Below are 144,179 nucleotides of genomic sequence, written 5' to 3'. Positions count from 1 at the left end.
AAACTGCCGTCAGGCACAATCTGCTGGTACTTTTGCTCACCTCACAAAGATTCACCTAGGGTTCCCTGTAACAAGGCCATGCCTGTTGGGACTCCCCTAGTCAAATAATAAATACTACGAGCGCGTATAATTCTAAAGTGTAAATTTTCGTTACATTTGTGGTGTATTTCTACAGTGGTTCAACTTCCATTGTCTGTTTTCTACATGCTAGGTTCACGACATCTTGTTATCTTCCAGTATTTACTGTACTGCTAAAACCTGTAAAGGAGTTCGTAGGATATTCCCCTTGCATAACGACAATGCCGTGTTGTGTGGCATTACACTGTATGCCTCTATGATAGACGTAGACTCTGCTCACACACTCACCAATGCCCTTACCTAAGGGATACAGACGTGCTCTGTCACACATTTCTGTCATTATAGCCCGAGGTTGACAGCCTTTCATGTTTCAGCTGTGGCTTATTACTTGGGGCTGTTGCTGATCATGCATACCATTATTAATTTTGTATTTCTTATTTTGCAAACAAAGATCACTCGGTACTGAATGAAAGCTCATACATCACGTCTATTACATTGTGTCCCTAATTCTCGCCTCCGTGTCCTCTTCAGGCAACTAGCCCACTTACTCACTTCTATTTCCTAAGATCGAGTCTTTCTTCAGATTCTTGGCACCTTTTTTGTTTTTTTGCTGTTGTTCTGAGATATTCTGTGGTATGTGAGCACATTCGCTTTGCCCGCACAAGAGGCTTTTTCATATTTCCTATGATAACGTTGTATATGCTTAAAACTGTAATAACATTCAGAATATCTTAAATAATGGTTAGCACATTAGTACACTTGACTGACTCACGACTGCGTCTGGAGCACAAGAGAAGCCCGTCGAGCCTTTCACTGGGCGAACTTGCAAGGACGCACCACTCCCTGCTCAATATACAGTGTTTCGGGAAATTCACTCCTCATCAGTTGTATTGTCATTTGTTGAGCATGGTCTGGCCTCCAAATTGGTTTTACTCGAAATTGTTCTAGAAGTACACACTAATCTACGGGTTTCTCAATCCTCCGTTTTGATTGAGCATGACACTGTGCTATTCAAACAAATTTGTTTGCCCTTTTTTGCTGCGAAGTTGGAAAGCTTTAGAGGATTTTTGGTACTGGTATGTCTCATAGAAGACAAGAAGACCGTGAATATCTGTGGTCAACAAAGTGGAACAAGATATCATTGTGCGAAAAACAGGCAGGCACAGTGGGTTGGTCAGAGACCATGATTGAGATACGAGAGGTACCTGGTTCAAGTCCTGCCTGGGAGCGGTTTTTCCAGCCGTGCTGCTACCCACAGTCAATTGGGAACTTGTGGCCAGGCACAAGGGGTACATGGATGCAGCTAATGGGGTCGTTTTCGGCACTTGTGCCAGTGGTTGTGAGGCTTACCCACTCACCCCCACCGTTAGGCGCTGCATCTGCCGCTAGGGTTTATCGGGTGTTAGCGGCCGTCGTGAGTTCCCTTCGGGAACGGACACGATAATTTACTTCTTTTTTTTCTTTTTAACAAAGTGAAACAAGATATCATTGTGCGAAAACGCTTTCCAACAGTCTGGGATCACACTGAACTGAATGTATCAGGGGCTAGAACGTTTCCGCCTCCCGACTGACACAGACATACACAATACACATGCGTACACAAACACACACGCTCTCACTAACATGCAAACACCCATAGAAAAATAGAAAATACATGCGTACACCTGTACACATGCACACCCCCCCCCCCACACACACACACACACATACAAAAAGATCTAGTTTTTTTATTGTTCATGAATGGAATCCGAGCTGATCAGGATGGGATATATCTTGAAGAAATATTATTTAGAAGTCCACAGTCAACTAGAAACTTGTGGCCAAGCACAATGGGTACATAGATGCGACTAATGGGGTTTCTCAGCACTTGCGCCTGTGGTTGTGTAACTTATCTCCTCACCCCCACCGTTAGGCGCTGCATCTTCCACTAGAGTTTACTAGGTACTAGCGGCCTTCGTGAGTTCCCTTCAGGAATGGACGCGATCATTTGCTCTCTTTTTTACCTGGAACAGGTAGAAGTGAGGTTTGATAATAAGATAATAGCCATCCGCTGCCTCATGTATTTGAACTGTTTTTTCTCTTCCATTGTATGTAGGCATGTGCACTTTCTTAAAATAAAATAAACAAAATAAATAAACTGTAAATAGATATTGGAGGACCACATGATGTTGCCCGTCTGTATCATCCTGCACGATCACCTCTGTTTCTTACCTATTTTTTTCATCAGCTGAACTAGACCCAGTACGTGTACTACCAAGGCGATGTACCAGCTGTCTTGGCAGGTGGTAATGTCTGGGTGGATACACTGGTACATGGCCCCTTTCTCAAGAACCGCACCCGCTTCGATCGGTCGGATGCAAAATAATGAGCGAGTCCAGGACTGGGAAAGCAAAACGTTGACCTCAACGCCCGAGGGTCTAGAATGCATCAGGCAGTATAGTTTCGGCGCATCTTTTTCGCCGTGAGGCGAGACCTCAGGTCCGCAGATTCATCCATGCCCCACCATCACTGCTGCGTCTCGGTGCAGCCCCCGCTCAGTAGTTGTCACGTTTGTCTTAGTCTCGTTACCATTGTTTTTCTTTATTACTTTCGAGCCGGGAATGCGAAAATAGAAAAACAAGAAAAAAAACACCACCGTTCATGTGGGTATAGAGGCACCTGATCAGCACAAGTTAGAAAGCGTTATTTAGAAAAGCGATCCTGTCAGCTTTTCTATTATTGTGTTCACATGGCAAGAAAAACGACACCGCTATGCTACGTAAGTTTCTACGTAAGGTGCTCGGTATTTCACTTAGGCTACGTAAGTCTCTACGTAAGGTGCTCGGTATTAGATCTACCAACGGGTGGTAGCCGCGTGCTGTGCACGTGCCCGGCAGACATTGTGTTCATGCAGTCCGTGTTTGGATGTGCATGCGCGAGGAACTAATATTACTTTCTCCTTTGGAACTGCTTCTTGTATGAGCTGTTTCGGATATTTCGTCTCCTGGCCTGGCTTATTTCGTTTCGGCGCTGCTGAGACCTCCTTTCGCGGAATATTACTCAATGACAGGTGAGTTGACCAGTTCCCTTTGATTCATTTGCTTGTGCTGACTCTTTCATTTACGAAAAGTGTGCTGATTTTGGGCGGAATGCAATAAATAATGGAAAAGCTGACAGGATCTCTTTTCCAAATTTAGCTTTTCCGCTGCCGAGGCCTCCTTTTACGGAATACTCGATGACAGGTGATCTCTGAGTTGACCGGTTTCCTTCGATTCATTTGCTTATGCTCACCCTTTCATTTACGGAAACGTGTGCTGATTTTATTCGGATTTAGATCCATTTTTATCTCTTTGCCCTTGCCTACAGTGTGCGAAGAACGCGAGTTCACCTTCTTGACGATAAGGCTTATGTTAAATGTGTTGTCGAAATACTCATATTCATTGTACATTGGTACATTACAAGTAAGGCACTGGTCAGTGGCATACTATCGTTGGCAGGTCCCAATCTGGAGGGAAAGGTTCAAGGACCCATTGACCGAGTTTGCAAAATAAATTCGCATATCAGGGAAAATCTCCATTGTGGAGAGGTTCAGTAAACTTGTTTGCTTCATACGAAACAAGCCAATGGGTGCAGTCTCGTCTCGTGAAGATCTCGTACTTGTATGATTGGATTTGTTTCCTCGAGTCTGGGCTGTTTGATTTATTATTTGTGAGTACCACCGAGATTGCACTGCCCCAAATAAAGTTTCGTGCCGCCAAAGCAAGAATTACGATCTGCAATCTGTTTGTAGTACCTGCAAGAATGTGCTGTACATGTATCGTACTTTCTCTGTTGCTGTTTCAGTTGCCGTCATGTTGCTAAAGAAGCGTTCAGTAGAGAGGTTCTGCAAAACGAAAATTCGAACGAAGTTTCGCGACAGTCTTTGCGAAAGTGTGTACGAATTTTTGCACGAACGTTGCGTTCTGCACATTTTCGTAGTTTGCGAGGGCCAAGTGCACGTGTAATAGGTAGCCGAGTGGTAGGCGCGGTGAAATCAACAATAATTACTTTTATTCTACTTTCAGGTACACACCTGAGATATAATCGTTCGTGAAAGAAGAAGCGGCAAAATAAATAACTTTCTCTCCGGTGCTCACCTAGAGGCTGAATCCTTATTCTTCGAGTTAGCTTTCATTGCTATCCAATCTAATCTAATCTAATTAAAACAGAAAAAACGCAGCTGCTTTTATGCAGCAAATGCCGTATGCTTATATGCGAAGATACACTAAAATTAACCCTTTATTGGCCGATTAAAATATAAACAAGCCCACGCAATCGCCAAACCTGTAACTAAATTGGACGTAACTTTAGTTTGCACTGGACAAATTCCACGATCTTGGGCATCCTGGAAAGGCCTTGACGAGAGGAGCGCAATGAGCCTGCACACGACTCCACGGGATGCACTGGCCCAGCGCTGCAAGCCAGGGAAGGCCCACCAGCGCTGGGCTCACGCTCGAGATCTATCTCTATCCACCATTTCATTCCTGTTGCTCGTATCAAACTCAAAAGTTTCGTAGAGACTCCCGGGAACCTGCTTTTGAAGTTGAATCGATGTAGCCTTGTCAACAGGTGACGCAAGCAGGGAAAATCCCGGCCGTTGACCCACGCATCGCGCTCTGAGCACAAATTTCCCGGGACCAATATTACGAGTGCTATAACGCACGAACCACTCTTTGTATCCCTTTGGAAATTGTTCGAGGCGACAGCTGAGAGTTTTCTCTTCGACCTACATATTTCGATCTCTCCGAAAGACCGAGATTTGACCAAGTTACGATAATTTCAAAATGCCTACCCCATCGAACATCGGTGTTCGATCAATGTATGGGCCAGCCAACGAGAGAGCTTGGAAGCTCAGGGCCCTGCGCTATGCTTTGTTGCCTAGCTCATCGTGCATGTTGTTAGAACTGATGAAAATGCTTTTCCTTTGATAAGCTACATCATTGTATTGCAAAAACGTTTCAATGAGATACTGAAGTAACGTCTTCTGCACAGCTATGGGACCGGCGCTGACTCAGCCGATCACGGGCGTTCTGGAGTCGACGGGATGTCTGTCCTGACATTTCCTGGGACCGGCGCTGACTCTGCCGATCACAGGCGTTCTTCTTCTTTTTATTATTATACTGCCGGCAACTAACATCCATTCTGATTGCATTTATTCGTCTCCCTACTTCGTATTTCTTTCCAGAAAATCTCCCCATACAGCAGGGAGTCGTTTATATAATATGACTCCCTGCTATACATCTACATGACTGTATATACGTTATAATTATTATGCTATCGGCCTACATGCGATTCCCCGGCTGGTCGACAGGCGGCCCAGCCAGCCTGCTAGTGGGATCTCGGCCTCGCACACAAATCCACACAAAATGTTACTGCACTGAATGCATTCCCCCGATACACTTCGCATATACATGTATACTCATTCTCTTGATGGTATCGTACTCTTGATGGTACGGTACAGATACGGGATAGCGCCAGGCATGTCGATGGCACAAACAAACAAATTGTGGCCAGCTGTCTTTGCTGGTACGGTACAGTACGGGACAGATACGGGATAGCGCCAGGCGTGACACAAACAAACAAACACACAAACAAACACCAAATTAAAGCTGTGTGGACCCTGGCTAGCGCCAGACGTTACTGAAGTAACGTCTTCTGCATAGCTACGGGAATAAAGGGTTAATATACATAAGGTTGCTCCGTATTGCTTCCGTATTACTTCCGTATTACTTCCGTATCAGCAGGGATACTACACCCTCCCTTCCTACAGATAATCACGTCCTCGTGATTTTCAAAAGTAGGCAGGTGGGTGAATGTTCTGTCTGGGCCGGAGATTGTACGGAAGTGCAGGAGGAGGCGGAGCGGGGGGTGGGGGTTGCGGTAGTGGTGTATGTGCCGGGGTGGTGTGTATCTCGGGATCGTATGTCGGTGGTGTTGCAGGACGTAAATCTACGTCGGTTACTTGATGATATGGCTTCAGGCGATTTACGTGAACAATTGAAAGCCTCTGGCGATCCGACAATGAACGAATGCGGACTGTGACATCATCGATCACCTTCTGGATGACATATGGTCCTGTCCAGAATCGGTGAAACTTGGGGGACTCATTCTGAGGGACCACTGGTTAATGTTGGAGAACAAGCTGATCCTTCGTGAACTTCGGTGGCGGGCGAGATGTACCATCGTAACCCTTCTTCTGGTGCTGGTGTGATTTAAGGCCGTGCTGGCGGGCACGCTCAAAGGCAGCCTCAGTTGAAGTACGAATAGAAGAGACGAATTCAGGGTAAGATGGTGGTGGTGAGTCACGGGGTAAACCATACATCACATCGAGAGGCAGAACCGGATCATAACCAAACTGGAGGCGGAATGGAGAATAGCCAGTCGATGCATGTACACTAGTGCGGTATGCTAGCGCCGTGGGTTGGAGATGCAAGTCCCAGTCTCGGTGATCAGAGATTGATGTTGCAATCATAGCTTCTAGTGTCCGGTTGAATCTTTCAACCATGCCATCACTTTGTGGGTGGTAGGGTGTGGTTCTGGTCTTGGTGATATCAAGCATAGTGCATAGGCTTTGAAACAAGCGACTCTCAAACTGGGAACCTTGATCAGTGTGCAAGGCAGCGGGTGCACCATAGCGACAGATCCAACCATTGAAGAACAAACCAGCGACAGTAGAGGCGAGCATGTTGGGCATGGGGAAAATCTCAACCCACTTGGAGAAGTAATCCATTATGACTAATACGTACCGATTTCCTCGATCAGTGATAGGAAGGGGACCCATGATGTCCATGGCGACACGCTGGCTTGGATAGGATGATGTTTGCGATTGCAGAGGTGCTTTCGGTTTGGGCTGAGGTGCTTTCCGTTTTTGGCACTCCGGGCAGGTTCTAACACACTGTTCGATGTCATCAGCCATGTGGGGCCAGTAGAACCGTGTACGGGCCTTGTCGATGGTGCGGTTGACGCCAAGATGACCCGATCCAATACCGGCATGCAGCGATCTGACAACAGTAGGACGTTGTGACGCAGGCAGGACCAATTGAAGATACGAGGACAGATCATCAGTCGACTCATACCTTCGGTAGAGAACACCATCTTGGACAATGAGACGATTGAACTGCGTCCAGAGTCGGTGCACATCAGGATGAACAGCAGCTAACTCATCTGATCCCTTAGGTGGTCGTTGCTGTGACCTCACCCACTTCATCACTAGAGAAATCGAGGGATCAACAGCTTGGCTAGTGCGGAGGGAGGTAGACGGCAGCCAGGACGCTGACGGAGCAGGCTCACGAGTGCATTGGCCGAGCTCGCCTGTGGACAGAGAGACACCGCATGAACTCACAGCAGCAGATGCAGCAGGCGGCAGACACATACTCTTGGCAGCAGGGGAAGAACACACATGTCCACACAATCTTGACAAACTATCAGCGTTGACATGCTGAGAGCCAGGGCGATGCCGAGTTTCATAGTCAAACGCTGATAACCGTTCTATCCAGCGTGCAACAATGCCATCCGGATTCTTGAATGAAGATAGCCAAAGGAGGGCTTTGTGATCAGTGCGGAGTAGGAATGTGGCGCCGAGCAAGTAGTGACGGAAATAGTGAGTGAATTCAATAACAGCCAGTAACTCACGCTTTGTCGTTGTGTAATTACGTTGACCAGAGGACAGTGTCTTACTTGCATAGGCGATGGGATGTTCTGCACCATCGGAGCCGATTTGTGAAAGGACCGCACCAATGGCATGATCACTAGCATCTGTATCCAGAATGAAGGACTTATTGGCATCAGGATAGGCAAGGACGGGTGCTGAGCTGAGGTGTTGGCAGAGCTGATCGAAGGCATTCTGTGCCTCGGGTGGCCAGGCGAATGTTGAGTGCTTCCTTGTTAGCGCATGCAGAGGTGTCGCAATCTTAGCAAAGTCATGGATGAATCTCCTGTAGTATGATGCAAAGCCGAGGAACTTGCGCACACCCGTGATGGACGTAGGTTGCTTCCAGGTGGAAACAGCCTTAATTTTGGCGAGATCAGGGCGAGCACCATCAGCAGAGAACACATGACCAAGATATCCAACAGATGAGTTGACTAGAGAGCATTTAGACGGCACATTATGATAATTATAGCAATAAAAACTGCTTTATGGCAGTTTTCTAAAAAAAGTTATTGTGTTCTAGTCCATGGACCCCGTCTAAAAAGTAAGAAATTAACGAAATGTGATAGCTGAAAATTAAAATTTCACACAAAACCTCACAATAATCACACACAGAATGAAAAGCTACATGAAGAAGACCTTTTAACCTCGTGATCCTCTTTCCTATGCATGCATGTTGCCAATAGAAAAAAACGCCAGACCCACCAGGACTCGAACCTGGGACCCTGCTTGTCATGAGCAATGCTCTAACCACTGAGCTATGGGACCAGGCTGAACCTAGAGGGCGCTGACAAGTTTTTCACTCCAAAGGCAGCTCACAACACGTGCCACACATACTGATGGCACTTGGGTCTTTTTCCCTCCCCCAGGGGACCAACCACGTCAGCGCCCTCTAGGTTCAGCCTGGTCCCATAGCTCAGTGGTTAGAGCATTGCTCATGACAAGCAGGGTCCCAGGTTCGAGTCCTGGTGGGTCTGGCGTTTTTTTTTTTCTCTCTTTTCAGGCAGTTCACTTCCCCGACTGATCCTTTGAATATGAAGTTCTCCAAATCCTTTCCAAATTTAATCACTTTCTTTCACCTCTGGTAGTTTCCAGAAACTGACCGTGGTTGGTCCCCTGGGGGAGGGAAAAAGACCCAAGTGCCATTAGTATGTGTGGCACGTGTTGTGAGCTGCCTTTGGAGTGAAAAACTTGTCAGCGCCCTCTAGGTTCAGCCTGGTCCCATAGCTCAGTGGTTTGGCATTGCTCATGACAAGCAGGGTCCCAGGTTCGAGTCCTGGTGGGTCTGGCGTTTTTTTCTCTTTTCAGGCAGTTCACTTCCCCGACTGATCCTTTGAATATGAAGTTCTCCCAATCCTTTCCAAATTTAATCACTTTCTTTCACCTCTGGTAGTTTCCAGAAACTGACCGTGGTTGGTCCCCTGGGGGAGGGAAAAAGACCCAAGTGCCATCAGTATGTGTGGCACGTGTTGTGAGCTGCCTTTGGAGTGAAAAACTTGTCAGCGCCCTCTAGGTTCAGCCTGGTCCCATAGCTCAGTGGTTAGAGCATTGCTCATGACAAGCAGGGTCCCAGGTTCGAGTCCTGGTGGGTCTGGCGTTTTTTTCTCTTTTCAGGCAGTTCACTTCCCCGACTGATCCTTTGAATATGAAGTTCTCCCAATCCTTTCCAAATTATTATTATTATTATTATTTATTGCTTGTCACCTGATATCGTTGAATGGTGTAATGTTTCTTTCAGCTCTCATTTTATCGCGCTAGTTAGGGTCTAAATTATTACTTGCATTGTGCGTATATATTGAGTTAAGAGCTATTGTTGATTTGCCAGTAATCCTCTGATGAGATGGCGACGAAAACGTTTAGGAATAAGCTTCTTTATTTACATGAAAACAAGTTTTGCTTATGGTGTTTGTACTGAGTGCGCAGCTTACTCTATTTATTGCGTTGATCATTATTATTATAGCTATGAATAGGATGAAGGCCGCAGACATCACGCAACTACGTTACTTGTTTGACATGTATTACTGTGTATTTTATAACAAAAATATTATTGAAAACCCAGAATCGATTTTCTCGTTCCTATCATCAGTGGGAAAAAACGGAACTAAGGATACAACCAAAGAAACTGAAGTTAAGTACTGTAAATAGAAAGGTGTTAGAAATAACATCAAGATACAAGTGCAATAAAACCACTAGAGGAAACGCAAAAAAGGTAACAAGATTACATAACCAAAGGCGAGAAGGCACTGAACGAAGTGTCAACCTACGAATACAACTTCAGTGCAACAATGTGCTCTTTCTGCTTACACAAAACAGGCTTATGAATACGTATACAAACTGCCTCTAGGACTTTCAACTGTTGGACATAACGCGCACGACACAGTACTGAAAAATGAGAGTCATCATACACACCAAGACAGTCAGGACGAGATAACAAGTGTAGATACACAGCCGACTTCTTACGATCAACACATTCATCCGCCTCATCTCGCTCCTTCCCACCCGACTCCTCCTCGTCCATCTCATCGTCATCTTCCTCGTTCCGCTCGTCATCCTCACGATCATCATCACCACCATCATCTGCCTCGTCCTCTGTCTCCTCACCAACCGTTTCGTCATCCAATTCCTCTTCCATCCTCTGATCATCCGTCCCATCCCCCTTTGGTTATGTAATCTTGTTACCTTTTTTGTGTTTCCTCTAGTGGTTTTATTGCACTTGTATCTTGATGTTATTTCTAACACCTTTCTATTTACAGTACTTAACTTCAGTTTCTTTGGTTGTATCCTTAGTTCCGTTTTTTCCCACTGATGATAGGAACGAGAAAATCGATTCTGGGTTTTCAATAATATTTTTGTTATCAAATACACAGTAATACATGTCAAACAAGTAACGTAGTTGCGTGATGTCTGCGGCCTTCATCCTATTCATAGCTATATTAAAATTATTATCTCCGCGTAGGTTATTTGTATTACTATTATTATTATTCCCTCAAAACCAGTTAATATTATTATTATTATTATTATTGTAGAAGAGAAAAGGACATATGGATACGAGTTAAGAGTAACTATCCATCACTGTAACATGATACTATATACAGTCAGAAAGTGCAATAACTAGGCACAAAACTGAATGTATAAGTATCATGTTACAGTGATGGATAGTTACTCTTAACTCGTATCCATATGTCCTTTTCTCTTCTACATTTATTTATGGCTCAACATCCGAGTTTCAAATTATTATTATTATTATTATTATTATTATGAAATGACCCAAAGGCAATATGCCTATCGAGGGGTTCATTTGATTGAAAGAACAGTACTTGTAGTATGCACGGTAGTACTGTTCTTTCAATTATGCTGATTGCAGTGCTGGTCTGGTTGGTGTCGGCGTTGGTGCTGTCCTTCAATTCATACTTGCTTAGCCGCGTCCTTGACTTATGCCCTGCAGGGTGAACATCGTGCACGAACAGTCTAGCGTCTTTCTGACATTGCCACTCGAACTTGACAATAGAAGCTGCTTTTCGTATGTGCAGTTACATTGAGCCATGGTGTTTTTGTCTTATGTTTGTGAATCCTTCCCGGAAGCAAATGCTGGTTTTTATGCATTCGTGTAATTACTCAGCGTTATTTGCAATAATAATAATAGTAGTATGTACACCTGTATGTATGTTGCTGGCGCCTGTAACAACGCAAAGAACAAGTCCGTGAGGAAGATAACACCTCCGGCATGGTGAATATAATAGCTGCCTCCTGTGGTATTCTATTGATTCCGCAGTTAACGTGTACCAGTTGTATTCACTTTGCTGGACAGCTTTTTGCCCTCCCGCAGTTATTCTAACGTCGATGTGTCAACGCATCATTCCCGTGATTCTTGTGTGCTCATCTCCCCATCCCAATCCTGTGAATCTGGAAGAACTACTTCGTCCACCATTACTTATCAGTATCAAGATCGACAACCACGTGGAATTACAAAGAGAAATGGAGAGGGAGGGCAGCATGAATCAGTCAACGTGTTGCAACCACAGGAATCTAAGTCGTCCGAAGCGCAGCTTGTGGCGGATGCGTCGCCTTCAGAATCGAATGTGGTCAAAGAAGGTCAAGATGCGATCCAGTCTAATTTTTCTCTGTACGAAACAGTGCTGGATGATGACAAATTAGCACCCGATGTGGCTTGTCACGTTAAGGATGGCCATGCGACAGCAGTTCCCATGTACGAGAGTACAGTTTACATCAGGCTTGAAAGGTCTTGCAATATAACCCAGAACGATGCATACGTGTTGCCAACTGATATGTAACACTGCATCCTTTGTTACTTTTTATTGACTGATGTGCTTGGCTGTACTGGTTAACTACAATAAGATACAAGCTCCTGCGAAGTAGGCAAGATCTCTCAGCGTTGCACTCAAATCCATTCACTTGATTCACTAGAATGATTTTGTTTCTCATTCTACTGCTTGCAATTGTACACCAGGAGAGACAGTTCACGATTGCTTTCAGATTGTAAACATTGTGTGTTTTCATGAGTGCCCACAAAGATGCTGCCTCAAACAAACGACGAATGAACATGTTGGCATGCGTGTGCAGAATAGGACACTACTGCAGTTCTCACGATGTACATACCAACTGGTCCTACTTATATCATATTCTACCTCTTCCTCCAAACGCTTTCAAATGCACCGCTTTCGCCACTGTCACTTGCATTTTTCGGTTTTACGTCAATTTCACGCTCATTATAAACAGCATGAAAATGATCCTTGATTTATATACTAGTGAAGCGACTTGTGCAGGCAAATATTATAATTATTACATTTGCCTGCACAAGTCGCTTCACTAGTATAATTATATATCAAGGATCATTTTCACTGTTAGGAGATCCCACCGATAGGCTATGCCTTTGGGAAATCCTTTTTTTAATAATACATACACAAGTAGATACACACGTATTCGTCAAAGTTGTGTTATAATTTTTATAAGTAGAAAGGAAAAGGACATAATTATGGAAACGAGTTAAGAGTAACTCTCCACCACTGTAACTAGATACTAAATACAGTCAGAAAGTGTAACAACTAGGCACAAAACTGACAGAGTACTGAGACATTCGACGTCCTGACACCTAGCTTCAACACATCTCCGTAGCGCTAACCGACAGCCTTCCAACTTGGAAGGTTCAAGGTTATGGAAAGACCAAATTTTTATATCTTGCTTTAATTTTGCATATATCTCCACCAATGTCGAAATTTATGACTTTCTCAGTTTGAGTTAAATCACAGGGTAAAGGCCAAGCATACTAATCGGAATAGGGAAGAAAGAAAGACAATAACAAGAACACGCATAGTGCTTCCGGAAAGTTCTTCCTCCAACTGAGTTTGAGCAGAGTGATGATATTTTTGCTCGGAGAGAACTTGCTTGTGTGTATACTTTATTTGAATTCGCTAATCCAAACCAGCACAAATGCTCAATGACAAGGCACAGCAATATGTTGAGCTCTCCGAGGATAAACATCATTAGGGTTGCCATAGTGCATAGACGCTCAGTTCCCTGCGCTACAAACACCTCACGATCGACAGACGGCAGCTTGAGCCATCACATGGCAAACAGGCAAAAACCATTGATCAATTATTAAAATAACTATTCATGAGCCACGTGTATGGACCGGAAAAAACAATGAATATAAGGAACTCTACACAGTCCTAGTAGAAGTGGTGAGGCTTTCTGCACCTTAATTCATAGGAAAAAAGGGTTTCAGAGCAGACTCGCTGTCTTCCCATTCACTCTGCAAACTCGAACTCATGAGGTCGAGTATGCAGAGTGTATGGGCAGAGAGCGAATCTGCTCTGAAACTTTTTTTATATACCTTCCGCTCCAGAAAAATCAGATGCACACCTAGTAGAAGTGGTGAGGCTTCTTGCAGCTTTATTCATAGGAAAAAAACTGTTTCAGAGCAGACTCGCTCTCTTCCCATTCACTCGAGTTTGCAAGGTGAATGGGAAGAGAGCGAGTCTGCTCTGATATCTTTTTTGATGTATACCTTCCGCTCCAGAAATATCATATGCACACAAATGTTCATCAGAAATATAAAAGATAAGAGTTAGCACAGTGCATGTAATGCTATGCTCCTCCTCGTGAATCATGGATTGTTAAAGCAACTGGTGGTGCACGTTAATGGTGATATCACGATATGCTGAGGACTGCAAGAACTGTTTCGTCCATTTCGGATTCGTCAACGCAGAACAGAAAAACATGAGGCCGCACCTCACAGCAATGAAAATAAATTTTCCAAAGTCACATTTAAACTAGACCGGGACGTACTTTTCCGGAGTGTTATTACTCGTTGTGAGATCTGCGTAACACAAACAGCAACGCGTTTAACGGCACTACCCCACACCTACACATTTATTTATCAGGAAGTAGAGAGTTTCCGCCTCTCCACTGACATACATGTACATGCACACGTGCATACACACCGACACTCAACCGCTCACTGACATATACAATGTACTTGCAATGTACTTTGAAGTATGTGGGAACATACATTCATTCACAGACCAATGCGCGCGCGCCCACGCATCGCATACAAAACGGCTTGAAAAAGCAGTATGTCGCTGCATTGTGTAATCAAGTATTATGTACACAGGCTATCCGAGCGGATCTGCATTACATTACTTCGAAGTACATGTACATTGCTTTGAAAAGTGAGGGTTTGCCATCCGCTGCCGGATGTATCTGAACTAGAAATCGGAAGACCTGAGGACATGTCGGCCATCGATAAGACTAGTCTGCAGATTCGACTATGTTCATTGCCAGTCAAACCATAGCCCAGTGCAACCACGGATAACAATGTGCACGACTTACTATCAGGTGGTGATGTCTGGCCGGATACAGTGGTACGTGAACCCTTTTTTCCTGAATCACTTACGCATTGATCTGTTCTAAGGAAGGCCATGAGTGACTTGCATAACAAAAATTGCACCTATGGGTCTGGAGTGCACTCTTCATTTCATCTTGGTATGGCGCCACATGATCTGCAGGATTTCAGTAACGTTCTATCACAATATGCACATACATCTGCATATCATATGTTTTTTGGTAGCTGATATTGATTCTGATTCAGGAGGTGTGTTTTTGTTGTGGCGAGGAACTTAACTTGACAACCAGGGCAGGCTCGGCCGTCTACGCTGAGAAGTATCCCGTAGCAGTCATTGTTTGAACAAGATATCCTTCGTGCGTTACAATTGATCTACTAAAGAAATCTGTGTCTCTTTTCTGCGCCAAGTGCATACTCTACCCAGTACGGTGAAGAGGCCATAATCTACTCGAGTTTTCAGCATGGTTCCCGAACATCGAATCAGAATGTTGTCTATTCTGCTTCTCTGGACTATTGCCTTCATAGGTAAGAATACCGTAGGACACTTGAAGATGTCACAGTTCATTGGGGCGGGGGTCTCTAAAGTAGCAACGGGTACTGCTATACATTCGAAGAATAGTCAGTCGAATAATACCTTTATATTACTACAAGTAACTTGTTAGTGAACAGAGGATATAATGCAAATGAGAGTCCTCCGGCTCGGTAGTGTGCTGAATATTCGTTCCGAACGGTTCGAATAGAGCTATCTTACACATGGCACAGAGCACCATGCATAGTTCGGTGTAACTAATAGCTCCATGCCCATAGGCAATCATCAGACAACTAATCCATAGTTGTCTGATGATTGCCTATGGGCATGAAACTATTACTGAAGTAGCTACAGCGAACGACGCGTGGTGCTCTGCGCCGTGTGTGTAGAGGATAATTATAATGTTTATTACTACCACTACTTCAGAATAATGTTAAAATTCCACCGAAACCGGGCGTTATCTAAAGTGCATAGCAAAGGCCGGAAAACTTGACCCTCAAACATCACCATGTAACAGCGTTCTCTAAATTTTACACCGTCGGGCGTGCTCGACAAATGCTGATGTTGATGTTGTTGTTGGTGGTGGTCGTGGTGGTGGTGGTGGTGGTGGTGGTGGCGGTGGAGAGCTTGATGAACATCATCGTGGTGGTCTTCATTGTGTCTGCCATGATTTTAGCGTTGTCTTTGAATTTAAAATCGCTAAGTAGGCTTTTTTGAACATTTGTGTTACCACTGGCCGTAACAACGCAAAGCACAAGTGACGACGATAGCTTCGCCAGCATTTTCGACACATACCTGCCTCATCTGGTATCTTTTTTAATTCAACATACATGACAACTGTAACTCGGAGAGAGTTGTGGTTGCTCGTGACAGTGCTCAATACACCAAGTTGCAGAGCCTAGTACACACACTTTAGAGGAATCAAAAGCGCTTCTGCTATAACTCTGCGTTTCACGGTTTCAACTGATGAGTTAAAGCAGAAGCGCTTTTGATACCTCTCGCGTCAAGTATAATGACAATGGGGTGATTGTTGTTCTCCCCCGATTACTCTATTTCTTTGTTTCTGCTGTGTTGATCCTCTTAGTCACACGTTGTGATTCTGCAAGGACGAATTCCTCCACCGAAATTCAAAAAGGCCAGCAGAACATACCTGAGTTATGTACCATGCGATCAAGGCACGCACCTCGACAACTCAACAATACAGTAGTGTATTCCACAACGGGAGCCGTAAACTCGTCGGTATGGCGAATTGCAGATCAAAATGCAACTGCTTCTGCACAGTTCATGCCGCTTCACTCGTGTGACATGATAATGGACCAAGTGGACCTTTTTCTTCATAAGGGCAGCTCGTGCCATGTGGAATACGCCATTCGGCGAGGTAATGAAGTAGAGAGTCAACAAGAATCCCTAGTGCTATACGGATGGAACCAAAGTTGCATACCTCTGGACACATGCCATCATAGTGCTTCTCTGGAGGGATTTTCCGATCATCTCACCAACCAACAATATGGTCCATCGACCTTGACAGTGAAGGTTAAGACATCCAATGTTCAGTCGAGTTCCTGTTTGATTTTGGCATCGGGGAATGGCCCTCTTTCGTTTCAGCTCACACTTACTTACAAATATGGCAGTCCTTCTCACTCACCTTTATCTCTATCCGTTACTCTGCATTTTCTTACTCCATCTCTATCTATCAATCTATCTATCTATCTAACAAACAATAGGAGGACAGAGAAAGTTCTATCGATCTATCTATCTACTTTCGCCCTGGACAGTGTATGTGTGGGTCTGTGCGTATGTATGTCTGTCTCTCCTCCTCTGATTGGTTGCTTGGCTTATTTTAATTCGCACAATAAAAGGGAACTAAGCCCGATCGTATAAGCAAATGAAACTCGGGGATGACCCAATGGCGCACACCACATATTTTTGGTTTCACCTTGCAATGGCACGTAAGTTTCTTTTCATTGCAATCATGGTGTTTTATCATGGTGTTCGATGCAAGTATGCCACGTGATCCGGGACTTGAAAAACTGACCGTATAAACCGGAAAAAGGTGTCTTTTTCTGCCCTGATTCTTTCGGAGATAATGAAAATGTTGAGTTAAGTTATTTCAATTCTCTTTCTGGTCCTTTGCCACTATGCGTCAGCCATCTCTGAGTCTCACCAGATCATTGTGATGAAGAACTAAAAGCTGGAAACATCAATTCGAATTTGACCTAATTTCTTTGAACCCTGTCTTCCAACTAGGAGGGCTTTACCAGGCTTCACCTTCGTTACGTATATTATGTCGTCACTTTTAGTGCGTGCCAAGACATTGCAACACCGGTATTGGTCCAGATGGTTTAGTGAAACACCTGTGATGTGATAATGACATCATTGTTATCATTGTTGTCAGTCAGAAAAATGTCAACTTTTTGCTGATGGTTGTTCTCTTTCCTCAATGTAGATGTAAAGACTCCGCTCACAATCACAACTTTTCAACCTTCCACCAAGACATCGATATCACGTCCATCGCCAACTGCAGGAGAGAGACATACAACAATAACTAAACTTGATACATCGTTTCCAGGTTTGTTTGGATTGGACAAATTTTACAAGCATGAAGAACGAAATTATAAAGAGGTTATAATCTGGAAGTAGCTTCAAAAAGTAATGTTTAAGGTGACTTGCACCAGGCATTGCCTTGCATTTCTTTGTAGTTTGAATTTGTCGAACCCGATAATGTACTTTGTTTCCAACGAGGCGAGTAGAAGTCTTTCATAATGAGATGGGCAACCAGGCTGCGAATCATAACATCCCGAGTTGTATATCAGCGCTTGGAGTCGAGACCATGCACTGTGCTCACAACTTACGTGATGTAAGCGTGAAGCACGTATCAGGGGAACGGATGAATCATCTTCAGAGGATCCCGTTTCTGACGCACGTGTTATTGGCGAGCAGCAGGCTAAGACAGTTCCCACAGGGCTTGTCCTGGATGAAGTTATCATTGTGTCCAGACTTACTGGTTTCCATTATACCTATGTTTGTGTTAATTGAATTTTTATTTTCTTTAGCTAACCAGAGGGTCAGCAGCAGCATTCGGCAGTTCGAAGGAACCTCTTTTTGCCGTAGCGGTTACTATGAAATGATACTAAGGAGAAGAACACAATTCAGGCTCTTGAAAACAACATGCATGTTCTCCTTAGTATCATTTCATAGTAAGTTAGTAACCGCTACGAATATGAGAATCTTGCTTTTACTACACCATGGAGTGTGGCTGCTTCTATGGCGTAGGAGGAAACCGTTAGTTATCCGCTTGGGATTGTATTGCGTAGGTTAGGATATTGTTCCAGCAATGTACAAAGAGGGCAGTTTTGAGTTCTGCACTCAACAGGCGCCTAACTTAACATCATCATGAACAATACTATAGAAGATATGAAGAGTACATAACCTCCTAAGAGTGTACATCTATGCATATGGGGTCTCCGACGCGTCGACGGCGAAGACTCACATAACGTGTCTCAGGTACGTTTCGTACTACGTAAAAACGAAGGATAGCGTGACCAATCGAATATCTGCCATGATCATGCTGGAGATTTGCATACGCGCAGTGAGTTTCTTTTTGATAGAGAGTGCTTTTAAATATTACTCCGCTGATCGTTAAAAACGGGCTGGAAAGTTACAGCTGTGACGCTACACCAGGTGATGTGAGTTTCATCGTCGCGACGTACCACATAGAAAGGGTATCAGGATTTGCACACTCTTGGGAGCTTATAGTGCTCTTGATGATACCTTTCCACACTAGTCGTGCGACTGGTCCTATTGCAATTCGAAGTCTCAATCAATCAGCTGGCACTGAAAAGGATGATGATATCGGACCAATGGGTGCAATTCACATGATTTAATACAGACATTACGGTGATACAAGCAGTTTAGCTCGGAAAATAGAACATATGAAGGTTGAAACACAGGTATAAGTTGCTTATGCGATTTTACCTGAGCAGGATGAAAGGCTTACAGTGCTCTGCAGGGATCAATTTCGAAACATCCTGGTTCCTCCCATATCCTTTCCATCCTCTTAATGGTCTGAGGATTGCCAGGATATGGCATCAAGTTGTAAGTTACAGCTTACCAAACGCGTGGTGCTCGCGTGATTTAGTTCAGTCTCGAATCCTTTATCCGCTTTAAAATTTCAGCTGTATTCGAAGAAATATGCTGTAAAACCTAGTGATTTCTAAAAGGTTCTGTGAGTTTTATAATGTTCCTGTTGATAAATCAGAGCAAGGATAATTATGAACTGTATATATTTGTTTTTTCTTAATTTATTTGTTTGGACCGCCTTAGAGCAATCTATCAGTCAACCCGGCCCCAACACAACAACGGCAATGCAATCCGAGTCGGACAACACCAAACCATTTTCAATACCCATCTTTAAAACAACTGAGCATCCGGAGACACAACTACCAACTGACTTTGCCACAGAATCCGACCATTCGTCTTCTGTACTATCCCAACGCTCCATCATCATCATTTCAACATCCGTAAGCATCATCATGCTCATATCTATCACAGTGCTTATCATTCGCCTACGTCAGTGTCGATCATCAAAGGCTGGACAAGGAGAAATGCGTTCAGAAAGCTCTCCTGGAAGCACAAGGACAAAGGAAGAGGGAAGGAAACATGAACCAAACAGCTTAGTGCAACCACAGGAATCTATGTCGTGCGAATCACAGCTTGTGGCGGGTGCGTTGCCTTCAGAATCGAATGTGGTCAAACAAAGTCAAGATGTGATCCAGTCTGATTTCGCCATGTACGAAACAATCCTGGATGGTGATAACGCAGCACCCCGTGTGGCTTGCGACGTTAAGGATGGACATGCCACAGCAGTTCCCATGTACGAGAGTACAGCTTACATTAGCCTTGAAAGGTCTTGCGATGTCAGGCAGAACGCTGCATACGGGTTGCCAACTGATAAGTAACACTGCATCCTTTGTTACTTTTGGCTTACCTGATGCTCTTAACTGCACAGGTAAGATCTTTGAGTGTAGCACTCAAACTCAAATCCATTCACGTTTCTCAGTTTTGGCCTGTGGCAGATCTGTATTACATTTTTCGAAGCGTTAAATATTCGTAAATTGTCCCCTGAACTATGTGTTCAGATGGAAAATGTTTTGTCACTTCGGTTGTTTGGTGGCTAACCATCGTAAATGTGACAGGAATGCTGCTCCACATTGATGTTTTCATAATGTTTTAGTCATTCCCGATTTTTTATCCACACGCATAGTGCGAGGTTCTCGATCTACATGTATGCTGTTCCTGTATCTTGACATTATTCCATTATTCCCTGTACTGACCCAAGGCCATGATGAGAAGGGAACGAAAACGTTTGGTTACTAAATTGGCATTACTTGACTGTGTGGATTGCGTCAGTGCTGACGCCTTTTCTTTCGAAAATGGATACGCCTCCAATTTTTTCTTTCCATCCACTTGAATTATTTTATTTCTCATTTTATTTTTCGCCCTGCAATAGTACAGCAAGGGAGATTTTCAGGATTGCTTTCGGACTGTAAGCATTGGGTGTTTTCATAAGTGTCTACAAATCTCGGATTCTGCTTCATACAAACGAGGAATGGACATAATTATCGTGATGCGTGTGAAGAATAGGACGTTACTGCAATTCTCAATGTTGTACATACTAACCGGCCCTACTGTTACCAAATTTACAAAAATTTTCTCCTTTATTCGCGCATAATTATCATGTTCTACATCTTCCTCGAAACGTTTTCAAATTCATCATTTTGGACACTGTCAGTTGCAAATTGTAGGTTTTCCGTCGACTGTATTCTTGAAAGTTGTGTGGTAATAATATCTTGCTTTCATTTTCAACCTGCGGATGGGTCTGTTTCGTCCTTTGTGGACTCATCCGCGCAGCATAAAGAAAATTATGCCGAACCTGACAGCAATTCAAAATCTATCTTCCAAAGCCAGATTTAAACCAGGCTCGAACGTACCGTACCAGAGTGCTCAAACTGAGAGGTCAGTGAGCTCTGCATAACACAACCAGCAAAGGCACTACCCCACATGAGAGTGATTAACTGCTACAAGAACAGGAGCGATATATCTCCTTCAAGGTCGAAGTTAGTGATTTCCAAAATTTGAGTTTAAACACAGGGTGAAGGCCAAGTATGCTAAACAGGATAACCATACATGAGGGAAGAAAGAAAAACAAGAACACGCATAGTGCTTCCGGAAGGTTCCCCCTCATCAACTGAGTTTGAGGAGGCTGATTTTGTGCTCGGAGAGAACTGCACTATGTAGAGCTCTCCGAGCATAAACATCATGAAGGTTACCAAAGTAAAGGGAACACTCTGTTCCCCGCGCTACAAACACCTCACGAGCGGCTGACAGCAGCTTGAGCCAGTGTCGCTCAAGGAGGTGTTGCTCTTTGTTGCTCCCAACCATCTACAACCTGGTTTAAACGACCAACCCACGGTGAAAGGAAAAGCGGTGGTCTAAAGCCATGTGGTCTTTAGAATCAGATCCCACAGTGTCTGACTAGAACTGTCGGTGCATGGAAAAACCGTTGTTACGAGCAGGTGGTCGCTAAGCAAATAGGTTGGTTACACCAGGTTATATTGTAGTCGCAAGCGACTAGATGCTTGGGAGGAATATGTGAATTCAAGTGGGCAGGAAAAGCGAGAGCACCCACCTGCAGAGCAAGACACAATTCCTCCAGTATCGCCGAGGTCGCCACAAACTTCTTCTTCCTTAGAAAGCCTTTCTGTTCGAAATGGGAATTCATTGAAGCGCCTACCGTACATAGTGCAGAGATATTTCTTCTGCGTACGTTAGTGTGGAATAACGAGTGAACACAATGGTGTTTGTACGCAGCACGCACCATTTGTTCTACACTCGTCCACCATTTGCACATGTATCACGAAAAACTTCCGAAATGGAAGTTCAGTCAATAGCAGATAGGAATGCACAGGATACTAAGCAGTCACTTCGAAGTAACTAACTCGTTTAAAGTCACTAATCACGATCCACGTGCATGGACAGGACAAAAAAGGGATACTAGTATAACTATAACTTCCGCTGCAGAATTACCAGATTCACACACATGTCTACGAGTTCATTAGAAATTTAAAAGATAAGAGTTAGCACCGTGCATGAAATATGCGACTCTTCGTGAATCGTGGATTGTGAAAACAACTGCTGGTGCGTGATAATGGTAATATCACGATTTGCTGAGGACGGCAAGAACTGTTTCGTCCATTTGGGGCTGGTCAGCGCAGAACAGAGAAAAATGAGGCTGCACCTCATAGCATTGAAGAACCTCATAGGAATGAAAAATAAATTTTACAAAGTTACGTTAAAATCAGGCGGTACGTACTTTTCCGGAGAGTTATTACACATCAGTGAGATCTTCGTAATACAAACAGAACGCGTTTAACGGCACAACCCCACACCTATAACTAAATCAAGGGTAAAAGAGTTTCCGCCTCTCTACTGACACCCATGCGTATACACAGACACACAAACTCCCACTCACTTATACTCAAGTCATACACAATGTACTTACAGTGTACTTCGACGTATGCAGGCACATACATGCATGCATTCACAGACCAATTCGCGCATGCCCACGCATCACATACAAAACGGCTTGAAAAAGCAGTACTTCGCTGTATTATGTAATCAAGTATTATATACACATGCTATCCGAGCGGATCTGGATTACATTATTTCGAAGTACATGTACATGGCTTTGAAAAGTGGGGGTTTGCCATCCGCTGCCTCATGTATCTGAACTGTAAGTAGAAATCGGAAGACCTGATATCGGCCATCGATAAGAGCCTGCAAATTCATCCATGTACATGTACATGTATATTGTCAGTTTAGCAATAGCACAGTGCTACCAAGGATAACAATGTGCTCGACTTCCTGTCAGGTGGTGATGTCTGACCGGTTGCAGTGGTACGTGAACCCTTTTTCCTGAACCACATACGCATTGATCTGTCCAAAGCAACACAATGAGCCACTGGGATAACAAAACGTGGACCTGAACAACCGCGGGTCTGGAATGCACTCTTTATTTCACCTGGGTATGGCAGTACATGATCTGCAGCGTTTTAGTATTCGTTCTGTCACAATATAATCACACACGTCCATGCTCACTTCGATAATATTGTGGTAGCTGAGACTAATTCTGAGTCAGTAGGTAGGTTTTTGTCGTACTGATGATCTTAGCTTTACAACCAGGCTCGGTCTTCTCTGCTGAAGTGTATCCTATGGAATAAGATATCCGTCGTGCCTTACCACTGATTAACTAAAGAAATCTGAAGCCAACTCGAGTTTTGCAGCATGACCTCGCATTCTGTTGCCGTTCCCGAACATCACGTCAGGCTGTGTTCTACACTCCTACTCTGGACTATTGCCTTCACAGGTACGATACATGTACATAACAATATCAGCGTTCAGTGGTCTCTGAAGTAGAAACAGATACATGTATTACTGTGCGTTTGAGCAATACATTTATATACAACAAAATCTCCGTCAATGCTGGTAGTGACATGACACCGAGAGAGAAAATTTCTTCGTAGAGCCAAGAAAAAGTACATGCAGCCATCCACCTATCGCCAACAATGAATGCAACTCAAACATATAAAATACAGCAATACGCATGTAAAATCCTCAAGAATAGAAAACCTCGCCCTGTGCCATTTCACGCATTGGAAATCCTCCTCGTGTATCATGAAATTCCCAGATTTCACAACTCTGTATCTGTTGGGAATCCTCAGACTGCACTGCGCAGTCTGAAAATTTCCAGAATGCACAAGCGTGTATCTGCGCAATGTCAAAATTCCCCTAATGCGCAGGCATGCAATCTGCAAATCGGGCAACAATTTGCACATGGATTCACTGTGGTCTTCATGCTCGTTCAGGGAAATCCACAGATTTCGCCCCGCACGGATTCCCTGTGCTCTTTATGGGTTTTTTAAGTAATCCAGAGTTACGCCCAAAGATTGCGTCCCACATGGATTCGCTGTGGTCCTCATTTTTTATCAGTGAAATCGGGTAAAAGATTGCCCCCACACGGATTCGTTGTGCTCTTCATGTCTATTTTTAATGAAATCCACAGATTGCGTGCACAGATTGGTCCCATATAGATTCGCTGTGCTCCTCGGGGTTTTTTTCAGGGAACTCGGGCCACAGGTTGCGCCCCACACGGATTCGCTGTGCTCTGCATGTTCTTTTTCAGGGAAATCGGGCCACAGATAGCCTCCCCATGGATTCGCAGTGCTCTTTGTGATTTTCCACGAAATCCACAGATTGCACCCACAGACTATGCCGCAAATGAAATCGCTGTGCTCTTCAGGTTTTGAGAGAAATCCACAGATTGCACGAACCAAACACTGGATTTTTTCACCACACACACATGTACTTGGGTGTGCTCCCAGAAGTCTCGCAGAAGCTCAGGCACGTAGTTTTACCATGCCTGGGCTCGGGCAACAAATATATCGGCGTCCCCAGAATGTGCAGACATGCCTGCATGCCCAATCTGCGAATTCTCAGATTGCGCAAATTCTCAGATTGCGCGGAGCTGCCGCAGATTGCGCAAGCAATCTGGAATTCTCTGATTGTGCTCCGCAATCTGCAGATTGCGCAAATTCTCAGATTGCGCGGAACACCTATTCAATAACATCGGAACCAGGCACTCAATTAGCTCTTGCCGGATAACACTCGTGAAAGAGACAGATTCTGCTTGAAAAACACCATAGAAACCTTATGGTGGGCAATTCCTCGAATTCTCCTCCATTTCGTAATCTTCATATCAAACATGCATGAAACATACCAGAAAAAGTTATTCTTTTTAAAAGCACCAAAGCACTACAGCGTAGCTAAGTGGTAGATTATATAGCTAAGTGGTAGATTATATAGCTAAGTGGTAGATTATATAGCTAAGTGGTAGATTATATAGCCAAGTGGTAGATTATATAGCTAAGTGGTAGATTATATAGCTAAGTGGTAGATTATATAGCTAAGTGGTAGATTATATAGCTAAGTGGTAGATTATATAGCTAAGTGGTAGATTATATAGCTAACTGGTAGATTATATAGCTAAGTGGTAGATTATATAGCTAAGTGGTAGATTATATAGCTAAGTGGTAGATTATATAGCTAAGTGGTAGATTATATAGCTAAGTGGTAGATTATATAGCTAAGTGGTAGATTATATAGCTAAGTGGTAGATTATATAGCTAAGTGGTAGATTATATAGCTAAGTGGTAGATTATATAGCTAAGTGGTAGATTATATAGCTAAGTGGTAGATTATATAGCTAAGTGGTAGATTATATAGCTAAGTGGTAGATTATATAGCTAAGTGGTAGATTATATAGCTAAGTGGTAGATTATATAGCCAAGTGGTAGATTATATAGCTAACTGGTAGATTATATAGCTAAGTGGTAGATTATATAGCTAAGTGGTAGATTATATAGCTAAGTGGTAGATTATATAGCTAAGTGGTAGATTATATAGCTAAGTGGTAGATTATATAGCTAAGTGGTAGATTATATAGCTAAGTGGTAGATTATATAGCTAACTGGTAGATTATATAGCTAAGTGGTAGATTATATAGCTTAGTGGTAGATTATATAGCTAAGTGGTAGATTATATAGCTAAGTGGTAGATTATATAGCTAAGTGGTAAATTATAGCTAAGTGGTAGATTATATAGCTAAGTGGTAGATTATATAGCTAAGTGGTAGATTATATAGCTAAGTGGTAGATTATATAGCTAAGTGGTAGATTGTATAGCTAAGTGGTAGATTATATAGCTAAGTGGTAGATTATATAGCTAAGTGGTAGATTATATAGCTAAGTGGTAGATTATATAGCTAAGTGGTAGATTATATAGCTAAGTGGTAGATTATAATATATAGCTAAGTGGTAGATTATAATATATAGCTAAGTGGTAGATTATATAGCTAAGTGGTAGATTATATAGCTAAGTGGTAGATTATATAGCTAAGTGGTAGATTATATAGCTAAGTGGTAGATTATATAGCTAAGTGGTAGATTATATAGCTAAGTGGTAGATTATATAGCTAAGTGGTAGATTGATTATCTTTGGCTTTAATTTAAGCTAGGGTACCTGGTTTCGGGGTGACAGTCAATATTTTCACTTTCAGACTTCTCCAGTTTGCCGATTTCCCTCAAACAAGCGAAAGTACCAAATTCGGCCGATTTTTCTTCCGAGTGCCTTCCTTTTTACATGGATGTACATTACTGCTGGCTGTAACACCACAAAGGAAAAGTCACGACGATACCATCTCCAGCATGGTTTACATTCTTTTGATTTCGCAGGTGTTACAATGGTATGGATCGCAATGTACTTTTTTTTTTTTTTTTTTTTTTTTTTTTTTTACGAGAAACCACGAACCTCGAGAACAGAATACTGCATGGTAGAGGTGGTTGCAGACGCAACTGTGGTGGTGAAAACTGGAGCATCTCCGCCGACCTGAGGTCTCGGCTTCAGCGACACTTCAGAGCACCAAAAACTGGGGAGGAGTAGGCACAGGGGGAGGGGAGGGGGGGGGTACATTTATATAGAGGAAGGAAAAACGGAAAGATGATACATGTGATAGAGGAAGAAAATAAAAAAAATAAAAAATAAAAATAAAAAATAAATAAAATAATAAAAAATAAAAAAAATAAAAAAGGGGGGAGCCAGGGTGCAAGCAGAGAGGGTGTTCAGGGAGTGTTCAGAGGGCATCTGTGGCTGAACGCCAGTCTCGGCTGCGGAGCGACTTGTAGGCGCCTTCCTTGAATGCCTGCATTCCCTTCTGCGTGGGAAGGTTGCGTAGCAGGGCAGATGGGAGACAATTCCAGTCTTGGATCGTGGCATGGGGGAATGATCGGAGAGCACTATTACGGGCTCCGGCGGGCAGTGTCGGTGCTAGTTGGTGCTGGTGCTGGTTCTTTTGCTGGTGGCGAGTGGAGCGCCGGTGCTGGTTTGCAACTGCCCTCGGTGGTGTCATGGTGGTCAGGATTGGGGGACCGTCGATCCAATGCAGCTTGTACAGGAATGTGAGTGCTGCGACTTGACGCCGAACAGTGAGGCTTGGGAGGTATGACCCTGGGCCGATGAGCTTTAGGGCTCGGTGCTGTACCCGGTCCAGCTGGTTCAGGGTAGACTGGGACGCACCCAACCATGAAAGCGGGCAGTACTCAAGTACTGGGCGGACGAAGCCGCGATACACTGCATACTTGGCCTTGCTGTCGAGAATGGGCAGGGCCTTCCTCATGAAGCCAAGACGTTGGTGACCACGGACTGCAACCTGTCGAATGTGGGAGCGAAAGGAGAGGCTCCGATCAAAGAGCACTCCGAGCAACTTCAGCTCCTCCACTTCCTCTATGGCCACCCCATTGAAAGTGGCTGGAGGAATCGGCCAGGGTTGACGGTGATGCGAAATTGTCAAGACTTGCGACTTTGTCGGCTCGAATGCGATCTTCCAGCTCTGGCCCCATTCAGCTAAGGCATCCACAGCAGTCTGGAGCTGCGCTAGGCCAACTGGGAGAGCGGTCAGGGATGGGATGCACTGATAAAGCGTGGTGTCATCTGCATATATGGCGAGCTGGGTTGTGGCTGGGAGGTGGTCCTCCATGTCATTGACATATAGGAGGAACAGGGTGGGGCCCAGTATGCTCCCTTGCGGCACACCTGAGCTGATTCGGAATTTAGGTGAGGTTTGTCCACTCACAACGGCCTGGATTTGTCTATCCGCCAGGTAGCTGTGGAGCCACTTGAGGAGGTTCCCGGACACTCCGTAAGCCTTTGCCTTGTGAAGGACACCTGCGTGGGAGACTTTATCGAAGGCCCCCGCAATGTCGACGGCAACAATACGTACAGCACCGCCAGCAGCTGCTATCTTGCTCCATTGGTGGTGCAGTCCTGTTAGGAGATCAGCAGGTCCTAACCCTCGACGAAAACCGAACTGGTGGTTTGAGAGTATATTATTTCGTTCGAGAAAGTTGGTGAGAGCACGGTTAACAACTGCTTCCATTGTCTTGGAGATGAGCGACAGGAGGGAAATGGGCCGATAGTTCGATGGGGCTGACTTTGACCGTTTCTTATGGACTGGGACGACACTTGCCACTTTCCAAGACTGTGGTTGTGTCCCCGACGTCATGCACTGGCGGAAGAGCAAGCATAGTGGCACTGCAAGGTGCTCAGCGTTGGCTTTGAGGACTCTGCCCGGAACTGCATCAGGGCCTGACGCTTTCGAAGGATCAAGGGCCCTCAGCAATTTACGGACCTCAGCAGGGCGGAAGCGAATACTTAGGAGACGGCTTTGGGAGCGAGGCTGGACAAAGGGGACTGATTGTTGCTCTAGGGTGATTACTCTAATGTTTTGAATTATATCTATGATTCTTGTGTGCTCATTATCATAGCTCAATCATGTGAATCTGGAAGAACTACTTCACCCACCATTACTTATCAAGACCAGTTACATGCATCTATGCCATGCAATATGCGATCAAGGCATGCACCTAGATTACGGTATGCCAGGCTTGTGTATACCACATCGGGAACTGTTACCCCGTCGAGATGGCGAGTCCTAAAGCAAAATTCATCTGCTTCTGCACAGTTTATGCCCCTACGATCATGTGATATGATGATGGACGAAGTGGTACTTGGTATTTATAAGGGCAGCACGTGTCACATAGAGTACGCAATTCAACGAGGCATGGAAGTACAGACTCAACGGGAAACGCTAGTGAGGTACAAATGGAATCAAACGTGCACAACACCGGACACGTGCTATCATAGGGTTTCGTTGAAACAGTTTGCTGAATATCTCACGAATCAGCAATATGGCACCTCGACCTTGACAGTGAACGTTAAGAGATCCATTGTTCAGGGATATTTCTGTTTGGTTTCGGCCTGGGGTAATGGCCCAGCTTCTCCCACCGCACCTCCTTGGTTTCAGCTAGCAATGAAGTGTAAGTAGAAGTCAACTACACTGCATTCACTCCCTCACTTCCTCTCTTTCTCTCTCTCTCTCTCTGTATCTGTATCTATCTCTGAGTAAAAACACTTCCTCTGTCCTCCTATTGTTTGAACCAGCTCTACCACTCGGTATTGAGCACTCTCTTGGACAGCCTGGAACCTCTCTGTTTTACAGGTCGCTCTCTATCTATCTATCTATCTATCTGTTGAGTTCGAAACAGGACGACTGACGACACATTATCCAGACATTACAACGGGAACAGGTAGGTTGGGGGAACGACACGGTTTATTATAGACGACGAGACAAGAGACCAAGACGAACGAAACGACTACATTGATTATTGACGAGTGAGAAAAGAGAGAGAGAGAGATCAAGTCTGAACGGCAAGATAAAGGGCCTGGGTAGCTATGGCAAATATGGGCGCGCAAGTAGCTACCCAGGCCAACGGAACAAAAGGAGACAAAATGTGAGTACGTAAGTGCATGCAGGCCAGCTAGAAAAGGTACGGGAGGAGGTACCTAACATACAACCCCTCCATGAAAAAAAATCCCGCGTCCTCGCGGAGAGAAAAAAAGAGAAAAGATTTAAAAAAATGAACTGGAGGAGAAAACACACACACACACACATACTGCACGTGCGCATAGATCTCACGAAAGTGTGTACTAAAAATGCACTCGTACACATCATTCCTGTACTACTTATTGTGTGTAATAACTATTGGAGTTTGACGAGGAACGTGAATTACGAGTATTTTGCACGGCTAATACAGCCTAGTTACACTTTTGCTAAACATCCAAAAATTAGAGCGTGGCTCACCATGATCGGACCCCATCGGCCTCTTCATATTTGTGCAGCTGCACTGTTGAGCTTCCGATGTAAAACAAAAAATAATAATAATAATAAATAAATAAAAACTTGGTTATGTTTTACGAACACACGCGCGCGCACACACTACAAAAAAATTCACGAAAATAAATTTGACGAAGAAGCATACAAAAAAAAGAAAGAGAGAAAGGTAGCTGACCTGCATGGCTTGAACGAGAATAGACGAGGTAAGGTTGGCGTAGGAGAGACGAGGTTGATAGAGACGAGACGAGGTTGGCGTAGGAGAGACGAGACTGACATGGACGAGACGAGGTTGACATAGACGAGACGAATGGTGGTTGAGGACGGCTGGGCATGGGATGATCTCAGGGTCGTGGGTCGATCAATAATCGGGCGCCAATGTTGAGTTCGAAACAGGACGACTGACGACACATTATCCAGACATTACAACGGGAACAGGTAGGTTGGGGGAACGACAGTTTATTATAGACGACGAGACAAGAGACCAAGACGAACGAAACGACTACATTGATTATTGACGAGTGAGAAAAGAGAGAGAGAGAGAGATCAAGTCTGAACGGCAAGATAAAGGGCCTGGGTAGCTATGGCAAATATGGGCGCGCAAGTAGCTACCCAGGCCAACGGAACAAAAGGAGACAAAATGTGAGTACGTAAGTGCATGCAGGCCAGCTAGAAAAGGTACGGGAGGAGGTACCTAACATATCTATCTACCAATTTTCGTCTTTTTAACGACCTTAGTGGTCGGAAAAAGAAGGACACACCTCTGTTGCCAGCTTGAATCAGCAATTCGGAGATGTCGTGACAGATCCCACTTGGCCACCTCGCCTTGTGCCATCCCCTGGTCCATACCCCCAAAAGGTCACTCACTCGGTTCGATCCCGCCACCTGTGAGATGTTTAAACTTCTGCAGGCTATATAGGACCGAAAAGCAACCGGCAGTGACGGAGTTCCGTGCAGCATACTGAAACACTGCGCCCGTGCTCTAGCTCCTTCCCCCGCCTAGCTCCTTCCCCCACCTAGTTCCTTCCCTAACCAGCCCCATCTGTCCCCAAGAACTACAGTATAACCTGTAACTAAGGCTGCGTTTACACGACAACGATTGAAAACGATTTGCGTTTACTAGTACACGACAACGATTGAAAACGATTTGCGTTTACACGACAACGATTGAAAACGATTTGCGTTTACTAGTACATGACAACGATTGAAAACGATTTGCGTTTACACGACAACGATTGAAAACGATTTGCGTTTACACGACAACGATTGAAAACGATTTGCGTTTACACGACAACGATTGAAAACGATTTGCGTTTACACGACAACGATTGAAAACGATTTGCGTTTACACGACAACGGTTGAAAACGATTTGCGTTTACACGACAACGGTTGAAAACGATTTGCGTTTACACGACAACGATTGAAAACGATTTGCGTTTACACGACAACGATTGAAAACGATTTGCGTTTACACGACAACGGTTGAAAACGATTTGCGTTTACACGACAACGGTTGAAAACGATTTGCGTTTACACGACAACGATTGAAAACGATTTGCGTTTACACGACAACGATTGAAAACGATTTGCGTTTACACGACAACGGTTGAAAACGATTTGCGTTTACACGACAACGGTTGAAAATGATTTGCGTTTACACGACAACGATTGAAAACGATTTACGTTTACACGACAACGGTTGAAAACGATTTGCATTTACACGACAACGGTTGAAAACGATTTGCGTTTGCACGACAACGAAGTAGGACCTAAACGGAACGAAATCGTTGCATTTACTACTATCGTTTACACGACAACGCTCGTTAACGACACCTAAACGGAACGAAATCGAAACGCACTTCAAAGTGTTTTGAAACGTTTTCAAAACGTTTTCGTTCTCGTGTAAACGGTGAAAACAGTGAAAACGATAGGAAACGGAGCGCGGTCATGGAAACCATTCCGTGCGGGACTATATTTCGCGGGAAATACCTGACCTTTGCGACCACCAGCACTTACCAACTCCAACTAACGTGTTACTTCCCGCCCTTGCGCCAAGCCAGCACGTGCAAACTCCAGCCTGATCGCCCGTTTTCGTGTGAACGGTTCAAAACGATTTGCCGTTCTCGTGTAAACGGTTTGAAAACGATTCGAGGCCAGCCCGTTTTCGTTCCGTTTCGTTCCGTTTCGTTTCGCTTCGTCTCCGTGTAAACGCAACCTAATGACCACCGTGACTAGCGACCAGCCTGGTACATGTACTAAAGACCACTTCGCCAGACATGGACCGTTTCACATTCATAATTATTATTTTTGTTGTGCTGTGCAAACCTTTAACTAACTAAGGACCACGTGGCACTACAGACCGCTTTAAATGGGCCCCAAGGGGTGTCTAGTTAATCACAGGTTTTACTGTATAGGCCGATCTCGCTGCTCGCAGTAGTGTCAAAGATATTGGAGAAGGTCGTCATCAAGAGGCTCTGCCAGTTTATACACGCGGAACAGCTACTTCCCGACAACTAGTTCACCTTCCGTCTTCACCACGCGACGGAGGACGCCATCACCGTTGGAGGCGATAGCCTTCTCACGGCCACAGACCACATCCAGCATTGCGGCCTTGTAGTAGTGGTCATGAGTAAGACCTTCGAAAAGGTTAACCACCAAGCGATGGTGAAAGAGCCCCGCGATATAGGTGTCGGCTCAGTTGCCGTCGATTGGTTCGTGGACTACCTCAGTTGCAGACACCAGAGAGTAGCCTTAGCCGACGGGAAAGTCTCTGATACGACCAGCTGCATGTGCGGCGTTCCACAAGGCAGTGTCTTGGGGCATGTACTTAAAGTTTTTTCTCTCTTTACAGAAAGGAGCGTAGTCACGCCGTAGTGCAGTGTACGTCACCAGAGCTGGTTCTGATGCTTGCTGACGATATCATGGTCTATACCAGCAGTTCTGATGTAGCTACCATCAACCGTGTCAAGCGGCTTGAGCTGGGCAGGTCAAGTAGCTCCTGTTGTAAAGAAGGTGTCCTACAAATTCCGAGTCTTGCGCCACATCAGAGCAGAGATCACCCGTGCGCGGTCCCTCCTTTACTACACAGCTCTTATCCTACCTGACCTACTCCACGCCTCGAACGCCTACTTCTTCGTCAGCTTTTCAGCAAGCCTCAAACAGATCCTCATCAGACTGGATTAGCGCTGCGTCCGTTGGATCACAACCCAGCCCTCACGTGTCCACACTATGCAGCTGTATGGCAAACTCGGCATCTGGCCGGCTGTTGAGCGGGTGGATTGCAAGTTGCGGCTTGTCATACACCGTTATCTTCACGGCAATATCAGTATGGTGTTCAAATCACGCCAGGAATACAGTTGCTGCCCCGTGCCACCTGAGGTCAGGATGCCTGCAATCTGCCCCTTCCCAACATCCGCAGTATTTCGGGATCTTACAGACCAGTATTTGCTGCTGCTAAGTTGTGGAATCATTTGCTTCCTCCTTAAAGTCCTGCCCTACCACATGCCGATTCAAGCGTCTATTGGAAGTTTACTTTAATGGCTAATGCTAGGATTTTCCCTATCCCAAGGTATCTCTATGCTCACTGATTTCTTTATCCATCTATCCAGGTTATCCTATGTTTTATCCGTTTGGAGATAATTGTCCGTTGGATTTGCAATGCATTACATAAAACAAACACAACATTCATATACTTCGGAAACTCACAGCCTAGTATTCCCCTCTAGTTGTCCTGCCCTAGCACATCTCAATTCTCACGCCAATTGAAAGTTTACTTTCATGACCAATGTTAAGATCATCCTTACCCTGAGAGATCCCTAGACCAACGTTTTCTTCACTCCCCTTGATTCAGGTTATCTAATCTTATGGTTGATAAATATGGTGGTAAAGACACACTTGGCAATATGGCGGTAAACACACCCCTGCCCATACACGCTCTCTCAGCTGCAAAGTTCTGGCACAGAGCTCTCCTTCTCATCACCACCACCATCATTTCGCGCCTGGCGCCTCGTCGATGCATGGTTGGCGGCATCCGACATAGCAGGCTGGTACATCCAGTAGCGCATGGCACATAGAAGATGACACAGCAAGGAAATAGCTGGATTGCGACCTACGTTTCGTCCTCGTTTTTTAATCTTTTCTCCCTTTCCATCGTCATCATAACATTGGGCATGATTGCCCGTTGTTTGTTTGTTTGTATACTTTATTTGAATTCGCAAATCCGAACGAGCACAAATGCTCAATGACAAGGCAGCGAATATGTTATTATGTTACAAGGAAGGAGGGTTGGGGAGAAAATATGGAGAAAACCGTTTTGACTTGCGATGTAAAATAAAACAAATGCAATATAATGTGGTTTCGCAATCAGTACCTTCGCATGCCACTTCGCAAATCACACAATTCAGTAGACACTTCCTTCTATCAAACGTTTTCTTTCCATTCTCTTCAAGTTAGTATGAGTATGAGCCGCCGTGGCTTGGTGTATCGATGCTTACTTTCTAAAGGAATCACATCTCTATAATATTATTCCATTGGCTTTGTTCGTTCCAGTCTTCGTTTAATTATTCTCCCTCTCTCTCATTAAGTGTTGACTTTTTCTTTCTTTCTCTATGTGTTTTCCAAATTTACAACATTCCCTGTACTGGTACAATCCTGAAGAGAAGGGAAAGAAAACGTTTGATAGAAGGCAGTGACTACTGAATTGTGTGATTTGCGTCGTTGCATACGAAGGTACTGATAGTAAAACTGTTTTTTCACCGCCTCCAAACTACCGCTTGTATACAATGTGGTGTACGAAATTAGGCGAATGAAGTAGAGAGTCAACCGGTGACCCTAGTACAATACAAATGGAACCAAAGTTCCGTAAATACGGATCCATGCTATCATAGTGTATCCCGTGTGTTTAAAATGACATCATTATTTATTTATCATCATTTTCTGGTTAAGAAAAAGCCAACTTGTTGCTAATGATTGTTCTCTTTCCTCAATGTAGTTTCAAAGACTCCGGTCGCAACCACAACTGTTCAACCTTCCACCAAGACATCGATATCACGTCCATCGCCAACTGCAGGGGAGAGACATACAACAATAACTGAACTTGATACATCGTTTCCAGGTTTGTTTGGATTGGAATTTTACAAGCATGAAGAACGAAATTATAAAGAGGTTATAATCTGGAAGTAGCTTCACAATGTAATTTTTAAGGTGACTTGCACCAGGCATTGCCTTGCCTTTCTTTGTAGTTTGAAGTTGTCGAACCCGATAGTGTGCTTCGTTTCCGAGGCGATTAGCAATCTTTCAACCAGGCTGCGAATCATAACCTCCCGAGTTTTATATCAGCGTTTGGAGTCGAGATCATGCACTGTGCTCACGATTTACGTGATGTAAGCGTGAACCACGTATCAGGGGAATGGATGAATCATCTTCAGAGGATCCCGTTTCTGATGCACGTGTTATTGGCGAATAGCAGAATAAGACAGTTCCCACTGGACTAGTCTTGGATGAAATTATCATTGTGTCCAGACATATTGGTTTCCATTATACCCATTTTTGTTTTAATTAAATTTTTATTTTCTTTAGCTAACCAGAGGGTAAGCAGCAGCATTCGGCAGTTCTAAGGTACCTCTTGTTGCCGTTGTGGGCAAGTGAGTGTATGTGGTCGCCACAGAGCGCAATGGTGGTGGTCAATGTCAACGCGAAAATGTTCTTTAGCTGTTGCGAAAAATGGTTTTTTTCTTTGCTAATGCCCTTACCAGATACTTTCAACACTTGTCACTTTACTTGCAATGAACTACTATCGGCCCATAAGCCTGGTTTTAGTGTTGACATACATAGAAATACCTGTCTTGTATAAAAGCCTGTGTCATATACATGCAGAGGCCTGAAAATAGTTCCCCAAAAAAGTCATATAAGCCACGGATAATATACACTACTTCACGGAATTTGAAAATAACCATTTTCACGGAGACAAGAATGCAATAATATCAAGGGGAAGAACACACTGCATGTTCTTTAGACACTTGTTTTTCAAGAGCTTGACGTGTGTTCTTCTCCTTAGTATTATAATAGTACCCGCTTCGAATATGAGAATCTTGATTTTACTACTTCGAAGTACACCATTGAGCGTGTTTGCTTCAATGGCGTAGGAGGAAACCGTTAGTCATCCGTTTGGGATTGTATTGTGTAAGGATATGATATGTTCCGGCAATGTACAAAGAGGCCAACATAACCTCCTAAGAGTGTAAATCTATGCATATGGGATCTCCGACGGCGAAGACTCACATCATGTGTCTCAGGTACGTTTCGTACCGCGGAAAAACGAAGGATAGCGTGCCCACTCGAATCTTTGGCATGATCATGCTGGTGATTAGCATACGCGCAGTGAGTTTCTGTCAGAGAGTGTTATTTTTATTACTCCGCTGATCGCGAAAACGGGCTGGAAACGTACAACTGCGACACTTCACCACGGGATGTGAGTTTCGCCGTCGTGACGCAACCCCATAGAAAGAGTATCAGGATTGACACAGTCTTGGGAGCTTATAATACTCTTGATGATATCTTTCCACACTAGTCGTGCGACCGATCCGATTGCATATCAAAGTTTCAATCAACCAGCTAGTACTCCAAAGGATGATGATATAGGACCAATGGGTGCAATTCACATGATTTAATACAGATATTACGGTGATACAAACAGTTAAGCTCGGAAAGTAGAGCATAATGAAGGATGAAACACAGATGTAAGTTGCTTATGCAAATCTACCTGAGAGGGATGAAAGGCTTACAGTGCTCTTCAGGGATCAATTTCGAAACATCCTGGTTTCTCCCGTATCCTTTCCATCCTCTTAATGGTCTGAGGATTGCCAGGATATGGCATCAAGTTGTAAGTTACAGCTTACCAGACGCGTGGTGTTCGGGTGATTTAGTTTAGTCTCGAATCCTGTATCCGCTTTTTAATTCTATTTCAGTTGATTGCAGTATTCGAAGAAATATGCTGTAAAACCTAGTGATTTCTAAAAGGCTCTCTTGGTTTTATCATGTTCCTGTTGATACAGTAGAGCTTGGACAGTTATGAATTGTAGTTGCTTGTTTGTTTTTTGTTTGTTTTTTCGACCGCCTTAGAGCAATCTATCAGTCCTCCCGACCCCAGCACAGCAACAACAATGAAATCCGAGTCGGACAACACCAAACCATTTTCAATGCCCATCTATGAAACAACTGAGCACCCGGAGACACAACTACCAACTGACTTTGCCACAGAATCCGACCATTCGTCTGCGGTACTATCCCAACGCTCCATCATCATTATTTCAGCATCCGCAACTGAGCACCCACAGACACAACGACCAACTGACCTTGCCACAGAATCCGACCATTCGTCTGCTGTACTATCCCAACGCTCCATCATCACCATTTCAGCATCCGTAGGCATCATCATGCTGATATCTATCACAGTGCTTATCATTCGCCTACGTCAGTGTCGATCATCAAAGGCTGGACAAGGAGAAATGCGTTCAAAAATCTCTCCTGGAAGCACAAGGACAAAGGAAGAGGGAAGGCAGCATGAACCAAACAGCTTTTTGCAACCACAGACATCTAGGTCGTGCGAAGCACAGCTTGTGGCGGGTGCGTCGCCTTCAGAATCGAATGTATCCAAACAAAGTCAAATTGCGATCCAGTCTGATTTCGCCATGTACGAAACAATCCTAGATGGTGATAAAGCAGCCTCCAACGTGGCTTGTCCCGTTAAGGATGGCCATGCCACAGCAGTTCCCATGTACGAGAGTACAGCTTACATCAGCCTTGAAAGGTCTTGCGATGTCACGCAGAGCGATGCATACGGGTTGCCAACTGATATGTAACACTGCGTTTTTTGTTACTTTTTGCTTGACTGATGCTCTTAGCTGCACAGTTTAACTACAATAAGATAAGGTGCTGCGGAGTAGGTAAATTCTTTCAGTGAAGCACTCCAACTCAAATCCATTCACTTTTCCCAGTTTTGGCCCGTGGCAGATATCTATTACATGTGTCTGTTTTGGAAGCGTTATATATTCGTAAGTTGTCCCCTGAACCATGTGTTCAGAAGGAAAATGTTTTGTCACTTCAGTTGTTTGGCGCTAATCCTCGTGAAAGTGTCAGGAATGCTGTCCTTCATTGATGTTTTCATAAAGTTTTAGTCATTTCTTCACCTTCACCCTGTTTTTGACCTGTTCAGCTGAATGGTATTTTTCCACACGTATAGTGTGAGGTTCTCGATCTATGCTTTTGCTGCAGCTCTATGAGATGCTGTATTTTGACATTTTTTCCATTATTCCCTGTACTCACCCATGATGAGTACGTAACGAAAACATTCGGTTACTAAATTGGCTTTACATGACTGTGCGGATGGCGTCAGTGCTGACAACTTTCCATTCGAAATTGGTTACGTCTCAAATTGTTTCCTCCATTCACTTGAATTATTTTATTTTTCATTTTACGGCCTGCAATTGTACACCAAGAGAGACTGTTCAGGATTGCTTCCGTATTGTAAACATTGGGTGTTTTCATGAGTGCCTACAAACTTCGGATTCTGCTTCGTACAAACGAGGAATGGACATATTGTAATGCGTGTGAAGAATATGACGCTACTGCAGTTCTCACGTTCTAAATACTAACCGGCCCTACTGTTACCAAATTTACAATTTTTTTCTCCTTTGTTCGCGCATAGTTATCATGTTCTACCTCTACCTCGAAACGTTTTCAAATTCATCATTTTGGACACTGTCAGTTGCAAATAGTAGGTTTTCCGTCGACTGTATTCGTCAAAGTTGTGTGGTAAACAATATCTTCATTTCATTCTAAACAGAACTGTTTCGTCCTGTGTGGACTCTGAGCGTAGCACACAGAAAATGAGGCCGAACCTGATAGCAATTAAAAATCAAATTCCAAAGGCAGATTTAAACCAGGGTCGAACGTACCGTGCCAGAGTGCCAAACTGTAAAGTCATTGAGCTCTGCATAACGCAAACAGCAAAGGCACTACCCCGCATTAGAGTGCTCAACTGCTACAAAAAGCAGGAGCGATATATCTCCTCCAATGTCAAAGTTAATGACTTCCAAAATTTGAGTTTAAACACAGAGTGAAAGCCAAGTATACGTAGCAGAAAAACCATACATGAGGGAAGAAAGAAAAACAAGAACACGCATAGTGCTTCCGGAAAGTGTGCCCTCATCAACTGAGTTTGAGGAGGCTGATGATATTTGTGCTCTGAGAGAACTGCAATATGTAGAGCTCTACCAGGATAAACATCATTAGGGTTACCAAAGTACGGGGCACTCTGCTCCCCACGCTACAAACACCTCACGAACAAAAGGCAGCAACTTGAGCCAGTGCCGCCCATGGAGGTGATGCTAGTTGTTGCCTTCCAATCATCTACATGTAGTCGCAAGTGACTAGGCGGTTGGGAGAAATAATTATGTGAATTCATGTGGGCAGGAAAAGCGAGAGCTCCCGCCACGAGAGCAAGACGGACTTTCTCAAGTATCGCCGAGGTCGATACAAACCTTTTCTTCGTCAGAAAGCCTTTCTGTTCGAAATGGGAATTCATTGAAGCACCTACCGTACATAGTGCAGAGATATTTCTTCTGCGTACGTTAGTGTGGAATAACGAGTGAACACAATGGTGTTTGTACGCAGCACGCACCATTTGTTCTAAACTCGTCCCCCATTTGCACATGTATCACGAAAAACTTCCGAAATGGAAGTTCAGTCAATAGCAGATAGGCATGCAAAGAACACTCAGCAGTTACTTCGAAGTAACTAACTCGTTTAAGTCACTAATCACGATCCACGTGCATGCACCGGAGTCAAAAATGGATCCTAGTATAAGGAACTTGACACCTTCCGGTGCAGACGTGTCAGATGCACACGCATGTCTGCGAGTTCATTAGAAATTTAAAAGATAAGAGTTAGCAGAGTGCATGAAATGTTATGCTACTCTTCGTGAATCATGGATTCTGAAAACAACTGGTGGTGCTTGTTACTGGTATTATCACGATTTGCTGAGGTCAGCAAGAACTGTTTCGTTCATTTGGGACTCATCAACCAGAACAGAGAAAATGAGGCCGCACCTCACAGCAATGAAGAACACAATAGGAATGAAAAATAAATTTTACAAAGTTACGTTAAAATCAGGCGGTAGTTACTTTTCCGGAGTGTTATTGCACATCACTGAGATCTTCGTAATACGAACAGCAACGCCTTTACCGGCACTACCCCACACCTACACCTACATGTATCTTAAAGGTAAAAGAGTTTCCGCCTCTCTACTGACACACATGCGTATACACAGACAGTCAAACTTTCACTCACTTATACTCAAATCATACACAATGTACTTACAATGTACAATATACATACAATGTGCTTACAATGTACTTACAATGTACTTCGAAGTAAATTGTATGTAGGAACATATAATTATGCATTCACAGACCAATGCGCGCACGCCCACGCATCACAAAGTCATACAAAACGGCTTGAAAAAAACAGTAGTTCGCTGTACTACATGTATGTAATCAAGTATTATGTACACATACTATCCGAGCGGATCTGGATTGCATTATTTCGGAGTACATGTACATGGCCTTGCAAAATGGGGTTTGCCATCCGCTGCCTCATGTATCTGAACTGTACGTAGAATTCGGAAGACCTGATGTCGGCCATCGATAAGAGCCTGCAAATTCATCCATGTACATTGTCAGTTTAGCCATAGCACAGTGCTACCAAGGATAGCAATGTGCTCGATATCCTGTCAGGTGGTGATGTCTGGCCGGATACAGTGGTACGTGAACCCTTTTCCTGAACCACATACGCATTGATCTGTCCAAAGCAACACAATGAGCCACTGGGATAACAAAACGTGGACCTGAACAACCGCGGGTCTGGAATGCACTCTTTATTTCACCTGGGTATGGCAGTACATGATCTGCAGCGTTTTAGTATTCGTTCTGTCACAATATACGCACACACGTCCATGCTCACTTCGATAATATTGTGGTAGCTGAGATTAATTCTGAGTCAGTAGGTAGGTTTTTGTCGTACTGATGATCTTAGCTTTACAACCAGGCTCGGTCTTCTCTGCTGAGGTGTATCCTATGGAAGCAATTGTCTGAATAAGATATCCGTCGTGCCTTACCACTGATTAACTACAGAAATCTGAAGCCAACTCGAGTTTTGCAGTATGAGTTTCTCGCATTCTGTTACCGTTCCCGAACATCGCGTCAGGCTGTGTTCTACACTGCTACTCTGGATTATTGCCTTCACAGGTAAGACATTTGAAACTCGGGTATTGAGCCAATAATAAAAGTAGAAAGGAAAAGGACATATGGAAACGAGTTAAGAGTAACTCTCCACCACTGTAACTAGATACTATAATTATACAGTCAGAAAGTGCAACAACTAGGCACAAAACTGACAGAGTACTGAGACATTCGACGTCCTGACACCTAACTTCCACACATTTCCGTAGCGCTAACCGACAGCCTTCCAACTTGGAAGGTTCAAGGTTATGGAAAGACCAAAGAGGGTAAGGCAAGCGCAACGAAAACGAGCACAAGCTACAGTCCCAACGGAACAAAGAATGTCGATTGTTACTGGACGATGACAAGACCAGTAGGATATTTGACAAAGCGGTCTAACTACAATTCGTAGCAGCAAAGCAGCACACCACCCAACTTGGGTGGGTCGCTTGCCTTCCCCTCTTTGGTCTTTCCATAACCTTGAACCTTCCAAGTTGGAGGGCTGTTGGTTAGCGCTACGGAGATGTGTTGAAGCTAGGTGTCAGGACGTCGAATGTCTCAGTACTCTGTCAGTTGTGTGCCTAGTTGTTGCACTTTCTGACTGTATATAGTATTGTATCTAGTTACAGTGGTTGAGAGTTATTCTTAACTCGTTTCCATATGTCCTTTTCCTTTCTACAGGAACGATACATGTACATAATGATAACAGCGTTCATTGGTCTCTGAAGTAGAAACAGATACATGTATTACTGTGCGTTTCAGCAATACAATTATATGCAACAAAATCTCCGTCAATGCTGGTAGTAACATGACACTGAGAGAGAAAATTTCTTCGTAGAGCCAAACAAAATACATACAGCCATCCACATATCGCCAACAATGAATGCAACTCAAACATGTCAAAAATAATAGAGCAATACGCATGTACAATAAAATCCTCAGGAATAGAAAACCTCACCCTGTGCCATTTCACGCATTGGAAATCCTCCTCGTGTATCATGAAATTCCCAGATTGCACAATCCTGTATCTTGTTGGGAATCCTCAGATTGCACTGCGCAGTCTGAAAATTTCCAGAATGCGCAAGCATGTATCTGCGCAATGGGAAAATTCCCCTAGTGCGCAGTCATGCAATCTGCGAATCGAGCCACAATTTGCCCCCCCCCCCCTCCCCACATGGATTCACTGTGGTTTTCATGCTCTTTCAGGGAAATCCACAGATTTCGCCCCGCACGGATTCGCTGTGCTCTTTATGTTTTTTAGTAATCCAGAGTTACGCCCAAAGATTGCGCCCCACATGGATTCGCAGTGCTCCTCATTTTTGTTTATCAGTGAAATCGGGTAACAGATTGCCCCCAGACGGATTCGCTGTGCTCTTCATGTTTTCTTTTTTCAAAGAAATCCACAGATTGCGCCCACAACGATTCGCTGCGCTCCTCGTTTTTTTTTCTCAGGGAACTCGGGCCACAGATTGCGCCCCACACGGATTCGCTGTGCTCTGCATGTTCCTTTTCAGGGAAATCGGGCCCCAGATAGCCTCCACATGGATTCGCAGTGCTCTTCGTGATTTTCAACGAAATCCACAGATTGCACCCACAGACTACGCCCCACATGAAATCGCTGTGCTCTTCAGGTTTTGAGAAAAATCCACAGATTGCACGAACCAAACCTGGATTTTTTCACCGCACACACTTGGGTGAGCTCCCAGAAGTCTCGCAGAAGCTCAGGCACGCGGTTTTACCGTGCCTGGGCTCGTGCCACAAATAAATCGGCGTCCCCAGAATGCGCACACATGCCTGCACAATCTGGGAATTCTCAGATTGCGCAAATTCTCAGATTGCGCGGAACTGCCGCAGATTGCGCAAGCAACCTGGAATTCTCAGATTGTGCTCCGCAATCTGCAGATTGCGAGGAACATATTCAATAGCATCGGAACCAGGCACTCAATTAGCTCTTGCCGGATAGCGCTCGTGAAGGAGATAGATTCTGCTTGAAAACCACCATAGAAATCTTATGGTGGGCAATTCCTCCAATTCTCCTCCATTTGGTAATCTTCATACCGAACATGCATGAAACGTACCAGAAAATGGTACTACAGTATTCTATTTAAAAGTAACAAAGGACTACAGCGTAGTTAAGTGGTAGGTTATCTTTAGCTAGGGTCCCTGGTTTCGAAGTGACAGTCAATATTTTCAGACTTCTCCCGTTTGCATCTTTCCCTCAAACAAGCGAAAGTACCTAATTCGGCCGATTCTCTTCCGGTTGTACGCCTTTTTGCATGGATGTATATTACTGCTGGCTGTAATACCACAAAGGACAAGTTACGACGATACCATCTCCAGCATGGTTGACATTCTCTTGATCCCGCAGGTGTTACAATGGTATGGAGCACGCTGTACTGATTGTTGCTCTCCGGTGATTACTCTAATGTTTCGAATAATATCTATGATTCTTGTGTGCTCATTATCATAGCTCAATCATGTGAATCTGGAATAACTACTTCATCCACCATTACTTATCAAGACCAGCTACATGTACATGCCACTACGCCATGCAGTATGCGATCAAGGCATGCACCTAGATTACGGAATACCAGCCTTGTGTATACCACATCGGGAACTGTTACACCGTCGAGATGGCGAGTCCTAAAGCAAAATGTAACTGCTTCTTCAGCACAGTTCATGCCGCTGCGATCATGTGATATGAAAATGGACGAAGTGGTATTTCGTATTTATAAGGTCAGCTCATGTCACATAGAATACACAATTCAACGAGGCATGGAAGTACAGACTCAGCGGGAAACCCTACTGAGGTACAAATGGAATCAAACGTGCACAAGACTGGACACATGCTATCATAGTGTTTCGTTGAAACACTTTGCTGAACATCTCACCAATCAGCAATATGGCCCCTCAATTTTGAGCGTGAACGTTAAGAGATCCAAGACTCAGGGAGCCTTCTGTTTGATTTCGGCCTGGGGTAATGGCCCATCTTCTCCCACCGCACCTCTTTGGCTTCAACTAGCAATGAAGTGTAAGAAGAAAAACGGAACAAGTCTACTACACTGCATTCACTCTCCCTCTCTCTCTCTCTATCTCTCTCTATCTATCTATCTATCTATCTCTCTCTCTCTATCTCTCTCCCTCTCTCTCTCTCTCTCTCTCTTTCTTTTTCTCTCTCTGTCTCTGTCTCTGTCTCTGTCTCTCTCTGTCTCTGTCTCTCTCTCTCTCTCTCTCTCTCTCTCTCTCTCTCTATCTCTCTCTCTCTCTCTCTCTATCTATCTATCTATCTATCTACTCAATCTGCGGGCAGAACTATTTTGTCCGTTGTGGACTCATCAGCGCAGCACAGAGAAAATGAGGCCGAACTTGATAGCAATGAAAAACATTTCCAAAGCCAGATTTCAATCAGCCTCGAACATACCTTGCCATAGTGCTCAAACTGACAAGTCTGACAAGTCTGGCAAGTCTGACAAGTCTATCTCCTAGTATTTATTAATCTATCTATCTCTCCTTCCATTTGACCTACTCAATTTGAGTTTATCTTGGGTTAGAGACCTTCAAATCAATGGCGCTTAGGTTGTCATTGATCGTGGCGTTGGTACTCATGCCATAACAAGTAGGGCTGCAACGGGTATGGATTCCGTCGGGTAACGGGTTCTATCTGAGTAGCACAGGTACCCTGTCGGGTTATTTCTGACATGGTTTGTACTGTGAGTTTGCCCTTGCGCTGCCTAGAATGTGTACATTAAGCACGTAGCCACGCTTTTTACATGCACCGTTGCAAAAAAAACATACTCCAACTACCCGATCAGATTCTCAGGAGCAAATTGCCACTCGGGTACCCGATCTAATTACGGGCAGCACGGGTACCTTTCTGCCCAGTGACTCCAGGAAAGACTATATGCGCAGCTTATGAATCGGCTGACACACGAACTCGCATCCGCAATTTCACTCCCAACTTCTCGGGCTTTCTGCGTTATGAGATTTCTTGGTGGACTTTGAAACAATATTTTGATAATAATATTCTTCTTCAGCTGACTGAGCTTGAGACGACTTGTACCGGGCACGTGGAGAGGACACAACAATCGCTCACTTTCCTCAACACTGCATCTTGTAAAAAAAACCTACTACATGTATTACGAGTATAATAATATTTTGTTCGTTGACCCTCTGGACCTCCAAGTAGATCAGCAATGCAACACACGTACGTGCATAAGTAACCATCTCCGGTTTGCAGCAATTCAGTTGAATAACGTTATTCGACAATAACATGTATTCATTATCAATCTCAAATCAGATGTCATCAGTCGAGATATGTAGACCTCCAAACAAAACACCTTTATACGGCGCTATCGGACATCGAAAGGAAATTTTCCGCCCTGTTGCATGAAAAGGAGGCAGCGATTAGGAACTATTCATAGACGCGAGAGGGCTGCTGCCGTTCGCCATCAGTAAAGAATTTTAATTTCTTGGCCATTTCTGTAGTAGACAAAATAGAGTGCATGTAGAAGCAGGCATGTGTGCAGTTGCGTTCTCAAAAGACATCATCCCATGTACTTTGAGTTATAAATCATATGAGTTTTGTAAATGGTTACTGTTTCCTCCATGCAGTTGTAAATATTCCAGGCGTCATATCAGCGCATCCACCTCCCATACCTTCGTCGATTTCCCCTACGTCGCCAGCAACCCTGGAGAGCCTTACGTCCGTACCCGCACTACCCACATCGGTATGGAAACGGACCTCGGAGACACAGTTCACATCCAAGTTTCAAGGTTGGTTTTCTTTGGACCCACTGCTTTTCCGAACTTCAATTAAATAAACGAAATTGACACCAGGGGATGCCGTTGAAAGTAGATTCAATTAATTTGAATGAGCCAATGAAAATAATCCTCAATAGTGCCTCCTTCTTTCCCCACGATTGTCATCATTTGATGCTGCTGCTACTTATAAAATTCCTTGGACAAAGCCGAATGCTGACGCGATATTCATGTACTTCATATACCACTGTACGAGTTCCATTGCAAGCATACTGTTTTACACAATATTTTGTTTTATCTGGTCATGTTGATAGGAATTGTACCGCATGTACATGTATATACAAGTATGCCAAAATATCCGGCTTCCAGTAATTCAGTTCATCTTTCGACAACATGCAGTCGCTGTCATTCTCAAATCTGATATCATGAGTCTACTTCTGTAGAACTCCAAAAAAACACCTGGATACTGCGCTTTCGAAAATCGAAAGGAAATTTCCACCCTGTTGCATGAAAAGGAGGGAGTGATTAGGAATTATTCATCAACGGGAGAGGGCTGCTGCTGTGCGTCATCAGTAAAGTTTTTTTAATGAATTTGTCAGTAGTACCCAAAAGAGCTGCATGTAGGCACAGGCCCTGACACAAGCCAGTTGTTGTTGATTGTATTTTGATTCGTTGACCAAACCGGACAAATATATCCAATAACAATGGGATAAATAAAGAGAGGCACAGTGCCATGGATATAGTGAGAGAGGAAGAGAGAGCGCGGGCATGTGTACAGAAAGAAGTGTTCGCCAAGGACATGAATTTTTGACTTAATTAAAAGCGGGCAGCCTGGTCGTAACATCCCAGAAAATCGAATTTGTAAATTCATATCGAGTACTCCATCAGTTGAAAGAGCATGAATAGCTGCAAAATCTCTGAAATTTTGGCTTGATCTGACCAGCCGTTCCAGAGTTACGGCCAAAAATGTGCCCTTGCAAGGAAAGATTTTTTTGTTGCACGCTGTCAGTTTTTGACAGCACTGTATTTTAATGTGAGCAAACCGTGCGCAACTTGTCGTATCATGGAAACATGCGAAAGTGTCCATGTCCAAAAAATCACGTTTTTAGCCATGTATTGGGCGGCACGGCGGCGGTCTTCGCCCGCCGCCGTGCAGCAGGACTTTTGCCAGCACCCTCTTGACGTTGCAGATATGTGGCTTGATTATTGCCGTTGAAGTTGATTTAGTGACTTTGGTAAGTTTGAGTCGTGTCAAGAAGTCAGGTTGGATTCAGTGCTAGGCAGTAGTGGAACGTGAGTGTTAGTCTTTGCCGATTTTCCAGTGTATCCTGGATTTGGTTTGCAGCGCTGTGGAAATGGCTTGCTGTGGAGGTCCTAGCACTGGATGTTGTATTGAAGGGACGACCTCGTAGCACGCCCTAAACCTAAAAAAATTCAAAAATTGACTTGGGTCTGTGGGAGTCTGTGAGCGAACGCCCACTCGTGCCATTGTGACAGATTCCAGGGCCACGTTGAGGGACCCTATCCCACCACCCATGGCTGCTTCTGGACTTTTTTAGGTTTGGACCCCACGCACGGACAGATTGGGCAAGAAAATTTGAAAAAATTGTACTTCGGAGGAAGTAAATGCATTTTTTTGGCTCCTGGGTGACTCGCACACCGTTGCACTATGCCGGCCTGGAAAGCATGTCAGTGAGGCGCAAGAACTTTTAATCATGTCCAGAGGGCCAGCATAGTGGCAGGAGTGTGTGGCGAAACTTTCACTCAAATCCATTGAGAGACACCAAAGTTACGGTCAATTGAATGCCATATGAAATTTACGACCAGGCTGCTACCTTAAAAAGCTTTTCTTGTCGATGGTTACTGTTTCTTCGATGCAGATGTAAAAACTCCGCTCGTCACATCAGCTCATCCACCTCCCATGCCTTCGGCGAATTCATCTCCGTCTCCATCGGCCGTGGAGAGCCTTACTTCCATAACTTCACTACCCACATCGGCATGGAAAGGTACCTCGGAGAAACAGTTCACTTCCAAGTTTCCAGGTTGGTGTTCTTCGGACCAACTGCTTTTCAGAGCTTGAATTATAGAAACGAAATTTATACCAGGGGATGCCGTTGAATTTCAGTTATTTGGAATGAGCCAATTGAATAATCCTCAATGGTGCCTACTTCTTTCCCCACGATTGTTGTCATTTGTTGCTGGTGCAATTTATAACATCCTTTGAACAAAGCCGAATGCTGACAGGACATTCATGTACTTAATGTACAACAGTACTATACGGGCTCCAGTGCCAACATACTGATTTACAGTTTTTTAGTGTTATCTGGCCATGGGGATAGGAAGAATCACAGCTAATGCCCTATCAAAATTCTTGGTAATACAAGTATGCTCTCTATAGCCATCCTACTATATTCCACCACCACTGGTCCAGTTACACACCTTTGTAACGGAATAATGCCTGGTGCCATTGAGTATGTGTGTCATTCGGCTCTGCGCTGTATCGCACACTTTGGCAAAAATCAGCAACAACGCTTGTAGCCAAAAAAAACCATGGAACATAGGAAAACTGAGATTTCCTGCATCTTGTGACTGCTTTACAGATGTCGATCAAACCTCAACTCAGGAACGCAATAGGAGCGGAGGGATTACCTCATCGATCACCTCACGGATGTCAATTGCAAACAATGTAGATAGTGTATTCACAAGAAATCAAGGAAGTTCGGCACCGGCCACCTCTCCAAGAGCAATATCTCCAAGAGCAACATCTGCAAGAGCAACATCTCCAAGAGCAACATCTCCAAGCCCTCTTTCCTCCAATTCCACAGGGGAAATACTAGGTATAGCATGCGGCGCGTGTCTTATTCTGATTCTTGCAGCCCTTCTTGCCATTCTCTACTGGAGGCGACGAAAGTCAAAAGCATCAATGCGAAATCCACGGGGAAGAGAAATGCAATCACAGGCCCATGATAATCCACACTACAGCCTAAATACCATTAGTAGGCATTACAGAGGCTCAGGCTGAACACCGGCTAGATTCACCCACTCACTATTCACTGGCTGCACCCTGCCATGGTCCTGCTCAAGAGCAAGGTAATAATGCACAGCGCACAGCACAGCACACAGAGGAAGCTTACTACAGTGTAGCAACGAGTGCAGCGCACAGCCAGGATGCACAGACGTCAACAACGGAATACTCGCTAGCACGTCCAGCACGAGCCTCCCCACAGCCCGCAGCTACCTACGATGTTCTACACAAACACAGGACCCCTGGCGGAGCACACAGTGTCATTTTGGAAACAGATTATGACCACATCCAGTGCCCCAGGGCTGCTGTTGGTTCTGCAGATGTCGGAGGCAATGGTGGACAACTGATCACTGAGGAGCTGTCCTCGCTTTCTGAGCCTCGTATCAACACGAATCCACTGGAATCCGGATTAGATCAAACTTATGAGGAGACGACTTCCACCAAATCGACTGTGGTGGGCCCGAGTCAAGCAAGGAACACGACGCCATTCCCAACAGACCCAACAAGCATAGCCAAAGATATCAAAGGGGACACACGACCGTACAGCCATGATGCACAGACATCAACAACCGAATACTCGCGAGCAGGTCCAGCACGAGCCTCCCCACAGCCCGCAGCTACCTACGATATTCTACACAAACACAGGACCCCTGGCGGAACACACAGTGTCATTTTGGAAACAGAATATGACCACCTCCAGTGCCCCAGGGCTGCTGTTGGTTCTGCGGATGTCGGAGGCGATGGTGGACAACTGATCACTGAGGAGCTGTCCTCGCTTTCTGAGCCTCGTATCAACACGAATCCACTGGAATCCGGACTAGATCAAACTTATGAGGAGACGACTTCCACCAAATCGACTGTGGTGGGCCCGAGTCAAGCAAGGAACACGACGCCATTCCCAACAGACCCAACAAGCATAGCCCAAGATATCGAAGGTGACACACGACCGTACGACAACATAACCCTGGGCCTGGTGCAGTCCACCGTCAGTTACACTAGTGATACACCTTGGGAAGAGCGCATACGTACACTCGATGAGAGTACAGCTCTCGGTGGTGCTGAGGAGAATGAGTATGCTACTGCACAACCCGTGCTGGGTGGTAAAACATACTTTGCGCAAAGTGAGTATGAAGCTCCTTCTGAACTGTGAATTTGATGAGTTGCGAGCCATACTGTTATCATGCCATCTGCTATGCATTAACTTTGCCATCGTCAACACGTCTTCACTTCAAAATCTCAACTTATTACACAATCAGGTCTTCCCAAGTCAACCGCTCAGAGAACTTCAGGACGGTATCGTTACTCACGGATGGTCCCCACATCCAGTGTTTTACAAGTCATGCATGAGTGGAAATCACTCATGTCCGGTCCTGTATCTAGTGGTTCTAGAATTTAGGAGTGTTTGAGTCTGCCTTTTTCGTTCTGCCGTTATATCACGCAAGTACTGTTCTCTATCTGACCTTTTTTGCAATTTTCTGTATGTGCCCAATGCACACTTGTTGTGTAGCTTTCGACTTCCTAATTCTCGGCTGTAGTTTATTAGTAGAATAGTACACTACACATATTTGCTCGTAGTATAATATACTCATGTACAATCAAGTACTTGTATGTCCGCGGCGTTTGCCACTCCGTAGGTCTACGTCAACTATCTGTACAATGTCATGGCTGTATCATTATTACAGTACAGCACGCAGCAGTTTTTCAAGTTTTATTTGTTGAAGTAAATTGTTGACCTTTCTTATATTTTTTGGAATGTTTTGATATTTTCTGTTTCGCCTATCCTGCAGTTGCATGCGTACAATCACCTCATTCCCGCTCGTTCCTCATTCTTCCTTCCAATTGGCCAATGCTGGTTTTTTATGCATTGTGTAATTCCTCAGCGTTATTTGCAAAAAGAATAATAATCTAGTGGTTCCCCAATGTCATGATGTAAGTGGTCGTGTTATCAGCCTGGTCCAGCATGAATAGCCCCACTGCGGTTTCTACTTTTATAATAATCATTTCTAGCATCTTTATTGACGTCCCCCCCCCCCCCCGCCCGCCTTAAACATGTACATGCACTTGACTCTACTTGTACTACTTTACACCCCAATGTCTTCTATGTCAGCCACTTCTAAAAGAATCCACTTGCAGGAATATCGAATACAACTCATTCAACACTAGTGTTTCTTGTTACGCTATCCACGTCAAAACCTTGGGATACACTTACACTTCATTTGCTGTACAGTCAACCCTGCGGATAGCAGCGGTGGGATTCGAACCCACGCCTCCGGAGAGACTGGTAATGAGCTGCCGGTACTGTACAATTCTGAAAAATACAGTACAATTCAACACGGCAGCTCGTATCTCACTCCTGACGTTTTACGGACGCTAAAAGGTATGCTGCTCGTAGTGCATGGTGGGCGAAAGATGTAAATTTCCGGGCACACTGTACGTGTGAAGTGCTCTCACGCTGCATCTTTGAGGACCTTGCCTTGGTGGTAATTTTAATTTACAGTACAATGTACATAATGTAACAGGTTTAATCAAACTTGAAAAGTAAGAGGCCTGGTTGAGCGTGCCTCGACCAGTTATATGCAAAATGTGATAGTATACATGTGGCAATGGCGCCAATGAAGGTGCTAATAGACAGGCGTAAGACGCATGAGGTGCGAGGGAGTGTAAAGTTATAGAGAACAGGGGAAAACTGTTACATCATCCCCCTCCTATGGAGAGGAAGGAGCTTATAACCCAAATGCTCAAGTGGAATAGAGTACAATAAGCGCAAACACGTGCGAGACGAAAAAAGGCTTCGCACTGAAGTAACACAATAAGACGACTGAAACTCCATGCAAATAAAGTGTAATAAGCTCAACAAATGTGTAAGGTGAAACTAGAAGTTCAACTGCAAAACTCAGCGGGCAGAAGCCAAGGTTTTGTACTTCTGAAGTGGAACAATGTCATTACCAGATTCATCCAACAAATAATGTTCAGGCTCCCAAGTGGCATCAGAGTAGCCTTGCCACTTGACTAGGTACTGAAGCTGATTCTGCCGGCGGCGGTGACTGAGAATGTTCTCCACCACATAGCGGGCATGACCATCAAGGTCCGTGATAGGCGGAGGCGTAGGCTGTCTCCTATTAGGAATAGCGTTCTTCTCGTAGGCACGGAGTGCCGACACATTAAATACCGGGTGACAGCGGCTGGTATGAGGCAACTTGAGCTTGTAGGCATTCGGGCCGACCACATGGGTTATAGGAAAGGGGCCAAACCACTTGGGGCGTAATTTATGGGATGGTCGGTCCCGAGCTTCAGGAGTCAGGAGGAAATCCCGGTAGACCATTACCAAATCTCCCACCTTCAGCTTTCCCTCGACCCTTGTCCGATCTGCATAGAAGGCCTGGCGAGCTTGAGCTGCCACTAGCGCATCTTGTGAGATCTTGACCGCGTCTTGTCTTGCTTGCAACCAATCAGCTGAATCTCTGCCTCCCTGAATAGGGTTGAGGAAGTCGGGTGGCGCTCTGGGATTTAGACCGTAATTTAAGAAGAACGGTGTGTTTCCTGTAGATGATTGAGTAGCGCTGTTGATAGAAAACTCACAGAGAGGTAGGAGCATATCCCAGTTATCTTGTTTATGATTTACAAAAGCCCTCAGCACATCCTCTACTATTCTGTTTACTCGTTCAGTTAGGCCATCTGTCTGAGGGTGATTGGCAGTACTAAATGCTAGTTTCGTTCCTAAGCGATCAAACAATTCCTGAAAAAATGCTGCCGTAAATCTTGGATCACGATCACATACAATACTAGAACTCAAACCATGAAGTCGAAATACATGTTGAATATACAGATCAGCACTTCCTTTAGCGTCAATAGTAGAGGAAGTAGGTGCTAAATGTACACACTTTGTCAAGCGGTCTACAAATACATATATAGCATCATGACCTGTATCGGTCCTAGGCAAACCCATGATAAAATCCATCGAGATATCCGCCCACGGCTGACTGGGCACTGGTAAATTCTGCAAGAGACCAGTTTTTAGCTGGCCGCCTTTAACTCGTTGGCAGACGTCACATGACTTGACAAACGCCTTTACATCCAGTCCCATTCTGGGCCAATAGAAATATCTAGCGAGTCTGAAATAGGTGCGATCTCGACCGGGATGCCCCGCAGTCACACAGTCATGGTATTCTTGAAGCAGGGCGAGTCGGAGTTTGCTACTCTTTGGAATGCATAACCTGTTCTGTGGTGAAGATCTGAGATAAAGATAACCGGGTGTTTCATTTAGAAGGTAACGGTCGTGCAGATTGTCATAGCTTGAATTTTTCAGTCTCCTGATAATGGGAGCAAGATCCTTGTCGCACTTGTAACCGCTGACAATTAACTGCGCTAAGTCTGGATTAATCTCTAGGGTATGCTCTATGGCATTCAACTGAATGTTAGGAGGATAGGATGACCCGCCTATTTCAGAATCACTGAACAGATCTGGACGGCGTGAAAGCGGGTCGGCAATGTTTTTCTTTCCTGGTTTGTGAAAGACCGTAAAGTCATAGTCAGCTAAAAACTCTACCCATCTTGCCTCACGCTTGGTGAGAGTCGGTTTGGTTCGTAAATAGACAACACCCATATTATCAGTCATCAGGTCAAAGTGGCGGAATAGATAGATTCTCCAGCACTTTAATGCAAATACCACAGCCAACGTTTCCCTCTCGGCCGCAGTATAGTTGCGTTCTGCAGCTGACAGTTTCCGACTACAATAGGCTACGGGATGCAAATCCATATCTTCTCCCTGCTGCAGGAGCACACCCGCCACGGCAAAGTCACTTGCGTCAGTTTCTACCGTGAAGTTTTTCTCAACATCGGCCAGTTGCAACACTGGCGCCTCGAGTAATGCTGATTTTAGAGACTCGAATGCCTTCTGTCTAGCAGCGCTCCATTCAAAGCGTGAATTTTTTCCGGTGATTTCTTCTAATGGACGAGAGATGGTCGAGTGTCGATCTATGAACCTTCGGAAATAGTTAGCAAAGCCAAGAAACTTCCTCACATCAGTTACTGACGACGGAGTTGGCCATGTTTCCACAGCACTTATCTTCTTGGGATCAGGGGAAATTGATGTGCCGTTGATTTTATGCCCCAAGAAGAGAACTTCTCTCACGCCGAATTCGCATTTAGACTGTTTACAATACAGCTCACTATTTCTAAGTGTTTCTAGAACTGTTTGAAGATGATGCTGATGATCTTCCCAGGTCTTGCTGAAAACTAGAATGTCATCCAAGAATACTACAACGAATTTTCGGAGATGCGGTTGCAGAATAGAGTTCATGAGTGACTGAAAGGTGGCCGGGGCATTAGTCAGCCCGAATCCCATGACTCTAAATTGGAAGTGGCCGAACGGCGTATTAATAGCCGTCTTAGAAACATCCGAGTCTTGAATTCTGATTTGATTGTACCCCGACCGCAAGTCCAACTTGGAGAAATATGCACTGCCCTGGATCGTGTCGAATAAGTCATCAATATTAGGAAGACAAGCTTTGTTTTTGATCGTAATTCTATTCAATTCTCGCCAATCGCACACCATTCTCAGAGTACCATCCGACTTTTTCACAAAAAACACAGGTGCACCGTATGGCGACTTACTTGGCTCAATGAATCCCTTCTCAAGTAATTCTGACAGCTGTGACTGGAGCTCGTCCATCTCTGGTTTCGGCAGGCGGTAGGCGGGTCGAGACGGTGGTCTGGCTCCATCTTCTATCTGGATTTCATGGTCGACTGGTCTCTTCGGTGGAAGCTCATTCGGCAGCTCGTCTGGAAATAAATCCTGGTACCTCTTGAGCAGGTTCTGGATGTCTTGTTGCTCTGATTCCTGGAGTTGTGGCCCGGAACGATTCTCCTCGTTTGCAGCAGTGACCCATGCAAGAAACCCCTCGGCTCCACTCCTCAGGGCATGACGAGCTTGTCGGCCACTGATAAACATGCTTTCCACAGATGGCCGGTCGGCTGTCGGCGGGTTAGCTGAAGGCAATTTGGCAACAAAGGGCTCACCGTCCAACTGAACTTCGTTCGTACGGAAGTTGATGCTGGGGTTGTTCCTTGTAAGCCACGGCTTGCCAAGAATAGCGTCGTAGCGAGTCAGGGGATACACAGTAAAGTGCTGTTCCTCACTGAAGCCCCCGACTGTCACCCTTAGCGTGCGTGTGGAAATCTGCGGGACCTCGCTGGTCGAGCCGTCCGCCAATGTTACGCTCAGCACTGCTGAGCTTGCATCCGTGTCAAGATGATGCTTTCGAACAAAACTGTCTGCAATGAAGTCATGCGTCGAACCGGAATCTATCAGCATCACTGCACGGCGACCGCCGATCTTTCCCTGTATGCGCAGTAGGTCGTGTTCAGGTTCATTGCCGACGCTGACGTTGCTGACATGACACCTTTCTGCAACGGGACAATTTCCTACAGCTATGGGTGTCTCCGGCTCCGTAGGTTCCTGGAGAGCAACGTCTTCAACCTCCAGAGCTCCGAACCGGTTAGCGACTGGTACCGGCGTGGGTGCTTGGGTCGTCGCCAGTAAGCGCACCCCCTTTCTTACTGGCGACCAGCGTTTGGGTAGCGCTGTCCACCCTCAGTACAGTCTTTAGCGAGGTGGCCTGGCTTCCTGCAAGCAAAGCAGTGTCCCATTGCTCGCAGTTGGACACGCTCTTGGTCCGTCAGCTTGCGGAGGCCCTGACCACGGAAGCTGGGCACGGAACGCGACTCTCTACTGGCTGGTGGCCCCGACGCCGGTGGCCCTGACGACTGCTCCACGGTGTTTGCTGCCATGACAGCTTGCTCCAGGGTACGTGGATGCTCACGCATGACCTGTCGCTGGATGTGCGGCACTAGACCCCTGACGAACAGCAGCGCTCTGGTGTGGTGGTCGATTTCCGGCACTTGCAGGCTGAGGCGAGTGAAAGCAGCAATGTATGCGTCCAGCGACCCGCGCTGCGCTGCGGAAATTAGTCCCATACGCGATGTTTCCTCGTTGTGCCGTGGTCCGTACACATCGCCAAGTGCCGCTTTCAGAGCAGGCCAGTCGGAAAACACTTGGTTAGCTTCCAATGCCGCTATCAACCAAAGACGAGCGTTTCCAGTCAAAAATCCTGCCGCGTAGTCGACCCTCTGTGCCGCATTTGGGAGTGCCAACGACCGTAGGGCCATGTCCATTGCAAACGTCCATTCTTTGAATGTAGCGGAATCTCCTCCAAACACAGGCGGCTCTTTCGTAAGGCGGGGTGTTGGCTCCCACGGTTCCGAGTTCGGATGTATCGTTCGGTTTCCTTGGCTAACGCGCTGAGCGGTCTTGATATCGTTTATCAGCCGAACGACGAGTACGAGGAGCGTAAGCAGAGCGACCAGAACACCTGCCAAAAGCAGAGTAGTAACCATCCTCTGCTACCAGTGTAACAGGTTTAATCAAACTTGAAAAGTAAGAGGCCTGGTTGAGCGTGCCTCGACCAGTTATATGCGAAATGTGATAGTATACATGTGGCAATGGCGCCAATGAAGGTGCTAATAGACAGGCGTAAGACGCATGAGGTGCGAGGGAGTGTAAAGTTATAGAGAACAGGGGAAAACTGTTACACATAAAGGGTCGATTTTTTGTTTTGTTTTTTAAGTGTACATGTACAATGTACGTGGCTGTATGCGCGACGACACAATGCGATACTCAACGACGCGTGGATGTCTAAGTTATTACCATTAATGTGTTATAATAGCTATAAAGAGAACAAATTCTGCTGTCATCGCCACACTACAACAAAGTCATGAAGGTTTACCAAAATCGATTTTCTTGTCACAATCATCAGTGGAAAGCCGTGACTGAAGAGTAACCATGCTGAATCAATGATTAATATACATTCAATAATGTGTTACGAGAACAAAACAAAGTGCTAAAATAGAATGAGGGAAGGTGAGACAATAGAAGTGAAGTGAGAGCTAAGTGCAACAGGGGTGAGGAACTAATTACAACGCTAGAACTGTGTATTGAGACAAACAATCATGCTGTGCACCTACGAAAACAATCTTAACGCAACTACATGTTTCTTCTGCTTACAAAGATCAGGCTTATGCAAACGAATACAAACAGCCTCAAGTACTTTCAACTGACTAGCGTACCGTGCACGACAAAGAACAGAAAAACTAAAATCATCATACACCTGCAGACACTTAGGGTGAGACAACAGATGAAGAAAAACGGCAGACTTCTTACGATCACAATCACCATCCGATTCCTCGTCTCCACCAACCGCAACCTCGTCCTCCGTCTCATCTTCCAACTCGTCCTCAGTGTCGTCCCCCGTGTCATTCTCCTCATCCACACCGATCGGTCCCAGGCTCGCTTCATGTTGCTTAATCTCTGTTCGTTGACTCCTCCTTTGATCTTGATGGTAATTTGTTACCATTGTTGTTGTTGTTATTGTTGTTGTTCCTGTAGTTGTTAAATCTTCTGTTCCCAGTGTCTTCGCCGGTGCTTGACATCCAGTACTGTAATAATTCATTGAATAATTAGCCGTTGATCGTCTAGGTCTTTGAATGTTGATAGTGTTGTTTTCTCTGTTGAATTCCGTTCCCTTCAGCTTTCTTTCTCCTTGTTCCTGTTCAGTGCTTACCTCTTCCATATTCACCTGTGCCACCGACCTCACAGACCCAGCCCCAGCACCGCCGATGACAGGTGCAGGTGGCGGTTCCGGGGGAGGCAACGGCAACGACGGCGATGGGGGCATCACCTCATCGCAGCGTCCACTTTGGTCTTGAGCCAGATGTTCTTGTGGCGTACTCTCATGTGTTGTTATCGTGCATTGTGTTGTGGTGACGATGTGCACATTATCCATCTCCACGGTTCTCGATACGGGTAACGGAGGCACTATTGCCGACGACGGCAATTGTGCTAACGATGGCTGTGACCGAGGGTTCTTAGGTGGCCTGCCGCGTTTGGGCCGCAGCGCCCGTGCCGAGCCAGTCAGCATGTGCAGTGGGACGTGCTGCTTGATACGTGCGTTCAGATGTTGAAGAGTCCTACCAACGTACCGACTACCGCATTGTCGGCACTCAAATTGGTATACCAATTTAGATGCGAGTTGGGTTGGTAGGACATCCTTCCTCACCGTGAACGCACGTACAGTTGTGAAAACGGGTACAAAATGTACCGCGTAGTACGTTTGTTGTACAATTTTCCGGACCACGCGACTCATGGATAATGAGAGGTTACCTTTCCAAGGGAGAGAAAGATACGTGGGACATTTGTCCGGGCCAAAACGTATTTCCTTACCATGCAACCTTTCGCTCATGAGCTCCTTCAAGAGATCGTCGGGATACCCGTTCTTGAGAAAAACTGACTTTAGGAAGTCCAGTTCCTCAGCTAGTTTGGAAGAGGAGCAAATACGCTTTGCTCGATCCACCAAGTTACGCACTAAATTCACCTTGTATTGGTACGAACAATACGAGTCAAACATTATATACTGGCCGGTGAATGTAGGCTTTCTGTACACAGATGTTACTGTACCCTGACTAGACTTTTCCACAAGGACGTCTAGAAAGGGAAGTTTGTTCGCTTGTTCGTGTTCACAAGTAAAACGTATGGAAGGATGCAGGTCATTTAGAATACCAAGAAAGATCTGGCTATCTTCAAGAGAATCAAACCAGGTGAAGGAATCATCAACAAAACGAACGTACAATGCTGGCCACAACTGTTCCGTAATCAGAGACTCGCAGTAACCAACGAACACATTCGCTAACACTGGACCTAATGGAGAGCCCATCGCGACCCCATCAACCTGCCTATACATAGTGTCACTGAAGGAAAACTCCACACCAGTCGTCACGAGCAACATCAGTTCCCGAAACGCCGTCTCCGATATCCACGGCGTATCAACTTCATCATTTCGGTACAACACATCTAGGCAAATATTGATAGTCTCTTCTAAGGGAACGTTCGTGAACAGACTTACAACATCAAACGAGCACATATGCGCGGAGGCCGGAACTGGGTGGGAGCGAAGGACATCAATGAATTCGAAGGTGTCTTTAACTGTATGTTTACAATAGAACTTTTGCACGATGTCAAGCCAACCACACAACCATTTAGAGATATTATATTGCGGTGATGCGACCATGGATAATATGGGGCGCAACGGACAGTTCGGTTTATGTATTTTTGGAAGCCCATAGAGACGTGGTCGGACGGAACCAATGGGCCGCATTTTGAAGAACTCTTCCTCCGATACCTGTTTACTTTCTTTAAGTCTCTTGAGAAAACTATTCAACTTTTTCTCTACCCGAACTGTGTTGTCATGAGTAGATACCGGACCGAGTTGGACAAACTTACTCGTGTCCTCAAGGATGACCGCCATTTTTGTATTGTACTCTTGTGTGCTGATAATAACTGTAGCTCGACCCTTGTCAGGTCTTGTGATTCTAATATCGTTGTTGTTCATTAGAACACGTCGAGCTTTAAGGTGTTCTCTGGATAACGAAAATGTGCTCCGGTCTGGAGTTTTATCCGCGTGTTCTTCGGCGATGGCTCGAAGATTAGCCGTACAGATAGCACGCTGATTTTCAGACACTGGTGTAAAATTCTTCATGAGTTTTGTGTGGAACATTTCGAATTGTGTAAGGACCATTTCCTTTCGGTTGTTAGAAGGAGGAATACCAAACTCCGTACCCCGGCACAGTAATTCCTTTTGCACCGGAGATAGTTCAATGTTTGCAAGGTTAATAATCGTGTCCATGTTGGGCTTAAAGGAGCCATACCGCTTTGCACGCAGCCATTTGATGTTTTTCTCGTACTTGGCGAGGAGTTTGACTTGCTGTTTGCTGTCATTCTCTTCGTAACACATTATTGAATGTATATTAATCATTGATTCAGCATGGTTACTCTTCAGTCACGGCTTTCCACTGATGATTGTGACAAGAAAATCGATTTTGGTAAACCTTCATGACTTTGTTGTAGTGTGGCGATGACAGCAGAATTTGTTCTCTTTATAGCTATTATAAAATTGTTGTCTCCACGTCGATTATTTACATTAATGTGTTCAGTGGAATTTCCACCCCAACAAGCAACCCAACTGGATGTCGTACATGTAAGTATTACACCATAGGCTATGCTTCACTTACACTAAATACATGTATATTATCTATTATACATATATTTTTCATTCCTCAATCTGCGGACAGAACTGTTTCGTCCTTTGTGGACTCGTCATCGCAGCACAGAGGAAATGAGGCCGAACCTGATAGCAATGGAAATAAAAATTTCCAATCAGGCCCGAACGTACCTTGCCAGAGTGCTCAAACTGACAAGTCAGTGAGCTCTGCATATTTTTCATTATGTATTATACAAGCCTTGATTGTCCTTGTTGTTCTGTTCTGTATTATACATTGACCTCGTGCTCTTGTAACAGTTGAGCACTCTCGTGCGGGGTAGCGCCTTTGTTTTTTGCGTTACGCAGAGCTCACTGACTTGTCAGTTTGAGCACTCTGGCAAGATACGTTCGGGTCAGGTTTAAATCTGGCTTTGGTAAATTGATTTTTCATCGCTATCAGGTCCGGCCTCATTTTCTCTGTGCTGCGCTGATGAGTCCACAAAGGACGGAACAGTTCTGCCTGCAGATTGAGTACATGTACATTATTATTATATTGAAGAACAGGACAACAAAGACAATCAAGGCTTGTTTGCTGCGAATTGAAGTTTCATATTCTAGCGATCATCAAGCAACCCCTGATGATTGCGAGAGCATGAAACTTCAAGTCGCAGCAAACAAGCCTTGATTGTCCTTGTTGTTCTGTTCTTTATTACGCTCTGCCTCCGCCGTGGTGTTGAGCACTGTCAGCACACTGGCTACACCCTCCGGTACATATAATATTGTGTATTCGAGAGAGGCAGCAACGCTAAGCACATACATGTACATGTAGGCGCACACGCACACGCACATAATCCCAAAATGCACTTTCAATGTTAACTTCGATGCAATATCACCCATCACGGCCAAAGAGCCAAAAAAAGCGTACTGACGAGTTCCACTCTTGGTGTGTGTGTGTGTGTGTGTGTGTGTGTGTGTGTGTGTGTGTGTGTGTGTGTGTGTTTGGTTTCTATGACATTGCATTGCGAAGTGTTGTTGCTATTTTAATGTTTCAGTTCAGGAACCCAGTCAGTTGCACTCTGCAAGACTTGGTCTTGATGTGTTCTTGTTAACGTATGCCCTGTGGCCTTGAAGCCGTTTGCAACACTCTTAGATTACATGTCCTTGGTGTCAGTCATAGTTGGCTGCCGCACTACAAACTAACAAGGGGCTCCACAGAATCGTCACTGTTCGCCTACCCCAGGGGTAGAGATCATGTTCGAAATTTGTCACAGTGACGGGAGCATATCGCCAGTGACATTCTATTCAACCTGGTCATTTGTTTGGCACAGCATTGGCTGGACGTTGTTATGTATGCAGAGGAGCGTGTCGCCTGGCACACAGTGGCAGTGGACAGTAGGTAGCCTTCTGCTATGTGACATGCGACGTGATTCTTGCACTATGAGTTGGCATAATATACCGTTTTACGGACTTCTGATGCCTCCTTGTGGTCCTTGTCAATTGCCAAGCGTAGGATAACAGATGATGTGAGAAACAAGCAATGTTCACGCATCCGCGTTGCAACCGGCTACACAGCTGTGTTGATAAAGACAACCAGTGAAGAATTAGTTTGAATGATGCACCTGCACCACAAATGGGCAACAGGTCATTCCTGCTGGGATTAAAGACATGCGAACAGTCCTGAAGGTCATTAACGGTGTCCAGAAGGGCTAATTGCTTACCTTTTTTGGTAGTTGTGACTGTTTACCTTGGCTGATGATGTGCTAAGTGATCATACGGGACTCGAACCCCACATATTCATTCTGACCCCCTTCAAGACCACTCGACAAAGACCCTATAATATATTACAAACGTCCCATCAAATGGCCAGCAGAGAGGGAAAGCAGAAGCAAACGCTTGTTCTTTTCGTCAGTATAATTCTGTGCTTACAACGCTAAATACAGAAGTCTCTGTGCCGCCGCTGACAACACGGAGAGGCTTCTTAGATTGGATACGTCACAGCAGGTGTTGCCGTATTCTCTATTGAGCCTACCATAAATATATGTCTGATATGAGTGGATTGGTGGATATATTATACCTAACCAAAGTGTTCAATTGGCCTGCAGTTTGAGTGCACTTCGAAGTAACTATCTGCGTCCGAATACCAAATTGTATATACTTCGTCAGGTGCAAGCTAGCAGGGCAAGACAAAGAGCCAAAATGTTTACTAAAGACAATAGTCCATAGTTGGCATATTCTGCTCGAGATTAGCTTCAGCAGGGTGTTTTATAAGGTGGAAGTGTTCACTGGTACACTCCTGCAATCCGTGAACAATGTAATACACCACACACGACACAAACCCCTGTAGGAACTTCCTTCCTCTTGCCCCAGCTGAGTTAAATAGCTTCCTCAGTTGAGATCGACGACAAGTTATTGACGACAGAGAAACTCCCCAGTTCGCCCCTGTGCCGTGCAGGCTGTATCAGCACCCAGTGCAAGTCAGCAAAGAGTATTGTGAATCATCCTTACGAAGGAATCCGTGATTGGGGGTATCAGATGTATTCCTGCGAACATCTCAATAACTTCAGTCGTCACAGATCAGAACTTTCAATTGCCGAATAATTGTTTCCACACCGAATCAGCAGGATACGTTGGGCGACTTTTTCGCCGCCAACGAGAAATGTTGACCTTACTGAAAAACAGGGAGGATTGGGACGCGGAAGATCTCGTCGACAACTATCCACCCATCCCTAGCCTATCATTTCATTATTTCGCTACTCCTGACAGTCTTGAATGACGGGATCCCTTTAAGAGAAGTTGAAATGCAAGTACTCTGAAGCAATACGAAGTTCTACGAGGCGTTCCCACGATTGTGATATTGCATTCCAGTGCACTGAACAGTTCCTTTCCCTCCTCTCGCTTCTCGCTTCTACTGCCACCCTGCGCTTTCACCTATTGATGTACTGACACTACCAGAAGGTGCGATTCTCACAAACGAATGCCAGCATCGACCTTGACACGACCGGAAGGCGCAACGCTTGCTAGTGCTAGGATTCATAGGAGCACTTGATCAACAACAAGACCACCATCAAGGGCACCGCGCGGTGCCCATGAAATTATACAAGTTGTTGATGGCATGTTTCCGCTCCAACGCGCTTACACAGTTTGCACCCGCCGACGCTAGTGAAACTTACATGAAAATACAGAGGAAGTGGACGATTTAAGCACCACAGACAAAGTCTTCACTCGTCCTAAGTGAACGGCAAAATCATAGTCGTTCTGGTCTACGATAAGCGTGCGTAGTGTGCCATTGTGGTGGGGCCCTTACTACACAACAGCTATTATCTGTACATGTATCTGAAGCATCTGTGTTTACATTCTTGCTTTGCCCAGAACACTTTTCACAATCGCATGGGCTATTTTCACCTCAAGCACAGACCCACCATGTGAATACACCAGGCGAGATCATTGCCATTGGCCACCAATCGAAAGGTGACGGTGTCCATTCCAGTGATCCGTATCAAGCTCAGTCTTGTGGAAAGCAGTGTATTTCGTGCGATCAACGTAATTTGTCCGAGTGAATTCGGGCCATACGATATACGTGAAGTACATTTTGTACATCCATCATGTACATGTAGTATAAAAGTAGTATAGTTATACCCAATGCTGTAGACAGCAAGCTGTTTCGGCCATAAAGGCCTCATCAGTACAGCTACGAGCTAAATGGGCCGAGCTAGCAGCCATGGTGCGAAGGAGGCACCACAGACATTAAGATAGCTCGTCGCTCCAGCACCAGAGTGCTCAAACTACGAAAAGTATAGTATATTTATATCTTACTAGGGTCATCCAAACAGACTTTTGCCTTCTCACAGGGAACCCTAGGTGTTGGTTGGCAAGTGTGACAAAGATAACGGGGGGAGTCGGCGAGACGGCATTCAGCATAGTGTGTGTAGGTAGTCACTGTTGTTCTGGCACACCATCGCCGTATGGAGAACTCTTTGCTGCTCATACCCTCTTGTGAAAGTTAGCCAAGGCAAACACAAACTATTCCTTACTAGATTTGATCTACATTGTTCGTAAGATCTTATAGCCTTACTGCTCGCGGGGAAATTCCCGCCAGGGAGAACGGGTTTTTTTAGTCCATTCTTTGTTCCGTTCCCTTGGGGCATGAGGAGCAGGAAATTCCACTGTTGTACATGTACCATGACGTACAGATCTTTGTTTCCAGCAGTAACCCGTTAATTTGATTAGCAAATTTCTTCGACTGTTGTGGCGTGCATACAATGGTTGTGGTCTCCGCTAAGTCGATCTGAGGAACCAACGCGGTACATTCGTAAAGGACATTTATACATTGGTTGTATGGGTCACTATGGTGATGTCTTGTCTTTTGACATGCCCCGCGGCTTACAAGAATATCTACATATCGCTAACATGTGGCTAGCGTACCTCGCCGCTATGGCGACCCGCAGATTCTATTTCTGAACGCGCTGATGCGCTTCGTCTACGATGACGCTTGTTCCATGGGACTCAAAAACAGCTAGTAGTGTTGACATCGTGAGTGATGCAGAGATGTGTACACTTACGGACATAGTGGAATGGCGTAGGCCTAGTATTGAGTTACATCACCCTTGGTAACCGTGTACAGAACAAGAAAGCCGAAGAGACAATTGCCAAATTGGGTACAACGAGAGAATAGTTGTCGTTAACATTGCCTTTGCAAACGATGCTTGGTTCTGATTGGATTCGAACCTTCTGTACTGACAGAGAAGCTAAGTTATGTTTCAATCTCACTGAAATAACAGGTACCTGTCGTACTTAGAGGAACCACATAAAACTGAGCAGGGGACTTGTATTGTATTTTTGTATTTGTTTTAATTTTACATGGCAAGTCAACAGGGCAATCATGCCCAATGTTATGATGACGATGAACTTCTGTTTGTACATCGTATAAGCTGGAAATGTCAGTGGCCCTGTGCTGCTTCCTCATCTGGAATGGAACCGCTGCACGACGTGCATGAATGTCAGCCCCAGACACGACTAGCACGCATGAGTGAGTCCACTTTGCACCATGTACGTCGCTTCAAGTATCGCATGGGGGAAACTTGTCTGAGAAATCAAACTCACAACTGCTTCCGCTTGTGTGTATCGCCACTGCGTTTACAAAGCCACATACATGTACCACATTTCAACGCGCTTCTTCTGGCCTTGAGATATATACGAGGCATTTACATGTACAGTATGTTGGTTGTCGGTTGGTTGTGGTTCTATCAATAATTGTTATGTTGTCTCCGACTAGAATAATTAACACACTTCGCATAATCCGCAAGTATTCTTCTGAAACACGGATCATCATAACTGCAGACAGAAGATAGCCAAGGCGTTCTACGTACGAACACCGGTACCATCACACTAAGCGCGACTATGGAGGGAGCAGAAAGTCTAATGAACAAGAGAACGCTGGTGGTAGTCGAGAAGAGGAGAGGATGGGTAATTGAGTTTCGGTGTAATGTACCAGGCTTTGCATGTCAACGACTCAACTACCTCCTTTCTTCCCCACGCCACCATCAAGACGGGGTTGCGGGGAAAACATCCCGTAGTTTGCCTTCTGCGGCGGTACAACAATGCCACCTTACCAGCGTTCTCAAGGAAGGAAGCTGCATTGGCCGGGGTACTCAATGACACTGTCGACGGGAGAGGACGCTTCTCTTAGATATCTGGCAGCACACGGCAAGCTCCTAGTGACGGGCCTTGTGCCTGAGTTTAGCCATCAGAAGCGACCTCGCTGACGTGCTGACGACTACAGACCGGCATAAGCGCGGAAGACGGCGCAAAAACACTGGTCAAAGTGTCATCAACCTATCGGTGTAGATACCTGGGCCAGGTTCAAATTCAATCGTACTACGACCTGGCAAACAGCTTCAGCCAATTCTACAAGCTTGCGTTCAGTGCTACCTTGAAGAACGACACCAACCTCAGCCGCTTCAATATTGACACCCGTGACCATGTTATCTCCAACAACATACAACGGAGAACTGTTGCTTTTGTTATTGGCTTGGTGCTCACTAGCACGCGTGATGCCTACACACACGGGAATCTGCGCTCGAGGCTGCGTTTGGCATTTTACTTTCCTGCTACACCACCACTGTGACATCGCTGGTGTGGGTTTGCAGCCTACCTATGCTCAGCAAACCGGGGCTCTGCTGGATGGGTATCCCATGCACTTCACCCGGCTGACTTTCGGTATCTGATTCCCTCTTTTCTCCGTTCAGCGACATCCCGAAAGGGGCACGTGACAAGGCAACGCATCTTTCGGTCCTGACCTGGACTATGTGCGCCGACCCTAGACTGAGCTCTGAGAGATATCTCAACTAACTTGCGAATGATCTGCTTCAACCCGCTAATATAAAAGTCACGACCAGGACAGGAAAGGCCAAAGTGTTCTGAAGACTCGTCCAGTTCGGAAGACGTCTACGTCCGTGCTCGGAGCTCCTCAGATTGTGCAGTTGTGTGATTTGGAATCCCACCTGGAATTGTCAACTACGTCGGCGGAGGTAGGTGTTATAATAATATCCTGTCCCACATTCTGTGTTTGTCTGCGCGCACCAATCTAGGCTAGGCTGTTGGCAATAAATACTTCCAAGTTTGATATCTGAAGGGATTTCTTTATGCCGCAGCTGACTAGCACGTGCATTTTCCTTGCACCAACTATTATAGTCATCTGGGGTTTTTTCACGCTGCAACCTGAATAGTTCAGAACGTCGACGGAGGTTTGCTACCCTGGACAAGAGTGGCAGACGCAACTATCCTCTTTGTAGGTTACTCCTGAATGCATGCTTTTAATAGGTGGAAAACATAGGCAGACAGAGGCAGACATACAAAGAATAAGAGGACGGGAAACATAGGCAGACAGAGGCAGACATACAAAGAATAAGAGGACGGGAAACATAGGCAGACATACATGACTGTACATGTGGCATTGTCGGCCGAACTTCCAAGGTAAAGCTGCAGTAACTCGCTTCTGTTTTCCTCGACACTAAGGTTTCTATGAGTTCAAGTAATCCACTGTGTATTCATATCGAGTTCTGTACGACGGTAAATTTAGTGAGAATGAACCGACTTGGACAATTATGGTTCGCACGCTTGGGATGACATGGTTCAAAGCGAAGCAGCCTGTTGTCTGACAAATATATGCAAGCTGGCGATCTGCGCCATCATCAAATTTACAGTGAAATAGGTTGTGCCTCCATCAGCACCTGATCCCGTAACAGAGCTTCTGGCAGATGGCATGTGACTGCGCTCGTCTGCATAATGGTTGTCAGCAGTGACCCAACATATTATTAGAATATTTCAGGATTTCATGGGGGAGGACTGGGACAACTATCTTTCCTTCATAGCGTGATTACCGATACAATGATTGTATTGTGGCTTTTTTGCAAGGTTCCGTCGCCACACAGCTAGACTTGTTATCATCGCAGTTCTCCAACAAGAACCACACCGTTCTCTTACAGGTTCTGTGTATTTGCACCGCTATGAGTATGACCGGACTGAGGAATCCCCAGCCCGATGGGAGTGCACTGTAGGATTGTCTAGGTTACAGTACAGCTGTGTGTTTCCCTCGAGGTCGTCGGCTATTCCGTCTTCAGTGCCTTCTAGTTATTATGTTGTCCATTTTTAGACCGTTTCACGCAGTCACGGTCCAACAAGGAGTAACTGCACAGTGCGTGATCCGAATTCCTTCTGCGACTCACGTCAGCGCACTGGAACTAATACGCGGGACACAGTCACGTTTTAAAAATGGAAACACTCCGCGTGTGGTGTGTAGTGATAGTTGTCTTTAGTAGACCGTCTGACGTGGTGCTGTGTAGGTGTTGCCGGCAAGGCTACATACGATCGGCAGGGATCTGCGGCTGTCCATCCCCGAAATTATGCCAATACAGCTGTACCTCGTCACTACAGCTGCATATTGCTATTTTGGTCGATAACGTGATATTAATTGCTCAAAGCACGTCACGCGAACCGTAGATCAAATAGACCAGGTGACTCTGTGATGGAGAAAAACAATGGTTCTTCCCCGGAGGAAGAGACCAACGATGAACGCATTGTGTTTGTTAGCAACACCGAGGTTAAATTATTGCATTTTATCTATGATAATACATGTATTATGTTTTCCTGAATTCTCGCTGCCATGTTTCAGGTGCCACAAGTACACGGCGAGGCTGCACAGTAGAGTCGGTATCAGCAGGAAGCCCAGTAGATTTCGCCTGACGGGAGAAATGGTTGCAATGTGGGATGGTCGCGTTCGTGTTCACAGCTTGCTGGCAGTGGCTGTCCATGTATGTCTATGCACCGCCGTGATGAACGCTGATGCTCGGGTGCTGCACAGGAAACACACTGACGAAAGGTGGACGCCTGCTGTCCATACCGCGAACGCCCAGCTCACTACTGTTGATGGTGTTACTGACATGGAGGGAACTGTTGAGTTGGGGAGAGACCAGGACCGACACATCTTACTGACATCGCCCAACGCCCAGAGCCTGTCGATCCCACAATCAAGATCGCAACGCGCAGTGCAAGATGGTCTACGAAAGCAGAAGGCCAATGCCTCTCTCCCTGCCGATCTAGCATGTGGCCTTCGCAACCTAACACAAGTCATACGGTACAGGAAAACAGGTTGCGTCGGGGTGGTCACGGTGGCTGTATGCTCTGGTTTCTGCAAGACCACGACTCGCGCCACGAAAGAATTTCCGTTCCTGAACACAACGTATAAGTCCTGCCAAATGCTGGATTACAGACCGGAGCCTGTCTGGGTATATTTGAAGTGTCCGCTCAGGCGGCGGCACCATGGTGGAATGACACGAAGGACAAGACGTTTTCCCTTGCAGTATGCGACAAAGTGCGGTTGCAAGGAATGCTAACCCCAATCCAGAATGATGCGGATCGTCTAGAAATCGGAATGTGATACCTGACCGACGTATGAACAGTTTTATATTTCGTTCTCCTGGACCACTATTACTAGTATTAGCTGCACGCGTATTGTACGCTCTTTCAGAATGCTTCCAACTGCGCTGAGGCAGATTCAGAGCATTGTAACGTGGCGAGATATCTTGATCATTACTTCAAATAATATTTTTTGTGATCTTAGTAACGTTACAGAGACTCATTACTTGTATCACCATGATACATACATACACCTTGCGTAGACTCCAGATCGTTGAGAATATCGTTGAAACGCCTGCGTAGAGTCTACCATCTTACAAAAAAAGCACACATCGCTGACCTAGCCATTGAGATTGACGTGCAGAATATCATACTGAGATCTGTTGCTACCAATGAGTACCATGTACCATGGAGCATGCATTGTGCATCGTACATGTGTATGTACATGTACATACTCAATCTGCGGACAGAACTGTTTCGTCCTTGTGGACTCGTCAGCGCAGCACAAAGGAAATGAGGCCGAACCTGATAGCAATGGAAATAAAAATTTCCAACCAGGCCTGAACGTACCTTGCCAGAGTGCTCAAACTGACAAGTCAGTGAGCTCTGCATAACGCAAACAGCAAAGGCACTACCCCACGCAAGAGTGCTCAACTGCTACAAGAGCAGGAGCGAAATACTCAATCTGCGGACAGAACTGTTCCGTCCTTTGTGGACTCGTCAGCGCAGCACAGAGGAAATGAGGCCGAACCTGACAGCTATGGAAATAAAAATTTCCAATCAGGCCCGAACGTACCTTGCCAGAGTGCTCAAACTGACAAGTGTGTATCTACATAAATAATTACCATGGTTTTGTGAACCAGCTTGGGTGAATGTCTAGTATATACTGGGCCTAGGGCAGGTTCTCACTGCACCTGATGCGGTGTTTGGCATATTTTGCGCCATTTTGTGTTTAAAAACACGCATTTCGCACATGTACATGCATAATCTACATGTAGGAATGATGCAATAATTATAATACATGCATGCACTTGTACTAATGAACATGACTATCGTCACTCCAACTTTGCAACTAATCATTGACACCCTAATCATTGTCAGCCTTGCCCAACGATCGTCATTTCCAAGTAACGTTAGTTCAACAATAAAATTAATAATTATCATTACATCCATATCCTTGTCCCGGCCTGTACCGAGCCAAATATAGCCGTGCATTCTTTAGATTCCAGAGTGTAAAAGGCCTGCAGAAATACATTGTAGGAGAACCAAAAATGGAAATCTGATCCGCTTCGTACACGCTGGTATTCGTGTTTTCTGCTCAGCGGTGACCATACTTAGTATTGATGGCGGTGAACAGTGTCCTCTGCAGCTTGCAGCCTGGTCTGAATCAGACCTGGGCCACCTGCATTCAGGTACTACGTATAGGTGAAATCTCAGTACAGTACCCAACAGTGACTAGGGCCGGAAAGGACTAGATAGAAGAAAGAACTGCAGTCATGACACGTCAATGCAAGTATCAGTTTCACTTTGAAGTGTGACCTGTACTGTAGTAGTCACGTAGATCTACGTAGGGTGTTTTGTAGAGGTGCCACCGGCCTGCTACATGTACATGTACATGTCATGTACATGTACATGACATGTACTGATTTACACAAAGGCACACAATGAAAATCTTGGGCAAATTCGGTTGTGACTCAGAGTTTCATGTCTGAACCAATCTATCTGGCAATCATGAGACAACGATAGACAGAGTCACAACGGAATTTGCCCAAGGTTGTTCATTGTGTGCGATTGTGTACGCCGCTCTGCCTGGATCAGGTATTGAGCACTTTCACAGAACCTAAGCATACTGCCTCTTGTGCTGATGAGTGATGTAGCCCGATTTGGGGACGGAGTGATTAAATTTTGTCCCCTGCTACCCTAATTTCAGAACGTTTAGGTGCTCAATACTTTCGGTATGAGGGCAAAAGGTCAGGTCAGCTGAACAGACCATTTTAGGTACAGAGAAGCAGTTCCCTATTGGATTATGTGTGTTAGTGTTTGTTCGGTGAATTGAAATTTTACTTGTAGGTATGAAACAGAGGGACCGAAAGTACCGAAAAAAATTAATTGTGAAATTTCAGTATTCACCCCGTGTGAGTAGCAACTGGATGAGTCGTCAGTTGACCAACTACACTACTACACTAATAGTAATAATACGGATCAGGACATTGACTTGCAAGAATGTTCATTTCTTGTGGAAGACACGTTGCACAAGACACAAACATTAGAGAGGTTAAGTTGCACGATTTTTCTGACGTGACGCGAAAGTTCAGCTCCCGTTATTTAAAAATAATTGGCTCGCTCGTTGAAAAACAACGCGAGTGACCTGCAGCTCGAGCGCTCACGTCGAAATTTGGAGTACGCCAAATTGCACGTGAAATTGCGCGTCACGTCGGAAAAAACGTGCATCTTAACCTCTCTATAATCATCATGGCACTTACGAAACACTCAGTTTCAAAATCCAGCTGGACAGAATTAGAATGCCACGTGACGGGGACAAAGGCTGGCGGTCATATACCATAGTGCACCTCAACATAAATATTTTCATTTCCTGGTTCCCCTGAAAGCCAGACCCAAAGACCGGTCCGGGAGACTGTGTTTGTGTGGAACTTCCGGGCATTCAACGCATTTTACGATTCACTTTTCTCCGAGAGGGCAAGGACAACGCACCCTGTGGTAGCCAATTATAGATACAATCATTGTATTTGAACTGGGCGAATCGCAAGTCTAGGGTCCGAAGATAGACGAATTGTTCGCCGCTGACACACATCTCGCTAGTCTACGGTCGAGTGGTGTCTCTTGTAAGATTTCACACCGAGTTGTAGCGACCTCAGGTGAGAACGTGCGACAATCAGCTCGAAAGGTGTTCCTCACTGCATAACACCATACTACGTACTAGTACAAACGCTTTGACGGAAGGGTTCATAGTGGCACATGGTCTACTGCCAGTACTGGGTACTACTACAGTCAATGTCATGCATGTACATAATCATTGTACTAGTGAAAATGACGTCACTTGAAGACAAGTATATGACTGTAGTCATGTTGACTGTGAGTGCTATAAAAAAATCGCCCTAATCTTAATCCTGTCCCAGGGGAAAATCGCGGAAAATCGCAAAAAACGCGGCACAATATGGCATATTTTGCGGTGAATTTTGCGATAAATATGCTGTGAATATTATTGATATGCGGCAAGTTTGCAGTTGATATGAGGCAATTTTCAGTGAATATGTACATGATTGTACTGATGTAGGGAAATCAATCAGTTACAAGTCTCTGGTGTAAGCACTCGTCATATTTGAGTACAAGGCCGCCACGATGAGACGTTGCTGACCGAACAGTGCACTGTATGTACGTGTAGTGCAACAAAAAAGTTTTAAAAAACGAGGGAAAATCGCGGAAAACGCGGCCTCGGAATCAGGATTTTCCACGGGTACAGCTCATCTCAGGGCTAGGGCCTCAGCGCACAGGAGCCTGTGCTGTATACGGATACAAGCATAAAAATTTAATTTCGCTCAAAAAGAATGGGAATCCCGGATACATCAAACACAATGAGGACGACTGGTGGCAATCAAGTCTACAAAACACAACGTCGGATGCTTCACTGTAGCTGACCACCGTCTTCTGCGGACAAAACCGCTCTGTGAATACGAACACGAAACAGGCACAACAGCATGCGAATGAAATCCAAAACTCTCACATAGGTGCGCAGAAAGCGGACGGAACAAAACAGAAGGGGCTGCGCGTCAAAAAGAAAGGAAATAATTTGGTGTAAGCGGTGAAGTAAATCGAGATATCCTAGCATAACACACTGCCGTGCGACGTTCACAACAAGAACAAGCATTCGAAAATGCTTGTGTAAAAGATAAAATATTATACTTATCTGAATGCATGCCTCTAGTGGGCGAGAATGAACTGAACAATTCAAAAATATCGTATCATTTGAAAAGGTAGATTATATGATAAAGGCTGCCTACTTTCAGCAAGTAAAACATGCGTTTCGGAGCAATTATAAAACAATCACAGTATACTACTTGTATACCAATGCGTTATCCATTACAGTTGAAACAAGTGACTGAAAAGACTAGATTCTGTCACCTGCTAACGTAGGTGATGTGAAAACTACACTGTCTAACTTCCAAGTGGAAGGGCAATATCCATCTCCTTCGTGACCTCTTCGATGGCTGCCAGTAGTTGACGGATATCGTCCGGATGCAAATTACCTATGGTGCCAATGCGGAAGCACTCCGCTGCTGTCACCTGGATGTAGCACACACACGCGATGCAGAAAAATAAAAGGAATAAAAAACTACACCAGTATGTACGAGTCCACAGCAAATAGCCAACAGTATCCACCATGTGAGTGGAGAGCACAAAAGAGACACACAGACAGGTAGATATTCAACAAGAGCGTCATAGTCCACATCACGTAAAATGTAGGCTAGAAGCCTCACCAACTACAACAGCAGGTAGATTTTCTTTTTCTTTTTATCAGAAAAGGCACTTGTGCACAACTCTACTGAGATCAGGGGAGGGGATGGGGTGGACGTTGACATAAGACAGGAGATAAGGGGGTGAAGAGCAACAAACGGAACAAGAGATGAAGCAATCACGAGGAACATGACCTGGTACCAGGGAGTTGTCACATACGGGGAGACGCCACAGATAACTGTTCCGCTGAACCATGTGGGTTTCACTCCCAAGCTGCCCATCACAGTCGCCCTTGCGGCAGGGCCGATTTATACGAACTCACATAATATGATGGCATCGCTTGTCTGGGCCACGCTTGGGGACACCAGACCACGATCGCAATCCACGGCTTTAGATCCACGGATCACTTGGAACTTCCTTATCCGGGGTCAAACGCACATCGCATCGGGTACAATAATCTAATGTTGTCTCCCTGTATGTTACGATTAACTGCTTTACACTGACAAACATCGTAACGCCATTGCTTAGACTGTCAACTAGAGAGATGGACAGATAGAGAGAAAGAGGCACAAAGAAGCAAATGAAGGATTGGTTATGCATACCTTGCCGGGGTAGATGCACATCCCGCGCTCGCTCAGCTTGCTGTAGAACGTCTTGAAATCAAAGTTGGGATGCTCCGGGTTACGGAACGACGTGATGATAAAGGATTTCTCTGTTTCGTTCTCCAGGAGTTCCTTGAAACCTAGCTCAGCCATCCTTGTGCGAAGCAGATGGCTATTCTCTTGGTACCTTTATTAATGTACACAAGCACAAAAAACAGCGGCAAATACTATCGTCAACACGATACAATTACCCCAGGTACAATCATGTAGATAATCACAGGTGTACATGACTAAAGCAAACGCGCGCCGCAATCATTCATTAGCCTGGAGTGTGGTATGATTCCCTGCGGATCTGAAAGCAAGATATGAGAAGAGCACCGCCATACAACACAGGTACGAACACACGTCCCCCCCCCCCCCCCCCCCCCAAACCCATCCGATCGTTGTACTTCAAAGTACAATAAGTGCAGGTCTGCCTGCATGGACAGCCCTGTTACCTTACATGTGTATGCTTGCAGGGCACACAACCAATATCTCAAAACCTAGCACTCACTGCATCCAAAGGGCAAGTCCAGATGTAGCAAAGATATACATAGTATCAGTTCCGTATACAGGTTCTTAAGTTTTGATCACAGAACATACATCGGCTTTCTTAGTACCTCTCAGGATAATAGACTGTATAATAGCTGTACCTCAAGCAACAGTTTTGTGCAGAAGGTCAAAGTGAAAGTCAAACTGCAAAAGCAACACAGACTAACCAACTCACCGCTTTCTTCTGCCAGCAATGCCGCCTTCCTCTCTGAGCTCCTTCAATGCCTGGTGTAGGGCTAGTATGCAGTGAGTTGGAGGTGTGAATCGGAACTGACCGTTGCTCTGCAGGCCATGGTATTGCTTACACAGGTCTAGGCTGAGAGAGCGGGAGTTGCCACCACAGCGCTTCAGAGCACGTCTGTACAGGCATACATAGGGTGCAGATATGCATTGTGTATTGCATTACATCTTGATTGGATTGCATCCGAGGCTAAAAAAGGAGGACTCCATTACCAGCATCAAATACGGCTATTAGTCTGCATTTTTGGGCGTCGGACATGGTTCGGTCACTACGGTATTGACCGTACCACTTTTTGCCACAGGTACCCTGTGTATCAATAAAATACACTGATCTGTGCTCTAAATTTCCAAAAATGTCAGCTCAGCAACCCCTCCCGCACGAATAAATTGTACTTCAAATGGCTGACCGTACCACACTAAAATACCATCCGACGCGTCTGTTATGGGAATGGAAAAAGGGGAAAGGAACTGTCACCACCAGGCCTCAAACCTTGACTGGAGGCCAGTGATGGTCTAAGCACTGAGCTATGGTGTAGCTGTCATCCCAGCAGAGGCCGTTCAACATTTTTTTTTATACTTCAAAACTCACACAGTCTGCATTTTGGCGATGTTTACAGTTAGTGCTGCAGCACTAGATTCCTGAGGTTGTCATAGCAACTGGTCGTTGTGCGCATGTCTCGCTTTCTCTGGCACGCAATCGAACATTTTCTTACTTGGTACTGCATTTACATCATGTTGTCGATGGTCTCGTAGTCTCTCGTTCCACTCCATTAACCCTGAAACTAATGTCTTTCCGAGCTACAACCTACTGTCGTGGACATGGAAATTTATTTTATTATTATTTATTAAATTTTGAAAGGAAATCCGGTCGAATGACCGGGACCGGCGCCCTCAGTGTGTACAGAGCGTTACAGGCAGTGCAGGTGTTGATAGTACAGTGCCGCTCATCCCGTTTTTGGTATTAATATTTTTACATGATCGCATTTGAAGTCACTGAATTCCAACGCCAAGGGAGCTAGTCTGGTTGAAGACGCGCAAAGGGTTTCCAACATGTGGCTAGCTTTCGCACTCAAGAAAACAGCACCAGCCAATGGCTAACCTTGGCGGAAAACCCTCCAAAGAGAACATAGAACTTCACCACCATGCGTGCACCATTGCAAAGAGAGATTTGCAAAGAAGCATTCGTGTTGTGATCAGAGAAAGACGATGGCTGTCCCCAACCACCAGTATTTCGCTGGAAAGGAACTAAGCAGAAAGAAAGCATATAGAGGCTCTCTTCCAAGCAGGCCTGGGAAGCAGGCAGATTGGCGATTGGACCGGCTGTACGAATTTTGCTCGAATATTCATTTCTCTATCGGTCAATGTTCAGGTCAATGATGCCATCCAAAAGACCGAAGCTGGTGTGACAGTCAAGAGGAAAGCTGGAAGTGGCGCTCAGCCCACACAAGGCCCAGACGGACTGAAGCACGTCCTGCAGTTCGTCGAAAACAACCCGTAATCCAGCAGCGAGAACGTCAGTGCCAACTTGGCGAATGTCAGTCCGGCAGGCAAAGTAGTAAGTGCTAGGCAGTTGAGACGGTGCCTATCAGAAACCCACCACTTTGACCGTCCACATAGGAAATTTATCCTCACAGAGGCACACAAGCTCCACCGTCTTGCGTGGGCAATCCTGCAACATGGCTAGGACTTCGACCACACAGTATTCACCAACGAAGCTTGCCTCGTTGCCAGCCCCGATGATCGAATCATGTTCTGGTTTGCTCACGATGTTGCGCGTGTTGTCGAGCAGTCGCAAAATCCAGAGAAAGTGCACATTCTCGGTGCTGTGTCTCTGTTTGGGAAATTGGGCGACCTGGAGTATGCGAACACATGGAACGCACAGACATTTTCTGCCGGAATAGATCAGTCAACCACTCAATCGGCCGGCGCGCTCATCGGCAACAACTGGGAGTTGCAGTTGGACAATGCGACACCTCATCGTTAAGCTAACACCCGACAGCACAGTGACTTTATCGACCACGAGCGCCGACCATTACATTTCAACCTGCATGTTCACAGGATCTGAACCCGATCGAGACTATTCGGAGTTTCCTGAAAAGACGACTGACGGCACACAAATGCCAAACTGCGAATCAGCTGCGCGAGGCCCTGGATCTGCAGTGGGGAGCACTACAGCCTGCCAATGTGGCAAGTTTCGCCGCATCCATGCCAAACGGCAGCAGAAAGTCATCACAAATAATGGTGTTCACACCAAATATTAGACCAGCTGCCTAGCTACTGCAAATATACAAACCAGAACAGAACTGTATCTTTCCCTCTCTGTCTGTCTATCTTCTTCTGTCGAGTGTTCCGTGTTCTTCTTGGTGGAAAGTTCAGGAGTGTAGTCACTTCCCGCAATGTGCATTGACACATGCCAAGATTTGCGCCAAATCTACAGTTCACATACACAATCCAAAATTGGACCAGCACTGCAGCGTATGTTCGGGGTGCATACTCACGGCTGCATGGCCAGCGTCGGGGGGGCACTTGACCACCGACTGAGTTTCCATGTCCACGAGTATTATCAAGAGCACATAACCAAGAGTGTGCAACTCGACGATCCCCCAGCGTACGGCGGAATTTTTTTATGACATCAGTCATTGGCGGCTATTCGTCTTATTGATACCATCATGCGTAGCAGGAGATCAAAGTACAGGTCTACTCTCGTTAGTAGACAACCCCGGGGGTTTCAAAAGTGTTGTTTTATAACGAGTAAAGTATTAGCTACTATCTTAAATTGCATGTATCCGTTTCAAGCGTCAGGGGATTTTCGGATCGCTGCCTGCAAATTCCTTCTCTTGCCATGGCTGGCTAACGCCCCCTCCTTTGTATTGGCTTCTGCCATTGGACTGTGAAATGAAATAAAAATAAATGAGGTTTGTCTTGTACCCAATGTTGTACTAACGGGGGTAGACCTGTGCAAAGAATTTGTACATCACAGCTATGGTAGTCGAAGCAGAACAATGGACGATGGACTGATGTGTCCTGAACCCGATGAACTCTCAACGAACTACAAAACAAGTGCGGGAAAGCATACGCACTTGATCATACTTCTGCAAAAAGAATGACGCATTATAAAAATATTCCGCCGTGGATGAACCCATCACAGCTCCAGACAGGAGTTGCACACTCTTAGTTGTGCACTCTTGCTAGTATCCGTATTGTGAGTTCTGGCAAAGAGGATGTACAACAGTTGCGCTCTGTGAAATCTGACCAGATGTGCAAAACTGGTGCCCTGGACTAGCTCCGATTACATCACCCTATTTGTGTACGTCCGTCCGCATTCGTGCCACTTCGAGTTTGTCAAGGGCATGCCAGTCGAGGCACCAAATATACGCTCTTCTTTGGATTTCACCGAGCGCAACTGTACTAAAATATCCATCAGCGGAGGGTGTCGAAAAGGAAACGGTCTGAAGACAAAATTTACTGTCACCACCAAACAGGGACCTTTGCGTGAGGCCAGCTATGCTCTAACCACTGAGCTATAGTAAAGCTGTCATCCCAGCAATACTACAATAAAGCATGATTTCCCCTGGAATTATGATACGGTTCAGCCTACGATTGATGCTACAGGAAGTGATTTTTTAGTGGTGGTGAACCATCAGGTTGGAAGGGTGCTATGTAATTCTGATCTCTTTCCGGGGAGAAGCCTATTTGCGGTGTTAGGTCAAGGGAAATGAAAAGTTAACACCATGAATAGGCTTCTCCCGGCAAGGAGATCAGGATTGCATAGCACCCTTCCACGCTGCTGGTTCAACACCCTGCAAAAACCGCGAACTTTCCCTCGAAAAAGAACGGCATTTGAGCTGACAAGCTCGTTCCCATTACACTGCAAAACCCCACACCCCGTTTTCACATCGAGTTCAGCAACATTTCGGCATTTCGCCCTCATCATTTCATAGACCTGACCTCAAAGTGATGAAAGTGAGAATAACTCATCATTCCACTTACAGATTAGCCAGCACTAGTGAGAACATCTCATCATTCCACTTACAGATTAGCCAGCACTAGTGAGAACAACTCATCATTCCACTTACAGATTAGCCAGCACTAGTGAGAACAATTCATCATTCCACTTACAGATTAGCCAGCACTAGTGAGAACAACTCATCATTCCACTTACAGATTAGCCAGCACTAGTGAGAACAACTCATCATTCCACTTACAGATTAGCCAGCACTAGTGAGAACAACTCATCATTCCACTTACAGATTAGCCAGCACTAGTGAGAACGACTCATCATTCCACTTACAGATTAGCCAGCACTAGTGAGAACAACTCATCATTCCACTTACAGATTAGCCAGCACAAGTGAGAACAACTCATCATTCCACTTACAGATTAGCCAGCACTAGTGAGAATCCGGGCACACCCTGAAGACACTTGTTGGCCGACGTTACCATGAAGTCGCAGCGAGCCGACGACAGGCTGAACGGCACCGAACCAAAACTGCTCATGGCATCGATGAAGAAGGAAGCCTGGGTAAACACGGCATGCAGAGCAATAGCAACTAAAACAGATCAGTTCACGTACATTGGGGTAGGTTTTTTTAAACACAGGGTACAGTCAACTTTGCGTATAACGACACTCGGCGGGGCATCAGAAAAGTATCCTTATGCGTGAAGTGTCGTTATACCCGAAGTCTCACAATAAGCATTACAGGTGGATGGGACTTTGTTCTGGGCATGGAAATTCTGTCGTTATTTGCGAACTGTCGTTATATCCGCAGTCGACTTCAATGGTTGCAATGGAATGCTGACACCTGGTCTCCAACCTCTCAGTGCAATCATGAACAAGAAACTTGAAACCAGTTTCCTTGCTTACACTTTGTATGCGGTGCACCATGCATGACTGCAGTCCGCATATACTTATACTCATGATCATACTTGGACATTGAAAGAAAAGAGAGTGCATACGTGCATGCAGTCATGCTGCTCTCATGCGTGCTGTGTATTCCCGCTTGCCGTGGGGCGCCATAAACTAACTAAACAATATGTGTTGTTGTTGTTGTTGATCGTATTTTGATTCAATGACCAAAAAGGACGAATACACCCAATAACAATGGGGCAAATAAGGAGAGGCACATTGCCATCAATTTATGAAGAGAGTAAGAGTGAGAGTGAGTGAGAATGAGAGAGAGAGATAGATAAATAGAGAGAGAGAGAGAGAGAGAGAGAGAGAGAGAGAGAGAGAGAGAGAGAGAGAGAGAGAGAGAGAGAGAGAGAGAGAGAGAGAGAGAGAGAGAGAGAGAGAGAGAGAGAGAGAGAGAGAGAGAGAGAGAGAGAGAGAGAGAGAGAGAGAGAGAGAGAGAGAGAGAGAGAGAGAGAGAGCACAGTGCACCATGTGATTAGCGACCACCCCACAGTAATTTCTTGACTGCTCCAGTAGATGCATTTTTATGATGGGACAAAAGATTCCCTCAAGAAACAGACTTTCGACCCGCATCCCCTTCCATCGAACGCACTGGATACCGTATTTTCCAGGGGAGCTAAGCCCCCTCCTTCCCCCTTCCTTTAAGTTAACCCACTCTCTTCGGGCCCAAAATTCGTATCTTTATTGACATTCGTTGTATAAGACGCACGCCAGACTTTCAATTTGTTGACACCCTCACTAAACGTGACTCAGGCATACAAAGCGACACCAGCTGCTTTCGAAGAGCGATCAAAGTTTGAACAAAGGTTGCCTAATATGTCCTTGATTCAAAATTGACAACATGAAAAGCTTTGTGCTAGTGCAATGATGGATTGCAGTACACGAAACGTTCCTGAATGACACCATACGTACATGCAATATGATTGTACGTAGTGCTGCAGCGCTGGTCGGTCCACATCCAGCATTCGAAAGTCAAAACCGCAGGAAGGATTGTTGATTGTTTTTATGCATTTTAAAGTGCAGCTGACACACAGAAAAATACAGCATATCATGGCACCACAGGGCACCATCATGCTTTCGGGCACTACTAACCTGGGATGCATGCTTTGCTACCATCTGGCCAATAGCCTCGACCGGGTTGATCTGTCCACTGCTGGTTTCGCAATGAACAACAGCTACGTTGGTGAGGCGATGACCCTGCAACAGCAAGAATACACGTGCACACACGTACGCCCATACACATGCACACACACACACACACACACACACACACACACACACACACACACACACACACACACACACACACACACACATACACGCACGCACGCACACACGCACGCACATACACACACACGCACGCACGCACGCATGAACAGTATAAGAGCATTAGTTATCATTATACACAGATTCGAATGTTACCGCTAATGCATAATATACTAGAGGTATAAAGTCAAACGAATACCACCGTCGTCATAGGCCATCACCTGTATCAAGTGTAGTCCACTAACTGGTGTATGCAACTGGTGTATGCAATTGGTGTATGCAACTGGTGTATGCTTTAGGGTCAGTGCGCGGCACGCTGCCTTCATATCTTGGCTGTATCACACACTCCATATTCAGGCACAACATCCACAATCTGTTGCGCCAGCACGGTCCCGGTTTTGCTGGATTTTTTCGAGTACAGATGCAGACTCTAGACTTTGGGTGCATGAACTTCAGTTCCGTATGAAGGTTGTATTCAAACCACAGGGAAAGTGTGGTGTTTGCTGTTCCGCAGTGCGTAGCTGTAGCCGCAAAATTACAGCAATGAAGGGAGAGCAATGAGCGTGCGGGACACAGAAAGGAAATCACAGTAGCATACTTTTGGCTATGAAATATTGCCAGCAGTCCTAAGGCAGTTTTTGCAAGATGCATAGTATGCGTATAGCGCCAACTTTGTCCTCGTGATGCCATCAACGACACTTGCTTGAAACCGCCGGGGACACTGAAAAAAACACCGCGAAGTGTTTGAAAAGAGAGGAGGCCGACTCGGACAAGGACAATTGTAACTGTTATGTAGAGCATTTCCACCAACTTACCAACTCGATGATCTTTCTCTCCACGACGTCCAAGTCCATGGGAACATTCTCTGGAAACGAGAGCTTCACACAGTCGCTGATACCCAGTGCTGTGATGATCTCGCCAATCCTATGGCCATACGCACCGTTCACCAGAACAAGAATGTTGGGACGAGTGCGCGGGATGCTTGTAGTTAGCGCTGCCTCCACAGCAAACGTACCACTTCCCTGGAAAGGGCAACAAAAAAAGAATTTTAAAACTCTAGCAATTACTGCTCGAAACAAGCACAACCATCAAAACTGGAATTGCACAATCAACCGAAGCAAACCGTCACACTAGTACAAGTACTTGCTCACTACTAAAAACTGGTCATCTCTCACTCTTGCACACTCTTCTCTCTCTCTCTCTCTCTCTCTCTCTCTCTCTCTCTCTCTCTCTCTCTCTCCTGAACTCCTTACTAACCTGCACTGGAATACACGTGTAGTCGTCGCGCGATTCTCCGGATAGGTCTACCAGCTCATCGCGCACGCACTGCACAGTCTGAATGAACGCCTCGTCTCTGGAACCCAGATCGTAGAGCATGGCTTCCTTAGTGCTCATGCTGACGCCCAGCGGTCCGGGTGTGAACAGTTTCTTCTGCGTGATCGCCGGCGCCACATCTTCATGGCTTCTGCGCAGTGCGGATGAAGTGAAGCAGCGGTGCGCTACACCATACACTGACTGGTGGGTGGTAGGGATGACATCTGTAGCAAAACACAAACACACACACACACACGTGCGTGCGTGCAAACCCACATAAACACACACACACACACACACACACACACGCAGCTCCCACATACACATACACACATGTGTTCTCTCTGCTGAGCCCCCGAGCAAAGAATGTTTCTGCTTCTCTTTGGGCATGAGGGTATGGCACGTGACCCCCATACCCCCATCTAGACATGCCCTTGCGATGCTCCATATACTCAAGTCTGAAAAGAACCACGCACACCAGGTAGTATACTGGATGTATACCCACTGGTTTTCCCGTGTAACATCGACTGCGGACTAGAACTGGCAAAGCAGCAGCAAATGCGATTTCTTATGGCACAAATCGTAGAATACACTCTCCACATATTATGGCTCCCCGTAAAAACAAAAAATAAATCGACGGGTTCGCGTACCGGGCAGGTCAAGAACAAGGAGTCGTACAACTCCCCGGTCAAAAACCACCTTTCCGCTTCCGTGGGACGCCACCACCCGCTCGTAAATGTGGCGCATAAAATCCGGGCTTTCTCTGAAGACAGGCTTTTTATACAAGACCATATGGTACTCACTATTCATAGTGCAACAGTTATTTTTTAACTTGAAGAATAAACACCATGCAATATATCTATTCAATACGCGCTTCCGGCCGCCACTGTCAGTTTGTGCTACATCTATAATCATTTTTTAGAGTATTTTCGCTCCTGCTCTTGTAGTAGTTGAGCACTCTCATGTGGGGTAGTGCCTTTGCTGTTTGCATTACGCAGAGCTCACTGACTTGTCAGTTTGAGCACTCTGGCAAGGTACGTTCGGGCCTGATTGGAAATTTTCCATTGCTATCAGGTTCGGCCTCATTTCCTCTGTGCTGCGCTGATGAGTGCACAAAGAACGAAACAGCATGCTGTCCGCAGATTGAGTAATCATTTTTTATAATTGTGGCTTCTCGTTGGTTGCTGCCTGCTTGGTTTATGACAGGCCTACAGTCCACCAGTACGGGCAGGATTCAGATCCGAGACGTAGTACAAAATGTCAACAAATCCACTCCACTATTCTAAATTCACAGAAATCATACTACAGTACTGAATGTTATAAAACTATGTTCGTTCGTCAACAGTAATAGTAATACGTATGAGTGCCATTCACCAAACTACCTCATCGCCGTCGATTTGAAGTATTCCCTTCAACGCTCACTCAAACTAGCGAATTGTCAGTGTTGATTTCCCATTTATAATTTGTATAATTGATTTATGATCAAGTCAGCATGGTGCAATAATATTGCACTTGCCTCTGTTCGCTAGCGTAGCGCCGGAACACCACCGCTTCGCAAGCAAGTGCGGGGCACGACCACGAAGCACACCAACCGAGGACTGCATCCTTAGTGGCTATGGAGAGCAGAGACGCTGCCTTTCCACAAACAACGACTTATGAAATATTTACCGTGTTCACTGCTATCACGAATTCCAATATTCAACATTAAATTTTTTCCAGTTTCTGACCTTGACCAGCTAAAATTATTATTGATGTTTTCAGGCAGTTCTTTTTTTTTTTTTTTTTTTTTTTGGATTTTGAAAAGTGAGCCACGCGTTTTTCGGGCTCTCCTTTTTTCCCCTTTTTTGCAGCCCAGCCGGCATCAGGCCGGACTGGAAGTAGACTAGATCAGTGATTAGAAATAGAAGTAGAGTAGTGTCGGAAACTTGCCATGCCCGGAGCTACCACGAGAACTAACTCTCGTGTATCAGCCTTGACTGAATCTGAGACGAAAATGTTGGGCTCCCTGCCTAGTATCGAGTCGGATGTATCGGCAGTGCTAAAAAGTCTGGCCGCACTTGTCTCCGAGGCCGCCGATCGCGAGGATCGCCTGAACAATAGGTTCGATGAGCTATCCAGACAAGTATCTGAGCTGAAGGAGGAGGTAGCTTCTCTCAAAGAATCCGCCATTGCGCGGCGAAAGCTCCTCAGCCATGCCAGCCAGGACGTACTACGAACCCTGACCGTACCCGTACTGACCCCCGCACAGCCTGCAGGCAGTGTAGCATGAGTGCGAGTACGAGCAGATCTACCAGCTACAGCAGCGCGCTGAACCAAGGTCCAGCATCCGATGCGCCCCGTACTGAAAATGATGCTCGCCCAGCAGCCAGCCCTGGCCACAATGTGGACAGCGTGAGCGAGAGTGACGCGGATGACGGTTTTCAGCAGCCACGGAGACGAAAGCGCAACAAGAGCACACAGGTGTTGCAGCCCATCTCCGACGATGCATGGAAACTAATTGCAGATGAGCCCCACAGAGCGAAGAGAGCTGTCGTATATGTTGGTAACCTCAGCAGGGAGACAACTGAAGACCGGTTACGCGAATTTGTTGATTTGCGTAGCAGGGCCGTCAACTCCGACACACCAGTAGTGCTCCACACCTGTAGCATGCATGTCAATGCTAGCGGCTGCATGTCTGCAAGAGCGTTTGTGGATGCCAGCTCCCTGCATATCCTGCTGGCTGCCAACTTCTGGCCAAGGCCACTTTATTGCAGGAGGTGGACCTTCCACACATCCGACACTCACAAGACAGTACCAGGGTCAGCTCAGCCTGGCTGCCCACCAACTGACACGCCAGAGACATCCCCATCCCTGCCCAATCCACTGCAAAGCGCAGGTAGCAACAAAAGCAGCAGCGCAGATACTGCAAGCAACAACAAAAGCAACAGCGCAGATACTGCAAGCAACAACAAAAGCAACAGCGCAGATACTGCAAGCAACAACAAAAGCAGCAGCGCAGATACTGCAAGCAAGCAACAATGAAAATCCTCCTTACAAATGCTGGTGGAATCATGTCCAAATTTGGAGAGTTTCAACACGCGCTTGTATCCTCCAAAGCTGATATCGCTGTTGTTACTGAAACCAAGATCACCGCAGAGAAATTCTCCCTTCATGAGTCAGCCATCCCAGGGTACTCCGGCCCACTCCGGCGTGACAGGACTGAACATGGTGGTGGCATAGCAATCTGGGTACGCAGCCCATTGGCGTACCATCATCTAGATCAGTATGACTCATCTGTTCACGAAGTAACTTGGCTCACAGTGCAGTCTGCCCATCATGGTAAGATAGTGCTGGGTGCTGTATACAGGCCAGGATCCGCCTCAGAGACTGATATCTCAACACTTGAGCACCTCGATGGCATCCTGGATAGCGTCAGAAAACACGGCACCCACACCATGCTGGTCGGAGACTTCAATGTCCACAACACGGCTTGGCTCGGCAGCTCTAAGACCACCCGTGCAGGGGAGTACATGGAGGAACTAAGCGCTGCCCACAGCCTCATGCAGCATGTCCAAGAACCAACCCGAGGTCTCAACACCCTGGACTTAGTGCTCTCTGACTTCACTGGTACTGTGACCACCGGTATCTCGCCGCCGATAGGAAGGTCAGACCATTGTGTTGTCCACGCTGTGCTCGCTCAAGCCCCGCTTGAAAATGAGCCCAGCACACGGAGACGTGTGTGGCGATATGGCCAAGCCGACTGGAACAGACTGCGTGCCCACTACCGTCGCATTGCCTGGGCAGCTGAGTTTCCGGAGGACCCAGAGGAAGCATGCAGCCTTGTTACTAGGCACATCGTGTCTGGGATGCTGCAGTTTATTCCCCACAAGATGCTGGAAACAAGGCCGTCCGATCCGAGCTGGTGGACACCAGAATGCACTGAGGCTCAACGTGCCAAAGAGAAAGCGTGGAAGGCCTGGCGTCACCAGGGGCCCAGCGAATGCCTGAAGCAGTCGTTCATGACAACTGTCACTCAATCTATTACAACCCAACATCGTGCACAACAAGCTGAAGAGCAGACAGTCCGAGAGCGTCTCACACGTGGTTCCATGAGAGACAAGGACTGGTGGAGGAATGTCAAGCGCGCCGCCGGTCTGGGTAGGACTACAGACGTGCCAACACTCACTGATGCTGACGGGCACGAGCACAGTACATCGAAAGCCAAGAGCGAGTGCCTTGCTAGATTCTTTGCTGAAAAATGTAGCCTTGGGGATAATGACATCGACAATGCTGAGTTACCAGCAACACCCTGCACTACCACTCCGGGCCTGCAGCGCGTCCGCTTCCGCGTCTCTGAAGTCCAACAGTGCCTGAAGCGTCTCAACACATCCAAATCCACTGGTCCAGATGAGATCCCAGGACGAGTACTCAAGGAGTGTGCAGCTGAACTAGCACATCCTCTGGCTAGATTGTTTCGCCTGTGTTTTGCAAATGGAGTCCAGCCCCAATCATGGAAAATTGCCCGTGTCGTTCCAGTGCACAAGAAAGGACCCAAATCCATGATGAAGAACTACCGGCCTATATCTCTCCTGACGATCATCTCTAAGATCATGGAAGGTATCATCAATCGGCAGCTTGTGAACCACCTGGAAACCCATCAACTCTTCTCCTCGTCCCAGTTTGGCTTCCGACGTGGACTGGGCACAAGTGACCTACTGACGGCTCTCCAGCATTCCTGGGCCACTACCCTGGCTGGCGGCGGTCTTGTGCATGCCCTGGCAGTTGATATTGCCGGGGCATTCGACAAGGTTTCCCACCCAGGTGTCCTTGCGAAGGCACAGCAATGTGGCATCCACGGCCAACTCCTGGCTTGGCTAAGGTCGTATCTCCATGACCGAAAACTGACTGTAGTTGTTGGCGGTCAGTCCTCCCCACTGTTCCCGATCAAGGCTGGAGTGCCCCAGGGTAGCCTCCTAGGTCCCACTCTTTTCCTGTTATATGTAAACGATGCAGAACAGTGTTTAGCCCCAGGCTCCAGTCTAGCTGTCTACGCGGACGATACAACACTCTATGCCCTAATCAGAAACCCAGATACCATCGCTGCTGCTTGCAATAGCCTCCAAGCATCTATTGACCGCCTGCAGACTTGGGGTGCCCAATGGAAGATAAAGTTCGAGCCATCAAAATCTCAGGCAATACTCCTTGACCGCCACAGACCATCCCTGGATGTCCCACAGCTCACATTTGATGGCATGCAGGTGCCTGAGAGCCCTCAGCTCAAGCTGCTAGGAGTGTTATTTGACAGTACTCTCTCCTTCCGGGCCCACATCCGTTCCCTTGCCGTTAGAGCCAACCAGCGATTCGGCCTGCTCCGAAAGGCATCTCGGATCCTGGACAGTGCAGGGCGCCTAACTGTGTACAAAGGATTTGTACGGCCTATAATGGAGTACGCCCCTCTCGTCTGGGCAAGTGCGGCACATTGTCACCTCCATCAGCTGGACCTGGTCCAGCGTCGAGCCATGAAGGTTATTGGCCCCTCATTGCTCCCCAGCCTGGCAATCCGAAGGCATGTTTACGGGCTGTGCTACCTGTATAAGCTGCAATGCATACCAGGTCCAGCTCTGCTTACCAACATGGTACCTCCCCCAGCAAGAGTTAACGCTGCACCCCGGACGCGCCGGCAACGCCAGTCCCTCGGTGGCCACTCTTTCCAACTCGCAACTCCTCTGCCAGCCTCCAGTCCAGAGTTCATCCGCCGCTCCTTCCCATACTTTGTCCTGGAGAGCTGGAACACACTGCCTGCCCCAATCCTCGCCGAACGCCCAACTCTCAAGAAATTGCCGACATTCAAGACCAAGGCCTACCATCACCTCCGCCAGACCAATTGGCTATGGGCCACTGAAGTCCACCAGCACTGAGAATAACCGGTTGTCTCTATTATTATCATTTTCTGTCTCTCTCTCTCTCTCTCTCTCTCTCTCTCTCTCTCTCTCTCTCTCTCACTCTTCCTCTCCTGGGAAGCTCCTCATGCTCATTCTCCCTTTCTCTGTCCATTTCCCCTTCCTGATGCGTAGACCAACTGTTGAACCCGAGACCACTAGGTCGGGGGAGGTTGACCTACCTCATCGGCACGCATGCCACGCTCCTCTGTGTTGTCAAAGTTCGCTTGTCCACTTTTGTCTACCTCCCCTTTTATGTTGCTGGCCAGTGCTTTGTAGTAAAAAAAAAAAAAAAAAAGTTCTCTTCCCCAACTGATCCATTGATGTACATGATTGTATTACTATTAGTCACCTTCGATCGACGGCTTCGTTGTTGTATGTATATGTAGGTCTACATTGTACTTTGTAGACGTCTACCATGCCCATGGTCTACAGCTAGCTAGCTAGCAGCCTACAAAATAGAAAACTCTACCCGTAATACTAGTAGCATGCAGGGCATTGATTTTACACACGTGTAGACCTACTCACAATCACATCTTGCAGATCAGACTTTCAGAGGCGCTAGGCCTGCTGAGCTGATGAGAGCTAGAGCCAAGTAGAGGGTGCACGTGTGACACTTCGCTCACGTGCTTGTTCATACGTACAGTGAATCCTGTCGACCGCTAGTTAATTAGTTACCTTCAAAACGTGGTCTCTTTATCCAGGGTCATTTGACTGGAAATAGCATCCCTTTCCTGGTTTCAGTGGTCTTCTAGGACAGGCTTTTTTATTATTAAGAAAAAGAGGTGAGAGAGAGAGAGAGAGAGAGTTGGGGTACGGTTAGGAGAGGACGAGACATTGAATGGTGGTCGCCACAGTCACAGATAGTAGCAGTGCCGGTGAGGCTACAGGCACTCCACTGACCATTAGGTCTCAGTATCGCCATGCCGGTAACGCACCAAGAGACAAAAACGGAAGAAAATCTGAAGCGCAATACATGATTGAATGAATAGTAATTACGAAGTAGTGGTTGCGACTTCGGCGATGATTTGTAAGAAAGGGTTTGCTCCCCACACCGGAGCTCGCGCTATTCCGCCGACTTTACTTGACACTTGACTGACTCACGACTGCCATCCAGAGCACACGAGAAGTCCATCGAACCTTCGACTCGGCAAACCGGCAAGAAAGCACCACTCCCTGATCAATACACATTGTTTCGGGGAATTCACCCTTCATCAGTTGAGCTTGAGTAGGCTGAGGAAGATTGTGCCTGCCTGAAGAGCACCACTTATATAGTGCTCTCCAGGCACAAACATCACCAGGTATGCAAACTTACAGAGACGCTCCGTTTCCAGCGCGACAAACACCTCGTCAAGTGTCAAGTAAAGTCGGCGGAATAGCGCGAGCTCCGGTGTGGGGAGCAAACACTTTCTTACAAATCATCGCCGAAGTCGCAACCACTACTTCGTACTGTTGTGCCCAGCGCGGGCTTGCGACTAGTTGGTTTGGAGGTGACAGCGTTGCGAATGACCGAGGGTCCTCGACGTCTGTCTCACCGTCCAGGAGCGACACTGGCTCACGCTGCTATCTGGTGTTCACGAGGTGTTTGTCGCGCTGGAAACGGAGCGTCTCTGTAAGTTTGTATCCCTGGCGATGTCTATGCCTGGTGGAGAGCACTATAGTCTATATAAGTGGTGCTCTTCAGGCACAATCTTCCTCAGCCTACTCAAGCTCAACTGATGAGGGGTGAATTCCCCGAAACACTGTGTATTGAGCTGGGAGTGGTGCTTTCTTGCCGGTTTGCCGAGTCGAAGGTTCGATGGACTTCTCGTGTGCTCTGGATGGCAGTCGTGAGTCAGTCAAGTGTCAAGTAAAGTCGGCGGAATAGCGCGAGCTCCGGTGTGGGGAGCAAACCCTTTCTTACGAATAGTAATTGCAATATACGTAATAGGGAGAGTGGTGACCAAGAGAGGACAGTATAGACCGTTAGTATGGGGTGCTTCAATGCACATCCCCAAACCGAGAGGTGCGATCTGGAAAGAACAGTGAGACGATCAACATGATGGGCTTCAAAGCACGTCCCAAGACCATGGCTAGTCTGAGATGTGTTTGTTGACACCTGTTTTAAAAGCTGTGAGTGGAGAGTGATTGGCCAGACGGGGAAAGACGTCCTCGGGGAGGCTGTTCCACAATTCAAGGAAACAGTACGGGAAGGAACGTCGAAGGTAATCGGGACTGGTGCCGGGGTGGTGTTTAAGAGCTGTTCCCGGTGCTGGCGCTGATCATAATGGTGCTGGCGGGTTCGAACAGTATCGGCCCGTGGTTTTGGGGGACGGCGCATTCGTGTCAGACGGGGTGGGCCCTTGCAGTTAACTACCTTGCAGAGATAGGACAGCCCTGCGACCGTCTGTCTGGCCCGCAGACTCTGGAGGACGGTGGTGGGTCCAATCATCTGCATGGCCTTGCGCTGTGCTGTGTCCAACTTCCCAAGGTGGGTCTGGGCAGCACCAAGCCAGGCTAGTGGGGCATACTCAAGTATGGGCCTTACAAAAGCCCTTATAGACGGTTAGGCGTCCAGCAGCGTCCAGGATGGGGGCTGCCGTCCGCATGAAATGGAGGCGTTGATGTGCGCGTACAGAAAGCTGGTGGAGGTGGGCGCTGAAGTTGAGCTTCTCGTCGAACACCACCCCAAGGAGCTTCCACTGGCTGCTGACAGGAACAGGGGTGCCAAGGAATTGGACAGGGGGGCAGTCTGGAGGGGCCAGCTTCCTAGGTGGTCGCCTTATCCGAGTGGTTGCATATCAATAGGTTTTACTGTACCAGGCAGGCACAGTGGGTTGGTCAAAGACCATGATTGAGATACGAGAGGTACCTGGTTCAAGTCCTGCCTGGGAGCGGTTTTTCCAGCCGTGCTGCTACCCACAGTCGACTGGGAACTTGTGGCCAGGCACAAGGGGTACATGGATGCAGCTAATGGGGCCGTTCTCGGCACTTGTGCCAGTGGTTGTGAGACTTATCCACTCACCCCCACCGTTATGCGCTGCATCTGCCGCTAGGATTTACCGGGTGTTAGCGGCCGTCGTGAGTTCCCTTCGGGAACGAACACGATAATTTACTTTACTTTTACTGCACAATTATGTAGAATAAACCTTCCTTTGTTGAATGACGTTGTTGGTTGACAGCTTGTAACAAGGCGGAGACCACCGTGTTCGGAAACAGTGATCTTAACACAACCTCCGTGGCTGGCAGATGGTCGTGAAGACCGGGGCCCCGGGGCTCTAACATCCACGGAGGTTGGAGTAAGATCACTGTTTCCGAACTTTTTCTATTCTTCACAAAGATCACTCATGGGGTTTACATGTACATGTAAATGCCAAACATGAGATGTAGCTAGGGGAAGCATGCACAACATGAATCGTGGCAGTGGTGGTGAGGTTTAGGAATTACACGTACATAATTGTACATGCTGTCAACCCACATGATTGTGTTTTGTACTGAGTGTATTCATCCCGTTTGAGATACATGTACATGTACTGTCAACTTTGCGTATAACGACACTCGGCGGGGCATCAGAAAAGTGTCCTTATACGCGAAGTGTCGTTACACCTGAAGTATTATTATGTGTAATACAGCTCTGGGCATGGATAGTCTGTCGTTACTCACGAATTGTCATTATATCCGCAGTCGTTATGAGCAAAGTTGACTGTACATACTAAAACATGTTGTTGGTGGTGCAGACCACCGTGCTACTTGCCATGCACTAAACTACTAGTACATTTAGAACGAGGTTACATGACGTTGTGATTATCTCCCTTGCCGCTTATAATATATAAAGTTATATGCCTGTGTGCCCTTACTGTAAATATACAAATTTTCGGCAGCTATTTAATTTCGGCTATATTCGGCACCGACCCAAAACGCCTAAATTAAAACGCCGATGAAATTGTTCACAGCATCTGTCGCACTATACCATGCCCTCTACCCCACGCCGAAAATAAATCGCCGCCGAAATGTCAAAAATCGTGAAGTGCCGAAATTTTGCAGCGCCGAAATTTGGTATATTTACAGTATATTGGGTGGTGTTGTGGTTTGTGTGCAGAGGTGTGGCATCATAGAACATTTTTTTTTCTTTTGATAACTCAACAGCCAGCACTGAGTACTACTAAAGGGAGAGTATACTGAAATGAAAATATTTTTTAATGCTGCCAGCTGGGCTCTTACTGTAAGCTTCATTTTTATTCATACATTGTAGCTAGCTTCCGGAGCTAGTTAGGGGCTTTGAGAGCCACTTTTCGATATCTACAATGTACATGTACATGTACATGTATAATGAGTTTGATCTTGGGGTTTTAGGCTGTGTTTACATGAGGCGTTTCAACCCGGGTTGAGTTCGACCCGGGTCAGATTTCAACCCGCCATGTGCACAAAATGAATGGCGCGTTTACATGACGCATTGCGCTTGACCCGGGTTGAAATTTCCCCCCAAGGGGAGGGTTGTAGGCCTTGACAGATTATGCTAGCATAATTTTTCGCATAATTCCTACCAAAATCGAATAATCGGATAATTCGAGGCAAATTGCATACGAATCTCATAAAATTGGAATAATCCGCCTGTTCGCATCAAATTCCATACAGTTGTACATGTTCTACAACTAGTACAAGACAAGTACAAGTAGATGCACCAGGAAGGCAAAGGTTTACGACTCCCTTGATAACATGTCCAGTTCACTACAATCAGTGACCAGGGTGACGGTCGTAGCTACATAATAATAATAATAATCTTTATTAGGATGACCCATGTACATGTAGGTCGGACGGTGCGTTGACCCCGTTGAACTTTTGCTACTACAGTACAACGCCCTCTACAAAAATATCCCCCTGTTATTTTGCACAGAACCATCACATCAAGAGTACATAACCCATGTACTCTTGATCACATACATGTACATGTACATAAGGCCTCGGTCACACATGCACTTTTTTTGGCGGTTCCGCCAAAGCGTAACTTACGCTTCCGCCGTTGCCTCGGCAACGGCGGAGGCGTAAGTTACGCTTTGGCGGAAAGTTTGGATTTCGCTACGCCAAAAAAATGCGAGCGGACCCTCCGCTTTCGCGGATCCGCTTTGGCGGAACCTGCATGGTGATGGCTTTGGAATTGGAGTTTGGTGTGCTACTTCTGCACTGAGTTCTGGTGTTGTTTGGTTGCCGTTTGGTATTCAGTTTTCATATTGTTCTTCTTTGCCAATGAACTGTACGTTCTGGAGATCTCGCAAACAATACTGCATCGCTATGAGTGGATAATTGGTGAGGGAATCCGTCTCCCAACTCATTGGCCCCGATCGCGGACGATCTCCAACTCTCTCCAAGCAATACGTCCAACAGAGTATGCAACACTAGGACTGCAACCAGGGAGTAGTAGAGTACTCTGCCACACCCTCACTGCAACTGCAGGCATCCACGCAGTCGCTGGGTCGATGATGGATCATGGAGGAAGCAACGACACCCTGCTATAAAACAATTTGAATTTGATATTGATGTAAACTAAACTAATATTCAAATACACCCGTGCTGGGCCGCAGTGAATGTGCCCCAAATCCACGAGTGTACTTGACAGGAGACATTCAGCAGCCTGTCAGCGATCCACGATAGCTCTACTTGTACAAGCGAAGGTCGCTTCAACTCGGACAAGAAGGAGGCAACGACACCCTACTATACAACTATTTGAATTTGATATTGATGTAAACCAAACTAGTAATATTCAAAATACACCTGTACTGGGCCGCAGTGAATGCGCCCCAAATCCACGAGTGTACTTGACAGGAGACATTCAGCAGCCTAGCCTGTCAGCGATCCACGATAGCTCTACTTGTACAAGCGAAGGTCGCTTCAACTCGGACAAGAACATCTAAAATTTCATAGGACGTGCTGCATTTGCATTCTCTCCGCCAAAGCGGAGCGTTGAGGAGCACAGTAGTCTACATGTATGTGTGACCGCTGCATCGTGTGGTCCACCAAAGCGGCTGCGGTAGTTCCGCTTTCCGCCTCCGCAAAAGCGGTGCAAGCGTTTCATGTGTGACCGCGGCCTAAGCAGCATATGTGAGCATAATCCGGCATAATATGATAACTTTCAGCATAAAAATAGCACAATTCTGCAATTTTTTCAGCAATGCGAAAAGCATAATTTCAAGAAAATATTAGCATAATCTGTCAAGGCCTACAGTCCATTTCAAAACTATAGACGCGTACCTAGGCAAAAACCGTTATGCCAGCATCTATAGTAGACTATACCACATAAAATCTGTGATCACTTTGTGCATAATTTTTTCCAAATTGGGCGTCTGTTATCCAATCCTTTAGAAACTATATGAGAGTAATTGTGGAGCGATCCTGAGCAATATTCCGAAAACTTTTCTCAAAAAGTTCCAGCCAAATTTGAAATATTTCAAAAACCCTACGCGTCTATAGTTTTGAAATGCACTGTTGAGGGTTGAAATCAACCCGGGTCAAGAACATCGTACAAACGTACTTCTGTGCGTATCTCGCGCCAGGTTTGAACAGCACTGTGCTCGTACGTGTACATGCAAATTTCGCGCGAAAGGATGCACGTGACTATGCGGAACTGTGGAAGTAGACTTTTGGCGGCATATCAGTATTTGACCCGGGTCAACTGTCTGCGTGTAAACGCTCACCTCTTTTGTCTATCGTACAGACTTTCAACCCGGGCTGAACTCGACCCGGGTTGAAATTTCTCATGTAAACACAGCCGGGACGGTTCTGCCAGCTGTGGTCCCCTGTGGACAAAGGAAAACCGTACAGATGAAAGAGTACGGGAGTCAAACACCGTACACACTTCTGCAATGCGTAGCTGTTAGTACACCGTATATTTTATGCAGATTATCTGCACCGTATCGCTTACTACTATAATTTTTTTTACGGGGTAACGGCCTCTTTTACGGGCAAAATAAAGTCATGTAGACGTGAAAAAAATTGAGATACCGTGAAAGTTAAAATAGAATTTTATTCAAGTACAATACATTGGGAAACTCCAAGAAATTCCACGTAAAACAGATGGAATTCAGTTTTTCTTACTACTATAATGCGTACATGGAGTAGTTGTATGCACCGATTTAGAATACATGTACATAGGGACTAATCCAAGGCCCTCGATTCGTCATCAGAGAGTAGTAAAAATTAATAATGATTTAGGGGGCTTTAAACTCTGATAAGGTCCTTATATTAGGGTGGTTTCGCTCTACGGAATTACGTATGAAAATAACGTATGAACTGCACGGAATTTTCATACGTAAAATCAGAGCTGTAGGGTTTCGCTCTACGTGATTTCTCCACGACTGATCAACATGCGTTGTTGCTTTGGAGACGCGTTGGCTGCATGCGCCCACCGCATGCACCATGACCCGAAACCGCGTTTTCCATGATATTTTGCACGTGGTGTACGGTGTGTGTACCTTGTGTTTCGCGCGGCTTGAATGTTGCCATGGACAAATGCGGAAAATGCGAAAAAATATTTCGAAAAATCCTACGGAGGACCCAACGTAGGAAAGAGCTTTCCTACGGAAATCCGTAGAGAGATTTACGTATGAAAGTTGCCCTCGCTCCCCGGCGCGTACGACATACGGATTTTCATACGTAATTACGTAGAGCGAAACCTCCCTATTACCAACGCTTATGGCTGATTGGTTTGCAGACCTGCCTGCGTATCATGAGGTCCCGAGTTCAAGACCCGCGCTGGTAGCAGGGAGCGTATAAGGCTGTGCTTACATGACGCGTTTCAACCCGGGTTGAGTTCGACACGGGTCAGATTTCGACCCGCCATGTGCACAAAATGAATGGCGCGTTTACATGACACATTAGAGAGGTTAAGATGCACGTTATTTCCGACGTGACGCGCAATTTCACGTCAAATTTGGCGTAAAACTCCAAATTTCGACGTGAGCAGCAGGTCACTCGCGTTGATTTTTCGACGTGCGAGCCAAATAATGCGAGCTGAACTTTCGCGTCACGTCAGAAATAACGTGCATCTTAACCTCTCTACTGCGCTTGACCCGGGTTGAAATTTCGCCCCGGGTTGATTTCAACCCTCCCCCAAGGGGAGGGTTGAAATCAACCCGGGTCAAGAAAATCGTACAAACGTACTTCTGTGCGTATCTCGCGCCAGGTTTGAACAGCACTGCACATGCGATTTTCGAGCGAACGGATTCACGTGACCATGCAGGACTCTAGAAGTGGACTTTTGGCGGCATATCAGTATTTGACCCGGGTCAACTGTCTTCATGTAAACGCTCACCTATTTTGTCTATCGTACAGACTTTCAACCCGGGCTGAAATTTCTCCATGTAAACACAGCCTAAAAAGACTTTTTATGCGTGTTGAACTGCGCCGACACCCACGGTCAACTGGGTACTCACAGCTCGGAGTGAGAATAGAGAGGTTCCGGAGTACGATTTTTCGTGCCAAAATCCGTCGAGGCGCTACGGATTTTTTATACATTGATTTCGAGCAGTGAAATGTTTCGGAGTACGGAACTTATGTGTTTGCCGTCATTGCCTAGGTTACAATTGCAGACACGTCACATTCCCGCGTTATGCCTTTTATTTTGAAAAATTGTACCGAAATCAAAACTTCCCGCGGAAAATCGATGTTTCTCGTACCAAATTTGTACACGAAAAATCTTTCTGCACCCGATGACGCAAAATCTCCATACGAAACATGGTTCGTATGAAAGCCAGTCCCGAATTCTCCGTGCCGAAAAATCGTATGGAGCACACCTGGAAAAATCCGTAGCGCCCATATGGATTTTGGCACGGAAAATCGTACCCCGGAACCTCTCTGGATGCAGTTTACAGGGTTATGGGCCGTTACACGTCCGATTGGTTGAGAGACTAACCTCCTCTCCCCTGACTCAGTTGTGAGGTCTGCACCCGCCACTTAGGTTAACAGGCATAGTGGTGGCCTGCGGATGCGAAGGCTAGTTTGTGTGTTTCTGAACATTCAAGCGATGCCGACGGGGATCCCGCGAATATTATTATTATTATTATTTAATATTAAGGCCCTTGGCGGGAATATCGCTGATTGGTCGTTTCCTGGACAACGAGACAGACTTCGTTCTAATAATACTTGAAGAACAGTGTAGCCCTTGCGACAGTTCAGTTTCTAGCTGTGATTCGCTGGAACTGTACTCCATACACGTGCCCATGCGCACAACACACAGATGACTGCATGCATGTACGCACGCATGCAAGCACACACACACACACACACACACACACACACACACATGCACATGCACACACACACACACACACACTCTCTCTCTCTCTTTCTCACACACACAAACACACACCACACACACACACACACACACACACACACGGATATCTTCAGTGGCAAACCTGGTCATCTGTAGACAACAGCAGGGAGAGATCAAGATGGAATTTTGGGAAGTGATTCCTCCTGGCCGCCCTTGCATGATGCCATTTACGCTAGGGGTGTCAACGAGTAGTTCGGTACCCGTGCTACCCGTAATTGGAGCGGGTAGTAGGGTAGCGATTTGCTCCCGAGAACCCGATCGGGTAGTTGGAGTACAGTGTTTTTGCAACAGTGCACATAAACAGCATGGCTACAAGCTACTGTACATTTTCTATGTAGCGCAAGTGCACACTCACAGTACAAGCTATGTCAAATAATACCGGAGAGGGTACCCGTGGTACCCGGGTAAAAACAACAGGACCCGTTACCCGACCAAACCCCTATTCCGTCGCCGCCCTAATTTACGCGTTATTATACGGGGTCACCACACAGCATTAGTATGACTGTGACGGTGTGTGTGAGAGAAAAAAAAACAGCGAAAGAAACAGCGAACAACTTCCAACAAGCAGACATGCAGACTGACAAAGTAAGTTACTTTAGACGCCCATCGCTGGGTGCGATGAAAGTTATACTGGAACACACACCCGCATATACTTCGAAGTACACACACACACACACCAGGCGTGTGCGCCGGTGCCCTTCAAAGGGGGTTCCGGGGGGCCTCCCATGGGAAAATTTTCAAACTATGAAGCAAAACCCTGCATTTTGAGTGAAAAAGGGGTATTCCGGGCACCCAGGAACCCATACGGGGCACGCGCCTGCACACACACACACACACACACACACACACACACACACGTGTACATGCGCACAGACACACATAACACACACACCTGTCCTGTCCTGTTGACCCACTGCCGTAAAGGTTACGTGGTCCCATTGCGGGAGGAGGGAGACACACACGAGCGTGCGCGTGCACGCGACACCAACAAAATCAACAGAGCACAAAGCCAGCTTGACCCTGGATAAAACACATGCTCAAGGCCATAGTCCAGTGAAGATCATGTGGATTTAGAGAAACAAAAACCTCAAGCACCAGGACAGTGCGGACAAGATTAACGAACAATAAACGAGGAATGTTGAAAAAGAGATGCAGCCGAATAATTGGGAAACAGCGGTGAGCTGAACAGAAAGAACTAAGGATAGTAGCTGGCACTAGATAATGCACACACGTGCACAGACACGCGCGCACAGACACGCATGCACAGACACACGTGCACACGCGCACACACACACACACACACATGTACACCCACCCACACACGCATGCACAGACACGCACGCACATGCACACACATACACATGCACACAGACACCCACACACATGCACACACATGCATAGACACGTGCGCTCGCACACACACACACACACCCGCACGAGCGCGCGTGAGTGCGCACACCCACCCATAGTAACAGTCACTGAAGTGGCTGTCCACAGAGTGGGGATTTTTGGAGCGTTAAATGTCACTGCAAAGCTAATGCAGACTGCATAAAATCTTTAAAAGAAAAAAAGGTACTACACGGCACGGGCATAGTAAGCATGAAAGTTGACAAAGGGAACGAGTATCTAAGAAGTGAAGCCGCTCATCAGTGATCAACATCAATATTCAGTGCACTCGATCTTACAAACGTCTCTAATATGTACAATACTCAAGCGCTAAACGACTGGGGACAAGTAAAAAGTTTGCAGAAAAATGGCATACACGTATACGCATAGGTATGCACACGTGCGCCACACGTGCACACACACACACACACACACACCACCACCACACACACCAACACTAACACGTGCGCGCATGCACGCACGGACACAAAGAGCCCGATATCACGACAGTCTACGCCCATCACAGCATTGGCAGTCGGGAGAACCCCTCCGGAAAAAAAAGGTGACATCAAACTCGTCAAATCTATTCCCGTGGTCGGAAGGGGGAAGGGATGGATAAGAGTCAAACTTACTTCAGCAATAGTCTAATCCATTGTAGCTCAACCACATCAAACACGAACCGGTTCTGGATTAGTCACTTACAATGGATCGCGTACGACAGCACCAAAGTACGCACTCTGCATCACCGTATACGAAAATAAACGTCGGGAAGATACGTGCATACTGTCATTCGTCGCTCGGGGAACTAGTCTACATGCGTATATAGGTCAGGCGGCGATGGTTGCCGCAGCGATGGTTGCCGCGGCGATTCAGCGAGTTAAAACCACCCCCGGCCAACGCCAGCATCCGATCAACGGTGGATCAACGGTGGATCTAACACAAACCGAGCAATAGAGCAGTCACTCGGCGCACTGCAGCGCAGTCAAAGTGGTGAGTGGCGGGCGGTACGGGACTCGTGCCAGCACGAGAGTAGAACCGTAACCACTGCCTCATCACAGCACACTATTGGCGATCAGCGTCTCCAGCAGGAAGCTGAGCTCTTCAAACTCGGCGTAGAGCTCGCGCGTAATCGGCGCGCTGTCGCCCCAGTGACTCTTCTGTCGCAGCGCGGCGAGCATGACGGGGAACTCAAGCAGGGCTTCCGGCGCGCCAAACTTGACCAGCGAACGCATCTGGCCCTGTAGCACGGCCAACACACGCACCGGCACCTCGTCCATCGCCATTGTGTTCTGAAGGTTCTCCAGCACCGACACGAGCTTCGTGCGCAGCGGCTGCGTAGAGACTTCCTTGCCGCTGGTGCTCAAGTTAACGCCGACAAACTCCATGCGCTGAGTTGGCTCTGCCGAGCACTTGGCCAGGTTCACTGACAGGCCCAGACTGTCAAACAGCTGCTGGATCTTGAAGAAGTTGGTAGAAACCTCGTCATAACTCGAGCCGTACACGAGCCAATCATCTGCGTAGGCGTACACTTTATCCGTAATGGTCTGCTTAATATGCATCAGCACTGTGTCCATCGTTTCGTTGAACATGTACGTGCTCCAGGAAAGTCCATATGGCAGCGACACGTGCGTATAGTATTTTCCCGCCCAAGTCAGTCCAAGGTACGCCTGCGAATCTGGGTGAACTTCAAAATGTGAGTAGCCATGTCGCAGGTCCATCTTTGCCATCCAGTCGTTGGGCTGCAGGTGTTGTTTCAGAAATCCATCCTTGCCCACGGGTAAAGTGCGAGACATAAGATTCGGTACCCGCGCCAAGTGCTTATTCAGCTCTCTCAAATTGAGTACCAACTGTCCTCTGGGCAAATGCGATCGAGCGAAACGGGATACGCCGAGCAGTTTACTGCGATCTCGTGCAGGTATTATTCTGTGAGTTCGTATCATGAATTCAATGCGCTCCTGCACCATGTCCTCATACTGTGGATCGACGATGTTGTGAATCTCGAACGGCGCTGGTGGACCTTCTGTTCCAAATGGCAAATGAAGGCCACCCTTGATGAATTCCATGACGTGGAGCTTCGCTCCAATACCTCGCCATACCTCGTGGAACTTGGGTTTGATCCGCAACATCGAAAAACTCTATCGCCTTTCCTTGTGTACAATGAAGACGCTGGGGGAAGGAACTAACAATTATTCTTTGATCCAATTGCTCGCAAACGACTACTCATCTGCATTCGGAATATTCTCACATGCACAGCAAGCAGCAATTATTTTAGCATTTTCAAAAAGGGAAGAAATACGCACATTTTTGTTATCCCGGGATTCCCGCGCCTGCAAGGAAATGACCGGCACGTGCAGCGTGACGTCAAGTCCGTGACTCACCATGTACATGTCCGTGCGCAGGCCACTGAGTCAGTAGGCCGTTTTCATTTTCCTGGGTCCGATCCCGCGGGAAAAAGTCTGCACAAAACTGTGTTGGTGAAGATGATGACGACAATGGCAGTTGGGGGAGAAATTTGGCAATTGTTTTGGCCTTTCTCGCGGCCTGTCTTCGCTCCTTTGCCTTTGCAGCAATGGAAGATGATGAGTTCAATGTTGTGCTTTGACGCCGAGTAGAAAATTTGAATCGCAAACGCCATCTTGGGCTTTATTTATGGAAGAAACTGCTCTCCACGATTTGCTGGTTTCGCCGACTGGCATCGAGAAGTAGACGAGCTGAGCTTTCCAAGAGCTGCGGACACCAAGCTCTCATGGCGGATCTTAGTAAGTACATATTGTTGTGTAGTGAGATGATAATGGTTTGAGCATTCCTGCCTGGAATAACCGATGGCACTAAGTGGAATCTCAAAATTGCTTTTTAGTATTTTTACAAGCACAAGTGTTGCCTTGTTGAAAATAGCACAACAAGAAGAAAGAAGCATCCAAAGGAATACGATATCATAAATAAATGTGTTCTCTTCCCGTTTAGTGTGCCTGTGCTTAGGATGGTACTGTTGAGGAATCCGAAAGTGCGAAATTTGTATGTCTTGACACTCTGTATATTGTAAAATTTGCATGACATTTTAGTGGGTATGGACTTGTAGTTGTATTCTCTTGAGATGTACCCTCGTTGCTGCTGCTGCATGGCTGCGGATGGACATGCTGGCCTTAATTGCCATCAAAGCTTCTCTTGGTGTCATTGTAATAATATATTCTCTGTCGATATTATCGATTAAAACGAACCAAATGCTGTCTCGTTTCATGTACGCCGCTGACGCAGCTCCACTGCATTCATATTTTGGTGGCTGAACCAAGAGTCCATAGCCCCAAGAGCATGCAACTTTGCACGAGGGGTCTGAAGGGGCTTGCTGCCCACATTACGTAGCGACAAACTGGGGTACCGGCTGGGGCAGTGCGCAACGATCTGCTGTGGTTTTCAGATTGAAAGCGCGCTTTTTCTCATAAGAGCCTCATGAAGGTTTGTGTGCATGGTGTATCACATGCAGACACTGCCTCGAACCTGCTGCGTTTCTGTGTGTAACCGATCCACCAGGGGTTAATAATCCGGGTTACGTCCTCTTGGCAGAACTACCGGCAGTGATGCCCAGCCATGCCAACATTCTAAAGCGCGATGTATGATATCACTTCTGCGACGCGATGCGCGACGATGCGATTGAGAAAATTTTCTGTGAGTGCTGCTTCACTGGAACCAAAATATGGTTCAAGTGAAGCAGCACCCACTGCAATTATACTAATAGGGACAACCAAATCCACTTCCATGGAGTTCAGTGCATTATCTGTATAACATTGGAAAAGTATAGTATATAAAGAGCGGAGCACTTTTTCCATTGAATTACCTTCTGTGTTTCATGCATTATTCCTACTGTCGTTAAAAACTTAAAATGCTGCCTTATCTTGTGCGATCTGTGTCTTCTCAGGTAGATCGTGCTCCAACGCGTCTTGGCATTGTGTGAGAACAGCACGAAGAGGACCTTGGGTATTAACGCGTCTTGGCATTGTGTGAGAACAGCACGAAGAGGACCTTGGGTATTGCAGCCTTTCCGCAGAAGGGGAATGACTCGCTTCTTTGTACTAGTGTGCAAACATCCATGTGTTCTCCCAGTACTGCTGTTAGCTCAGCCAGAGGATTATCGCAGATCTGAGTGTGACAAGCGACCAGCTGTAATAGCTTTGTTGTGAATGCTTGCACTGCTGTCAACTACCGTAAAGTCCGGAGCAAACGCCCACCCCATTTTTGCAAGATCTGCTGGCCTGTACACACTGACCCCATGCACTGTCACCCCTACTGTACGAAAGTGCATCTCACACCGTAGCGGGAAGAGCACTTTGCTACGGTAAACTATGTCCACTTTCCTGGTTTCAAAATCTCTTTGTGCACTAGCTGCGCTATAGCCACGAGCTAGCTAGCTCGTTGTGATTATATAATGATGGTTGTTTTATTTCGCAAATCCGAACGGGTTTTCTTCCGAATAACAAGGTAGCGAACAACAGAGTATTGAAGGAACCAAATACACTTCTGACGGTGTTTCAAGCCATCATTTCGAGATCACACAGCGCCCAAAGGCAAATGTTTTCTTGGGCACTTCGGAGTTTTCAACAAGTAACAGTTAGCAGCGACATTGTAGGTGTAGCTTCTGTGACATACCCTGTTCGACTTGCAACTGCAATATTGGGACCAGTCAAGCCGTTGACTGACGCTTCATCAGAACAATTATTATTCCTGACAGCGCGACGGCGACATCGTGGCACTGCACAAATTTCTGCGACATTACTCGTACCACATGGAGAACGAACTACCACAAAGACGATACATTTATTGAATGAAAGGAAATCTCGACAGAAGTTATTTCTTTGCAGGAAGATACTGACAATGGCTACTCGGTGCCAAAGGGCTTATCCTCAACACCGGAAAGACGCAAGTGCTTGCAATCAAAGCTGGACGGCAGGCACACCTCGACCTCCACATTACTTGCACTGGCACGCCTCTTGCCCAGACCAGTATGGCTCGCTACCTCGGAGTCACTCTGGACGAAAATCTTCGCTGGTCACCGCAAGTCACCTCTATCGTCCGACGCACGGCTATGAAGCTGCGGATCCTCCGCCAGATCCGGCACTGCCTAACAGTGCTCCGGACTTTACGGTATTATCTATTCTAGCTGTGCCTCATAGCACTTCTTGCAAAAGACATCATTCTATGCTATTGTCATGTTCTTACTTCTTGGAACTGCTGAGACCGTTTCATAGTGGGAACACTTCATCTGTGCCTGTTTGTCCATAACTGTCTTACATGTGCTGCAATGCCGCCTATATTGGCTCGGCGTGCACTTTTGAGCTTGTCCGCTACGTTCCGTTTCATACACTTCTGTAGTAACGCAATGAAGATTCTCATTGACACTCCTTTACACAGCCAGCGTATGTGGATATTAGTCTGTAGGTGGCTGCAATTTGGGTTTTTGTCTTTCGCCGTTCACTATTTTACCAAAATATTCCAATATTCTGCATTTGTTGGATGTGTGCACTGGTGTCCAGACGAGTTGCTTGGCATAACTCGCAGACAGGAATGCATACACGCCCAGGGTGTAGCTGAGTGGCATTATTACACCGTCCTGATGTGTTCATTGTGAGTGCTACATGTTTCCAGCTGTCCTCCATATACATGTAAATAACGAGAAAAACAGAGGTTAGAAAATTGGTCGTTGTGGTGTTATTTGGTCTTGGACACCGGCGAGAGACCACATACTAAAAGACTAAGGCTGCAACCACACTAGGTACAAAATCACGTACAAACGGCATTACAGTAGAAATCGTCATGCCGACGCGTGCGAAATGCAAAATGCGCTTTGTAGGTTTTCAGCAACTGGCGCACCCCTGTAGAAAGCCACGTTTGTCGTTTTCGTCGTTTTCGCGCTCCTTCTCCTGTGTACAACTTTGCTTTTGTACCGGGTCATCGTACATAGCATCAGCAACAGCAGGGTTTTTGAATTTCCCGGTCTTTTCCAGCGCATGGCACACGCTTTGGTACGACAACGTCACGTGCTGGTCGCGTGAAAACGTCATCTATGCAGACCGAAAAGTGTAGTGTGGTTGCGTACCGACTTGCAGTGAGATATGCATGAAAATTTGTACTGTGATTTTTACGTAGTGTGGTTGCGGCCTAAGGGGCCGTTTACATGAGGAAAATAAGCCCGGGCTTATTCGCCTCGGGCTTATTTTTCAACCGTTTACATGACGGTTGTATGGGGCTGAGTTCAGGTGAGTGACTGCGAGTTCTGCGCGCATTTTATTTTTCAAATCGCACATGAACGCAGTGGTAAATGTTCGTGTCTGATGAAATTTGGATCAAGAAATGCCGGCTCAGGTTTCTACTGCCTTTCCAATTGTCACTTATTTTTCGAGAAGGTGAAGGATGGGCTAGGACCTTCCACTGGACAAAAACTAGAAGAAAACATACCAAGAAATAAATAAAAGAGACGCACTGCACTGTACTGTCCACGGCCACATTCTCTCAGGTTCACGAGGCAAAATCGAAAAATACGGAAAAACTCGCTTATAAGCCCTTCTTGACCGTTTACATGACAAAATAAGCCCTGGGGGTTGGATAAGCTCGGGGGTCAAGGATAGGGCTAGTTCAGCTCGGGGCGAGCTGAATAAGCCCGCCTGACCATGTAAACGCGCGCTCTAAAATGACTGGGTGACAGATCAAGGCGGGCTTATCGTAAGCCTAGGGTTGAATAAGCCCGGGCTTATTTTTCTCATGTAAACGGCCCCTAAGGCTTGTTCTTCTGCATGTTGTAGTGGGTGTTACTACGCGTGCCTGGAATACTTGACGGCACTAAGCTGAAGTCCTGCGTAAAGAAAAATTCAAATTTCGACAGTCGGAGAAGACGTGATGCTGCATGGGACAGAAGCACCCCGCGAGAAAACGTTCGAAACTGAGGATAGAAGTTTGCCTTATCCGGCGATGGACGGCGTGTCAGGTCTGATTTCGAACGAAAAGGGCCTTGTAAGGCCCACCTTGCAATGACTAGAAACTAACAATTCTCAAGAAATAGCTCAAAAAGTTCAAAGTCCACTGACTCTGGAAAATAAAAAACACGGATAGAGTGCGATATTTGACACCCTTAGCAAACAACGGTAACGCTATTTTTTACGGTACTCGTACCTTGATCACCCAAATAGCGTTGAAGCTGCAGCGTATAAACGTTATGGGGGCTGATTTATCGTTGTGACCAACGGTACGTGTTTTGGCCAAATATTGCATAGTCCGTACGCATTTCACCTTGTATCGCGTATATGGTGACAAAAATGGTTGTACCGCGCGAAATCAAAGCTATTCTCGTGGCAACAGCGTACTAAAAATAGCGTGCATCTTGCTAAAGGTCGAACCCAAATCACGGTATTTTCCCCCTTACGATAATACCGTTACAACATAACGTTTTTTGCTAAGGCTGTCATCACACCATGGTACAAAGCGCTGCGTCTACGTCCACGTCTACGTCCACGTCTACGTCCACGTCCACGTCCACGGAGTTTTTGGTCGGTTGTCATGATGATCCGTATACGGGGTGAAAACGGGAGCAGAGGAAACGGGAGACGTAGACGTGGTATGGAGAGGGGGGGTATACGACTTTTTGTATGAACGTGCGTATCTACCCCAGCCTTTTTCCGAGCGACCCTGTACTTCGATGTACGTGGGTTCAAATTTCTCCAAAAACCTGACTGCGTGTACGCGTCAAGCACTGTGCCTGTCTGATGACACGACCACCCGTTTTGGTTTTTTCACCATAGACGTAGACGTAAACGGGAGTCGGAGAACGTGGTGTGATGACGGCCTAAGGGCGCGCTCACACTGCGACCAAAACCAGCGTCCATGCGGCCATGCGGCCAAGTTGCATGGCAACGGCATGAACTTGACCAAAACGTCGCGGCCACGTTTCAAATCGTGACCGCGACCCCCGGAGGGGGTGCTACGACTTGGCGGCAACATGATCGTAGACGTGAAGCGTATTTGTGTACAACCTGGCCTGAAGTATGTTCAATTTCTCAAATTCCGGTGTGTTGATTCATGAACATCGGCGGTTGTCGATGTCACCTCGACATTTGCACATTTTTAAAATTTTGTAGTTGTGGTCCTGCACGCACGCACCGCCATATATGCATTCTTTACCCTTTTTGGACGATGTCGATTTTGTTTTTGTAGTTGCTTCGTTGTGATCGGGTCAGTGACCAATTTCTACAGTGTACTCGTTCAATACGATGGCAGCTTGGTCTGGCTTTTCGGTTTCGGAAATTATCTTTCTCTACTTTTCTGCGATGATGGAATGCCATACCTCAAGACATTTCAGTTACATATCATCGGAAAATACAGTTCTCATCTCGGCAACAGACGAAAGAAACCACTACCGGAATTTCCACTGCACTGGCACTTGCTCTGACCACGAGGTCAGGAAAGCGAAAGCGCTTGGATGTCAGCGGCAGTCCCTCAAGAGTCCAAACCTACCTGATTGTATGAATTATTTTCGTCGACTTCAATACAATAAGAATAATACGAGCCACGAGGCACTTCCTCCAACATGCAACATGCGAAAAATTACATCCAAAACGGGCCACAACTTTATTAGGAAACGCACGGACTCTTTTGGATACGAACTGCAATTCGTAAAGTTTGTGAGACAACTTCACGTCTACGCGTGTACGAGGCCTAGTGTGAGCACGACTCCCACGTTTCTGCGTTTTGCTGACGCATGGACGCGTGCTCATGGTCGCAGTGTGAGCGCGCCCTAAGGGTGTCTATTAAAGGAGGTTCTGCTCTACGTTTTGGGAACGCGACGCAAAGAATCACGCGAACTTTCTTCGCGTTCCCGTAACGTAAAGAAATGCTGCTCTGCTCTACGTTTCACCTAGAGAAGTCACGTGGAATGTGTACTGGGAATTTCCCCTTCCATATTTGGCAGTTTTCTGCATGCAGTTGATCGATACCCAGCAAATCCGTACGCATTTTCTCTGCGTGTGCCACAACGTAGAGAACCCCATCTCCGCGTAGAAATCTGGAGCCAAAACACGCGAAGCCGTAGACTCTAACCCAGACACCTGCTCTCTACGTGATTTCTCTACGTTTCACATAGCAGAACCTCCCTAATAGGGAGGTTCGCTGTGCACAATTTTCAGTAGCCAAAATGTCCTCTTCATGCACATTACAATAGTAGATAAGATTTGTTAATCCAGCACCCTCCCTAATCCAGCAGATTTCCGTGGCACAAATGGTGCCGGATTATAGAGGGACCACTGTACTGGCATCCAAGTAACATCTGACGGCAACCGCTACCTGGGTTCCGCTATTGGCACGCCCGACTACATCCACGGGTTCATCCAGGAGAAGGCCAATGAATGGTGCAAGCAGATTGAGACACTCTCATCCTTCGCTCGTACCCAGCCCCAGGCAGCGTACACTACTTTTGTTCGTGCTCTCTCATGCCGCTGGACATTCTTGTGTCGTGTTCTGCCGGATGCGTCCAGTGGTCTTGATCAGTTGGAACACGCCATTGTTACCAAGCTGCTGCCAGCCCTGACTGGAGAAGAAGTCAGTCTGGAGCTGCGACGGCTGTTTGCCTTCCCTTGCCGGGATGGTGGCCTGGGCATCGTCAATCCAACATCTCTAACAACCCAATACGCCTCATCCCGCGCGATCACAGCGGCGCTCACCACCAACATCCTCGACCAAGACTTCAGTGTGACGGAAGGTCTTGCCAGCGGTGCCTCAGCCAAAGCGTCACAGCGTGCAGATCACCGCCAGAAAGCGAAGACCGACATCCGTGGCTTCGCTGCCGACGCATCGCCCACTTTGCAGCACACAATTCAGTTGGCAAGTGAGCCTGGCGCCTCCAGCTGGCTTACTTGTCGTCCGCTATCCCGTCATGGATTTGTGCTTTCCAAAAGCGAGTTCCGCGATGGTTTGGCACTGCGCTATGGCTGGCGGCCTTCTCGCTTACTGTCAACCTGTGTCTGTGGAGCCAGCTTCACAGTAGCCCATGCCCTGACATGCAGCACCGGAGGTTTCCCGTCACTTCGACACAATGAGGTGCGGGACATCACTGCCTCGCTATTGAAACGTGTCGCCAATAGTGTCGCTATCGAGCCACACTTACAACCGCTCTCTGGTGAGCAGCTCCGCTACAAGACTGCCTCCACAGAAGACCAGGCTCGACTTGATGTTGCGGCGAGTGGTGTTTGGGGAGGTCGGTTTGAGAGAGTCTTTCTCGATACAGGTCCTCCCTCGTTAGTAGATAATCTCTGGGCCATCGAAAAAGTTATCTTATAACGAGACTTATCTTGTAGCAGGACTTGCAGCTAAAGGTGAAATAGGCACTACTTCGTACTTACTGGGGCTACCCTCGATAAAACATAAATTATCGATGCTCCAACTCGTTATAAGATAATGGAAAATCTCCAACATAACTCTTCCTTGGATGCAAAGGATCGTCCATATTCACGAATACATAGATTATTACGTTTCGTCTTTCTGCTTTATCCTACGTGTTTTGGCCTTGGTCCTGCATGGTCACTGACTCAGTATTATCTTATACTGAGGGTTTGGCACTCCAGGGATCTAGGCAAAGGGTCGTTATAACGAATTTTATGTACTAACGAATTATGTTATAACCGGACCTGTAAACAGTTGTATAGACCACGTTTCGCCAGGGGATTTCAGATATCTATTTACTAACGGGGTTTATGTACAAACCGGACTCGTTATAATGAGGGAGGACCTGTATTCGGGTTTTCAACCCCTTTGCTCCCTCAAATCGATCCTCTTCCATCACCGCTTGCTACCAGCGTCATGAACGTGAAAAACGGAGGCGATACGAACAGCGCGTCAAGGAGGTCGAGCGTGGAACCTTCATCCCTGTGGTTTTCGCTGCAACTGGTGGTACTGGTCGAGCTGCTGCCGCTCTCCTCAAGAGAATAGCTGCAATGGTCTCCGACAAATCTGGTGAGCCATACTCTGCAGTGATGGCATGGATCCGCTGCAGGTTCAGCTTCGCCCTTCTCCATGCAGGCGTGGCTTGCCTGCGTGGTGCACGACGGCTGTATTCGCACCCGGAGGTGGCTGAGTCATCCGCTCGACTCGCTGTCTCGGAAGCTGCCATACAGCAACTAGACACTTGTTTATGCCTCGTCATCACTGCTTTTTCTCGTATGGTCCATGTACATGTAACTACTGGTACTTGTTTTTATTGTATCACTGTGTTACTATGCCCGTACAAGAGGCCGGTTTACCAAAAAAAATATATATATATATATATATATATACTCAATCTGCGGACAGAACTGTTTCGTCCTTTGTGGACTCGTCAGCGCAGCACAGAGGAAATGAGGCCGAACCTGATAGCAATGGAAATAAAAATTTCCAATCAGGCCCGAACGTACCTTGCCAGAGTGCTCAAACTGACAAGTCAGTGAGCTCTGCATAACGCAAACAGCAAAGGCACTACCCCACGCAAGAGTGCTCAACTGCTACAAGAGCAGGAGCGAAATACTCAATCTGCGGACAGAACTGTTTCGTCCTTTGTGGACTCGTCAGCGCAGCACAGAGGAAATGAGGCCGAACCTGATAGCAATGGAAATAAAAATTTCCAATCAGGCCCGAACGTACCTTGCCAGAGTGCTCAAACTGACAAGTCAGTGAGCTCTGCATAACGCAAACAGCAAAGGCACTACCCCACGCAAGAGTGCTCAACTGCTACAAGAGCAGGAGCGAAATACTCAATCTGCGGACAGAACTGTTTCGTCCTTTGTGGACTCGTCAGCGCAGCACAGAGGAAATGAGGCCGAACCTGATAGCAATGGAAATAAAAATTTCCAATCAGGCCCGAACGTACCTTGCCAGAGTGCTCAAACTGACAAGTCAGTGAGCTCTGCATAACGCAAACAGCAAAGGCACTACCCCACGCAAGAGTGCTCAACTGCTACAAGAGCAGGAGCGAAATACTCAATCTGCGGACAGAACTGTTTCGTCCTTTGTGGACTCGTCAGCGTGTATATATATATTATAATATATTAGGGAGGTTCCGGAGTACGATTTTTCGTGCCAAAATCCGTGGAGGCTTTACGGATTTTATATACGTCGTTTTCGAGCAGTGAAAAGTTCCGGGGTACGGAACTTATGTGTTTGCCGTCATTGCCTAGGTTACGATCGCAAACACGTCACATTCCCGCGCTATGCCTTTTTATTTTGAAAATTTGTACCGAAATCAAAACTTCCCGCGAAAAATCGATGTTTCTCGTACCAAATTTGCACGCGAAAAATCTTTCTGCACTCGATGACGCAAAATCTCCATACGAAGCATGGTTCGTATGAAAGCCAGTCTACACGGATTCTCGTGCCGAAAAATCGTATGGAGCACGCCTGGAAAAAATCCGTAGCGCCCATACGGATTTTGGCACGGAAAATCGTACCCCGGAACCTCTCTATTTTGAATCTGACGCACGGACTGTCACATAATGCGTCATGTTGCTGTTCGCGCCAAAAAATCATAGAGGTGCTTGGAAAAAAATCATTGACATTGCATTGGGCGGGGAGTAGTAAACTACCAATATTAATTTTACTACTACTAGTACTCCGTTGTCACGTAAACACCTTCCTTGCACAGACAGTACAGTTGCACCTGTCTATGTACCATGATGTACATGTGTTAGACGCACGCGTGTAGATCTACGGTGTAGCCTCACGGCCCTCACTCACGGCCTGGCTCAGTGGCCCTGTACTGTTGTGTAGCATCAGCTTATGGCCTTAGTATTGATACACTGATAGTGATAGTGATATGTGATAGCTGTCGAAGTGTCGTGTTCGTAGCGACCGGGGCCCGAGAAGTCACTACTCACATCACCATGATCACAGTCCGTTGAACGCAAATGGGAATCATTGCCGTAACAAAAGAAGCTACAGACTCTTCAGGTCAGGAGTAGGAACACTCTTCCTGTCACGATTTCCTGCACTGAGCTAAGGTATCTGAGCTGAGCCGATGTACCGGTTTGCATAAAATAGTCAAAACGTATTCAATTACTTTCCTTATAATGGAACACCGAACAGGCTAAGGAAATAGTGCCGAGTGGTTGATAGAGGAAATAAATGATAGTGCATGGTGAGGATATACTACAATAAAAAAAAACAAGGCTCAAGCTATAATTATTCATTGATTCAAGCCTTCGCCAGGCCGCATACCTACACGTAGATCTACCGCGCTGCTGTTCTTGGCAGTAGATGTAAGAAAGGTGATCCAAGCGAGAAGCAAAGTGTAACACTGTGCAAGCAGCAGGTACAGGTTCGGAGATTGATGGTAGTAACTACGACGGGGACTTTGTAGCGGTCGTGGATCAGGCCGCTGCTTTGCTCGGCGAACAGTATGTGCCATGGGCAGCGTTAGATAAGACAGTTGTTGCAATAGGGTACAGCGCCGCTAGCGCGCTGGCAGTGGACGGTACGAGTACGGATGTTGTTTGCTCTGTTCTTCTGGCTCTGCACTCGAGCCAGGCGATCGTACGTGCGACTCCGTCCCCACACAGCGGGGCAGCGACGTCGTTGCACTGTGATCAGTGTCCTCGTGGCGGTAGCGTTCATCTTCGCTCTGTGGAGCACCCCAATCTTGCCCCAATCTAAATTGCTCGCGGAGAGGCTAGGCTTGCAATGTGATGAGGAGAGAGCTATAAACTTTCTGGACCAACTAGTAAGAATTTGGATAAAAATAATGTGTTTCGTATACTAGTATAGTATTATAGTATCTCTTTATCTCAAAATTAATGATTGTTTCGTATTGATTTGTTGATTGTTCATGTTACTTCCGAAGTGCTGCATTTATTTTTATTGTAAATTTTGTCTCTCTGGGCGATTGCACTTCAAATCATGCACTTCTGTAAATTTTGGCTAGATTAGAAGTATCATCACCGACGCGTGAATACGGTGTAGGCTTTAGTAAATGCACCGACGCGTGAGCAGGGAGTAACCAACTAGTTGTAACTGCACTGCTGCCTGCTTGCAACAATTTTCAAGTGTCAACGCCACAGAGTTGCTGGCAGTGCTATGTATACCATTACGAGAAGCAACCCAGGCTGTCTGTGTGTATTGCTCAAGCACACAATCACCTGATAACGTAACCTCCGTCTTGTTTGATAAGCTGAGTGACGTGTAGCTGCACACAGAGTCGGTCCTGGTCGATGAGTTGCGTAGTATAGGCTGTGGGTGAGGATGGGGTGGGTGGTGGCGGCAGTGGTACGCATTCTTTGTTTGCATCTCTCCCTGTGCAGGCCATGTATATCATACACGTATGTCACAGAACGGTAATGTTGCCTGTGCCACTGTGTGTGTGTGTGTGTGTGTGTGTGTGTGTGTGTGTGTGTGTGTGTGTGCGTGTGTGTGTGTGCATGCGTCCGTGCATGTGTGCACAGTGAAACCTGTCTAAGACGACCGGTCAAGGGACCTTGAAAACGTGGTCTCTGTAGCCAGGTGGTCTCCTCACCCAGTGTTATTTGACTGGGAATAACATCCCTTGGTCCTGGTTCTAATGGTCTTCTTGGACAGGTGGTCGCCTTATCCGAGTGGTCGCCTTATCCGAGTGGTCGCCTTGACAGGTTTTACTCTATCTGTATTCCTGTCTGTTATTCACGCCCAGTGTTCGAACTACACGCACGGCTACATCGTCGGACCTCTGTGCCCAGCTCTGTGCCAGCCGACGTTGGTACCTGATGACCACGCCATACGCCGGCTCACTATCAAGAAGTGCCTCTCACACGGCAACAAGGTTGTCCTGGCGATGACTCTGACGCGTCGTCTCCAGCTTGCCAATGGAGAAGGTGGCAGCGAGCAACGCGCAGGCGAGGTCAGCGAGGATGTGGTGTTGAAAGCATCGCACTTCTCCGGCGAGCATTATCGCTCTACGATTGATGGGCCGCTCGGGGGCATCTCCATGGCAGAGGCACTGGAGGTAAGAGATGCAGATTTCATCTTATGCTGTGTAAAATGGATGGATAACATGTTACAAGTTATCACTAACTGTCCACCAAAGTAACCTGATCATATACGGTCAGCAAGGGCGACGACGTGGCACAACACTGATAAGGTGTACTGAGACATCCAGCGACGTGATTCCTAGCTCCTGCACATCTACGAGGCACTACCCAACCATACGAGTTCTTGTAGTGTTTCTGATAATGAATATTGTACAGTCGTGGCAAGTGAAATCCGTTACTTGCCATAGGGAACAGCGCCACAAATGGATATCAATTAGTGTTTAAACCGAACACGGATTCTTCGAACGAATAATCTATCGAATAATTTCGCCCTCCATCGAACGAATAATCTATATTCTATCATACGCATGATGGCATTTTTCAACACTTTTTCAGCACTTTTTTAAGCGGTTTTTTTTGATTTTTTTGCTGATTATCGGATTTTGTTATGTGGAGGTGCAAAACCGGTTAACCTGTACCGCCAAGAGTTTCCCTCGTATGGAAAGAACAGAAGTATTTATAGATACCGATAGGAGATTAAATCTTGGAGGAGAAGAGATTGAGAAGAAATACTACGAGCAGATCTACGCAGTGCAAATATCAGTAGGGTCAGCACCGGTGCACCGAGCATAGATTAGGCCTTGACGGATTATGCTAGCATAATTTTTCGCATAATTCCTACCAAAATCGAATAATCGCATAATTCGAGGCAAATTGCATACGAATCGCATAAATAATAATTGGAATAATCCGCCTGTTCGCATCAAATTCCATACAGTTGCACAAGTCATGTCCTACAAGTACAAGTACAAGTAGATGCACCAGGAAGTCGTAGGTTTACGACTCCCTTGATAACATGTCCAGTCCACTACAATCAGTGACGGTCGTAGCTAGGTCGGACGGTGCGTTGACCCCGTTGAACTTTTGCTACTCAGTACAACGCCCTCTACAAAAAAAGCTCTTGCGCTAGTCGTCATGCATGTTTTTTGCGAAACCAAGTTGGCTAGTGCTGTGGTGTTTCGTCGCAAATGTGCAGCATAATGCGGCATAATTTGATAACTTTTAGCATAAAAATAGCATAATTCGGCAATTTTTTCAGCAATGCGAAAAGCATAATTTCACGAAAATATTAGCATAATCCGTCAAGGCCTAGCATAGATCGGTTTTTTTTTTTTTTTTTTTTTTTTTTTCGATTTCTGATAATTCCTACGACTATTCGATTATTCGTTCACCCCACGAATATTCTAAATTATTCGATTATTCGATTATTCGTTTCAACACTAATATCAATGATGTAATGAGCTGTACCTAATTCGCACATCAGAGCCGTATGCATCCCAAACAGGTCGAAAGATCACAAAGTAGATACACACATTCCACAGACATGGTACACATAAGGAGTATTGGTATCCAGTCCCCATGCATTTCCGCCTGCACCTTTGAACTTTTCTTGTGAACCTTGACTGTGATGAGTACGAGTTCTGTCATGAGACAGATAAAAGTTGTGTGTAACACATGTGCTACCTATGCAGGGTTGCAGGGGCTGCACACTGCATGGTGTAGTCCCTTATGCCAAGTGTAGGATTTCACTTGCCACGACTGTATGTGAAACAAAGCTAGTTGGAGCAATAATGAGCAGGTTCGCTGTAGACATCGCAGCACAATACACCAGCCTTATGTATAAGATAAATGCCAAGGCTGAGTTTTTGTAGGGAATCAAAACCATTTATAAAAACCTCGGCTGCGCCTCAGTTTTCGTATCTTGTTTTAACCCTTTGGAGTCCATGGTTCGATTTCGAACCATGGGCATTTTTTTCATAATTATTCCGTTACCCGGAAATCTAGATTTTGAAGCTCATGTTTACTTCAAGTAAAATCTACAACGGTGTTAAGTTCTGTTGGAATATCTGCATCAATCGAACTCGTCATTGGCCTTATCAAACTACTGCCTCCAAGTCTATTGCCACAAGGCTAAGGTCCCCTTGTCTTCTAAGAGAAGTCTAAGTTTTGCAAAGTGGAGCTTACGAATTCTGTTGACAATGTCAACTGATGTTGTAAGATTCCGTGACCTGTGGAAATTTATGAATTTGATGTAGCCTTTGCAGTTAGGGGTATGATCTTTGGGAGTCTTCTCACTGTCCTATGGTTACACAGTGTCAACAGCGTATTCACTCTAAAATTATAACAGAACTGCTCAGCCTTTTACAGCCATCATTGTGTTTGTTCTCAATGCCCAGCTATTCAAGGACCTGATGGATGCGTTTGTGTCACCGTATCGAACCAACAGCACAGCACTGCTGAAGTTCATGGACCGGTACGGCCTGGCACCACCCAGTTCCACACCGCCTTTACCACCACCGTCGACTGCACAGCTACACAGCCTCTGGTCACTGCTCGACCAGGAGGAGTTTGTGCACCTGATGCTGCTCGCGAACTCCGGCGTCACACCGAACCTGATTGGCTCGTGCGGGCATGCGTACCTCGTGCCGTCTCGACCACCTCCATCTGCATTCAATCTCATGCTGCTGCCGCACATCTCGTGGCGCGAGCGTGTTCGCACCGCCCTCGGCTTTCTGACACTCGAGCAGCGCCTCGCGTCCACTAGGTACGGCGTCTTCCACCTGTGCGACGTCAAAGGGGAGAACTTTGGCGTGCGTAGACAGGCAACCACCTGCTCGGACAACTCCGAAAACGTTCACGCACTATCCTCGCATGATACTGAATGGGCAGATGATCCAGGTGTCAGGATGGAACGCAATACAGATGAGTCGTCGGAATGCAGAAACGAGCTGGAGGTGGAGGCAATCGATATTGATATCTCGTTCTTTGAGCGCAAGATGAAGGAGATGCTTGGCCAGCCGCGCTGTGACACTGATGAAGAGTGCGAATTCTTTGACTGCCACGCATACTGCGACAAGTGGAGGAGGCAGTGTGCCGACGTGCGCTCCAACCACAACCTTCATGTAAGTGGTATGGCGAAATACGTTCAGTGTGTTTGTGCTTGTGTGTGTCACAGACGTGTGTGTGTGTGCGTGTGTGTGTGTGTGTGTGTGTGTGTGTGTGTGTGTGTGTGTGTGTGTGTGTGTGTGTGTGTATGTACTTCCTCCGTTAATTAACAAAAACTTCGTGATCGATTTTTGAGGGACTGGTTTGGGCACAAACTGCCTTGAAATGAGGCGCGATCACTTTCTCGGCCTTCCCTGGCATGCCATGAAGGAGGTACGATGCAAGGAAAGCGGCCATTCACAACAAGCCGAGCAGAATCGATGGTTACGCTGTGACAACATAGGTGTTGACGGTCCTGTCGAACGAAACTGAAATACAACTTCTCCGAGGGATAATGCGCTGCTTTGCCTCTCTACTACTCTAGCACTGAGTTTGAGAGTGATAGAGTGTTAGAGAGCGGTGGAACGGACCAGCGAGCCCACACAATGAGCGAGTGAACAAGGAGCTGCTCCGAACCCACGGCGCAGTGAAAAAACTCTGAATTCAAGTTCTTGTTCAACCTGCGGAAGGCCCAGAATCGAATGCTGATGACCATGCATTCTTTCAGAAGTCTGCACTCCGACGTGAGTCTCGTGGCTAAGGAAAGTTGACTGGACTGAGCTTGCTAGCCGCTGCCGTTCAGTGCTGGCAGGAGTATCCATCAGAGAAAATGGAATAAATGTGGCTGTGACTTTACGCCTCATTTAGCGGAGTTCTGGAGACCAGAGATGAAACCAGGGAGTCGTAAAATATTTGTACAACTCCCTGGTGGAAACTAGTAATCGCCACCGTGGCGGATCACGCAGCTTGAAAGCCAACTTACTTGAAAGACGACGACATCAAGTTCAGCGGAGTGTGATCAAAGCAGCCGAGGCAAGGCTGAAACAAGCTGAGCAACGACTCGGGAGATATGATGACTCGCGTGCAACAGATGACGACAACAATGCAGGGTCAAAAATGAGTCGAGCGAAAGCGACGCAAGCGGAACTCTGTGCTCATTCCGCCACCAGTTTCTCTTGTAAAGACGCTGTACATAAGCTGAACTACCTTCGTCCAGTGATTTGCAGTGGATACAAACTGTTCTTGACCTGTTCTAAGCGTTTTCGTATCCATCAAAATCCATCACGAAGTTTTTGCTAACGGAGGAAGTATGTGTGTTTGTGTGTGTGTGTGTAAAAAAAAAATGAAAAATAGGGATTCACTGGCCAGAAAAAGCCACTTCAATCAGCTGTGTCGTGGATACCAGGCTAGAAAATAGTGGCGGTCAATTCATCAGCCTTGCAAGCTGTTGAATGGTGTAATCCCAGCACAAGTTGCTATGTCTAACATAGCTGTTCGCTATCATCGCTTCCGCGATGGGCAGGTCTGAGGTGCATGTGTGTGTGTGTGTGTGTGTGTGTGTGTGTGTGTTTCTGGTGGGTGCATCTAGTATGTGCATCTATTCGTGTGTAGCAGTGCATGCCAAACTTACTCCCGCGACTAGAAGCTGGGGACCTCTAGTTTTAACGTTACATGGCCAATTTTGAGGAGGCTTCTATTCGAGAGGGGCTCTTATCCTTTCAACGCATACCGGAATTCCCATCAAATCCCTAAACCCGGCCTCAGGTTAGTTCGTACACTCAGAATCAGACATACCCATCGCAGAAGAGATGATAGCGAAGAACTATGCTAGACATAGCAACTTGTGCTGGGATTACACCATTCAACAGCTTGCAAGGCTGATGAATTGACCGTTATTTTAGCCTGGTCTACACCACACAGTGCGTGATCTTAATCGTCGGAAATTGAACCCGCAACCTCTCGATTGGAAATCGACTGCACATACCACTGCACCATGTGTGACTCACACGCGTGCGGCCGTGCGCGCACGCACAAACACACACACACACGCACTGTGTCGACCTGGATAACTGTTATGTACCGGCATTGGCATACTAGATGTACATGCATGAGATGTATTGTACCAGCTTGACCGTACATGGTACTGCCTGCTCGCCCAATGCGCTATGTATAGCAGTCCTTGTTTCCTTTCGAGAGAGCGACATCTGTTCGCGAAAGCCAAACTTGAGTGCAACTTGTTTGCCGCTGAGAGAGGAATGGGTCAGGAAATTCAAATATCAGCTGATCCCCAAAGACGTACAATTTCTGTGAGATCGGCCGCTCCCTTGAAATGACCTTTCATTACAATGAAAATACTGCAGCACACTCTTAAATGATTCACAGCCTTGGAGATATTTTACAACTAAAACATAACTGCATAGCCGTGAATCATGATAATACCAGTACAAGCGATAATAACTATTAATAAGAGAACGAAAAAGTGTTTTTACTCTGAGTTTCACGCACTAATCCATCTTCAGAAACACAGTACTGTACAAGAACAAATTTTCGTTTGGAATTAACTTTATTCGTTAAAAAAAATCAAAAAAATCGACGGTTTCGCGTACCGGGCAGGTCAAGAACAAGGAGTCGTACAGCTCCCTGGTCAAGAACCACCTTTCCGCTTCCGTTAGGGGGCGCGAAATAATTAAAGTTTGTACCAAACTCAAGTTGTTTTTCTGAACATTCGGGGTGAGAGAACTCGACCAAAAACGAAATTTAGTACGTAACAAGCCGGCTGGTGGAGTGAAATAACGAAAGATTTCGTGAACGAAAATTTGTACTTCTACAGTATTACCAGTACAATCATGCACTTTTGTGTTGGTCACATGCGCATGCTATGCACCCTGCAGCACTATACTGAGTCTGCATTGAGTAAATAATAATAATAATGCACGTGCACCCATTGCAGGACATTCCGTACCGGGTATGTCTTGTGACGGTTCCATGCACAGTACCTTGACATCTGTCCGTGTATTGACCTCCAATGTTTCTTCTTTTGCAACACTCACTGTGTGTGCGCTATGCCAGGTACTGTGTCGTAAGATTTTCATTGGCACGAAGACACAAGTTGGTCTGCTGTGGAGCGCGCCGGTGCGTATACGTCATAACTTGCACTTGCTCCTGACTGAGTGCAGTGATTACACGGCAACGACTGATACACGTTTGATGACTGAGCGCCTCAGAACGCTCCTACTAGAAGAGCTGAACCCGCGAAAACGGACGCAACGTCAAAAAGCACTGTAGTCTCCCCATCAATGTTATGAAGCCGCTGAGTTTTCGTGGAGGTTGTATTATTCCTAATGGTGGAGGTAGGAATTGGCGCAGGCCACAAGTTCCCAATGCTTCTTTCCCTCATTCTCTCTCTCTCTCTCTCTCTCTCTCTCTCTCTCTCTCTCTCTCTCTCTCTCTCTCTCTCTCTCACACACACACACACACACACACACACACACACACACACACACACACACACACACACACACTCACTCTCTCTCTCTCTCTCTCTCTCTCTCTCACACACACACACACTTACTCTCTCTCTCTCTCTCTCTCTCTCTCTCTCTCTCTCTCTCTCTCTCTCTCTCTCTCTCTCTCTCTCTCTCTCTCTCTCTCTCTCTCTCTCTCTCTCACTCTCTCTCTCTCTCTCTCTCTCTCTCTCTCTCTCTCTCTCTCTCTCTCTCTCTCTCTCCCTTGTTCTACTAGTGAATTCCCAACAGGCTTTTTATAGGGAACGTAGATCGGATTTGGTCTGTGATACAAATTCATTGGAGGAACTGAAACTCCTGCTGCATGGTGCCGAGGTCGGCTATTGCCCACGCCACAACTTTATTGGCTTGTGCCAAGTGATCATGATAATATAGATATATAATTATATGAGCGCACACATGGTCCAGTGGAGTTCTCTCTACTCAGAGTTTCTCGCTCTGCGCAGTCTTTAGGAGACATTCGATAGGAGCACTCTGACCTGCTATCAAGGATCATTCTGTTATTATACGAACTGACTGGATACTCTAATCTGTGAACAGCCACTGTGCCAATGAACAGCCACTGTGCTTTCAGAGAAACAAATAGAATCTTTTATAATCTGTCTGCCGACATATTAATTTATTTGCCCTGCGACTGCACTGCAGACATAGTGTAATGTCACTGACACGGACCTCGCTGTCCATGTTACTGTGTCTCTTTGCGGGTGCCACAGGTGTGGTGCAGCGCCATAAATATTATTGATAAATTCAGTTCCGGTGCTGGCAACGTTTAGGTTCTCAATGCCCAAGGCTTTTGAATATTTTAAATATTTTTTTTCTTCTAGAGATTTTGCTATATTGTTTATTTCTCATCTTACTTTTCTTGTGCCTACCTATACCTCTGCCGTTGCACTAGAGCATTGCTCTGACTCGTCTGAGAATTCGTTAGGAACGTTTTCACCCTCGATTATGAGCATCTTATCACCAGAGGCTGTCCCGGTATGGATCATATCTATGAGTTGAGATTTGAATCGGATTATATCACTTTCATAATGTTCTTGCGTATGACTTTGAGGGATGAGCGATTTGAGACACTTCACCATGACATAATTATTATTAATTTTGCTGACGAGGAGGGGGGGGGGGGGAGGAGGGGAGGATGATGCTGCATTAGGATGTGCATGTGCAGTGCAACAAGAAAATAATTACTAAATCGGACACTGTTCCAGACACTAAAATAATAGAAATAATGCAGTGCATCAATACTGCTACCTGGTCAGTGCCACAGTACCTGAGTACGTACTGATACGCACGTACATGTTATTGCATTTTGGTGTCTGGAACATTTTTCGGATTTGATAATTTTTAAAAGGCTTACAACCAAACAATTGCTAACAGTTACTGTTAAAGACTGAAGTCCACGAGCACTAAGCCTTTTATAGTTACAACTTACTTACAGTGCTCAAGGTGTACATATACACAGCTAGAGCATACTAGTAATATTCACACAGCAGAGGAGGGGATAATCACGGTATAATACGCACAGTAAAATCTTCGACGGATTTCAGTCCGGAAAGGTTCCTTTTCTGATATGATCGGTGTTTGAAAAAGCCAAAGGCAAAGGCGTGCATTTTATCCCAGTCTGCTGTCGTGTAGTGTTGATCCACTCAGCCGTGGTAGTTCTGGCACTGGCGAGGAGTGAGCTGATGAAGCTGACAAGGCAAGACCCTGCTGTCAGTATGAAGAATGGCATTCACACCAAACAGGTCAACGCCCCGTCTGCCTTGGCCTGGCCAGCTGGGCATGGCCCTGGGTGTCTAGTCTGTACCATGCAGTAGCGCGAGCAAGCATGATGGAGCGACTTGATGCGAGTCACGTCTGCACCTGACACAGGGTTTCTCACCTCGATTTTGCCGACAAACGACAGCTAGCAGAACAAGTGAGCGTGATGGATATGGACTGGTAGATCTACATGTAGCTAGCTGTGGCGGAAACATTCTCGGCTTGCTACCTTGCCTAAACACGAACCTTGCCTCTTTCATTTTCAGAAAAAAAGAATATTTTTCGTAGCTTGTTGTCCAGAGCTGTGTTCCCGTAGTCGGTAGCCCCTTGTTGTTCGGTGCTCGTAAAAGCGTTCATACTTCACTGCGCGGTCTGGCCTTGTGGACGTCTTTGGGGACGCAGGCGGCTGCCGGGCAGTGCATTCAGTGGCGAGAAGCCTTCAGTGTTTTCGCTAGCTGAGACTCGTGAGGAGCCAGGGAGGCCAGCAAGGAGTCCAACACGCCACCATGCGTATCGAGTTCGCTATGTGGGCCAACCTCCAGGCCATGGGGGCGGCCATGAGTAAGTGGACCACAATGCATCGATGGTGTTCACCCGACACCACCAAGTGTACTGTTTTTTCTGTAATTCATGATATTTCCGCAATTATCGTCTCTGGAAAGTGTTGTATCAAAGACGCCAATGATTCAAGTCATGCACGGAATGGAGTGATGAGATTACAGCCGACACCTGATATAACGAACACCATTGTGCAGGAAAATATGTTCTTCAATGAAAATACTTCATAGCCGAAGTTCGTTTATCAGAAATGCACTCACACATACAAACAGCGTTCATAACTGACAAGTGCAGTAGTGGCCCATGACTGTATGAGTGCAGTTGGTTACCTTATTGGTTCGTTATAAAGGGTCAAGTTAATTTGTATGGGTTCAAACAGGGACATGGGCGAGGGTTCGCTATATCACGAAAGTCATTATAATGCGAGTTCGTTATCAGTGGAGTCGACTGTATATTATTACTATTTATTTTACAAGGGTATAAAGTTAGTACTTCGAAGTGAGGAAAGTGTCTGCTCTGAACGTCGGAGCTCGGGCTTCCTGCCGACTGACTTGACACTTGACTGACTCACGACTGGGTCTGGAGCACACGGGAAGCCCGCCGTACCTTCCACTCGGCGAACCTGCAAGAAAGCACCACTCCGTGCTGAGTACACAGTGTTTCGGGGAATTCACCCCTCATCAGTTGAGCTTGAGTAGGCTAATGAAATTTCTGCTCCGAGAGCACTGCATCATGTAGTGCTCTCCGCTGGGCCAAAACATCACTAGCCATACCAACTTACAGTGACGTTCCGCTTCCAGCGCAACAAACACTTCGTGAGCACCAGGCAACAGCGCGAGTCAGTGTCGCACATGGAGTTGTGAGAACAGACGTTGAGGGTAATTTGCCATTCGCAACGCTGTCACTTCCAACGATCTAGTCGCGTTCCCGCGTAAGGGACAAAAGTGCGAGAGATGTTGCTACATCAGCGGTGATCATTGAAGAAAGTGTCTGCTCCGAACGTCGGAGCTCGTGCTTCCTACCGACTAACTTGACACTTACTCTCACAACTCCATGTGCGACACTGACTCACGCTGCTGCCTCTGGTGCTCACGAAGTGTTTGTTGCGCTGGAAGCGGAACGTCACTGTAAGTTGGTATCCCTAGTGATGTTTTGGCTTGGAGAGCACTACATGATGCAGTGCTCTCCGAGCAGAAATTTCATTAGCCTACTCAAGCTCAACTGATGAGGGGGCACCGGTGAATTCACCGAAACACTGTGTACTCAAAAGGGAGTGGTGCTTTCTTGCAGGTTTTCCGAGTGGAAGGTTCGGCGGGCTTCTCGTGTGCTCCAGACGCAGTCGTGAGTCATTCAAGTGTCAAGTCAGTCGGCAGAAAGCGCGAGCTCCAAGGTTCAGAGCAGGCTCTTTCTTCACTAATCACCGCCGATGTCGCAACATCTTTCATGCATTGAAGTAATAAAGTACGATAAATAAACAAAATTGTCTCCTGCAATGGAGCACGGTACAGCAAGGTAGACCTTTTACGGTGATTTATTATGTTTTACATCACATAAAACATGACAACATTGATTGAAGTTCCACCCCTGCAGTGAAACAAGTTTGGTAAGGACACTGTTGATCAACGGTACTTCGTGCTGTGCGTCTGAAGTGTGCAGACGACTACACTTATATAACGAACTCCCGTATAGTGAACTTCATGATAAAGTGAATTACTGTCCATGTCCCTGTTTGAACCTATACACAGTTGACCCTTAGCAGTGAGCAGTTTTCGTTTACTACAAACCTTCTCATCTTGTAGGTCGGCATGTAAACCAGGAAGTTGTATAGGATTTGTACAACTCCTTGATGTAGGGCCAAGTGCACTCATACAGTCATACGATCATGGGCCACAAGCCCGGAGGCATGACTCATGTTGCCTGTATGATGTGAGTGCATATTACAACGTTGGCTAAAACAACCAGGTCTCCTACACACCGGTGTTCAATATAATAATAATCAGGAGTCGACTTTACTTTCCAAATTCGGATTCATCCCTGATGGCACATGAACTAGGCTTCTGAGGACTGCGGAGTTTCTGTCTCATACTCAGTTGTGACGAATACAAGGTGGCAGAAGAATTTTATTGTGCACGTTCCGGATTATAGTATACCTGCAGTTGGGAAATGAGTGGTTGTCTCTACAATGGACGTCAAAGAAGATGACACGGCGCCAGTTGTCCCCAAGGCTGGCTCTAGTTGGTCCTGGAAGCCTTCGGCTAAATTACGTGTATACAAGAGTTCAACGATGGGCATGTGGAAGTGGAAGTGTGTGTGCATGCACGTGTGCTATACAGTCAACTTTGCGTATCTCGGCGGGGCATCAGAAAAGTGTCCTTATTTGCGAAATGTCCTTATACCCGAAGTCTCATTATATGTATTACAGTAAGATGGGACTTTGCTCTGGGCATGGAAATTCTGTCGTTATTCGCGAATTGTCGTTATATCCGCAGTCGTTATCAGCGAAGTTGACTGTACATATTTGGGCCCAAAATTCTGTGCATGTGTTGACGTCTATTATGTGCTTGTGTGCATGCATATGTGCGCGCATCTCGCTTCGTCGTGTTCTGTTTTCATCATAACAGTTATCCTTGTCGGAGGTATACTCGGTTCTGCTATTCAGTTTCGACGGCAGTGGATAGCATGGTACTCAATGTATCCTCCAGCAGCTGCAAAGCTGCCTGTTTCTGTACTCGAAATATTAGCCAATTTCCGCTGTCTATTCATTTTGGAAAATGTGTCAGGAAAACAGAATTTGGGAATTAAGGATCTTGTGCAATATTGTGATGAGATGCACTACTCAAGTGCATGCAATACAATGCTGCGTGTTGTTGGGGAGTTAGGGATTTCTCCAATACACCCTTTCCTAAACTCACACATGATCTATGGTGTGTGCGCCACTGTTTGTCATTACCACAATAGTAACTTTAATAATTCTGGATTTACACAAGAGAGATTGGAAGCTGTGTCGCAACTCTGAGCTTCACGTAATACTACGGTCATCAGGCAACTGATGGCTCCAAAATGGGCAGCCTGAACATAAGGGGGAGCAAGGTGAGAAATTCTGTGGGAATCATAGCGCTCGAGTCAGGTGCAGGCGTTAAGTTGCTAATTAGGGATTTAGATTCTTCCAAGCACTACATGGGTTCCACGTTCCAATCCTATACCTTGTTTCACTGGTTAAAAGTTAATACCCCCCCCCCCCTCCCCTCCCCTCTCCTCTCCTTGTATCCAAAGATCTTATTTTTGGTTTTTAACCCTTTGAGAGCCGATTGAAAATTTCAAAATTCTGCATATTTTCATGTTCTTTGGGACGTAACTTCAGTTCTACTCACTCAAACTTCACAATCTTGGGCTTCCTGGAAAGGTCTCCGCGAGAGGAAGAGACTGAGGTCACGCATGATGACCAGGACGCCATATCTCCAGCGCCAGAGAGCAGCGACCTAGCGAAAACTGCTTGAAATGCGTGCACTTTCGTCCTGCTCCAGCATTTTCATTTTTCTTGATCGCAGAGTTTCGATTTTTTCGCTGTGTACCCTTGGAAATACTACCAGTGAAACCCACGCAAATTTGAGTAACTCAGCGCGAGGAAAAGTCTCAAAATTCTCAACTTTCGAGTTGCACTCCCACGCTTTTCAAGTGCCGCGATCGCGGCTGAACTTACGAGCGATTTATCTCAAGAACCGTTGATCGCAGCGCGTCGCGGATGGGTTCTACGGCACGCTGAGAGTTTTCTCTTCAAGGTAGATATTTGGATCGTTGAATTTGAGCTAGTTTTGACCGAGTTACGGCCAGTTGAAGTCTCACAGTCGAGTGTGTAGAATTCTACACATTCAAGTATGGGTCGGCTCTCAAAGGGTTAAAACGTTTTCACCCAAACGAGCACTGCCAAAACTTCTGGAAACGAATCACAGAAACACTTCTTTCTCATTGCAGGGTGAAACGTCGAAGTCCTGGAAAAATTAGTACACATGATGGACTCAGCCAGGCCATGCAGGTCATTGTTGGAAGTTACTGGTAGAACCCGGTTATGAGTCTAATCTTAGTTGTAAATCAACCCTCACTTTTGTCGGGAAAGAAATGGACAGAGTTTGCTCCCCCCGGGAGCTCGCGCTATGTCGCCAACTTGACTTGACACTTGAGTGACTGATGACTGCCATCCGGAGCACACGAGAAGTCCATCAAACCTTCCACTCGGCACACCTGCAAGAAAGAACCACTGGCTGCTCAATACACAGTGTTTCGGGGAATTCACCCCTCATCAGTTGAGCTTGAGTAGGCTGAGGAAGATTGTGCCTGGAGAGCATCACTTATAATTATAGTGCTCTCCAGGCACAAACATCACCAGGGATACAAACTTATAGAGACACTCTGTTTTCAACGCGACAAACACCTCGTGACTACCGAATAGCAGCGTGAATCAGTGTCGCTTCTGGACGGTGAGGACAGACTTCAAGAACCCTCAGTCATTCACAATGCTGTCACCTCCAAACCAGCTAGTCACAAGCCCGCGCTGGGCACAATAGTACGAAATAGTGGTAGCGACTTCGGCGACATTGTTAGGAAAGAGTTTGTTCCGCACATTGGAGCTCGCGCTATTCCGCCGACTGGACTTGACACACTGAGTCTTAGCGCGAGCTCCAGTGTGCGGAGCAAACTCTTTCCTTACAACCATCGCCGAAGTCGCTACCACTCCTTCCTAAAGAAAAGGACCAAGGAAGAATATGTTGCGCTATTATCATGTCCACAACTACAACCAGTTACTTGACAATCAGCTCGATGGATTGTATTGCACATCGCTGATCAACGGTACTGACGTTCTACAACTAACTGCTAATCATCTCTAGCACGTCTTGGATACGCACTCCAATAGCCTTCCAACTCGCCTGATAAACACTAGTATACAGTAGCTGTGTAATATTTTCCTTGACTTCTGATGTCTTGTCTAGACCAATCAGCTTGTTGATCATGCTGATTGAGTACCCTCGCAGCAAGAGAAGCAAGGGCAGCAACTTCCCAAGAGTGTAAGCCTCTCCCTGTGCTGTGGATAATTGAGCGTGTGTGTGTGTGTGTGTGTGTGTGTGTGTGTGTGTGTATGTGTGTGTGTGTGTGTGTGTGTGTGTGTGTGTGTGTGTGTGTGTGTGTGTGTGTGTGTGTGTGTGCACACGAAGACACGCATGCCCGCAGTCTAGCGTGTGTGTTGGTGTTTTGTGTCCAATTGTAGTGTTTTGTGTCCAATTTTCTACCAGTGTTTGGGTACTGGTATAGCATTGGGATTGTGCATAAACAGAAAATGGCACACAGTATCTTGTTTGATTGTTCGGACATTCAACCGGGCGAGAATATCACTACAGTCAGTTTCAAAAAGATTAGCAATCCTGGTGATCGCCCGGGGAGTTTGCCGTCTTACCGTATGAGCGCTCGAGCGCTGCCTGGAAAAGCTCACTGTGAACTCGAAGAAATATTCCGCGCGAAAGCATGAAAAATGACAACTCACTCAGGTCGATGTCGGTACAGTCGTGTACATCTGGTTCACAACAAACGAGTTCTTCCTCGTATCGATTATGGAGTCAGAGAGGACATGTCGAAAGTGTAGTAAATGCCGAGGCTGACGAGCGGCATGGGTCCCAATATGTTTTGTGACCAAATAGTTTCTTTGAGCTGCGATGCAATTTACTCTCACCATGTGACGAAAACGACATCGACACAGACTCATACCCAAGGCCATGACTTGGCGAAGCTATCCGTATGACTTCGACAACATTTTGAGAAAAGCAGACGCCTGTGGAAGCTGATAGAAGTCGGCGTTGACTTCTAAATTCAAATAAATTGGCGATCTTGAAATAATTCTCAAAAAGAAATCGATCGATCGATGTGCCGGTGTATTCAACACGTAGCTACAGCGCAATGACTTCCGTATTCACTCACACCGTTTCAGTGTTGTGGGTGTGTTCACATGGCGTGAGCCAGTCAAGTGTCAGTCAGTTCGGGAGGAAGCGGGAGCTCCAACAACAACAACCGTGAACAACAACAAGTCTGCTTGATCACCAAAAAACAATGAAAAAAGTGTGAGTTTGAAGATAGGTTGGGATTTGAACTCACAACGTCATGGTCAGCAGACAGCATCCATAACCACAAGGCCAGAAAGGAAAAGATAAAGCGTAGGTTTTGATAGAAAAAGCGATACTGGCTTCCAGGGCAAATTGTAAACCATGGGGAAAGGCCGGAAACCTGGCCGAAATTCTAACTCCTTAACGGCTGGTCCAATTGTTCCGAAACCTTCACAGAACAATTTTCCGTGCCCTAACCAGCACTTTTATGTACTTCGTTGTCCAATTTTCCCTGATCTTCATACTTTTTAAGACCAAAACCTGATTGCTAATCTTTTTGAAACAGACTATAATATGAGCCTGGATCAGCAAAAACCATCACATGTGCAAAATTTTCGAAAAATATTTTTGTGCTCCAAATTGATCCACAACCACTGATAACCAGTCTCAAGAAATTTTAGATCAATCACAGCACCGTAAGTGACCAAAAAATGCGGTACACCACATCTCTGTACAAATGTTGGAAGTGGCATTTCTGTGTAGGATGCAAGTATGAGCGTTGGTATGTGTCTGATCCTGTTAGGCATTGCCATCACTCATCCGGCTAACAAGGAGGAATTTTATAGTCCTTGGCTCACTGGCTCGTCCAAGTAAATCATTGGCTTCACTGACTATCGCGCAGCTAACGGCATATGGCCAAGTTCCAGGGGCTGATATTGCATCCACACCAGGCTCTGTACTGATGCTCTCCAAGGCCTTCACTTCCATGAAAACATATCTGCACACACGGAGTGCAATTACAGCAGCTGTGACTACTTAGCACACAGGCTCATGAGCATGAGGTACGTACTAGGTGCAGATACATTCAACGGTTACCTGACCCTACAGGAACATATTTTTTGAATTTTTTGGGAGCTGCTGCATGGACCAAATAAATGTTTCCAGTAACGTTGCTCAATGTCCAAGCCAACGAAGCAGATCTTGTCTGGCGCTAGCTCTCGTTGCTCTTCCAGTCGTGAATCGAGACGCCTTTGCTCTGCATCGTCACTGTCGATATCCGACAAACTTACTAGTGAAGGAGTCGTTCATCGCTCAACAATATCCACCCGAGTCGTCGTCATTCTCATCAGCGCTGCTTTCTTCTACACGAAGTCAGCAGCCTCGCCGAGTCGCTTTGCGGCAGGAGAGAGTCGTCCTCTGGAGCTCCGCGGCTTTCACCTGACTCCCTTGATGAGCAATCGCCATCCCAGTCATCACCAGAAAATATCGTGTCGTGATTGACGTCAACCACGATCGATGCGCGTGCGATACCCGCGCCCCGCGATCGTACCTATTCGCCAGCCAAGCTCAGGTACGTGGGGTTTCCCAGCCGTGTCTCCTCACTTGCCTGGGGCTCGCCTAGCTAGCTAGTCACTGACAAACAAACAAACACGGGCTTGTCAGGCGGAAAGAAAGACTAGTGACAAGAAAGACAGAAAGGTGGTGGGTTAGGTCCGCGACTTTTCTTTCGCTCGACTTCAACGTCACTTTTTGATCAACTTGATATCAAACACAAGCGATGGTTTTCGCTGATCCGGGCTCATATGATATCTTCTCACTTTTGCAGTTGATTTCCTATTCTTCTGCTCCATCAAATATCCCTCTCAATGCTCTTTATTATTCCTACCATGCTTCAGCCAAACCAAGCAGGCATAGTGGGAATGTGTAAGACAATCATCAAGAAACAGAGGGTGCCACGTTCAAGTCCACTTTTTTAGCCAAACCAAGTGTCTCGAAATAGGACCTTCTCTTTCTCTCTCTCTCTCGCTCTCTCTCTCTCTCTCTCTCTCTCTCTCTCTCTCTCTCTCTCTCTCTCTCTCTCTCTCTCTCTCTCTCTCTCTCTCTCTCTCTCTCTCTCTCTCTCGCTCTCTCGCTCTCTCTCTCTCTCTCTCTCTCTCTCTCTCTCTCTCTCTCTTTCTCTCTCTCTCTTTCTCTCTCTCTCTTTCTCTCTCTCTCTCTCTCTCTCTCTCTCTCTCTCTCTCTCTCTCTCTCTCTCTCTCTCTCTCTCTCTCTCTCTCTCTCTCTCTCTCTCTCTCTCTCTCCCTCGCTCGCTCGCTGTATTCTCGCACGTGATGTAAGGGCCGGGTTCCACTGCGGCTCCGCTGCTCCGCGGCACTTGGCTACATGCAGCGGAGCAGCGCGGTTCCACTGACACTTGCCATTCGCTGTACCGCGGTCGTGCTCCACGTTTTTTTGATGATGTTTTACCTGCCTAAACGCGCGAAATCAAAAATAATCCTCGTCATCTGGCCTGCCCAACGCATTACAATTTGAATTTTAAAATTCTCGCGTACAAAACAATGCAAAGTACGGGAAACAGGTCGAGCCGCGACCGCGGCTCACTGTTTTGGTCAAGAATCATAGCAAAAGCTCGCGGTGGGCCGCGGCCTCGCTGCTCCAGCTCGAGCCGCGGTCACTATGGTAATGATGACGTTTCAAGCCGCAGATGACGAGCAAGGGAGCAGCGGAGCCGCAGTGGAACCCAGCCCTAATGATCCTGAATGAATACCTGTTCATCTGTCTTTCTCTTCCCGTCCATGTAGTGGCCAGGAGCAGATCGCACCAATCATCCATGCCCTTGGACCTGTTGGTCGCAACTACTTTCTCAGATTTGTCCTCTATCTTTGGTAAGGGCTGGGATCTTCATTTCCATCGTTTTTTATCCTGTGATCCTGTATTTGTCTGCATCATAGACACAAGGGGAAGGGTGTATAGACAGGTTAAACTTCTTGAACTTGAGCAAGTAGTTGATGTATCGCCAAAGTAGCAACAATCGCTTCTTCACGCTGAACTTTGGGATACGAATTTGAATCAATCGGAGTAGATAAAGATAATCATTGTGGTCTACCGCAATCTTTGCTCAACTCGGGAGCCGAGCTCAAATTTTGGAATGAATTAGTCTTCAGTACATGCATGCCTGTGATTAGGAATCTAAGGGGGAAGGGGGGGGGGGAGCATTGTAATGTTGCCGTGTCCAAGCAGGCATGCATGGCATTGCTCTCATTTTTAAAAGGGACGGCCAATAAATGAATGGCATGCGTCACACAATTTTGCATGAGTTACATCCGTATGTAATTGCACGTACAATGCAATCCCAGGTCTTGCTCAGCTGTCACTATTCAAAGAGTTGGTGGACAAGCCGTTGATTATCCACTCTCATTGTAATATCAAAAAGTATTCTTTCTAGACCAAAGAGTGGTATATTTGATAAAGATAGAAAATTAATATTCACGATAACGATACTTCACTATTCATCTGCGCATGCTGCAGAGGGATGGATGGAAGTGCACATGCTGCAGAGGGATGGGTGGAAGTGCACATGCTGCAGAGAGATGGGTGGAAATGCACATGCTGCAGAGGGATGGGTGGAAGTGCTGGATTTGAATCACCAGCTCTACATGCGATGCCATCACAAGTTCTCATTGCTCAACTTTCATGTGAAATCACTCCAACTTCGAATCTAAGTTTTCGAGGTTTCGCTCTTGGTTTCTGCACTCATTTCCAGACTCCAGTCTTCTTTCAAACGGTATAATTTCTAAACATTCTTATTGTTGGTGTTTGTGCTTGTGTTGTTTGTGCAGTATGTGCATCCCGATGCTCTTCTTGCTGCCGACTATGCTGGGTGGAATCTGTTTGTTCTTTGCCTGCACTACGTACATGGTGGTAAGTATTGGATCATTGTCCACTACATGTACAACAGACTGAGAGCGTATGTGTGGTTGGGGGGAGGGGTAGCAGTTCATGCGTGGTTTTGTGCATGTGCCAGGTGTGTTTCTGTGCATGCAATTGTTTAGCTGATCGCGTGGACACAAACGACGACATGCAAGGCAAGCGCTGCCGGAACCAAGGGTTGGGATTGCGTGATCATTTTCGATGAGTGTGCAATCCAGTGTTGAGTGTGCGTAATCACTTTCGATGAGTGTGCCAGTCTGTATCGCCAGTGAAACCTGTCGAATCCCACCACTCAAGGGACTTTACACATGTGGTCCTCGTGTACATATGGCCTTCTTATCCGCGGTCATTGGACAGGACATAGCCTCCCTTGCAGGGCCGTCGTTAGGTATTTTAGTGTGGTACAGTCAGCCATCTGAAGTAAAATTTGCTCTTGAGGGAGGGTTCGGTCAGCTGAAAAATTGGAAATTTTAGCGCCCAGACCAGTGCTTTTTATTGATTCACAGGTACAGTGGTACTTTGGTCAATGAGTGCTACGGTCAATACCGTAGTGACCCTACATTGTCCGACACTGCCCCTGCCTTCGTTCTTGTTGTATAGCTCTTCTTCAAAACAAAACAAAACATCCGTTGATCCCCGAGCTGCAGAGAGTGCTCAATGTCAGGGACAGAGCTCAGTTAGTAGTAGTATCAGTTGTCTGATAATTGCCTAGCGGCATGAAACACAGAGTTACAACCAACCTGAACGTCTTCCGCTGAGTCTGCTAGGTTTCCCTGCGTACGTGTGTGCTCTACATGTACGTCTTATCTGCCCAGTCAGTACCATGGCGGTATAGCTATTCTTCAACAGGTGGTTGCTGCCTTTGCAGGTTTCACTCTGTATGCTCTGCATGTATGTATTATCTGCCCAGTCAGTACCATGGCGGTATAGCTATTCTTCAACAGGTGGTTGCTGCCTTTGCAGGTTTCACTCTGTATGCTCTGCATGTATGTATTATCTGCTCAGGCTGCTCTGCTAGGTGAGCAGTGGCGTCCAATTCAGCTGGGCTGGGGCAAGGGCTCCGATGTCGCCGTGCAGGCCAAGCGAGTGGCCACGTCGGAAGCGCCGAGTCATGCACCGCCGCGAGCGCCCAGCTTCAAGCGTGCCAAGTACAGCGCGTCGTCCACCGACGGCCTTGTGGAGGCGCAGCAGTCTGGTGGTGCTGCTGCGTCTTCCGCTGCTCCTCAGGAGATCAACTAAGAGGATGTAGGGGTATATTGTCGATGCGGGGACGTTTCGAGGAGTGCGGTCTCTTTCCTGTTGCATTTCCCCATTGCGGATTCATTTCTCTTAGGTAGTCTCCTTATTTGTATGTAGTGTCCTTATGTGTATGTAGTGTCCTTATGTGTATGTAGACTGTACTCATACTCTAATCCTAGGTGTGCTGGTTATCACAGGTGTTCTCTTAGCTCCATATCCTCTTTTGGCTGAGCCGGCCAGCGAAGAGCGCTCAGATTTCCTCTAGTTTGCATCCTAGTTGTATAGTTTCACGGGCAGTTTCCCCGGCAGCACCATGTCCAAGCCGTCTTGGATGGATCTATCTTTGGATGTAATTCTATAATTATGGCCCTATATTTCACACTGCAGGCAGTGGAAATTTTATAAGTATTATAATGATGGTAGATTCAATTGTTATCCTAGGTTTCTTTTTAATCGAATATACTGTGAAATTGAAAGTCTTCACTGACAACCATGATTTGCATCAATGACTTTATTCGATGAGTTCCTTCGTGCGAGAACGTGGATATGGTGGTGGGTATGTGGAGGGGGGGGGGGGGGGGGGTCGGGGCAGGTGTGTGTGTGTGTGTACTGTACATTCATATGAGCGTTTGTGTGTTAGGATCTGCATGCAGAGGCCGACAGCATCCTAACCACCTGTAGGGGAAGTCTTGTTGCCAATCCTTAGAACTTGGGAACATACTAACTTAAACTGGCACGCACAACCAGCCAAAATCAAGCATCAGGTTGGCTTGCATTAAGCTGTTCTTGCAAGTCTGCTACTGCATGGCACGTGTTACGGAGGTAGCCTCAATTGAAGTATTATTCGTTCTCGTTCTGCTTCTTTGAATGTTGCTGAACAGTTTTCCTCTCCATGCTCTGCTAAATTGTTGCCTGTACGCGCCACGTCTAGCGCCTTGTTTCTACGCTAGCACTTAGCACCTTATTCGTCATCACGCGCTCTTCTTACGTCTAGCGCCTTGTTTCTACGCTAGCACTTAGCACCTTATTCGTCATCACGCGCTCTTCTTATCTACATGCATGTGCTAAGTGTTGGTGTAGAGGCAGGGTGTTGGATGTGGCCGTCGCTCTTGCTATATAAGTTCATCGGAGCGTAGGCACAGTTGTTGTTTTCCAGAGTTCTGCTTGTGATGGTATTCTTCTGAATGGTCATCGAAGTAAATCTGAGTATGGTTCAAGACAGTTAGTTGCCTTTCGAGAATATCTCTGGGTTTATGAGCCACATTATTTGGTAGCAGAGGATGGTTCAAGACAGTTAGTTGCCTTTCGAGAATATCTCTGGGTTTATGAGCCACATTATTTGGTAGCAGAGGATGGTTTGAATGTTAACCATGGCGGAAACAAAGAGTTCTTTGTCAGTGGCAAGTGACGAGAGTCTGCAAGGAACGGACCAAGTCGGGGCGGACGTAGGTTTGGCGGACGAACAGCAGGTCCCCCGTAGTGGCGGTTCAAGCAGCATTCAGCAGTCAGAGGGCACGGTGAAGGATTTTGGAGTTTCCGATATTGATGACGAAGAACAAGAATATGATGATGAAGAACCGGCGTTCAGCGAAGAATGCCTGAGAACGATGAAGATCAATGCCAAGGCCAATTTCACCAACATTCGAAGACGTTTGCTGACTCGGATAGTGAACGGAGAGGGGATTGGTGATGACGACCTTGGATATCTGGAACACGCGTACTCTGGTGCAGCAGGCGTCGTGGGCGATCTCCTGGGACTGCGCTCTGGAGACGGAGACTTGTCGAAACGGAGGAAGCTGGTTGCGGAGCTGGAAGAGCTTGAGGAGAAGTACAGCGCAGCTGTGAACAGAGCACTGGAAGAAGCCACGTACAGCGCTAGTGTTGGTGGGCGGTTTGGAGCTGGTCATGGCTTGGGATACAGCCAGTACTCGACGGCGAGGTACTCAGCTCCAATGATGACGCCAGATCACTTGACGGAGGTGGGTGCGGAGCGGTCTGACTTTGGCCAGTTGGGGGCCAGGTCAATGCTGTACTCTGGGTCTGCTGGATCTGGGCTGGTGGAATCTGGCATGAAAACTTCTCCTAGTAGCCTAAGTGCCTTGGCCTTTCATGAGAGCCAAGGTGTCACAAGTCCACTCCGGGTTCCAACACCATCTACTGCCAGTACCTCTAGTGCTGATCAGACCAGCAATGGCAGTGCATCAGCGCCAGTGACCGGTTCCAGTGGTAGCAGTGTGTCAGTGGCCAGTGCTAATGATGGTACTGCCAGTAGTACTATGCCAAGCGCAGTCAGTCAGCCCACCAAGAGGAGCAGCGTCAGCAACACCACACTGGGAACGGCCCAGCTGACCAAGAAGTCTGTTCAGTTTAGTCAGAGCCACCAGTCCACTGCCAGCACTCAGTCCAGATTGAGACCAGCAGTGAGTGTGTTATTACCCCCTAGAACGGTCCCTGCAGCTGGAGGTGCAGCTGGAAGTGCATCAACGGTCGTCCCCGCTGTGACAGTCCCCAACACATCCATGGCTCCCCAACCGACTGGGTCCTCGAGCAGCCATATGTATCAGCCTCCACTGACGGGTGAACGACCACTAGCAGCCGACATCGGGCCATGGGCGAGTATGAAGAAAATCACAATACCCACATTCGATGGCGATAAACGGCGCTTCGAGTCCTGGTGGGCAGCGTTTTCCACCTGTGTGGACAAGGCACCGCTAACCGCGGAATGCAAGATGCTTCGACTAAGACAGTATGTCCAGGGTGAGCCGTTAAAAGCCATCGACCGATTCGGGTACACCATCGTTGCGTATGATGCAGCCAAGGCCCTATTGCACCGAAAATATGGCGGAGAGAGGCGCCGAGTTGCCATCCATCTGGAAGAAATTGAGGCCCTCAAACCCGTGCGGAAGGAGCACCCGAGAGACCTGGAGCGGTTCTCGGAACTGCTGGCAGTCGCTGTCATTAACTTGAAGGACTCGGGCCGAGCTACTGAGCTGGCGGCCGGAACCTTCTACCTGACTCTTCTCAAGAAGCTGGATGAGCAGCTGATCACCCGCTACCACCGGTGGCGGCATGAACAAGCTAAGGCTGAGTCGGTAGAAGAGCTGCTTGAGTACTGTACCCAGGAAGCAGAGTTCATGGTCTCCGCTGCGGAGACGAAAGCTGGCTTGATTCCCGTGAGTAAGGCAGAGCCGTCACAGTCAACAAAGGTCCACCGGTCGCCTCGACCAAGCACGTTCGTGACCAGCAGCCAGCCGGCAGCCAAATCACAAAAGTGCATCGTGTGCCAAGGTGAACACAAGCTGTGGCAGTGCCTATCCTTCAAAGCTGCGACAGTGAACAAGCGATGGCGCATTGCCAAGGATTCAGGTGTGTGTTTCCGCTGCCTGGATGTCGGCCACAATGGATGCGACTGCACGCGGAGTCGGCCATGTGGTTTGGACGGGTGCACGAAGCTCCATCATCGCTTTCTGCACGCCACACAGAGCAGAGGCCCTGTGTTTAGCAGCGTGACACGCCCGTCCACACAGGCACCAGCAGCGAACTCTGTCTCAGGGCGTCGGGCAGGATGCGCTATGCCAAACACAGCTAGCACCCAACAGTCGTCCAGCCAAACAGAGCAGCAGACATTCTGCTCCGTCGTCACGGAGGGTTCTCCGTCCACGGAAGAGGAGTGCTACGCCTCCCAGAGCACCCACGTGACCATCAGCCTGAGGACGATACCGGTCACCATCAAGCACGGCGACACAAGCATTCACGTCAATGCACTGTTGGACGATGGCAGCACCATGAGCTACATCAGTGAGGGCGTAGCACACGAACTTGGTCTGCACGGGGAGTTGCAGAGCATCACGGTCAACACGTTGGACGGAACACCGAGTACATTTCAGTCGGTGCATGTGTCTTGCAGCGTAGCAAGTGTCAACGGCATGTTCAGCACAGACCTCCATGCTTGGACAGTGCGGCACCCAACAGGACGCCTGAAGCCAGTCAACTGGCACCGCGGCGCATCGACATGGCCACATCTCAAAGGGATACGTTTCCCTCCCACCGCCAAGCCTGATCGAGTCGACGTTCTGCTCGGCCTGGACTGTGTCGCAGCGCACCAGTCCTTGCACGAGGTGACTGGTAAGCCGGGTGAACCAGTCGCACGGCTCACCCCGCTAGGATGGACCTGTGTGGGGCCGGTACGGGCGAGCCCAGGCAGTTCGCGTATGGGGCATGCGTACCATGCGCAGCTGCAGCTCGGCGGCAATGAGATCAGTCAGCTACTGCGTCGCTTCTGGGACGTCGAGGAGCTAGCCGTACCCGACTTGCCACACTTGTCACCGGCGGAGGAGAAACTGCTCACAAAGACACGGGAATCCCTGGCGTTCAGCGACGGTCGATATCATGTGGGCCTTCCGTGGAAGACAACACCACCGGTCCTGCCCGACAACTTCGCCATGGCACGCAAACGACTGATTGGCACCGAGCGGAAGCTGCTCCTAACGGACGGTCTGGGTACCAAGTACAGCGCCATCATCCAAGAGTACTTGGCAAAGGGCTATATCCGCCGTGTGCCGAAGGAGGAACCACGACCACACAGCATCTGGTACCTGCCTCACTTTCCGGTGGTCCGTCTGGACAAGCAGACAACGAAAGTGAGGATTGTGTTTGATGGGTCGGCGCAGTTCCAAGGCGTCGGAGTGAACGACTTCCTCAACAAGGGGCCGAAGCTGCAACGGGACATCTGCGACGTGCTCCTGCGGTTCCGCAAGCATCCTGTTGCTATTGCCTGTGACATCAAGCAGATGTACCTGCAGATTGGTGTGCACAAATCCGACCGGCCATACCAACGATTCCTATGGCGCAACTGTGATTCCGATGCGCAGCCTGCAGTGTATGAGTTCCAGCGTGTGGTATTCGGACTCGCCTCATCACCATTCCTCGCTCAGTTCGTCTCCCAGGAGCATGCGAGGGTGCTCACCAGTACGGATGAACGTGCGGCTGAAGCAGTCAACAAGTCCACATACATGGACGACACGCTTGATTCCGTGCCAACCGTCGCTGATGGCATCGCACTCTACAAGTCTCTTGTGAAGGTGTGGGAGTCGGCCGGCATGCACCCGACGAAGTGGCTCTCAAACTCGACCGAGCTTCTGGCAGTGATACCTGAGTCAGAACATGGACGCTCCATCGACCTGTCACCAGGGGAGCTGCCAAGAGTGAAGACGCTAGGCATCTCGTGGTCCGCTGCTAGCGACGCTTTCAGTTTTGCCATCCCACCGGATTCCGGCCAGGAGTTCAGCAAGCGGAGAGTGCTACAACGGGTAGCATCCGTCTTTGACCCGCTGGGTCTGCTGGCGCCGTACATCATTCGAGGCAAGATGCTCATCCAGGAACTGTGGCTGCGAGGCTCGACCTGGGACGACCCACTGGAGCCCTCTGTGGACAAGCTGGTGAAGGAGTGGATTGCTGATGCGCGGGATCTGCAGACGCTACGCATTCCAAGACCACTCATGGCAGCTGACGGTGTGTCGTCGCTGCACGTATTCGCAGATGCCTCCGAGAAGGCAATGGGTGCTGTCGCCTACATCATTTCCAAGGACCCCAGTGGAGCTACATGCCGGCTGGTTGCAGCTAAGTCTAAAGTCGCCCCGCTGGAAGCGGTGAGCATCCCACGACTAGAGTTGATAGCCGCCGTCATGGCAGCCCGTTTGGCAGCCGTCGTCAGCCTTGCTCTCGAGATGCAGGATATCTATCTGTGGTCTGACAGCATGAACGTTCTCTGGTGGATCCATGGTCACAGTCGGCAGTTCAAGACATTCGTGGCCAATCGCGTCTCTGAGATTCGTCGTCTCACACAGCCAGAGCAATGGCGGCATGTGACCACTGACCAGAACCCCGCAGATCTGGTCTCTCGTGGGTGTACTGCAGCAGTGCTGACATCATCGGACCTATGGTGGACTGGGCCCGCATTCCTGTCAACCGACGAGCCATGGCCTGCCAGCCCTACGCTTCAGCCCAGCTCCGGCGCTCGGCAGGATGTAAAAGGTTTGCCACGCAACCGCTCGCAGGACATGCAAACGTATCATGCAGACGTCCAAAGTGCCAACGATGCACCACCCGAGCAGGATTGGATCATTGACCCAGCAAAGTGGCTAGACTGGCAGAAGACCATCCGTACGCTCACATGGGTCCGGCGGTTCATCTCGAACTGCCGTGCAGCAGCAGAGGATCGCCTGGCAGGAGAGCTCACCCCGATTGAGTTGGCTGACGCAGAGCTGTACGTCGTTCGGAACACGCAGCGTGATGCGTTCGCTGCTGAGATAGTCCTCCTGAGGAAACGCAAAGCAGTGCATGCTACCAGTAAGCTGGCCAAGCTGTGTCCATTTCTTGACGACGATGGTGTTCTACGCTGTGAAGGGCGCTTGCAGTATGCGGAGTTCCTGCCACGAGACGCTGTCCATCCGATCATCCTGCCGCGGAAGCATGCCGTGACCAAGATGCTAATCAGGTTCCAACACGAGAAGGGAAAGCACGCTGCGGGGACGAACGCAACATTGTCTGCGCTCGCCGCCCGCTATTGGGTCATCGCCGCACGGGAGGCCGTCCACGAGTGGGAACAGGAATGCGCAGTCTGTCGCCGGTACCGGAGCAAGCCAGCTGGGCAACGAATGGCACCGCTGCCGGTCAGTCGGATCGTGCCCTCTCATCGTGCGTTCAGCCGCGTGGGCGTCGACTACGCCGGCCCCTTCCTCACCATGCAGGGACGCGGTCGGGCCAGAACCAAACGCTATCTGTGTGTATTCACGTGTCTGGAGACGCGCGCTGTACATCTGGAGCTCGCATTCTCACTCGACACATCTAGTTTCATCAACTGTTTCTTCCGGTTCGTGAGCCGGCGCGGCCTTCCCAATCAAGTCATATCGGACAATGGCACAAACTTTGTTGGTGCAGTTCGGGAGCTGAAGGACCTCATTCGCAACATCGACCAAACCAAAATCCAGACGGGCACCGCACATCATGGTGTGTCCTGGTCGTTCAACCCTCCAGCAGCACCTCATTTCGGTGGTGTGTTCGAGATTATGGTGAAGGCAGCCAAACGTGCTATTTACCACATTCTGTCTGGCAGTGACATCACCGACGAGGATCTGCTGACCGCCTTTGCCGGAGCAGAGGATCTGATCAACTCTCGCCCGATCACTGCCATATCAGTCAACCCCAACGACAATTTGCCCCTCACCCCGAATCATTTTCTGAACGGGAGACTTGGAGAAGTCGTCCTACCGGAGTCTGATCATCCGCGTCAGCGATGGCAACGCATTCAGGAGCTGCTTGGGCATGTCTGGCGTCGCTGGATCCAGGAGTGGCTGCCTCAGCTCAGCAAGCGGGTCAAATGGACGGCAGACCAACGCAACGTGAAGGTTGGTGATGTCATGCTGTTGCTGTCTCCAGACACCGCTAGGCGTAAATGGCCCTTGGCTCGGGTTCTGGAAGTCTACCCCGGGAAGGATGAACGAGTACGTGTTGCCAAGGTGCAGGTGGGTGATCGTACTCTTGTGCGACCCATCAACCGCTTGTGCCCACTGGAGTATGCGCCAGAGTGATGGACTGATGTGGACAGCTTTTCTGCTGTCTGTCTTCTAAAAATCATTGCATGTCCTCTATCTTCTTATTATTATTAGTCAGCGGTATTGCTATATCTTTACCCTGCTGCGGACCTGCTGTCTAGCCACCTGGACTTGCTTTGCTAAGTACACGATGTTGGGTTCTTAGTGGTGGAGCTAGTAAGGTACTATTTATTTTGTTTTATTTCGATCTGGTCACGTTGTCTCATATCGAGAAAGAGGAGAATGTTACGGAGGTAGCCTCAATTGAAGTATTATTCGTTCTCGTTCTGCTTCTTTGAATGTTGCTGAACAGTTTTCCTCTCCATGCTCTGCTAAATCGTTGCCTGTACGCGCCACGTCTAGCGCCTTGTTTCTACGCTAGCACTTAGCACCTTATTCGTCATCACGCGCTCTTCTTACGTCTAGCGCCTTGTTTCTACGCTAGCACTTAGCACCTTATTCGTCATCACGCGCTCTTCTTATCTACATGCATGTGCTAAGTGTTGGTGTAGAGGCAGGGTGTTGGATGTGGCCGTCGCTCTTGCTATATAAGTTCATCGGAGCGTAGGCACAGTTGTTGTTTTCCAGAGTTCTGCTTGTGATGGTATTCTTCTGAATGGTCATCGAAGTAAATCTGAGTATGGTTCAAGACAGTTAGTTGCCTTTCGAGAATATCTCTGGGTTTATGAGCCACAGCACGAGATTCGCTGTTGAAGGGGAAAAAGGGGAACCTTTCCGTTTCGCGTCGCCATATCTAGTACTTGTACTTGTACTTGTTGCTCACTGCCAAAACTGGTCACGTGGGTCTCCCCGGGAGAGGGGAGAGAGACTCAAAAGGAATCCTGGAAAGATGACTCAATTGGCTATTGAACCGCCCAACGGCCGACGCCTCCTGAAATCCCCAAAACTCTGGGTGGACTTGAAAATGATCCCACTTACGGGCTCACAACACCTCAGTAAGTGGGTGAGGACAAGGTGCAGAAAAGGATTCACGGCATCAGGGTATCCGTCCCGGGATCCAACTGCAGTCACCCCTGCCCCCAGTGAAGGTAATACTTCCCACTAGTGTGGGTGGCTAAATCAGAGTGGATCTGATATAAGCCTCACTAGCACCATTGATTATACAAGAGTTAATCTAGCCAGAAGCAGTCCATGGCTAACAGGTATGTACACTTCAAATAGAAAGTATATGAACCCTGGAGCCAACAAAGGTGGCAAGTACAACATTACACCTTCAAGTAGCCCGAGCCCGTTGGCAACAGACCCAACACAATCAGGCATAAGTGTACCCACCAACCGAACTAGCTGGCACATATCCAGTGACTGTCACTAGTAGCAACAGCCTTCTACGCCGTCTCTTTTGCAACACATCATATTATCATTATTATCATTACTGGCATAGTAGATCTACGCAGCTTCCGTTTTCTTCATTCAACCTTTTTTCAACCCGCTTCCCCAGGGTACCCTGTGAAAGGACTTATACTCAGATAATAGTCTGTGGGAATTCAGACCGATTGCCCTAGGAAACTAATAGATACCGGTACAATCATACAACAACAACACGGCCATTGAAGTCCTTACCTAAATGACTGTCTGCTAGGATGCTTCGAGCGTATCACAAGAAAGCGGGGAGTTCCGAAATATGCTTTGAAACAGGGACATAGTATTAGTATCACAAGTGAGGATGCGAAAAGAGGGCATTGTCCTTTGCAACGTCTGTCCAAGTCAGACCAGTTTCATACCTGATCACAAAGACGGGACAAACTTTCAAAGCACCAGGCACTTTAGACATTCTCCCACCAGATTATCACGTAGCTCAGAATGAGCTTATAAGGAATCTGAAAATGTGAAGCTTTTCTCCTACTGAAGTACAAGTATATTTTAAAGGGCGGAATCTGATTTAAGTTCTTGTTGCACCTCAACACACATCGTGGTATCGTGATACCGTCTAGCAGGCTTGGCATGTACATGTACATGTACATGATCGTGTGGATATCACCGATCCGGATCGGAGGGCCGTGCTGCATGAAACATTGCCAATGTCATTGGTGCGAGGAGAGATATGTATGACAAGTGAAGTGGTCAATGAAAACGGCGCGTCTTATCTGGACAGCCCACGTGCAACGACATTCCAGGCTACAGAAATGGTGGTCTGAGGCTAAAGGCTAAACTTGTATAATTACATGTATGTAAATACATGATCAGATTAATTTTTACGCTGCAGTATGAAGCTCTAGCAAACCTAAAAAGAGGCTGATTCATCCCCATGAATGAAGGAGAGTCAACAATCACTGGCATGGCACCATTGCCTGGTCGCTGGATGAAGTAAAATTAAATACAGAATACCTTAAAATATCTGGTGCCATCAATATAAATTATACACAAGCACCGGACGCGAAGGGCTGCGGACTGTGCGGAGCTGTAAGTTAAGCTCACGTTTCACGCATTTCAGTGATCATCAGACAGAAGCACTCACTTTTGTGTTGGCACCATTGTACAATCATCATGTAGGTCATGGCGATTCCTCACACTAGCGTTATAATACTAATACCAATAGCATGTTGCCATTGTAGGTACCCAAGTACACTCCCCTTAATAGACGGGCTTTGTTCGAACGCGGATGAGAATCAGTTCGCATTCAACAAGTGTTACATTTTACAATCTGAGTCCTGGTTCGAGTATGTATTTGTCCAAAGTGTTTCGTGTGCGGCACGTAACCTGGAATCGGCATGTCTGCGACGGCCACACGGATACGAAGTCTTCCGTGCTAATTGCGAAAATGGGTGCTAATTGTGGTTGCAAGTCGATCGCTTGTAGGGGAGTTACGGTTTCCCG

The 144,179-nt window shown here is 46.7% G+C and overlaps 6 protein-coding genes and 1 long non-coding RNA gene across 7 annotated transcripts; 6 read left to right on the top strand and 1 right to left on the bottom strand.

The window, feature by feature from the left end:
* The first annotated feature begins 29,054 nt into the window (after nucleotides 1-29,054).
* LOC135811651 (uncharacterized) lies at nucleotides 29,055-38,667 on the top strand. Its single transcript, XM_065324887.1, has 3 exons — nucleotides 29,055-29,123; nucleotides 34,969-35,091; nucleotides 37,098-38,667. Exons 1-3 carry the CDS (start codon nucleotides 29,117-29,119, stop codon nucleotides 37,835-37,837), a joined length of 870 nt encoding a protein of 289 aa, XP_065180959.1. The 5' UTR covers nucleotides 29,055-29,116; the 3' UTR covers nucleotides 37,838-38,667.
* A 2,194-nt stretch (nucleotides 38,668-40,861) lies between these two features.
* Nucleotides 40,862-49,273, top strand: LOC135811650 (uncharacterized). The gene is made up of 5 exons (XM_065324886.1): nucleotides 40,862-41,281; nucleotides 43,725-44,285; nucleotides 45,866-46,027; nucleotides 47,893-48,054; nucleotides 48,613-49,273. Exons 1-5 carry the CDS (start codon nucleotides 41,197-41,199, stop codon nucleotides 49,032-49,034), a joined length of 1,392 nt encoding a protein of 463 aa, XP_065180958.1. The 5' UTR covers nucleotides 40,862-41,196; the 3' UTR covers nucleotides 49,035-49,273.
* Nucleotides 49,274-72,682: 23,409 nt separating this feature from the next.
* LOC135811649 (2-aminoethylphosphonate--pyruvate transaminase-like) lies at nucleotides 72,683-84,152 on the bottom strand. The gene is made up of 8 exons (XM_065324884.1): nucleotides 83,954-84,152; nucleotides 82,381-82,661; nucleotides 81,939-82,145; nucleotides 80,950-81,054; nucleotides 79,324-79,463; nucleotides 74,882-75,064; nucleotides 74,116-74,302; nucleotides 72,683-73,342 (listed from the first exon to the last, which is right to left on the bottom strand). Exons 1-8 carry the CDS (start codon nucleotides 84,039-84,041, stop codon nucleotides 73,214-73,216), a joined length of 1,320 nt encoding a protein of 439 aa, XP_065180956.1. The 5' UTR covers nucleotides 84,042-84,152; the 3' UTR covers nucleotides 72,683-73,213.
* A 17,316-nt stretch (nucleotides 84,153-101,468) lies between these two features.
* On the top strand, nucleotides 101,469-104,545 carry LOC135811648 (uncharacterized). Its single transcript, XR_010552676.1, has 2 exons — nucleotides 101,469-101,807; nucleotides 102,962-104,545. It is a non-coding gene; the product is annotated as an uncharacterized LOC135811648 (long non-coding RNA).
* A 7,655-nt stretch (nucleotides 104,546-112,200) lies between these two features.
* LOC135811647 (divergent protein kinase domain 1C-like) lies at nucleotides 112,201-121,433 on the top strand. Its single transcript, XM_065324883.1, has 4 exons — nucleotides 112,201-112,768; nucleotides 113,711-114,022; nucleotides 116,285-117,010; nucleotides 119,943-121,433. The coding sequence occupies exons 1-4, from the start codon at nucleotides 112,535-112,537 to the stop codon at nucleotides 120,156-120,158; spliced, it is 1,488 nt and encodes a 495-aa protein (XP_065180955.1). The 5' UTR covers nucleotides 112,201-112,534; the 3' UTR covers nucleotides 120,159-121,433.
* Nucleotides 121,434-122,246: 813 nt separating this feature from the next.
* LOC135811645 (cytochrome b-245 light chain-like) lies at nucleotides 122,247-134,266 on the top strand. Its single transcript, XM_065324882.1, has 6 exons — nucleotides 122,247-122,719; nucleotides 125,338-125,407; nucleotides 127,702-127,776; nucleotides 131,385-131,468; nucleotides 132,423-132,504; nucleotides 133,519-134,266. Exons 1-6 carry the CDS (start codon nucleotides 122,665-122,667, stop codon nucleotides 133,750-133,752), a joined length of 600 nt encoding a protein of 199 aa, XP_065180954.1. The 5' UTR covers nucleotides 122,247-122,664; the 3' UTR covers nucleotides 133,753-134,266.
* An 856-nt stretch (nucleotides 134,267-135,122) lies between these two features.
* Nucleotides 135,123-141,341, top strand: LOC135812893 (uncharacterized). The gene has a single exon (XM_065326112.1). It carries the CDS (start codon nucleotides 135,123-135,125, stop codon nucleotides 141,339-141,341), a length of 6,219 nt encoding a protein of 2,072 aa, XP_065182184.1.
* Nucleotides 141,342-144,179: the final 2,838 nt, after the last annotated feature.

The sequence above is a fragment of the Sycon ciliatum genome, chromosome 3 (genome assembly GCF_964019385.1).
Source record: "Sycon ciliatum chromosome 3, ocSycCili1.1, whole genome shotgun sequence".
NCBI classification, from domain to species: Eukaryota; Metazoa; Porifera; class Calcarea; order Leucosolenida; family Sycettidae; genus Sycon; species Sycon ciliatum.
The sequence above is the reverse complement of the archived record's forward strand: the minus strand, read 5'-3'. Positions and strand labels throughout refer to the sequence as shown.

Coding starts and splice junctions, on each gene's coding strand:
- LOC135811651 (XM_065324887.1), top strand. Junction 35,092..37,097: donor ACTTGATACATCGTTTCCAG/GTTTGTTTGGAT, acceptor CGACCGCCTTAG/AGCAATCTATCAGTCCTCCC.
- LOC135811650 (XM_065324886.1), top strand. CDS start 41,197: ATGAGTTTCTCGCATTCTGTTACCGTTCCCGAACATCGCGTCAGGCTG. Junction 41,282..43,724: donor CTGGATTATTGCCTTCACAG/GTAAGACATTTG, acceptor TCATTATCATAG/CTCAATCATGTGAATCTGGA. Junction 46,028..47,892: donor GTTCACATCCAAGTTTCAAG/GTTGGTTTTCTT, acceptor TCTTCGATGCAG/ATGTAAAAACTCCGCTCGTC.
- LOC135811649 (XM_065324884.1), bottom strand. CDS start 84,041: ATGCAGTCCTCGGTTGGTGTGCTTCGTGGTCGTGCCCCGCACTTGCTT. Junction 81,055..81,938: donor AGAGAAAGATCATCGAGTTG/GTAAGTTGGTGG, acceptor TTGCTGTTGCAG/GGTCATCGCCTCACCAACGT. Junction 73,343..74,115: donor TGTGCATCTACCCCGGCAAG/GTATGCATAACC, acceptor TGCTACATCCAG/GTGACAGCAGCGGAGTGCTT.
- LOC135811647 (XM_065324883.1), top strand. CDS start 112,535: ATGTTGTTTGCTCTGTTCTTCTGGCTCTGCACTCGAGCCAGGCGATCG. Junction 112,769..113,710: donor TAAACTTTCTGGACCAACTA/GTAAGAATTTGG, acceptor ATTCACGCCCAG/TGTTCGAACTACACGCACGG. Junction 117,011..119,942: donor GCTCCAACCACAACCTTCAT/GTAAGTGGTATG, acceptor GCGCTATGCCAG/GTACTGTGTCGTAAGATTTT.
- LOC135811645 (XM_065324882.1), top strand. CDS start 122,665: ATGCGTATCGAGTTCGCTATGTGGGCCAACCTCCAGGCCATGGGGGCG. Junction 122,720..125,337: donor GGCCATGGGGGCGGCCATGA/GTAAGTGGACCA, acceptor TCATCATAACAG/TTATCCTTGTCGGAGGTATA. Junction 125,408..127,701: donor TGGATAGCATGGTACTCAAT/GTATCCTCCAGC, acceptor TGTCTTGTCTAG/ACCAATCAGCTTGTTGATCA.
- LOC135812893 (XM_065326112.1), top strand. CDS start 135,123: ATGGCGGAAACAAAGAGTTCTTTGTCAGTGGCAAGTGACGAGAGTCTG.